This window comes from Mauremys mutica, chromosome 2 (assembly GCF_020497125.1).
Source record: "Mauremys mutica isolate MM-2020 ecotype Southern chromosome 2, ASM2049712v1, whole genome shotgun sequence".
NCBI classification, from domain to species: Eukaryota; Metazoa; Chordata; order Testudines; family Geoemydidae; genus Mauremys; species Mauremys mutica.
The window spans coordinates 211,117,972-211,262,150 of NC_059073.1; the positions used below are offsets into that span (position 1 = coordinate 211,117,972).

The 144,179-nt window shown below is 44.0% G+C and overlaps 1 protein-coding gene across 1 annotated transcript; it reads right to left on the reverse strand.

Moving 5' to 3' along the window:
• Window positions 1-378: 378 nt before the first annotated feature.
• On the reverse strand, window positions 379-54,930 carry LOC123364480 (transmembrane channel-like protein 2). The gene is given in 21 exon segments (XM_045006660.1): window positions 379-611; window positions 3,378-3,498; window positions 4,658-4,736; window positions 8,847-8,972; window positions 11,469-11,708; window positions 12,998-13,065; window positions 18,467-18,595; window positions 22,728-22,880; window positions 24,228-24,407; window positions 26,356-26,544; window positions 29,616-29,763; window positions 31,034-31,134; window positions 31,136-31,180; window positions 38,567-38,665; window positions 44,061-44,167; window positions 44,305-44,386; window positions 45,402-45,492; window positions 47,623-47,778; window positions 49,835-50,171; window positions 54,524-54,571; window positions 54,885-54,930. Coding segments are annotated over 21 exon segments (2,778 nt in total).
• Between the last annotated feature and the right edge of the window lie 89,249 nt (window positions 54,931-144,179).

Consider the following 144,179-nt stretch of genomic DNA (forward strand, 5'->3'; position numbering starts at 1 on the left):
GAACTGAACCGCTCTGGGGGAGGGGAATTTTGATTTAAATAACTAGGGGAGAAGTTAAAACTCCTACTAGGTCTACAAAATGAAAGTCTTTCAAGAGACTAGCAAATATCAGACACCAAAAGATGTACCCACAATGCAGGTGATATTGGCCCTGGGGATAGGTACCATCCACACAAGAATTATCAATACTGTCACTGCCTCATATGTGCTACCTGATTAATTAAATAAAGCTGTTTGGAGACAGGGCCAACATTCAATGATCAGTGTGCAATAATTTCTTAAGACTAGAATTGTTTGAATAACAAAGAATTGTTTGAATGCCTGATATAATGGTAATAAACAATACACCTATAGCCAAACAAAACTACATGAGATGTTTTAATGCAGCTGCCCCCTGCCCATTCCAGGGTACGGTCCCGGCTGGTAAGCTCCGGGTTTTGATTGTCTATGGTGAGATGCCCTTAAACTAGGCCTCGGCGGTCGTGTTATCGTCACGCAAGGCGGTGGTGCCAGCATTTCTCCTCGCCCAGAGCTGGTGAGGTTGCTGTTTCTTGCCGTACTTCCTTCTTTCCCTGCAGGGCTGTTTCTTCTGGTAGAGTCCGATTTGTTCTCTTGTACCAGGAAAAAATAAATTAAAAACACAAGCCAAGGTGATTAAAATTATTTCATTTAAAGCAAACACTCCTTCCTCACCTCCCTCCATCGTTGCTCCTGCCATCACCCTATTTATACACAATAAACCTATCTGTATGCACTTGTGATCCTGTAGAGGTCTACACTGAGAAACCAAAAGTACAGATGTTAGCACCTGTATTCTGGCCAAGATCCAGTTTAGGTACCTACTGCCTGTCTGCCTAAGTTCCCTTTGCAGTTTTATTTTGACAGTTATAAGAGGCAATAGTTCCAGTGTCCTTACTTCATCATAAATAATACACCTCTACCTTTGTGCTTATTATGCATTTGTAATATTGTTTTTTATTATATATTTTCATTAAAATCCACAATGTGCAAGGTACTTTCCTAACCTAAATAAAGGCGCAATCCCTACTCTAAGGAAGGATGTATCACAAACTGATTGAGAAATTTCAAATTCAGTAGGACGGATGGGGGGAAGATCCAAGAGATGCTAATGTGTTTAACTATAACCACCAGCTGAAATTAAAATGATCAATAGCATCAACCTTCTTTAAGCACTGTCGCTCCATTCAGTTTCATCAAGAGTTACTCAGCTTGGCATAGCTGGTGTAGCTATTCCTACACGTGCCAAACTTTTTAGCAGTTTTAAAAAATATGTTTCCACTTCAAATTCTTGATACTCCCTAGCCCAGAATTCACTGTTGTTGTCTCCCCACTCCCTCCCCCCCCGAATATTCTCAAGGCAATTTCACATGACACGATAAATAGAGATTGGGCCTGAATCAAAACCCTCGATCCAAACTCTCAGAAATATTGGGCAACTTCAGATCAAAGCGTTGTGATTTGGGGCCCAACCTCTGTATTAAGACTCATTTGTACTTCTCCAGAATGAGCTGTGTTATGGCATGTGTAGGAATAGCTAGCTGTATGCATAGACTTAAGGAAGGCTTAGCTTGCTCTGCTGGCACACCTCCAGGCAGTATGATGGAGATATGCTCTAATTCAATGACTTCCTATGGTCTGTGTTATACAGGAGGGCAGACTACATGGTCACAGTGGTCCCTTCTGGCCTCACAATCTGTGTGTTAAGTCCTCAATAAGTAATATTGCATTCAATGATTCTATTCCATAGAAGTAACTATTTTTGCCAACAACCCACATTTAGAAACATTTCTCACCCATCCAGATTTGATTCCTAATTCTGCTTTTACTCCCCAGTCTGAGACGAGCTGGGATTGCTGTGGAGTCAACAAACTGCCACCCAGTGGAAACATCTTGTATCAGTAGCATCTCAATAATAATTTCCCTTTGGGAAGCTGTGTAGAAAGGATTCCTTTCCAGTTCTCCCCAGGCCCTGGGCTAAGGTGAGGGATTCCAAGACCTTGCCTAAGGCTTTCTCTACACTACTACTTTTGTCGGGAAAACTTGTGTTGGTCATGGGTGTGAAAAAACACACCCTGGCCAACATAAGTTTCACCGGCAAAAATGCTGGTGTGGACAGTGCTATGCTGGTAAGAGCCTCTCCTGCTGACATAGCTACCACCACTTGTAGGGGGTGGTTTAATTATGCTGACAGGAGAGTTCTCTCCCGCTGGCATAGAGTGGCTACATGGGAGACCTTTCAGCGGCACAGCTGTGCTGCTGTAAGGTCCATAGTGTAGACATAGCCTAAGGTTGCACAGGATATGCCCATTAAAAATATACTTCTTTCTTCCCCCAGTATTGCAGGGAAACTTAGTCAGACAAAATCTGCCCTTAGTTATGCTCATCCAAGCCCCTTGCACTAATGTGTCTGAGGACAGAATTCAGAATTTCTTTATGTTCACAGCCATTCCAAGGTAAAAATTGTGACTGCTGGCAATTTCCAGCAACATCCGGGACAAACCTCATTGAATTAAGTTTAAGTATTTTAGGAGTCCATTGTATTAAAAGTTACATTTTTATGTGGCGTTGTAGGGTTGTATGAGACTGACTAATGTAAACCTTGGGGAAATGCTAGGGACAATATGTGTGAAGTGGATTTCCTAGGAACTATTGGGGAGGAGGGGATTGCAGCCTCCCACCAGCAGGAGCATCGACAGCCTTTTTGGCGCCCCAGGTGGCGGAAGGTCCTGCCCCCGAAATACCGCTGATGACCGCGGCAGCCAGATGTTTGGCCGCCGCGGTCGCCGCCCTCCAAATGTCAGCATCCTAGGTGACTGCCTAGGTCACCTAATGGGTTGCGCCGGCCCTGCCCACCAACTATCTCAGCCTTTGCAGCTTTACTCCCAGGCATGACATTTTGTCTGCTGATCACTTGTTACAGGGGGACAGTTCAAAGATTCTTCAGGCCCCAACAGACTGAGGAAGGACTTTTGAATCAATAGCCTGAGTTTAAACTAACAGAGGGCCAGCCCCAATTTCTTGTAAGGTGGTTTTTGATGTTTTCTCTGTAACACACCTACCTCTGCAATGCTTCTACCTTGCTTAGAAAAAGCTGTGTGATAGTTACGCTATCAGTCTCTGAAGAGAAAGCAAGCAGGTCTGCTTAGGCAGTCTGTCTTTTACTGGGAATAACACAGTGCAGGCAGGGAACCGTTCAGCTTGGAAATACCTGGTCACAAGGGGAGAGAGATGCATGTCTCGCTTGAGAGCGGCAGAAGCCAGGGGAGCCTGAGAGTGAGTGTTCTTGCTGGACCACTGAGGGAAATATAGATGCAGTTGCTCTGAACTGTGACAAAAATATCTCTAATATGTTTTACCTTCGGTTGGTTTGGGCTGACTCTCACTCTTTGCACCTGGAACCAGCAAGTCGTCTAAGTCTTGCATTGCAGAACTAGTAGTAGCTTTGTTGTTCCTCTTGTTTTTCTCCTCGTCACGTTGCTGCACAAATTAAAACTGTTAGATTTCATTTGCAGTTGGAGACGTGATTTGTGAAATAGTTGCTTGGTGTTATGCGTTTCCTGAGGGGGAGTTACCTATGTATGAAGAGTGACAACATTTGATGAGGTCTCTGTCTCTCTGAGTAGCAATGCCTTCTCTTTCATGGCCCCTTCTGTACTCATTCATGATCACTTGTCCCACTATGGAGTTGATTTGTGTAGCTTTAAGGAGCTCACGTGCTGCTAAAGGCCACATACAGTGTATCTAAGGTTTGGTCCATATCATATTTGAGAAATTATAGACACACATAGCTTGTATTAAGCCCTGGGCAGAGTTGAAGTTGACATTTAGCCTTAATTTCTGGAGGCTGCTGATTCCTGAGTGCTCATACTCTCACCCTTAATGTTACATCAATCCCTGGGGGTATTTCATGGAATGTACTTTATGTGGCATCAATTTTTATTCTTCTTCTGACTACGAGCCTGTGTTGTACCAGTAAAATGGCAGATACAGCCTCGTGCAGGGCTAGACTCTAATTCTGGATCTCAAGAGACCTGGGTTCTATTCCTAGCTCTGCTCCTGGCCCGCTGGGTGACCATGGGCAAGTCTCTTCACTGCTCTGTACTTCAGTTTGCCTTTCTGTAACATGGTGCTAAGGATACTGACCTCCTCTGTAAAGTGCTTGGAGAGCAACAGGTCAAAGGTGCTATATAACAGACCTAGGTGTCACTGTTCTTGTTAGCAAGTCTGTTTGCTTTGTAATTTTTATAAAGCCTACATTTTACGTTGGTAGCACTTTATCTACGCTGGCGAATCTTGACCTCCTTTTGGCATTCACTGTACGAACATTAATCACACTGAATTATTTGGGCATTGAGTTTATTATGTGGGTAATAATATGCAGTTCTGGGGAAATTTCATTGTAATTTTAGCATGAGTTAATATCCACTTATTAGGAAGCGTTACTGAACAGTATTGTAATGAGCTACTGAACACTGCCAAAGTGAAATGCACAATAAAGAAAATTCACTTTTTTTTTTATTGTGCAGTTCCATAACATGGTTTAAAATGAAAAGCTATTTAAAAATAATACTCTAGGTCAAAAGGCAAGTGCCATGGTATTTTAGAAACATCCGTACTGGATAAATCACATACATACCATTTGCATTTTCTTCTTCAGTTCCGTGTTAGCATGCTGGTATGCTTCAGCCACAGCATTCAGATAGTAGATGGCTAGGCTACAAATATAAAAAGAAGATATTATACTGACAGGATAGGGAGGTAAGCAGAGAACTCCAGCTACTGCATGTGCATGCATCAAGGGATGTGCTCAGATGAAAAAAACACTGAAGATTTTTTTCAAAGGAGCTGAATTACATGAAGAACCTCCCAAATAAGCAATGCTGCATTGGGTTTGCTGCATTTGACGTGTTGCTTGCCAATTTTGGAAAATATAAGAGTTGTGTTAGAACTGGGGTGCGGTCTGATGCAAAGCACAAGTAGCAGCAGGACCAATAGGGAACAGCTGCAGTATCTGAACTGGTAGAATGCTCATGGTCAAGTCACTGCTGTGTGTTTTGTGATTGGGTGGGAGGGAGGAGGAGGCACTTACTAGATACTGTATCACTAGTTAAAAACCTTTAAAGTTATCCTTGGCTACAAACAGGATTTGGGGGGGCACAAAGGCTAACTCACTGGCAACACCCTAAGTCTCAAAAACCCTTCCTCCCTCTTCTACCTTCCACAAATGACCTTCAATCTGTTTCCCCCCAACTCGCTCCATCATCCTTTCCCCAGCCACTGCACTCAGATGGGAGTTAAACTGGAGACTGTTATACAAATTGCCTCTTCCCCCAGGCAATAAAGGAAGTCTCTCTGTCGCAGACTGCGTGGGTTCCAAAAGCTGGCAGCTCTGTTTGCAAACTTATTGTGCAAAGTGATGGTGGGCCAGTGAAAACTTCAGTATCATCTTCCCAATGATCTCATGATAAAGACCAACCCCCAAAGGCTACATTTAAAGAGCCAAAGGAATCTCTGGTGTAGCTCTGCTAAGTTCAAGAGAGTCACACTAGGGATGAACATGGTCTGTTTTGAGCAGTCATTACTTTCACAGCAGCCCCCCTACACACTGTAATAGAGAACAACAGGGTGCTGATGTCTATTGTGGATATTTGTATGGCTTCTTTCACTGTCGTACCCGAGCACCTCACCGTCTTTAACACATTTTGACTCACAACATCCCTGTGAGCTAGGGCAGTGCTGTTATCCCCATTTTACAGATGGGGAATGGAGACACACAAAGGCTAAGTGACTTGCCCAAGGTCACCCACGAAGTCTGTGGCAAAGCAGGGAATTGAGCCAAGCTCTTCCAAGTTGAGGCTAGCCACTGAAGAGTCTTGCCTCTTCTACAAGGCACTGCTCCAGTCCACAGCCTGCAACCGAACTCTTACTAATAGGCACAGGTTGAGAAACCATGTAAACTAGAGCCAGTTTTGAGTGCAGTCATGGGCTTTGGGCTTGATTCTTTCTCTCACAAAGAGGACAAGCCCACCCCCAAAGATAAAATAAAATAAAGGTAGGAGCCACGCTAGAGGGAATCAGAAGCCAAAGGAATCAGAGGAGATGTACTGGCAGTGGCAGGCAGCCTTTCTCTCACAGAGAGATACATATTTAAAAACATGCTTAAGTGTCTGGGACTGTCTCATCCCCGCTGCCGCCAGCCAGCCAGTAATATTTTGGTTGTCAAAAATGTCTCCTCCTGCTTTTGTAGAATGATTTTATTCCTTTAAAATCCAAACATCATCTGCTCAGTGACTCCAAACCATTCCTGGAAAAGCACCATCAATTTGCTGCTACTGCTTTAAAAAAAAAAAAATCTAGTATATAACAAGTAATATTGGAACAGCAAAGCTTACTGACAGTTCATAGTTTGACTGCATAGCTATGGCTCAGATTCAGTGAGCTGGAAACCAAGTTAGAAGGCTTTTTGTAGGGTAGATTTAAAAAGAGTGAATCCAAACACTGCTAGACAGGGCAAGTCTGTCGAGGATGACTAGTTTATTTTGAAGCCTTTTTTTATATACTTCCTGGGTGGGTGAGGGAATAACGTGTACATAAAAGGTCTGTCTGGAAAGAACATACTGAAGTTTGCAGAGCTCTCTCCTATGTAATTAAGACAAACCTCCATCTACTCTATATTAGTGATGCAGCATTTTGGGAAATGAATTTTTTCCTTATGCTCATGGAAACATCTGTTGGTTATCTGTAAGCAGATAATAGTTTTATATCTACACAACTGAATTTTATGATTAACCTAGGTCTTTTTTTTTTTATCTGTTGCTTTTGGTTCTAAGACCCTCCATGTATGTCTGGTTTTGACCTGACTGCACTTAATTGCCTGAAGGAACCATGTTTTTGGAAAAGATCACTGGAATCTGCTCTTTCAGAGCCCTTGTGGTCTCCACTGGCTCTCTGTTTTCTCTGTCCCTTATTCTCCAGATCTTTGAGTTACTCTGAGTAAATCAATTTTCCTTTCTGCAGATTCCAGTTTCCTTTTCAGTCCTGTGGCATCCCTTCATTAATAGCGGTAATCATCTTCAAATCTTGGAACTTCTCCCCATTTCACAACTTATTTAATAAGTGAATCAATAGATGTGAACTTGGTTAAATTTTTTTCCCATCAGGGCATTAATGCATTCCCATGCTACTTGTGGCATTTTGTCAGCCTATGTTCCTTCTCTCATATATTTGTTGCAGTTATTCTGGATTTGCTCCAGTTCCTCCCTGCACCTTATGGCTCTGAGTGAAATTACGGTCGGCATTTTAGGACTGAGCTGCTCATACAGCTTTTGATCTTCACTTAAGGGGACTTGATGGAGGGAGGAGAGGCAGGGCAATACCATGAAAAAGGGTGGTGGAGTAGGCTCTCTGAGAAGCTGCATCTTACACATCATGTGATTTGTCCCCCAGTTGATTTTTGTGACAATATAAGTAATTTGCACTAGGTGTGTGTGGATTGCTCCCCCAGGCTAGTGGCTGGTCCACATTAGAGGTTTGAGTCTGCTACTGTTTTCCATAAGGGGGTAAGTTCTTTAACTCCAGCAGTAAAGGTCAGATTTTCAGCTCTGTAGGTCCTGAGTTCAAATCCTACTATTAGCCCAAGTGAGGGTTGGTTACCTATTCATAAACTTTGTTTATGTAAAATAGCTTCTCCCAGAAAAATGAGGCAACTAGAAGTAGAGAGGAAACAGAGACAAAACAATTTCACTTAAAGTGTAATATCTAGAATGTACTCTCTGGCAATTGAGACAGTGTAAATGAATAGGAGTCATCTAAAATTGTTCCCTCTCCACCCCCTCTCCTTTCACAATTCCCCCTCCTTTTCCAGAAACAAATGAATTCAGTTCTTAGAAAGAGAGAGCACATTTTATGAGTGGCTGCCTGCCACTAAAACCAAGCTAATATAAATTTATGATTCACCCGTCACTGTTTGCAGAGGTTATTTTTTGTATTAAGGCTGCATTGCAGGTTGCCTTATCTGCTTCATTTAGGAGGAAGAGATGCAGTATCTTTCAGAGCTAAGTGAAATGCTGGCAGCTGCATTTTCTCTTTTTAATCTAGTTATACGTTGGAGCAGGATCAATGTAAGGGACTGGCCCCAGTTTGGACCTATCTTACTGTATGTACAATAGCAGGGGTGGTGGTAGCAGCTAATGGATTATAAGGAGGGAGGCAGGAAATCAGGGACTATAAATGATTCAAAGCTACCTAATTATTCCTGAGAAAGAAGTGGATGAGACATAAAACCAAGGCTGTGGCCACTAGCAGTCATTAATTATGACACAATCAACAGCAGTGGTAGTTTTAGCTATGTAGATGCTTGTTCACACTAGCTTCTGAAAAACTTTCAGATGGTAGCTGTTATGTTTCTGAAAATCTGATAAATTGAAAGGCACAGTTGGCTTATCTGACACTTTAATTGGCTCAGAAAAACACCCAAGCAAGAAAGCAACAAAAAAATAGTCAAGTTACAGCAGTGAGAGGGGTTCTTAGTTCCAAGCTACTTCATTCCTAAATGCCAACTGCAGCCAACTCCAGCTGCTTTCAAGCAGCAAATCTTTTGAACTCTGCCATGCAGAATGTTCCAGACATTAAAATTGTAGAAACCACAAATAATCACAACAGTCCTTAAAGCTACATGTGCTAATCACAGCTGTGACTTTTAATCACTGCTGATCTAGGCTATCTAGTTGCAATCTAGAGGGAAAAGGCTGTGTATCTCATTAAAACCTCATGATCTCTCAAGTCTCCCTTCTCTCCAAACCTGTATTATTGCAAATCTAACTTACACCATAAGCAGAACTGCAGGTATAATCAGGCCCGGATTTGCCACATAACTGAAGATCTTGGCTACAAAAAGTGGAAAATCCTGCTTGATGGTCTCTTGGATGACATCATACATTCTTTTCTTTCCACTGGAAAGATAAAACGACCAATTACACATTGTATCTGGTTACTGAAAGGCCACAGTACTGCCTTGTTAAACAACTTTAAAAGATTTTTATAAAGAACAATAAAATTATTTCATTGTCTGTCAACGTGTTGTTTGCTACTGAGACTTCAGATATTAAAATACTGTTGAAGTGACTTCCTTACAAATATCTTTCAGTCTAGCCACTCTTTCTTGAGTTCTAATTACCTGTTTTTAGAGGTATTGATTGTGTGAATGACCTCTACAAAGGTAACTTGCTTCAAGCACTAATATATATGTATATGTTACCTCTCCAAGTTACTTCATGAGCTCTACTTATTTATTTCCCTTGAATCCACACAAATCCTACAGACTTAAAAAAAAAATCTGAGATTTGTGACTTTCATATCACATTGAAGATGGTCTTTTTGTTGTGGAGATAGCTCTGCTTATGCAAATCAATGCTTTAACTAATGAGCCAACTTCAAGAATAGCTAAGTAAGATCGAAATTAGCAATCTGTGATGATCACTAATAGGAAGCCCACTCAAGGAGTAATTTTAAACTAGACTGAATAAAGCATTAGAGAATCTGCTGTGTGCAAATGAAATAATCATACACAGGAAAGGGGATGGGTTACATAAGCTAGGAGGTTTCTTCATAGCATTCAACACTTATGATTCTGTGAATCAGTGCTGGAGTCAAATCATGACCATTTCTGTGGGTCATATTAGCCCTACTCATAATCCTTAGACTCACTGTATTCTTGGTTATTTAAGAGCTAAAATAATTATTCTGGACTCCAATTTGGAAGAAGTCACAGTCCATCCTCATGACAAGGGTCAACAGAGACATAGAGGCTGAACCAGTTTCACCCATCTGCATTAGTCAAGTATGGTACATTACTAGCCAAATCCTCAACATTATGGTGGGAGCTGTGCTGAGAGGGTTGAGCAAGGAAGATACAAGTGGATTTTGAAAGAGAAGCTTCAAGGTTTGAAATAATTCTTTAATGCTTCAGACAATGCTTGGGAATTGTTGTGAATTGATTTATGGACTTTGAAAATCTCCTGTGGTTCAGGTACACCACTCACATCTGTCTATGTACAGATTCTGTCTTTGAGAGTAGTGCATGACTGTGTGCAAGTACTGTAGTGGATGATATTGGACTTTTTACTTTCATGTGTCCACTCAGTGGGAGGACCCCGCCACTCGGCTGCTCATGGAGCATGAAAAATGTTTTCTGCTTTGGTCAGCAAAACACCAAGGGCCAGCCCTGCATGTGACTGTCATGTCTGTGAAAGGTAGTGGCTGTGGAGATTGAAGTACTTTTGTTTTATAAACCAGGTACAGCATGAGTAATGAAGTTTCCTGCACTGTTCCGCTCACATAAATCAGCCTAGGAAATAGAGAGTCCACTTCAGGGAGGCGGGTGGAGAAAAAAGGGGGAAAGTCATCTCTCCTGAGTCTGCCAAGAAGTTTCCAGATAGTCTGGTAACTTTTGTGATCTAGAGCCCTGCCGTGGGAGGAGATTTCTAACTCATTCCAACATAAACACTCAACAATCATTAGAGGGTAACAAGTCATTGTTTGTGGGTGTTTGTGTATGTGAGGGCAGGATTGAGAACACAGGGCTGGATATTGTGATGTACTTTTAAAGGGCAAGATAATTAAATCCTGCTAGTCTGGTCTATAAATGAAGAAAATCTTGGTATTTCCTCTCATTCTCCAGCTCTCCACAGATTTCTGCTGACATTCTCCATTAGCAATTGAAGAAGCTAAGACAGTGCAACTAAAGAAACGATTTGTTCTAATCTGGCTCCTTGCTGAGTCAGGCTCAGTGTGCACCAGGAAATAATGTTACTAAATCAAATCCAAGATCATGGGCATATTAATCCAGTCCCTTGAACACTCTGTGCGGTGCTGGTTTGGAAACACAGAGAGAAATACCATTAATAAAGTAGCAACAGAGAAGCTCAGAACAATCTGATTTCTGTTATTCCTCCACCAAATACAAAAATGATCACATGTTGCGGTAGCTATTGACTATCGGGAAGCCCTTGAAAGATGGCATTTGGGGCTCCTCTTTCTTTGCAGAACATTGAAATGTGTGTCTGGGACTTTTTATTCTAGGGCATCATATTCAGACACAGACATCCATTCTCCATGGATATGCTCCAGAATCCTCTGTTGGTTCCCATTGCACTTTTTCAGGAGGAACGACAGGAATAGGTGTCAGAGGTTTTATGGGATACTTTGGTTTTGGAGATGGCAGGAGACTCAGTGAATTCTGCTATCTAGGAGTAGGTTTGTCACCCTAAATGACTGTTTGTTTGCAACTCAGTATTGGTCATGATGCACTGGTGCATGTTCTAAAGAAAAAATGTAACTAGACCAGAATAGAAATATTATACAGTCCTTGTTAGGCAACATGCCTTACTTATTACACTATTTTTTGCATAAAAGCAGAAGAAGAATTCAGGCTTGTCGTTATTTCATACCTGAATGGTCCACAGTCAAAGGAAGGAGGGAGGGACATTATGGTGTAGGCCACTGGCAGTAGGCTTAGGAACAGGATCAATAGCAAGAGTCCCATATAAAAATTATTGGATTTGGATGCTTTGAACACGCGTTCATGAGGGACATTGCTACTCATAACTGCCCAGCACTGAAAATACATGGAGGTTAGTAAGCGCAGCACATTTATACCAACCAGTCCAGGTGCATAAAAGGATCCCATCCTAAAAAAAACACAAAAAAGAGAGCACTATTTACCTAGACTAGGGTTCTACTTCAGGATCAGCAAACACATTAGCATAGGTGACAGGTACACATGGAAATGATTCTGGCTAGGTCAGTTTATGCTGCTCTCATTTCCCTTCCACCCACCACATGCAGAAAATGACCACTCCCAAAGGAGCATCCATCCTCCGCTGGCATATATGTAGAGACATGAGTGCATCTGAGGCTACGTCTTCACTACCCGCCGTATCGGCGGGTAGCAATCAATTTCTCGGAGATCGATATATCGCGTCTCATCTAGACGCGATATATCGATCCCCGAATGAGCTCCTGTCGACTCCGGAACTCCACCAACCTGAACGGCGGTAGCGGAGTCAACATGGGGAGCCGCGGACGTCGATCCCGTGCTGTGAGGACGGTAGGTAATTCGATCTAAGATACTTCGACTTCAGCTATGTTATTCACGTAGCTGAAGTTGCGTATCTTAGATCGATTTCCTCCCGTAGTGTAGACCAGCCCAGAATCTAACCTTTCATTTAAAACAAAGCTTCTAGCCTTCATGGTTGGGAAAGAAAACCATGAAAATGTTCACTGAGTATAACTGGTAGAGAGACATCTGCCTAAGTCTGCAGACTGCCTCCAGCAGAGGGGGCAGTAGTAACCACTAGAGCCAGCTATTTATCACCAGAGTAGACAAGGTTCCTCAGCTGCTGCTTTGAGGAGACACCTGCCACTGCTCCCAACACTGTGAAGGCAGAAGGGGGCCACTGCTTGGTGATGGCTGTGTGGGTCCCCATGTTGGGTTGTGCCCTGGCCCTGATTGCCTTATTCCAGCCCAAGCTCCACCCAATTGATGCATCTGTTAATGGTCAAACTTGTACCACCTGGTAACATGCTCAAAGCATGCAGATCTCCCTCCCCAACAGAAAAATCAAAATAGGTTATCATGTCATCCTTAAGAGATCTATAATCTGGGGGAAAGGTCAATTTTATCATCCAAAAATAATCCTATAAAAGGAGTAGGTCAGGATCTGCAGTACTAATTTCCATTTAAAATCGGCCAAATATTTGTACGTGAAGGTGAAGAATGAGCTGGGTTTTTTGTTTTGTTTTTAATAGCAAGGAACAAAAGTCAAACTTCTTTAAAACAAACAAAAACCCATGCAAATCAGTCCATCCAGTTTGGAAAATCTAGCTGCATTACCAGTCTCTTGAATTCTTAGTGCTGTTAAGGATTTTTCCATTCCAAGGGTCTGGGGCGGGTGGGGGGAGAGCAAAGATATCTTACCAGATCATTCCTTGATTGAAGATCAAGCCCAACACGTTACCACTAATATCAAATTCTGCATAGGAGGGCTATATGAAATGAGAGGGGGAAATAATTTATACATAAATGATCTGCTGTTGCCTGGTTTGCTAAGGTATAAAGGTGCTCATTAAGTTCTAGTGTGTTAGGGGATTCCAAGTAGAGCCCAGATTGCCTGTCTATTGAGTAGGTAACCTGTGCAGCTATGAAAACCAAGGGGAAGTTGTGCACTGTGGACCTCCTCTCCTCTCTTGCTGAAAGCTGGGAAGGCCTCTGGTGGTGGTTACCAAGTGTTTGGAATTACTTTGTCCTTGTTTTGAATCTTTGAATAATAGAGTCAGCTATGAGGAAAAGGTCGACAATGTGTGGGTTTATTTTACTTCTCCAGCTGCTGTATCTGCCCACTGGCCTAATTATATCTTGGCAAGATGTTTAATGTTTGAGTGGTTATAACAAGGTTGAGAGTGAAAAATACCCTGACTACAACCACTTGCTTAAATTTCCCAGAAGCAGGCTGTGAGGTGGGGGTTGGGGGAAGGGCAGAGAGGGGTAATTCTGAGAGGACTTGTGGCTTGTCCAATATGTGGTGTCATTTTGTACTGAACTACCTAAATACCAAAGTTTTCTGCAGTGGTGGTATAGCTATGTTGGTCGCAGGATCTGAGAGACACAAGGTGGCTGAGGTAATATCTTTTAGACCAACTTCTTTGGCAAAAGAGTAAAGCTTTCAAGCTCCACCGAGCTCTTCTTCAGGTCTTTCACAAACAGAAGTTGGTCCAATAGAAGATATTACGCCTCACCTATCCTATCTGTCTAAATACCAAAGGGCAGAATTGCCTTGTGTGAAACAGAGTCTCTTGATGTTGTAGGAGCTGACAGTGCTATAGTATTAGTATGGTATAGATACGTATTTGATCTACCAGACGGTGGCATTCATCTCCAAGGGGAGATGGTGAAAGCCTGATTGCCTGGGATATTAAAAACTGGACAGAAGAAACAATAGAGTAATATGTTCCAGGGTACAATTCTGCCCTGGATTCAGAAATGGGTGGTGGTAAAACAGACTAGACAAGCTAAAAGGTCTTTTCTCTCTCTAATGGTTGTAATTCTGTAAATTGTGTGTGTGTGAGAGAGATTTTTATCTATTAAAATGCTACAGGCAGGTCAAGCATGATGCATAATTTTGTTTTGTTCAGTAGAAATAATGCTCCCTGAAAGAATGGCATCTTGTTTTTGTGAGACGGCCAAGGGAACAGTAGTCCTACTACAAAGTGTCATTAAAACTGCTCAGTCTGACACCATATCTAACTTCAAAGTTTTGCCAACACAATTTATGTTGACATACAGCTGCTGCAGTTAGTACACTACTTGTGTGCGTGCATACGTGGCTCCTTGCATTGGCGCAGCGTGTACTCACCGGCAGTGCTCCTGTCAATGCACAGTGCGGTGTATCCTGATAGGTATCCAAGCATGCAACTTGCCACTATTCATTTCACTGTGTTCTGGGTAGTTTTGGCAATACATAGTGGGACAGAAATGACTCACTCAGTGGTGACTGGGAGCCAGGGGTCAACTTCCAATAATGCAATGTTCTCTATTCCATAATATCATTTCTGTCCCATAATTTTCATGCTTATTTTAAATTTCCCCATGATGCTTGTGAGCCCTAAAACCTCTGCACTTAATGGAAGGCCGAAATCTTGGGAGGCACATGTCGTGCTTAACACACACACCCACTCCCCTGCCCATAGATTGCAAATATGATTGCTTGCCCCAGGCACTAAAATATCTAGTTAGAGCTCTGATCTTCTGAAGAATGATAAATTTCCCAGCCTTTCATCTGGTAACACAAGTTGGGCTAGGATGCTTAACTCTCAGTCAACCCCAACCTGTGAGTTGAATACTAAGTTTCACTGAATTTGACAACAAAAGGAGGAGCATGTGAGCAACAGCAGGTTCTTCTTGGACTTCATATTCAGCTCCTGTGTTTCAGGGAGTGGTTGTTTGAACTTATGGGTAAATGATCTTGTTTTAGTAGTGTGCAGCAGGCACAAAGAATTACCTGATGGTCTTCCTCCTCTTTGCTGTCCTCCAGAGACAGACTGCTTTGGGGTATACTGCTTGAGAAGGAGATAGTCTTTTAGCCTTGTACTGCTCTTGCTGAACTCTGGGGGATTGGGATTAGACCCCAAGCCCCTGAAGGTTCACGTGCTTTAGCTTGTTAAGCCTGGTAAGCTTGTGATGAATTCTGAATGCAGTTTGTTTCTGGGTTACAAAACCATTATGTAGCATGACTGTGTCAAGGGCCAGAGACAAAGGAAGTAGGGAGCATATAATGAATCCTAAAGCAGCACTTTTAAGTGTCCCTGAGAGATGGTGAATAGATGTAAAATAAGCCATTTTTTTCCTATTTATTAAAAAGTGCCTGAAGGATGCAAGAGGCGTATTTCATAGCTTTCCTGGAGGGTGTCTCATAAAACAGCCGGAAAGGATAAAAGGAACCCCCCAAATAGCATTGTAGAGGTTGTTTTGAGGAAAACTCTTAGGAAATCAAACAAGTCTAACAAAAAGAAAGGAGGGGGGAGTCGAAATGGAGGCTGGGGCATAAAAGCTGAGATTCTCACAAAAGCAAGATTCATGAACATGGTTCACACACACAGTTTGAATCTCTGACTTCTTCAGATTGAAAAATGTGCCCTGCTATGGAATTTGGGGATTTAAGCAAAGTGGCAGCAAAAGAGAGGGGTGGGTATTTAACTCTAGAAAACTTCCGTCACTTCCTTACTATTGAAAGAGAGTATACAAAGGAAGGGTACTGGATGGGAGACACATGGGTGAAGGAGATTAAGAAGGCCTAGGGTAAAGTATGACCTGCTGTAGCAGGCACTGAAGTCTTGACGCATCCCTTTTTTAAAATGCAGAACTGATGGCTCCGTGGCATACAGGTTGAATAAAAAGTGTCAGTCATAACAAATCAAGCCACACATATGGGAAACTTTAAGGAACAGGGAGGCAGTTTGCCAAAACTGGGAGGAAAATCTTGATGGCACGAGATGTTTAAGTGCAAAATCACAGGATGGACATAAATGAAACTGTGAGAATCCTTGAGAGCTGAAAGACTGAAGAATGTTCCTATTAGTGTCCCATAAGTGCAAAGCACTATGGGGCAAGGGGAATTCAAGCACCTATTACTAGTCTAAAAATATGCTCTCACCCATGTTGCTCTCTTCTCTGCTTGCATGAGGAGGGAGTGCTGCACCCTCCCCCACAGAAATCATCCTAAGGGGCTATTGGATAAGCAGAAAGCAACCTTCCCCCTAACCCCAACTTCACTCTACAGGACAGTGGGAGAGGTAAACACTTCTGTCTCACTGCAGTGGCAGCTATGCTAAACTCCATGGCATATAGCCTGTAACCCCATAAGGGTTAGTGCTGTAAGTGGGACACCCTCATAAGTTTAATTAGTGAAGTGTGTCTGTTGACCAGCAGAAAGTGCACTGTGGAAGGAAATCTGCTCATTGTTCTATTGGAATTATTAGGGCTTATGAGACCTTGTGGAGTTCAGCTCATTGTGGTGTTTGTGAAATGAGCTGTGAGGGGATGAAAGGGAACCAGTCCCTGGGTATTCACTTGGCAGTCAGAGCTCAATGACCAAGAAGTTACTCACCACTAACTGGTAAGTTTGAGAGAGTTGCCTTGGCATATTTACAAGTGTAGGAAGCAATGCTGAGCTTCAAGAACATTCTGGAAAGCACTGTCTGTTGGGCCATGTTCTAGTGTGCCCTTACCTCCTGTGCACCCTTTCATGCCTAGAGGCAGCATTGCAGGCAGTCCACTTTCTTGGCCCCACAATGGCCTCTCTCTGTCTGCATTTTCCATGGCCTAGCTCTCTAGCCAGGTCACTTAAAAGTTCAGATCCCTTCCAGGATAACAAAAGATCCAACTGTAAATTCACAATAAATCTCTAAAACTAATAACTTCTTCTGCCCCTCTCAGGCCACTCTACACCCTTCTGCTTTGCATCTACTCCTGGGCCCTACACAGTTTCTTGTAGGCTGCTCCTTCCCCAGCAGGATTCCCCACATTGCCTCTCTTCTCCAGGGATCACAGGACCCTAACCTGATCCCTGTGGGTCTCTTCTAGCCTGACTTCCCCCAGGGCTTTCCCAGGAAAGGAACCCTCTTTATTCCTCTCTCATGAGTCTCATCCCTCTGACCTGAGTTCAGCTCTGTTTAAATTGTCTTCTGCAGCTGGGGACAGTCATTCTGATTAAGCTTCATCACACCCAGCTGGGATCACTAGTTACCCCTAAGTTGCTAGACCATGGTCAAGGTTGAGTCCATCTAGCCAGCCTCTGACAGGCCAAATGAGCATTCTCTTGTAGCACCAAAAAATGTATAAACTGGGCTTATAAAAGGACATGCAGCCCTAACTGCTTCAGTTCCTTTCTTTTTGTGTCTAGCTGTAAGTGGGGAGACTTCCTCTCAGCTCAAAGTGATTCTGGATTGTATGTTTTCTTAACCTCAGAGTTCCTTTGTTAGTGGTTGGTTGTTTTTTTGCTTCTATAGTTTAGGTAAATCCATGCCATGACACATAGGTTTTTAAACTGGTCTCTGGGTTAGCTACTGGAGTGGCTGATGTAGTTTCCAAGGGTCTAAGTAAGGCTGGATATAAGTGGTGTGCATTATTCTCCTCCATGTTGCCTGAGGTGAATTCTTGCACCTACTGTTTATTCAGCCTGGAAAAAACTGCATGTGTACATAAAGCAGAAGGAACACTATATTCAAGGGCAAATATTGCATAGGATTCATACTGTTACTAAGATATCCTGCCTCATCTATAGTGGGCGCCATCAATAGGGAGGTCCTGGGGCTTGAGAAGGGGACCTAAATGGGGAGGACTTGAAGGTTCAGCTAAGTGAATTTCAATGGTGGGGAGGGAGGGATAGCTCAAGTGGTTTGAGCATTGGCCTGCTAAACCCAGCATTGTAAGTTCAATCCTTGAGGGGGCCACTTAGGGATCTGGGGCAAAAATTGGTCCTGCTAGTGAAGGCAGGGGGCTGGACTTAATGACCTTTCAAGGTCCCTTCCAGTTCTAGGAGATTGGTATATCTCCAATTAATTTAAATTTAAATCAGCAAGTGAGCACACAATTGATTCCTTGTGAATTCAATTGCATGGTTTAGTTCACGAACACCAAAATGGACTGAATCTTGCAGGGTTCAGTCAGTCCTTATCTTAGTAGGACTAGAGCAGGATGGTTTTGTTTGTTTTTGTTTTTTAAGGTGAGCTTTATTGACCTGCAGAGAAATGTTGCATGGACACACTTCATGAATTAAAATATCAAATTAGATTGTAATAAGGCTTGATGCATTTTAAAAAAACGAATATAAAATGTAAATAAATGGCTAAAAATTGCTTATATCCTTTCAGCTTTAAGGCATTGACTTACAAATCCAGCCTCAAGGTCCCAGCACCAGCAGTAGTTCACAAATCTGACAAAGCAAGCACGAATAAAATCTCCCACCAGGATGGTTACATAGGTCACCAGAATATCAGACACAGTGAGTCTTACAAATTCCTGCAATTGAACACAAGGAAAGAGAAATTAGCTACTGTAATTTAAGTGGTGCATGATAAGACTGTATCCTCCCTTCATCTGTTTCTCTCCATGAGTGACCTTTAAACAGAATAGAAGTTGGGTCTTTTCCTTGTCTTCTGACTTTTGGTAATACTTGCCATCTGTGTGTTTCAAGAAGCACAGGCTGCATTACAGCCACCAACTATCAATTGCTGGCTGGCCTTCTTGGTCTAATTTTGATTATTTAGGTCTAATTTCAGTTGTTCTGTTCTCATTATGGTTGTTTGGCTTTAGAGTGCAGATGCTGGGCGCCGTTGGTGGGATGTGATATACAGGAGCTCATACTAAGGCCAGAAGGGACCACCAGATCATCTAAATTCTGTGGCTCCCGTATGTATAGTTTGCAGTGTTGTTGTAACTGTGTTTGGCCCAGGATATGAGAGAGAGAAGTTGGGTGAGGTACATCTCGACCTGATATAACACAAATTCAGATATAATGCGGTAAAGCAGCGCTCCGGGGGGCGGGGCTGCGCACTCTGGTGGATCAAAGCAAGTTTGATATAATGCGGTTTCACCTATAATGCGGTAAGATTTTTTTTTTTAGGGTCCCGAGGACAGTGTTATATCAAGGTAGAGCTGTATTATCTTTTTAGTGGGACAACTTCTGTTGGTGAAGGATACAAACTTTCGAGCTCCCCAGAGCCTCTTTTAGAAGTCTGGGAAAGCTAATCAGATTGTCAGAGCTAAATACAAGGTGGTACTGATTGTTAAGCATAAGGAGTTAACACACACTGCAAGAAACCACTCAAAATGAAGTGGGCAGGTAACACCTCTGCAGTCATAGCACAAAGGAGAGTTAGTGGATTACAGATTTGTTGTAATGAGACATAAAATCAGGGTCTCTGCTAGACACAAAAAAATCATGGACTCAATAGAGGTTTTTTTTTATGAATTTGGGCTCCCTAGCTCATTTTTTTTTTTAAGGTGTTGTGCAGGTTTCCTTCGAGGATGAGGACTGAGAGGTCCAATATAGAGTGATTGTTTTGTGAGAAGTGTTCACCCACAGGTGATATACTGGTTTTGTCTTGCATTATTTATCTGTGTGAGTTCATTTGAGAGCATAGTGATTGTCTCATTTCCCCTGCATAGTTGTTGGGGCATTTGATGCACTGGATGAGGTACACTGTATATTATGATAGGCTTGTGTAGGACCCAGGAATCTTGAAAGGTGTGTTGTGGGGAGTGGGTATTGATCATCATAGCAATGGAAATATGTCGGCAGGTTTTGCATGTGGTGCTATGGCAGGGGCTAGTGGCACTTTGAGTTGGTGGGGCCTGGTCTGTGGAGAGCTTGCTTCAGATGATGAGGTTGGGGGGGTTGTTTTGAAGACCAGGAGAGGGAGTTCAGGAAAGATTTCTTTCAGGATGTGGTCCCCATCAAGTATGGGTTGTAATTGTTTGATACCTTGTATGGGCTCCAGTTTGGGGTGGTGGTTGACAACTAGGGATGTGTGGTCAGTGGCTTTTTTGCTGTATTGAAGCAGGTTCTGTGGGGAATTAGAGTGGTCTGTTCCATGATGTGATCTACTTCTCTGGTGTACTGTCCTTGTTTCAGTGATGGTGGTTTTAAGCCAATAGAAGTTGGTTCAATAAAACATTTTGCCTCACCCACCTTGTCTCCCTTATACATTGTGATCCCAGGAAATAGGAGCAGGTCCAGTGCTAATCTAAAACATACGCATGCTGAGGTGGTTATTTCTGATTTACCACATAGCTTTCTGCAAACGTGCTCACAGAAAGCTCTGAATTTAATGAGGCTTACCCCATAAACTGTTCTGTTATGAATTTCATTTCCCAAAACAAATTGTGCTAAAACTTCTTTACAATTTGTTGGTTGATTTCAGAGCCTCCCCCATATTGCACTATAGCTACTCTTTATATTAGATACTGGGTGAAAGGTGAAAGATAGTGAATAATATTAAATTAGAAGCTACTCTTTAATGTACGACCAAACTGATAATACAGTCTGTATCACCAATTGCAATAGCTTCCAGTTTTGGCTGCTCTGTGTTTCTGAAAACCAGCCTTCTTGAAAGTATCTCAGGTTGGATACTTGGTGGCCACTCCTGAAAATTTTGCCCCAAATGTTGAGAGCAAAACATTGAGTTGGGAACTGAGCCAGGAATAGAGCCTGGGTCTCATGACAGCCCGTGCTCTGCCCACAAGATCAATCTCCTTTCATAGAGCTTCATTTGTGAGGGGAGGAATGCCTGTAATTTCTTCTGTCAGTGGTAGCTTGAGTGCTTCCATAAGCTCTGAGGAGGTATTTGGCTCTTTCCAGGCCCCTGTGCTGTACATCAGTGCTGCTGCTACTGCATGGAAGTTTTTAAAAGCACCCCATATTGCAGGCCTGCACAACGCGCGGTCCACGTGGGCTCACTGTGTGGCGGCAGGGGAGGGAGGCGGGCTGAGGAGGCGAGTGGGTGGGCAGTGGGGGGGCAGGTGAGCCGGCGGCAGGGGAGGGGGGCTGAGGGGGCGGGCAGTGGCAGGGGGGGCAGGTGAGCCGGCGGCAGGGGAGGGGGGCTGAGGAAGCGAGCGGGCAGTGGCAGGGACGGCAGGTGAGCTGGCGGCAGGGGAGGGGGGCTGAGGAAGCGGGCGGGCAGTGGCGAGGGGGCAGGTGAGCCGCCGGCCGACCCCCAACTCACTGCCGCTCCGCCTGCACCGCAGCAGGTAACCTGGGGGTGCGCAGGGGAACCACTCCCCACCCCAGATCACCTCCGCCTCAGTCTCCCTGGGCCTGAGTGCGAAGCCGCCGCTTGCTTCTCAGCCCTCCCAGGCTTCCTGCGTGAACAGCTGATTCGCGGGAAGCAGGGGGCTGCGAGCTCGGCCTGACCCGGTGCTCCAGGCGCTGCGCGGCAACAGCGTGGCCCAGCTCCCGCCGGGCGGTGTGGCTGTAGTGCCGCCAGCCACCTCCAGGCAGTGCGGTAAGGGGGCAGGGAGCGGGGGGGTTGGATAGAGTGGGGGAGTTGGGGGCTTGATAGGGGTTGGGGCGGTCAGAGGGCGGGGAACAGGAGGGTTGAATGGGGGCAGGGGTCCCCGGGGGGCCATCAGGAAGGAGGGGGAGGGTGGATGGGGTGGCGGGGGGCAGTCAGGGGCAGGGGTTCCAGGGGCAGTTGGATGGGGCAGGGGGCCATAAGGAATGAGAAGAGGAGTTGGATGGGGCAGCGGGGGGCAGTCAGGAGACAGGGAAGGGGGGTGGATGGGGCAGGGGTCCCAGGGTTTGTGTCAAGGAACGCGGAGGGTTGGATGGGGCAGGAGTCCCAGGGGGGCAGAGGCAGGCCACAACCCCTTTGTGGGGTGAGGAGGGAACTGGTTGTTAAGATTTTGGCAGCTCATCACTAGCCGGGGAAGGGTGGGGGGCTCAGGAGGCGAGTGGGTGGGCAGTGGTGGGGGATGAGTAGGTGAGCCGGGGAGGGGGGGCTGAGAAGGCAAGCAGGGGGGCAGGCGAGCCGGGGGCGAGATGGGTGGCTGAGGAGGCGAGCGGGGGGTGGGGGGCTGAGGTGGCGAGCTACGAGTCGGTGGCTGACCTGTTCTACTGATCTGGTCTGGCTCCCATCCCCTCTCCAAGGGTTGCAGCTGTCTGGAGGTGCTGCCTTCCATGCCTTCCTCAGTCACACCTCATTCATTCAATAGGGCAACTGATTACAAAGTGGGGGGAAGATCTTATTCTACTTCCAGCAAAAAGACATTTTTCTTTTACCTTAATTATACTACCTTAGGGGCCCGCTATAACATATTACCAAGGTTCAATACCGCTGTTTCGGCGGGACAGTGCTGGGGAAGGAGGGTTTGTTTCCGTGGGGTGGGCGGCGCTTGGGGGGTGGGGTTTGTTTCAGGGGGCTGGGTGGTGCTGGGGGGAGGGTTCGGCAGGGCCGGGGAGGAGGGGTTCGGCCCTCAGCTGTTTTCTTTGGAGTAATGTGGCCCTCACCACTTTACGAGTTGTGCAGGCCTGCCATATTGGTCATTTGGGCAGAAAACTTCAAAGACTTTGGTAAAATTAAAAACAACGAAAAAAGACTCCACTAAGAAACTTCTACATATTATCATAGCCAAAATCCCCAAAACTGCTTACAATGCCCACAGTTGTCTCCCAGCAAGGACCTCTAGGCACATCTGCAGGATCAATAGGAGGTGGAGTAACCGCACTGTCATTTGTTGCAGATGAGTTATAGTAGCTATGCAGGGTCCAGTGTGTGATGTTCTTTATCACTACTTCTTCAGTCAGCTAAAACAGAAGAGACACATGCAGCTGAAAACCTCTAGTGTTGGGCCTAAACCAATACACCAGGTCAGAGTACACCTACATGTAGGGCAAATTCAGGCTCCAGCCCAAATCCAGATAGGCCCAAGCTGTACAGTCTTTAATCTATCTACCGTGGCTACCACCATGATATGTAGGTGCCATCTTTAATATAAATAGTGACCTACAACAAATGTAGCCTCTGGATTCCAACACTAGCAGTAGCTCACAAAAAGCAAAGAATAATAGCATCTGGGCTTATCTATGTAGAAACCTAGTGTGCAGCAAGCCAAGCTGTGAATTTACACCACGCTAGCCTGCCATGCACTAATTGGCTGTGTGGACCCTGCTACTGCACACACAATTTTGTAGTGCATTTGAAACGGGAGTACTAGATGAGTCCTAGGGAACACATTCTATTTCCCTTTTTATCAGGATGGATAGCAGGTTGATGATTGATAGAGATGGTTCCAGTCTCCCCTGCCATATAGAACCACTGCAGCTCAGGATATAACTAATCTTGTTCATTACAATTAAAAAGTTACTAGGGCTTAATAGGTGCCTAGGCCTTGTGTTTTGCTGTGGAAGGGTGGATATTTGCGTTCCCTGAAAGCACTTTTTAAAACAGGTTATGTGTGAATGGAGAAAGCTAGAAATAAGGTTTGAATGAATAAAAAGTTGCCTTTGCAGACCCTGCTGCTGGCAGTGCTCATATTAGGCCTGATTCTGATCCCCTTGCTCATGCTAATTAGCACCTTACTCCATAGGCGGCTCTCTGGTTGTGAACAGGATTTCTTCTGTGGTAAGATTGTATGCAAGGTGAGTAAAGGCATCAGAATCTGGCCACTGTTAACAGAAAAATTGCACTGTTGTGGATGTTTTTCACAAGGATTCAGAGGGAGTCTGATTTTTCACATTTATGATTGCTCACTTTATCATTTTCAGGGCAGAATAAACTTTCCAGATTCACTTTATTGTTCTCAATTTAAAATGCTTTTCAGTGGATCATTTTTAGACACTTATCCCCTTCTATGCTCTTTATCAGCCAGCAACACTCTAATAGGAAAACTTTAAAGATAGATATAAAAATTATAACTGAGGTGGCGCATTAGTAGAAACTGCCAACAGTGTCAGATAAAAATATTCAAATTGTTCTAATCTTCAGCAATTACAGAAGACAATCCCTCTGTTTACATATATACCTTTTTATATACATATGAATGAGGGAAAAATCAGTAATATCCTATTGCAAGGGAGCCTTTTGTTCATGTTAGCTATAAGAATTCTAGAACATATGAGTCTTGTTTTCTCTTTCATTGTAGTGCTGCTTACCTTTTCATTGACATCGTCCATTAGGGCCAATAAAAAGGTATAGAGGTTCCCGAGAAACAGAGCAAAGATACGTCCCAGCTGCCATTTCAATCCAATGCGAGGATGATACTCCTCTAAGGCAGCAATGGTTTCAAACAGTGGAGGACAAAACATTCCTAGCAAGGACATAACAATTTCAACCTGCCAAATGAGGATATTACTGTTAATAACAACAACAATGTTATTTTCAGCACTTATCAAAATAGGTCTTATAGTATTTCATATATCAAGGCCACTTCACTTCCTATGAAGAGGAAGCTGACATCTCTTTTCAGAGTCTGCAATTTTCCATTAATGCAGGTCAGAAAATGTATTAACATATATATAGTGCTGAAACAGTTATGCTATATGGTAGCATGTCACCAAATTAGTCCCTGCTCCTTATTAACAAAGTCCAATTACAGTAATAAGGCTTAAACAGTGACACATCTGCACAATTCAGTGACTGCAGGCAGTTAGTCAGCAAGTGATTGGAGCTTTTGATGGCCTTGTGAAGGTGTTTTGAGCTGAAATGACTTCAATTCCTGGCATATCTAATTTCTTTACCTCCTACAGTCCCAGAATCTGAATAAGCTGGGATGACTTGTGTATTTTGCCAGGACACTTATGTTGTTATGTTGGATGAGGTCAACAGAAGATGCTCCTGTGACCCCAGTCCTGTGAGGAGCTTACTTAACCACAACTCCCTTTTTACTTTAAGGAGAGCTGAGGCCTTTCAGAATGAGGTCCAATGGTCCTATTTTAATGTAGCAAGAATATCATAGAAATTAAGCTATCAGCTTGTGCATAAAATCTTTTTTTTTTTAAAATGAGTGTCGCCTTCACAATTTTAAGAATGTTGCTGACTAGGATGGAAATATATCTGGAACTCAGTTTTCTTATGAAAACAGCAGTGATGCACAAATTGTGCCCTTGGTCACATACATGTACAACGCTGAGTTTAAGAAGAGTTGCATTTGTGTAGTCCCTGACAGAATATACAGGTTTTTCTAGTACCTACCTTACTGAGAGAGGAAACACTGGCCAGAAGTTGGGCATCAGGAATGTCTCTTTTTTTCTTTTGGGGAAAATTCCATGAGATCTTAAAATATCAGCAGAAAAGCCTCAGAGGCTACAGCTGGTTGAAATTTTTCTGAGGGAACATTTCTATTGGAAAATGCTGATTCGACTAAATTGAAATGTTTTGCAGGAATGTGTCAATTTTGTCAAAATTCTCACAGGAGATGATCTAAATATTTAGTTTGGACTTCATCATTTCAACTTTTATATATTATAACAAAAGCTGAAATGAAGTTGAAATGAAACATTTTGATAAGGTTACAACACATTCAGGAATACTTCATTCTGTGAAAAATTCCAAGATTTCAACTTTTTGCCTTAAAATGTAACAAAACCAAATATCAAAATCTCCCCATTTCCCATGAGGCGGAGATTCTATTTTTCAACCAGATCTATCAGCAATGGACAGAAGGGATCTCCATTTAACTTTTTATCTGAAGGGAGGGCACCTCTAACAGTCAAGGGACCCTTCTAGTACAATACTGCATCTCAATTCCTGGTGTGAGACGTGGGGTAAAATTTTCCAAAGCACCTAAGTCACGTAAGCCCCATTGAAAATGAATGGGACTTAGTTACTTAAGTCACTTCAGTTATGTCTACACTGGGGCTGAGGGGAGAAACAACCTTGTGGCAGAAAGTCTCAGCGCCTGGATCAACTGACTCAGGCCTGTATGGCTCAGGCTGTGGAGCTAAAACATAACAGTGTAGACATTCCTGCTTGAGCTGGAATCTGAGCTCTGAAATCCAGCAAGGTGTGTAGGTCTCAGTACCTGGGCTCCATGCCAAGCAGAAATGTCTACATAGCTTTTTTTTTGCCCTGTACCACAAGCCCAAGATCCAAACTCTGAGACTTACTCCCCCCACCCCGTATTAGATGTACACTTTGGTGCTTTTGAACATTTTAACCTTAATCCTGATGTGCAACTTGAACCCACAATCTTTTGTTTTAGCAGCTATCTTCATGCTAACAATTACACTTCTTTCCAAGGAAAGTCAATATTACAGAAAATCAGAAACAAACTCTTCTTACCTCATTTCTTTCATACCAGCCAATGTTTGGCATTTTTGAAAAAGTCTGGGACCGTTTAACCACAAAATAAATGAGGTAGCCACTTCCACACAAGCAACATATGATAAGCACGTTCGCCAGAACCCGAAGGAATCTTCTCAGATGGATGTTCTCATCCTTGTTACTTTCTTGCTCATCCACAATAGACTCCTTTATAAGTAGATACATTTAAAGAATTGTGGCAGATACATAGATTCATTGAGTTTAAAACCAGAAGGGACCATTAGATCATCTACTTTGACTTCCTGTCTATAACAGGTTATAGAATTTCATCCAGTTACCCCATGCTGTTATTGAGGATGAGGCCTTGTGTTTGACTAAAGCACATCTCCCAGAAAGGCATCCCATCTTCATTTGAAGACATCATGAGATTCACTTCCCTGGGAAGTTTGTTACAATATTCCAGTAGTTAATACCTTTACTGTTAAATATTATGCCTTCATCTTCCAGCCATTGCTTCTCATTATGCCTTTCTCTACTAGGTTAAAGAACAGTTTAGTACCCTTTTCTCCCCATAAGGGTACTCATAACCTGTAATCCAGCCACTTCTCTATCTTATTTTTGAGAGCTATGACTGTGAAATCATGGCTTTTTGGACATCTAATAAACTCTCTTTTTAAAGAATGCCTAATTTTCATTCATATTTTTATGTTTAAAGATTTCCTCTCAATTTCACTCAATTTTCCTCAGCTTTGGGAAAAATTTGGATTTTTTGAAGCATATATTTCTGGTTGGGTTGCCTGGATTGAATGTAATCAGATCATGATTAGTAGTCTCTAGGCAACCACCAACTTCCAGTCCAGGAATGAAATTGTCTTTTTGTGTCATAGTGAGGTCCATAATTAAGTTTCTTCTCGTTGGGTACAATACTACTTGCATTGGAAAATTTTCTATAAATATATTTTTTAGAAACTCTAATGTTATACTACTGGTCACATGGAACCTTCACCTTACGTCTCCCATAACACAATTTTTCTTTTCACACATTATAGCTGGGTGTTCAGGGGTAACTCATCCTGTTCTCTAGTTTGATTTGGTGGTCCGTAACAGATCCCCACCAGTACCCCCTCCTGTCCTTTGTTAGTTAGCATATTAATCCAAATGCATTCAAGATCCTGCCCTTCTGAGTTATCAACTAAAAAGGTGTCATTAATGTAAAGTGCCGCCCAATTTTACCCACTCTGACCTTCCTAAACAGATTGTAACCAGTGATTTTAACATTCCAATTATATCAAATTTCTTCTCATCAATGAGAATTCCAATTCCTCTTGCTTGTCGCCCAGACTCCTAGCATTGGTATCTAAGCAACTGAAAAATATCTTTCCTTCAGATTCTTTGTCACATTAGTTCAGTTTGTCCTCCACAATCTGAGTTTGAGTTTGTACCACATTTGCCTTCTTAGCACCCTCCCCTTGCCTTATCACACCACTTGTGGAATTTGTGTTTTCAAAACCAGGGAGATTACTGTCCAAGATGTTTGCTTAGATTATAGCTGAGTAAAGCCATTCTTTCAAAGCATTACAAGGAATTTTCCCCACACTGGATCTTTTTTTAAAAGCCACTTACCCTGACTTGATGTTGCATTTTTCTGAATTGTTAGGATCCTAAATCTTCCCTACCTACCTGCTTACCTGTACAATAAAGGAAATGGTCCAGGCTTTTCAGGATTGAGCCAAAAGAAATTAAGAACAAACCTGCTCACTACTTGGCAGCCTGAGCCAGTAATTTTCTCTGGAGAGTACCCAAAAGTTTTACCAGCTTCAAGGATGAACTTTTCAACAGCAAATATTAAAATAAAGAAGACTAAAATGACTAATGCAAGCACTCCAGATGCTGTTTGTCTACTGTTAGACATTATAAGCCCTAAATCTAATACACCTTTAAAACTGGCTTTTCTGTTGTAGCAAAGATCCTTCCATTTTTATCTATGCTTGATGCACATGTCACCTCCCTCCTTCTCAAAGGTCTTACTTTGAGTGTGAGTAATGCAGAGGATTAAGTTCAAGAAATTCAAGGACTTTGATGTAGGATTCAGCTCAAGAATTTGTATTTTAGGAAATTGAACATCACCTTTAATTACTGACTTCTCCTTCCACAATGATCTATGCAGTTGGTTTTCTCAGTGTGTAAAACCATTTCAGGTGTGCTGATACCTAAATTGCTCTTTGCTCCTCTCAAGAATGCTAGAAATGTTTTACCCAATCCATTTTATATTGGGCTCTTCTATGCACGGAGTTCATCTTAGCTGGCTGACTTTTATTGAAACTTTGTTACATGGAAAAAAAATGGCTTTTTGACCAAAATGTTAATGAAAATTTTCCATAACTCCAAAGCTGAATTTTTTGGGGGGTAACAATGTACAGTTAAAAAATTAATCTTTTTGGTTTGGTTTTCAGTAAAAGTGTTGAGTGTTTGCTTTTCAAAACCAAAAATGGTTAGCAATGCCTGATGTGTTAAAATAGAAAATGGTTTTGAAAAATTGACAACTTTTTTCCATTTTTGTCTTCTGGATTTTTATTGAAAAACCAAAACTTTTCATGGGATATTATTTTTTTTTCCTGCATATAACTGGCATTTTTCAAAAAGTTCTACAGTGGATCTTCTCAATAATTGCTTTCTCCATAACAATTTTCTTCGGAATTAATACAATATGGGCCAACCTTTGTTCTCAACTAGTCCAGTATAAATTCACAATGACTCCATTAACATCAGTAGAGTTATTGTGATTCACACCAGTATAACTGAATCAGAATTTGGCTGGTATTGCGTAACATGATAGCAAAGACCCAAATGCAAATGTACACAAACTCCTTGTCTGTCTCCTTTTCCCATAAACATGTATTAAGCTAAACAAAGAATTTTTGCCAAATCCCCTTCATTCAAGTTCAGCTTGTATACTGGCAGATTGTGAGAGTTATATTAGAAATAAAAACAAACGCAACCTCTATATTGGTATTAGAGCTGGGCTCCAAACCAGATCCTTGGATCTGAATCCCATTGGATTTAGGAAAGTTCATATTAATGCATCATGGCTAGGGCTAATCTCTCTCAGAACATAGGAATTTAGAATCACCATGGTTAATCATTTTGTCCCAGGGGGCACTTTGGGATGTTATATAGATATCCAGGTTATTGTCTAATTTTTCCCCTTTGAAATTCTGCTAAGGTGGATTCTGGTAGCATCTCCCCTGTAGAGAAAGTGTATGCCATTTGGATATTACCTTGAAGCTGGTTGTAATAGATGCAAATTTGTTGTCTGCGGTCTCTGGGTTGCCAATGAGGTAATCCCAGCTAGTGAACATTTTCCAGCTGAAAGTGAAATTGTTGTCATCCCCATCTCCTGTGTTTTCGTTGGCATTTCTGGCCATCCTGTGTGAGGACATAAATGGCAATGTGTTTACTTGCAGTATATTATTCAGCCACTAGATGCCCCTGTGTGCTATATAGAAATTCAGACAAGTTGTGATTCCTGGTAAATAAGGAAAACAAAGCTGGGACTCAAGTTATGTGGCAGTATCTGCTTTGTGTCTGGTTGTAGCTGTTTTCTTTAAATAAACACCTCTGGTTTAAGGAGGGCTGAGTCCATATATCATGATGCAGATCCACTATTCATTACAAGATGATAGCTATATTGGAGGATTTTTAATAACAGTAACTTCAATGAAATTTAGGAGGATTCATAAATGGACCAGGAGAGGAATTATTTGTATAGTGTCTAGCACAATAGGGTTCTGGTTCATGTCTAGGCACTGTGACAATACAAATAAATATCACCCTCATCATCAAACTGTCTGTGCTATTTTCCATGCTATTTAGATTAAGAAAAACAAATTTCTGGTGCTGTCAGATATACCAGCTACAACATGATGTTCCAGAGAGATTTCAATGGTTACACAATGCTGGAGTAGAGTAATATTGTAAATGTACAGCACATCTGAGTGTCTGGATACATTTCTGTGCCTCATGCCAACAAAGAACTCAAGATTTTGTGTGCACTGAATAGCAACATGCCTGTTTCAATAAACATAAAAATCCATTTGGCTTACACTTTCCTATGGGGAAGAAGGGTAGTCTTGTGGTTAACTCACATGATGTGGAGTCAGCAAATAGTCTGTTCAAAAGCAGGAATAGAACTTTTCTGTGTGACCACAGGCAAATCACTTAACTCTGTGCCTGTAATTCTCCATCTGTGAAATGAGGTTAATAACGTCTATCTCCAGTGTTTTGGGAGGCTAAATTAAATCTTTCTGAGATCCTTGACTAGAAGGTGATAGATTAGTGCAAAACTTTATTATTCTGCCCAATGCAGATTGGTTTGGGTATGCACCTGTTTTGCTCATTAGAGTTTGGATCTAATGTGTACTCATTGTGAAGACCACACAGCTCCTGTTGGTGTCAGTGTGCGGTTTTGGGGGTACAAAGAATGCAAGAGCAGGTTCTTTGGTAAAGTAGGCCCTAAAAGTCTTCTGAAATTGTCACACGGATTCTAATCACCGGGGAACTGAACTGAAAGTGCCATGCCATGTCCCTAAATCTGCTATTTTAACAGTAAGCGGAGGAGAAAGGTGAAATTCAATAGAGATTAGTTTGAATCTCGGAGGAAGAGGGGAAAACACTAAAGCCAAAAAACTATACTTACGATCTTATAACCACCATCAGGCTGTAGCCAAATACACTAACTCCAACCATGAAGTATGCCATCGGTAGCCTGTATTTCAACCAGCCAATTGTGCGTTGGTTGGTTGTTGTAGTAGCCATAAAAAAGAGCAGAATATTTGATATAACCCTAAAAAATAAAACAAAACAAAAAAATCCCACCAATAAGTTTGATTCCTTGTCTATGTGCATTTCTCTTACAAGAATGAAGGCCATTGGATTGTTTTAACCTTTCTTGTAAATTTTGCAAGTTAAAATAGTCAATTTAATGATGAAGTATTTTAGTTCTATATTTTTTGAGTTAATCTTGGCTTTTTAGCAACTAGTTTCTGAAACACCACTCCACTGCTATCCTTATCAAATGCCTGATACACACTGTGACAAGGTTGGGACTCGCCACCGGAGTGCCTCCTACTGAAAGTCTCCGGGAATTAGCTCAGTCCAGTGGAGCGCTCTCTCCTGGTGGTGTCTCACTCTTGGTTGGCATCTGAGCCCACGTCGCTCCCCAGCTTGCGGAATCCTCTTCCGGACCACTGCCCTCCAGCAGTTCCCCTCAGTCCATCCACACCCCCTTCCGGGGTGGTGGTGGGGAAGGTGATCAGCAGTCTTCCAACACCCCAGCCACCATGTCCAATCACACCCCCAAAGTCTAATCCTTCCTGTCAGGGATCTGATGTAGTCTATGATGGCCGCTCCTCATGGTCGATGGCTGGGTGTACTGAAAGGGGGGACCCAGGCCTGCCTTCTACTGTGGGTCCCAGCCTAGGGACCCTCTGGCAGCAGCCTCACTGTCCTCCTTCTCTCCCTTTGTCTGTCCACTTCCCTGGGCTGCTTCCCCTATGGCCCCTTGCACCCACTAGGCCAGGGGTCGGCAACCTGCGGCTCCCGGCTCGCCCGGGGAAGCACCCTGGCGGGCCGGCCCGGTTTGTTTATCCGCCGCGTCGGCAACTTCGGCCGATCGCGGCTCCCACTGTCCGCGGTTCACGGTCCCAGGCCAATGCGGGAGGCAGGAAGCGGCGCGAGCCGAGGGATGTTCTGGCCGTGGCTTCCTGCCTCCCGCATTGGCCTGGGACCGCGAACCGCGGCCAGTGGGAGCCGCGATCGGCCGAAGTTGCCGACGCGGCGGATAAACAAACCGGGCCGGCCCGCCAGGGTGCTTCCCCGGGCGAGCCGGGAGCCGCAGGTTGCCGACCCCTGCACTAGGCCCTTCCCTTCAGGGCCTGCAGCCTGGCAGGCCGCAGGCTAGAGCTCCCTTCTGCTCCCCAAGCCTGTCCAGCATTGCGCTGTCCACAGTGCTAGTCTGCCCGCTCTGGAGACAGACCTTCCCCTGTCAAAGATCTGGGACAGACTGACTTCTCCCTTCCTGGGCAGCCTTTATATAGGGCCAAGCTGAGCCCCAACTGGCTGTCTCCAATCGGCTTCCAATAAGCCCTTCTACACACACACACTGCCCCATTATTGACCAGAAGAATCTGTCTAGGTGAGTGGAAGCAAGTCAGAGGGTGAATTTTGAGGTCCGAACCTGTCTACTACTGAGGCTGCTCTGCATGGTACATGCTGCCCATGCCCACAGGTGCTGCAGGCTCCCCTCCTCCCCCCACAACTCACATTGGCTGCAGTGCCCAGCCAATGGGAGCTGCAGAGCCCATGCCACAGGGACACATTGGCGAGCTGGTGCTTGCAGCTCCAGCCCCGGGGTGGGGTGAGGGGGCAATGAGGCTAGGGGAACTGTGTCTGCCCGCGTCACAGAGACTTGCCAGGCCGGACAAAAAGAAGCAGCGAGCTGCATCCGGCCTGTGGGGGCCCCCCCTTAGTCTGAGGCCCTGGGCTGCAGCCCCTAAGGCCCCTGCATTAATCCAGCTCTGCCTGGCTACAGCATTCTGGAAAGCTCCCATCTGTGCTTCTGATCAGGACTTCAGAACAACTAAAACAATATCCTAGGCTGTACACTAGACCCAGTTCAATCAGTTCGTTGTAAAATCCCCAGCTCAGTTGGATGCATTCAGTAAAAGTTGTTAGTTATGCATGTGTATATTAATGGGAGATTTCTAGTAATCCAAGCCACAACACTGGCTGCACAGGGTCAGCTCCAGGGGTTTTGCCACCCCAAGCAGCCAAAAAAAAAAAAAAAAGGCCGCGATCATGATCTGCGGCAATTCAGTGGGAGGTCCTTCGCTCCAAGCGGGAGCGAGGGACCCTCCGCCAAATTGCCACCGAATACCTGGATGTGCCGCCCCTCTCCAGAGTGGCTGCCCCAAGCATCTGCTTGCTAAGCTGGTGCCTGGAGCCGGCCCTGTGCACAGTTATTTCTGCATGATTTCCAGCAGGTGGTGGGAACACTGCAAATCTGAGTATAATGCCATAGGTACAGCATGACCTTTCACATGTCTCTGCCATTACTGAGGAGCTATTGAGAGCAGAGTAGCAACACAGCAGCTGGTATGGCAGCAACACAGTCCCTTGGAAATTGTAGCAGATTATATTGTGTCTGGTGGGGAGGAGTCAAGTAAAAAGCCTTGTAAAATATAGAGAGGACCATTCTGGAGTTCATTAGTGCAGAGTGAAACTCAAGCCTGAAAATAACCTTCCTACAGTTTTAGCTTTCTGGTCCCTGGTCAAAAATTGTGCAGAACATCACATCGCATTTTTTTTTTATTTTCCTTCTGTGATACATGTAGTAGTATGTCTAAATTAGATCTATTCTTTTCTGCTGATGTCATCCATTATGTAACGCACTTGCTGCCAAAGTATTCACTTATTTGTTACTGTGTTGAAAAATATTTTTCTGTTAGAAATCTACTTTACAGGGACTGGTGATGTTGGTGCTTTTTCTCTTAATTTTAAATGTACTCAAGGTTTTTTTCCCCGTTGCACCACACGTATGGTGCACACTGTTGTAATAAAGGGTGAGTCTCTGTGGATGTTAGTCACAGCAGCACAGTGTGGACATGTGCCAAGCAAAAGGCAAAAATTTGGAAGCTAAATGTAGATCTGCTCTTTGTCCTAGCATGGTCACATATGGCCCCATCTCAGAACAAATTTCCTTAGTTGTTATGTGCGGAACCTACAGGCATTCAAATAAAAATACCAGCTGCAGGTCAGCAAAAAATTACCCTCTGTCTTGTGGTGGGTTTTTCCCCCTAACAAGACAGACTAAAGATTGCTGCTACCTTCCTTTTTTAATTTTTAAAGATGCACTGCTCATTCTACATAAACCTACTCAGATTACTGATAATTAGCACTGGGCTTCAGTAAATTTTAAATGCTGGCAAGTGGGCTTAGGGAGTGGGGAGAGTAAGTCTCTAAAACTCCAGTAAGATCCTCAATTAAAAATGAGTGGGACAATATCACAGCTGTATCAGGTTGCTCAAAACAGACATTTGAAGACCTGCTAACAAATTGGATTAATTTACCTGACCTACTTTCAGCATTAGTGGTTTTTAGAAAACTTGAATAATGATGATCTTTCTGGAAGTACCACCTTCAACAGTAGTTCTCAGCAGCATCGGCTAGTATCTCAAAAACACTTCCAGAAATACCATCTTCTATTGTCTGATCTCAGGAGAGGGAAAATAACACCGCGGGGCACAGACTATCCAATAAGTTCTTGGACTGCATTGCAGACAACTTTTTATTTCAGAAGGTTGAAAAAGCTACGGGGGGAAGCTGCTCTAGACTTGATTTTAACAAATAGGGAGGAACTTGTTGAGAATTTGAAAGTGGAAGGCAGCTTGAGTGAAAGTGATCATGAAATCATAGAGTTCACAATTCTAAGGAAGGGTAGAAAGGAGTACAGCAAAATAGAGACAATGGATTTCAGGAAGGCGGATTTTGGTAAGCTCAGAGAGCTGATAGGTAAGGTCCCATGGGAATCAAGACTGAGGGGAAAAACAACTGAGGAGAGTTGGCAGTTTTTCAAAGGGACACTATTAAGGGCCCAAAAGTAAGCTATTCCGCTGGGTAGGAAAGAGAAAATGTGGCAAAAAATAAAAAGGAGTCATATAAAAAATTGGAAACTAGGACAAATTACAAAGGATGAATATAGGCAAACAACACAGGAATGCAGAGGCAAGATTAGAAAGGCAAAGGCACAAAATGAGCTCAAACTAGCTACAGGAATAAAGGGAAACAAGAAGACTTTTTATGAATACATTAGAAGCAAGAGGAAGACCAAGGACAGGGTAGGCCCACTGCTCAGTGAGGAGGGAGAAACAGTAACAGGAAACTTGGAAATGGCAGGGATGCTTAATGATGACTTTGTTTCGGTCTTCACTGAGAAGTCTGGAGGAATGCCTAACATAGTGAATGCTAATGGGAAGGGGGTAGGTTTAGACGATAAAATAAAAAAAGAACAAGTTAAAAATTTCTTAGAAAAGTTAGATGCCTGCAAGTCACCAGGGCCTGATGAAATGCATCCTAGAATACTCAAGGAACTAATAGAGGAGGTATCTGAGCCTCTAGCTATTATATTTTGGAAAATCATGGGAGACAGGAGAGATTCCAGAAGACTGGAAAAGGGCAAATATAGTGCCCATCTACAAAAAGAGAAATAAAAACAACCCAGGAAACTACAGACCACTTAGTTTAATTTCTGTGCCAGGGAAAATAATGGAACAAGTAATTACGGAAATCATCTGCAAACACTTGGAAGGTGGTAAGGTGATAGGGAATAGCCAGCATGGATTTGTAAAGAACAAATAATGTCAAACCAATCTGATAGCTTTCTTTGATAGGATAACGAGCCTTGTGGATAAGGGAGAAGTGGTGGATGTGGTATACCTCGACTTTAGTAAGGCATTTGATACGGTCTCGCATGATATTCTTATCAATAAACTAGGCATATACAACTTAGATGGGGCTACTATAAGGTGGGTGCATAACTGGCTGGATAACCATACTCAGAGAGTAGTTATTAATGATTCCCAATCCTGCTGGAAAGGTATAACAAGTGGGGTTCTGCAGGGGTCTGTTTTGGGACCGGCTCTGTTAAATATCTTAATCAATGACTTAGATATTGGCTTATTAAGTTTGCAGATGATACCAAACTGGGAGGGATTGCAACTGCTTTGGAGGATAGGGTCATAATTCAAAATGATCTGGACAAATTGGAGAAATGGTCTGAGGTAAAAAGGATGAAGTTTAATAAAGACAAATGCAAAGTGATCCACTTAGGAAGGAACAATCAGTTTCACACATACAGAATGGGAAGAGACTGTCTAGGAAGGAGTACAGCAGAAAGGGATCTAGGGGTTATAGTGGACCACAAGCTAAATATGAGTCAACAGTGTGATGTGGTTGCAAAAAAAGCAAACATGATTCTGGGATTCATTAACAGGTGTGTTGTGAGCAAGACACGAGAAGTCATTCTTCCGCTCTACTCTGCACTGGTTAGGCCTCTACTGGAGTATTGTGTCCAGTTCTGGGCACCGCATTTCAAGAAAGATGTGGAGAAATTGGAGCGGGTCCAGAGAAGAGCAACAAGAATGATTAAAGGTCTAGAAAACATGACCTATGAAGGAAGGCTGAAAGAATTGGGTTAATTTGGAAAAAAGAAGACTGAGAGGGGACATGATAGCAGTTTTCAGGTATCTAAAAGGGTGTCATAAGGAGGGGAGAGAGAAAACTTGTTCATCTTAACCTCTAAGGATAGAACAAGAAGCAATGGGCTTAAACTGCAGCAAGGGAGGTTTAGGTTGGACATTAGGAAAAAGTTCCTAACTGTCAGGGTGGTTAAACATTGGAATAAACTGCCTAGGGAGGTTGTGGAATCTCCATCTCTGGAGCTATTTAAGAGTAGGTTAGATAAATGTCTGTCAGGGATGGTCTAGACAGTATTTGGTCCTGCCATGAGGGCAGGGGACTGGACTCGATGACCTCTCGAGGTGCCTTCCAATCCTAGAGTCTATGAATCATACAGAAAGAACCTATTCACCCTCCTGCTAGTTTTCTCTGAGGACTGATTTAGTAGCTTGAAGGTTTCCTAAAGGCACATAAGCATGTTGGCCTAAATTTTCAAGTGGAACTACTGATTTTTTTTTTTGAGCACCTCAATTTTTGGCTGCCCAACTTCAAACTCCTTTCAAGGGGCCTGATTTTCAGAGAATGGGGGCTCAGCAATTTCTGAAAACTGAATTTCTGAAAAATTTCAAGGTGCCTCAAGTTGGGCACCAAAAAGCGGAGGCATTGTTTCACTAGACACACTTGGAAATTTAGGATAATGGCTAATTTCCTAGTTTGCTCCACTTTGTCTATTCAGCAAACTCCTATAGTGCTTGCCACTTTACTTCTGATAAGTGGCAAAAGCACCTCACCAACCTTCTTCTGGCCCCTCATTTCATGGCTAACTTTCTCCATTTATTGCCATTTATGTGAAGATGCTTTCTGCTTAGACATACCTCAATTTTAGCGCCAGTGCACACATGAGTTTGACATTCTGGCCCCAATGGGAAAACCTGAGCTGCTATAGGAAGTGGTGCTGGTAACTAAGTAGAACTCTTCCCTCTGAATCAATACTCAACCTATGCACTAGTGATTCTTGTTAATACAGAAGTTATGATTTTTTTTCAGGATGAAAGTTACTATATATATGTAAGATGATGATGGTGATTATGTGATAATTGGTCTATACTGACTTGCAGCGCAGTGCAGCAGAGATGTAATTATTAAGCTGTCTTTATTTTTCCAAAATCTTTCCTTGCCAGTAAGTCTAGGTCACTTGTGTGAATCTACATCAGAAGTGCTAAAAGTCACTACTATCTGATGATTTATTCGGTGGCATATGTGAAATGAGTTGCTTTCACTCCACTTATTAATGGATAGTTATCCTCACTACAAAATTATTATTGCAAATCAAACTAATAGGGCTGTCTGTTGTAATTCTAATAGAAGAAACCAAGGATTGAGATATATAGAACTTCAGTCTCCCAGGGCTACGGATGTATATATTTTTAAGGTATGGAGAGACTAGGTGTCTGATTCTGATTTCACTTCTCCCAGTGAAGGACTGATGTAATTCTGTTGACTTCAGTGGATTTATTTGTTTTATCTTATTGTAAAATGAGAATTAAATCTACAACTTGAACAGTCACATGCTCTGTAATTGTGCATGTGAACCCATTTTTTAATTAAAAAAGCAGCAGCTTTTTCCTGCAGAACCAACAATTGCGCATATATGTGCGGTATGTGCATTTCAAACACATTTGTGTATGGAAATCTGCTAAATCCATATGCAAATAAATGCGCGCACACAATAGATTTTGGCCCAAAATGTTCTGGGGCTTGATCCAAAACCTATTGATGTCAATGGGAGTCATTTCATGTCCTTGTCTGGGGAAAAGTGTGTGTGTGTGTGTGTGTGTGTGTGGGTAAATCATAAAATAATGATTTAGTCAACATCTTGTACCAAATTAATCTCTGTAAACCTAGCAATTTCAGTGGAGTTACATCAGGGATGAATTTTGTTCCCATACATATTAACACATCTTATCTACTTTGGAAGTGAATGTACTATACATACCTCAAAATCCCAAAGGACAGAAAAATCCATAGCGGTAGCTTGTTCAGCTCTGGGTACAGTTTTTCTAGGTATACTTCCATATGGGATTCCCATCAAGATCTAGGTGAGGTTTATGAAGACATGTTTATAGTATAGCAGAGTGTATATCACCTTTCATTTCTCCATTAATTAAATATTTTCTTTGTAATAAGATACAACAGGAAAAAGAGAGGTTTTTAAAATGTGGAACAAATTCACAAACAGGATTATTTAGAAAAAGTTACAGAACTCCGATTGCAAGTAGTGACTCAACCTGAAATAGCACATGCACATTTAATGATCCCCATAAGCTTCCTAATGCTTCCCAGGACTATCAAAAGTGCAGAAAATTCTGGTGTTTCATTGTGTGTGTGTATGTATGTGTGTGTGTGTGTGTGTATATATATATATATATCTACAGTATATATACTGTAGATTATGGCTCTGATTCACCATATTGGTTTAACATTAGCTTAACTTTGGGCATGTGAATAGTGCCACTGATGTCAAGTTAACTGAGCTTAAGTGCTTTGCTGACTTGGGATTTGACATGGTGAGAGAGTTTTTTCTGCTGCCATGTTACAATGACTTGCTACAAATTGCTCTGAGAATTTGGGAGATTTTTAGAATGACTTCTACTACAATTTAAAAAATAGTAGTAAAAAGAGAGACTCTCTCGAGTGGTAGGTTGAAGTTTTACCAGCCCTGATTTTGCTAGTTCTTGTGGGAAGGGTACAAACTTCCAGATCTGGAATCAACTGTGAATGACATGAGTGAAGAAGGTGAACACTTTCACAAGGATGCCTAGAGACAAAGAGTGAAGTCCTAATCCTGCTGAGGTCAATGAGAGTTTTGCCGTTGATTTCACTGGGGCCAGGCTTTCATCTAAGAGCCTGATTGTGATCTCAAACTGGTGTAAATGAGAAGTAACTCCTAGAACTAGACCAGCGCAAAACTCATGTGAGATGAGAATTGGGCCCTATATTGTTTAACCACCACCTAGCTTTTACTGCTACTACTTTGATGTTCATATACCACATATCTCATAAAGTCCATAAAATGTGATTGTAGTTGTGATGGGTACATTGTTAAAAATGAAGAAAAAACCCAAACCAAACCACCACCGCCCCTAAATAAAAGAGGAAAGTCTTAAAAAGGGCTGAGAGATGGATTTGGAAACTATTGCAAGTAAGGTCTATTCTCCAGGAATAAACACGGGATGGAGGAATCTACATTAACTTGCAACCAATTAATGTCTTCTCTGGACCAAATTCTGTTCTTGCTTACACTGGCCTAAGTCCAGAGCAATTCCATTTATTTTAATGGAGTTACTTCAGTGTATGAGAGAGCCGAATTTGCCCTCCCCCTCTGTCTCCCCTTTTCCTCTTAGTAATCTAGTGGTGATGCTGTGGATAAAATGTTTTCTATGTAACCTGAACTAGACTCATTCAATAAGAGCCATTGGCTGCCATGCAGATGGCTCATGGGTAATCAAATGCTCCTGGGTAGTCAAAACCTGATGTGTGTGTGTGTGCAGGATTCCAGATGCTCCTTTGTTCAGAGATGCTGATGTTGTTGGCACATCTCTGTAATATGAACACTGGTAACCAGGAGTTGGTTTAGGGCTACTGTGAAAATGGCTTAATGCTTTATGAACATACAGATTATGAAATGCAGCAACTAAGAATGGGATGGTTTAACTTCTTGCCTTTTTTTTTTAAATTGTTTTCATCTGTTACTAAACTGGTGATGTAAAGTGCAACCCGAGGATAAATGATGTTTCTTCTTGTTGCTCGGATATATTTGGTGTAATTCAGCTCTCTCTTCTGTGCTGTAAATCAGGAAAACTGCTTGATCTGGGTCTTTAGTGCTCCAGAACTGCCTTCTCTAGATCCTGATGGTGGAATGGAAGGAATGGCAATGTTTGGGGGCAAGGGGATGCTATAGATCCTTTCCTCTAACTTTTCTCTCTTGGTGCCCCTTTAAAAGGGTTTGCTTAGAGTCCGCCCTGATCTAAAACAAAATTGTTCTATTATGTAGTGGTGGACTGGCACACAAATCAATTGTTAGTGGAGGATGAAGTGGAGCATTGCTGGGGTTGGGCTTGGACTAGCAAAGATATCTATGTTTTCATGGTCATATTTTCAAAATGCTCAGCATTGGCCTAACTCTATTCCCAGTGATGTCAGAGTTGAGACAAATGATGAGCGCTTCATAGAATTCTATCAATAGCATATATTGTACTTTTTAGAATTTTGTTTTTCTTCTCCATGTCAGAGCACCATCTGGAAACATTCAGAGTCTGGCTAAATACTGCCTGGGAAACGGAAGCTGCTAGAGAGAGGAGCATGTCTGCACAGCAATAGCTTCAATTTAAACTTCACTTATTTGGATAGAAGGCTCTTTTGCCCTGAACTTCATGGGTTATATCTCTCTAATGCAACAAAGGGATTCATTTTATCAGTTGATGCAGTATTCTCCCCTCAAGAGAAGCCAAGATCAGCTATGGGGCATTTGTTCATGCTTACAGATAGGTTTTATATTTATACAGTGCTTGAGTTATGAAATAATCTCAACGTTAAGCAGTTGTAAATGGCAGGGGTCAGGAGAGCCGCTGGCATCAGGAAGGTGACATGAGAACAGAATAATGCCATGGCATCTCCCAATAGCATTGTGCAGGATAGGACTTGCAGCAAGACCAGGATTTATCTAAATTGATTGGCAACACTTTAATTTAAGGGTTGTCTATGAAGGAGTCATAAAGAGTTACTATATTTATAAGAAGGTTTTGGCCAGTGCACAGCAAAGTCTAAATGCCTCATAAATAGTTTAGAATACATTTGCAGCATGAAGCAGACAGAGCACGTCAATCGCTTCTAATGCATTTGTTTTGCAAGGGTTGTATACTTAGTTTTAAAGCCATTTATAATTAAATGGTTATTGCCCAGCCCCTGTATACATTGTAACAGTTTAATGCACCACGAATAAAATACAGACCCTATAGACAAAACAGGCACAACTACTTCATCATACGGAAATGTACAATTCATAAAGAAAGAAAATGCATTTGTATTGTTCACTTCTAATGGTTATGCCTTTCCGTGCTCAGAGGATACTTTCAATCTGAATGGCTTTTATTTTATATAAAGCGAAGAACAAAATTAAAGAAGGGGGGAAAAAGTGCAATCTATATCAGAAGACCACACATTCTTTCCTCTGTAATAAATGCATTGAACAAGAACATCTGGCAGTCTTGGTGGATAGCAGAGCCCTTAAAGACACAGCACACAGAAACTGAGCCATAGTATTATATAGCTAAATACACACATCTATTTTTAAAAGGGTCATAGCTAAGTATTTCCACCATACTCTTCTTTGGCCAAGCCTCCTCCAATAACAATGGAAAAGAGTAACAAGAAAACCGTTTCTCATGAAGAAACAACTGGCTGATTTAAGATGTGGAAAACGGGGGTATTTTGGAAACCAACAATTATTGGTTGTTAGAGGATTTGGCAAATCTTATTTATTTTATGCATTCTCTTAATTTGGAAGAACCTGAGAAACTATGCAAAACTTACCACTTACTAGTCAAGCACCCATGTCAAATTAACACCAGTAAGAACACTAGCACCAGTAAGAACTTTTAAACCACATCATTAAGTATTTTGTACCTACCTTTTATAACTCCTTAATAGCAGGACTGGCTCCCAGACCCCAGCGCGCCAAGCGCGCTCTTGGGGCGGCGTCCCGCGGGAGGGCGGCAGGCGGCTCCAGTGGACCTCCCGCAGGCATGCCTGCGGGAGGTCCACCGGAGCCGCGGGACCAGCGGACCCTCCACAGGCACGTCTGCGGGAGGTCCACCGGAGCCGCGGGAAGAGCGACCGCCAGAGCGCCCCCCGCGGCGTGCCGACCTGCTTGGGGCGGCGGAAATCCTAGAGCCGCCCCTGCTTAATAGGCAATCCATGTAATTAACATTACCAGTATATTACCTTTACTGTGATTTCTCCAAGAATGTCAGGGTTAAGAAATGTGTTTGACAGTATCATATTGTCACTATGGTTTTCTTAATTACTTTTGGGAATGTACACCCTGGATTTCTTAGAGATATGATGGCCTATACTTGAAGCCAATAGAATTCCTGAATTCTGTTTTTCACTCTGCCCAAAATTTTCAGCAATATGAGCCTAAAGTTAGGCTTCCAAATCCATGTTTAGTTGCTTAAGGGCAGGATTTTTCAAAGGGTATTCACCTCACACTTGCCCTGAAAGGGTTAATGCAGACTGAGAAGGGGGCTAATTAACCCAACAGGTCATAGCTGAGGGGGGGAATCCAGTGGCTAAGCAATCCCCTCATTGAATGAGGAAGCCCAGCTGAGGAGGAATGAGCTGGGCTGGGACTATAAAGGCAGGAAATTGGCCGCAGAAAAGGGGTTGCTGGGAAAGCCTGCAGTCACTCCCTGGGAGAAGGGAGGTACATTTGGGCTGACAAACCTGGGGGGCGGGGGAGAGTCAGGAAGGTAGCAGAGGGGTCAGGGAAAGGCAGTAAGGTTGAAAGGGGGCCTTGACTGCTGGCTTGAGGGTCTCTGAGCCAGAACCCAGAGTAGAGGGCGGGCCCAGTTTCCCCTGCCAGCCACTGAGGGAGTGGCATGACAAAGCAGTAAATGGGAAGGCTGCCTAAGCCTGTTTGTGGGAAGAGACTTTCCAACCCCAGAAGGGGAAACATTTGGTGACCTGGCTGAAGGGTCAAGTTACAAAGAAGCAGCACCTTGTGGAGTGAGAGAGGGGGCTGCTGATCCAGAAAGAGAGACTGAGGCAACGTACAACCGCGGGAAGAGATGATGAACTCATGAGCTGTTCCCCAGAATAACCAGGAGGAGGCGCCATCCTGGCGGTGAGTGGAGCACCCCATCAGAGCACTTCAAGTGATTACGGGGCATTGACTTCAGTGGGAATTGTGCTCTTAAGTCTCTTAAGATGCTTTTGAAAATCTCTCCCATTGGTGATAAATAAGGATTTAGGGACATAGTCACAACCCAACATTTTCAAAAATAGGAGCCTAACTTGCTACTATAAATCCAAATAGGCACATAAGATGTATCTCTTACCATATTTTAACTAAGGCTAAGTAAAACTGAAGTTTATTCTGCCATTCCAGGAAGACAGAGCATCATGAAGTGACATTATCCACAGATCTATCAGTAAGACAGCCCAAGGTCTCTGTGCCTGCATGAGCAGTATCTTGCTCCTAATGAATGTCAAAATGAGAATGATGCAGAAGATAAGAAATTGATCAAGAGTTAAGATAAGCATGATGACATGACTGGATGTGACATTACCAGATGCAATAACACTGGAAGTAACAAAGTACAATTGGAAATAACAAATAACAATATGCCATCAATCTAATTTTGACATTTACTGTGGAGAAGATACTATTTGCATGAACCTAAATGCATGATTGGGGCCTAAGATCTTACCTCTGGAATTATAACCAGTCCAAATATTAAACCAAAAAGGACCAGATTCACTCCATACATCCATCGCAGAAATATGAAATAAGAAGCGACTGAGGAACCGAAGTGACCTTAAACAAAAAGAGGCAGTGGTTAGTACTGTGGGTACGGTAGGATTCTCTGTGACCAAGAGATTATTTGAAGTAACACAAAACAGTACAACAACATATCTTAGTCATGTCTCAGTCTAAATGGAAGTTGCACTTACTCTCCACTTCTTTTATCTTCATTTCCCAAGGTATACACTGTGTCTTAAAATTGTCAAAGTCTCTCTTAAATTTCACCCATTTCTGAAATAAGAAAACAGTGTTGCAAATAGCGATATAATGTTAGACTGGTCATAGAGAGGCATCTGGGGTTGCTTTCTCTAAGGAGTTCCTAAAGTTAGTGCTTAGATGAGTTATTAAAAATTGGTGGCAAAATTTAAAGCCAGAGGTGAGCCTGAACCAAATTCTGGAGTTTTCTGTCTGGGTCTGGGTCTGACCTTTTTTTACTTCTGTAACGGTCCACATCAAAGCCCTGAATCCAAACACTTGCAAACTCAGGTGTTCAAATTCACGTCCTGAATCCTAACTTCCTTAGGTTTCTGCGGGATCAGAGTTAGTGTTGGGATTTAACCCATTGATAGAGAGAGAGAGGTTGAGGCTGCAGACCAAGATCTGTGTGAGGCTTTGGTTTGGGCCCACTCCTATTTAAAAGGAGGATTCATTTGACAAATAGCAAACCTGATTCTTTTCTCACTGGCTAAACTGTCTCTGATGTCAATGGGAACAGGACATGATCAATTTAAAAAAAAATCTCATCAGTGGAATCTCCATGAAAGCAATAACTTAATTACTGACTCCAGTCTTGCAATGAGAAGTCACAATTCTCTATGGTCATCTTCCCATTCAATGGTTCAATTTGTAAACTGGCGCAATTCCACTGAAGTGAATGGTACTATGCCTGGATTTGGCTGTGTCTCCAACCCTTAGTGCAATCGATACTTTAACCTGTCAGAGACCACACCCAGAGACCCTCATTCTGCCCTGATTTTACATGCTCTGCAACCTCCTGTACTGTAGGGAGGCTGCATGCGGTGTAAGTTGGGGCAGAATTTGGCTCATATCATCGTAAACATGAATTTGGTTAGGAACCATGAAAAATGCAGCTATTCAGTGAATTAAAATACATACAGGGAGCGCTATCTCAGCTTCTGTAATGGTGACTATTTTGCCCAATGTAAGTTTATTGCTTGTAGCCAAAAATACACTGTATTAGTGACCAAGCATCCACTCTTCTTTTTGTCATTACGGTAGCACTTACCTTTGCCATCATCATCTTGTATGCATAGAATTTTTTTCCTTTTCCCTTTCCCAACGCTCCTTCAAACTTCTCTACAAAAGCTTGTGCCTCCCTAATTCAAAAATACAAAGGTGATTAGTTTTACATTAAAATATTGAAAGAATCTTCCCCAAGATGGCACTGGGTGCAGAGAATGTTGTGCAGTCACTTTTAATTTCTTTGAATTGTGCTGTTATCAAAGGGAGGAAGACAGTGAGAGTCAGGTGACCTGGATTCTATTCCCAGCTCTGTCAAACATTTCTGGTGTGATACTTTTTTTTCCAAAAAACCCCAAACTTAATATCTCTGTTTGGGTTTCCTCATACATAGACCTAAGGTCACTAGTTCCCTATCCAACAGCATTCTGGGTCTTCCTTCCCTATCAATGGGAGAAGTCTGGTTCTTCCTTCTATACTTTCTTAACAGTGCAGCTGTCAGGAAGGAAGGAAAGATGATCTTGTAGTTAATGCATATGCCTGGGAGGTAGGAGATCTAGGTTCTGTTCCTGGATTTCTTAATGTGTAGTCTTGGGCCAGTCACTTGTAGATATGTTTCAAAACTTGGATGCCTAAAGAGAGGCCCCCAAAATTGTATTTAGGTACCCATGTTTGAAAATGTTGACTTTATTTTCTTTGTGCTCTAATTTCCTCATCTGTAAAATGGGATTAATACTTACCGAGCTCACAGCAGCTGTGTTTATAAGTCCCAAATAACTAATTGTAAAGCATTCTGAGATCATTGGATAGACTAGTATTATTATGTACTCCAACCTATTCATTAAATATTCTTGCACAGCCAAGGTAATGGAGCAGTTTGATTAAGTAAATTAGAATGGGTATATGTGTTCTCCTTCACTCTCAGTTGTTCTTTGCTGTTCTTTTGGGGACAAAGAGCAGGGCCGGCTCTAACTTTTTTGCTGCCCCAAGCAAAAAAAAAAGGGTGCTCCCTTGCCGTAACACCCACCCCCATGAGTGCTGCGCCACCCAAGCCCCCCGCTGCCCCCGAGCGCCACACCTCACCGCCCAAGCCCCCTTCCCCCCCAAGTGCCGTGCTGTCGAAACACCCCCCCGAGCACCGCCCATCCAAAACAAAAACAAACAAACAAAAAAAAACCCTCCAGTGCCACCCGGCCGAACCAAAAACAAAAACAAAAATTAACCGAGCGCTGCCCCGCCCCAAGGTGCCGCCCCAAGCACGTGCTTGGTCGGCTGGTGCCTGGAGCCAGCCCTGACAAAGAGGTGAGTGTGTAGTCAAACATGATTTCAGGCAACCTCTCAGATGCTAGGACACTATATAATAATGTAATACTTTGTGCCTTTTTGTAACACCTTTCATGCTGAGGGTCTCCAGGTCTTTACAATTAATAACAGACTGACCCTCCCAACCCACCTGGGGAGATCAAAAATGGTTAGTCAGTCTCCTTTTACAGATGAGGAAATTTAAGTACAGAGAGCTGAAGTCCCCTTCCCACTTCCCCCAAGAACCCAGGTCAGGAGAGGCAAAGGGAAGGACCAGGCTGCTATAACTACTCTGTGGGAATCAAACTGTGTGCTGCTGATGTGAGAGGGGCCAGGTGTCTGAAGGTCAGATTGGCTGTAGGCAAACACAAGACAGTGAACCCCTTTCTCACCCTACAGTGGGTTCATGGCACTTTTTGCAAGGTTATTGTGAGGAGTGAAATCTGCATTGCTAACGCATACAGTGTGGGATGGTAGGCAGTGTTATCTTGGCTGTAAACAATACTGTATTTTTTCCAAGTCACCTGCAAGCAGTAATGCTCCAGGAAGTGTAAAGTAAGATGGAGACAAGCTGCTCTGATTGCTATATAACAGTAGGCATGAATAAGCAAAGAAGGGCACAGAGTTAGCTTTAACAAGGAGTCTGAAAGTCATTCTCTGCCTTTAAATAAAAGGGCAGAATGATCCCAGCCTGGGTATCAGTTGAACAGATTTTGCTTATCATCTGTTCTCTAGTTACAGAGACTGACAACAGAATCCTGCCTCTAAGCGCTTCTCATTTAAACCAAATCATGCTGGCTAAGTTCCATTGGTTGCTTTTCCAAGGCTGGCTTCTTGGGATGATGATAGCAGCAGCCAACTGTAATTCTAAAATGTTATGTGCATCAACAATTATTAAACACACACTCTAGCTTCAGTGGTTCCTATGGTGAAAACTATAAATAGCTGGGAATGCACTGGGCTACCTGAGCAATGCTAATTTCTTCACCATACGCCAAGGTTTGTTCCTCATGGTAGATATTAGTTTTTTCTTTTCCTCTACCTGTTCCTTTAGCCTCGTCAGTTCTTCCTCTGACAGAGACTCTTCATCAGATGAGTTGGAAGCAGATGAGGAAGACGAGCTAGAACGAAAGTAGAGTAAAATCAGGAAAAAAAATCACACAAACAATGTAATAAAATGTAGTTGTATATAGCACCTCATAGACTTCAGGGGTTATAAAGCACTTTGCAGACCAGTGAGTTAGATATAGGCAGTGTTCAGTAACTGAACAAAAAATGGAGCAGTCATTATGTTCTCCACAATAATAGAGAGAACTTTGTATGCCATAACATGTTGGGGGGCCGTGGGGAGGAATGTTGGTCAGGACTAGAACTGGTTGGGAATTGTTTGATGAAATGTACATTTAAAAAAAATTATTTTTCAGAAAATGCAGATTCAAAACTGTCAGGAAAGGGTTGGTTTTGACAAATTGCCTGTTTAAAAAAAATTATTATTTTTTAATATTTTGAAATTGCTGAGATGTCACTTTTTCCAAACAAGGAGTTCCATTTTTTGGTTCAAAACAACTTTTCATTTTGAAATCTAAGTTAATTTATGGTAAATTATTAAATAAACATTTTAAAAAAGAAAGCTAGAAATTGAAATCAATCACTCTGAAACGATCAAAACAAAACATTTTGAATTATCTGATCCAAATTTGGTTTTGATTTTTGGTTCATTTGAAATTTTTGACTTTGTCCCATGCATGATGGGGAAATTTTTTAAAATCAGAAACTTTCATGGGTAAAAACTCTACCTAGGACACTGATTTATTTGTCTCTTTGAAAAATTCTCCAGGAACTTTAACTTCAATCTTGATATTTACTAGTGAGTTCAGATGATATTTTCCCCACTCAGTGCTGTACTTCAATATCAACACTGCATGTGATGAACCCAAACCAAGGGAGGAAACTTGAACGTACACCTTTCTGGCTCAAATGTGACAGTGCTACCAACTAAATTGACACCGTGATGGGGTAGTCAAAATGATCCAGTTTCTTTAGGATGCTCAAGTCAAGGAGAAGATTTTGGGCAAATGCTTCAGGTTACAGAATACCAGATAAAAGACATTGCCTGCCACATTTCAATTATAAAAATAGTCACCTTCACCCAGGACACAAGTCCTTTCAGAACGGTGGCCTAGGAGGAGATGTGTGTGCTTTATATAAACACCAGACCCAGATCAGTCCCAGACCAGCTCCTCAGCTGTGTATCAGCATAGCTCCAGTGACTTCAGTGGAGTTATGCTGATTTACACCAGCTGAGAATCTGGCACATGCATCTTGTCTTGGCCCTCACTTATAAAAGGCTCAATTCTGGAGCCTTGATGTTGAGTTGTCCTGTTGACACCCTTTGCCTAAGAACTGCTCAAAGGAAGTGTTGCAAAAATAAGACCTTAAATGAATTGTTTTATTGTCACCTAACCTAAGTTTCACTGGCATCACATGAGTTGACATCACATGAGCTGACACTAACAAACACTTAGTGGAAACAACAGGTGTCATTTCGGGGATTCAACCATAACTCCAATTCAGTCTTGCGGATCTTTTCTTGTTGTTGTAAAGTGACTCAACCAGCTTCATAAGTATCATGTGACCTGTTTGACTGCCACTGGGGTTCTTACAGTTAACCAGATACGATCACTGTGAGAAATATGATAGCCAGGCGACACAGCAAATAAAAAGTCTGGGTGAAGAAGATAAAGATTAGAACAAAGGAGAATTAACAGGGGAATAGTCTGGAAAACCTAAGAGATCCATTCTAACCTTTTAGGATTATCATGTGTTCACCCAAAGGAAGGTGCCCTATTCTGGCTTACTTTCAGTTGTCTTCCTTAAAAGGACTCTTTCTAGCTCCAATACTTGCACATTAGGAATCCATTACATACTTAATTCTATGATCATATTTGGGGTAGAAGGAGATTCTGAAAAGAATCTAGCTTGCATTTTAACCAGAAAACCAACTCTATTGTTTCTCAGGGTTAAATTTTTGTTACAAGTAACAATTTACTGTAATATGTTCTTTTAGTAACCTGCACCAATATGCCACAGGTTCACGAACCTGCTACCCAGGAAGATGACATTCAACAAAAATGAGATTCTACTATGTAGGTTTCTGTCTGGGGTTTGTTAGAGTACCTCGCTGCTGGGTTTTTCTTCTGTTTCTTATCCTGCTCCTTCCCTTTCTTCTTTGTTTGCTTTTCTTTATTTTCTGCTTCCTTTTGGTCTTTGCTAGAAGCCTTTTTATTTCTCTTTTTCTTCCCACTTGCTGCTTCCCCTGCTTCACTTTCCCCATCACTGTCATTCATTTTGTGACTTTTCTTCTTAGTAGTTCTTTTTTGCCTTGGGGCTTCAACTTTCTCTTCAAGCTCATCTTCTTCCCCATTCTTATTTTGCTTTTTCCTTTCATGTCCACTTGATTTGATAGCTTCCTTGGAGTGCTGCTTTCTGGTTGCCTTTCCCCCCTCTTCAGCCTCTGCAATTGATAAAAACAAGTATTTCTGGAAACATTCTATGTTGGTGCAATAAAGATTTGCCCTTTATCCAAAAAGTACAGACAGAATGCCTAATCCAAACCCTGCTGGGGTCTGAACAAGCTAACTTTGACCTCCACAGACTTTGGATAAGAAGCAGGCTGAGAATTGCATTTAGCATCGGACACGTGCACACAGTGTTCACTGATGATCGTGAAACTCATGTTTGTGCATCAGTGGATCCTAGGAGCTGAAAGCTAGAAATCATTTCCAGACCCTGTTCTTACAGAATTAGTGGGACAGCAGTGGGGGCAAAAAACCTAACTGACTTCAAGACAGAGCTTAATACGTGTATGGAAGGGATGGTATGATGAGGCTGCCTACGATGGCATGTAGCAGATCTGTGACTGCTAGCAGCAAATATCTCCAGCCACTGGAGATGGGGCACTAGATGGGGAGGTTTCTGAGTTACTACAGATAATTCTTTCCCAGGTGTCTGGCTGGTGGGTCTTGCCCACATGCTCAGGGTCTAACTGATTGGCATATTTGGGGATCAGGAAGGAATTTTCCCCTGGGTCAGATTGGCAGAGACCTTGGTTCCCCCCCCCCCCTTCCTCTGCAGCAAGGGGCACAGGTCCCTTGCAGGTTTAAACTAGTGTAAATGGTAGATTCTCTGTAACTTGCAGTCTTGAAATCATGATTTGAGGACTTCAGTAACTCAGCCAGAGGTTGGGGACTATTACAGGAGTGGGTGGGAGAGGTTCTGTGGCCTGCAGCATACAGGAAGTCAGACTACATGATCATGATGGTCTCTTCTGACCTTAGTCAGAGTATCATAGAATCATAGAATATCAGGGTTGGAAGGGACCTCAGGAGGTCATCTAGTCCAACCCCCTGCTCAAAGCAGGACCAATCCCCAACTAAATCATCCCAGGTCCCAGACAGGGCTTTGTCAAATATGACCTTAAAAACCTCTAAGGAAGGAGATTCCACCACCTCCCTAGGTATCCCATTCCAGTGCTTCACCACCCTCCTAGTGAAAAAGTTTTGCCTAATATCCAACCTAATCCTCCCCCACTGCAACTTGAGACCATTACTCCTTGTTCTGTCATCTGGTACCACTGAGAACAGTCTAGGTCCATCCTCTTTGGAATCCCCTTTCAGGTAGTTGAAAGCAGCTGTCAAATCCCCCCTCATTCTTCTCTTCTGCAAACTAAACAATCCCAGGTCCCTCAGTCTCTCCTCATAAGTCATGTGCTCCAGCCCCCTAATCATTTTTGTTGCCTTCTGCTGGACTCTCTCCAATTTTTCCACATCCTTCTTGTAGTGCGGGGCCCAAAACTGGACACCGTACTCCAGATGAGGCCTCATCAATGTCGAATAGAGAGGAATGATCACATCCCTCGATCTGCTGGCAGTGCCCCTACTTATACAGCCCAAAATGCCGTTCGCCTTCTTGGCAACAAGGGTACACTGTTGACTCATATCCAGCTTCTCATCCACTGTAACCCCTAGGTCCCTTGGCTGGGCAGCAGTTCTGCAGAATTCGGTCCCTAGTCTGTAGCAGTGCATGGGATTCTTCTGTCCTAAGTGCAGGACTCTGCACTTGTCCTTGTTGAACCTCATGAGACTTCTTTTGGCCCAATCCTCTAATTTGTCTAGGTCCCTCTGTATCCTATCCCTACCCTCCAGCGTATCTACCACCTCCCAGTTTTGTGTCATCTGCAAACTTGCTGAGGGTGCAGTCCACACCATCCTCTAGATTATTAATGAAGATATTGAACAAAACCGCCCTCAGGACCAACCCTTGGGGCACTCCTCTTGATAGCAGCTGCCAACTAGACATGGAGCCATTGATCACTACCCATTGAGCCTGACAATCTAGCCAGCTTTCTATCCACTTTATAGACATTTAAATATATGCCAGAATTGTGAAAGCAAATTGTTTAATTTATTCTACTTTTCTTTTAAAAATTGCATTGTTAGCCAACACCTATGTTATAGATGCCCCCCCCCCACATTAATAGGTATTATGTGCATGGTACTAATATTGTATATGTTATGTTAAATATGACTGCTGGGCCATTATGCTAACTGACTTGTATCATGTTCTTCCAATAATTCTGTTCATTCATGCCAAGTATCCCACAACACTTTGCAAAGCTGAACTTAGATTTCATATTTGCCAAAGCTATCAAACTCAAGATACATTCATTCTATGTCCTGGTGCAGTTAAGGAGTGCCTTCATCACCCTAACCCTTGGAATATGGGTTCCAAACAGAAAACGAGACGGGTACATCATGGTACAAAAAAACAAGGTAAAAGCTGATTGGTGAATTTTGGTCTTGTGTGAATATATGTGACTGGTCTTGAAGGCATATTTCTATGTAAGGTGGAGTGCATGCTGGGAGAATTGCTTCTCGGAAGCATTGGTAACATTAACTCTTTCTTTTCTGTATTGTACTGCTCTGTTTCTAGACAATAAGTTGGCTAGGCTTGGTGATTTGATCTCTAGAACATTTTTAATATCGAATCTCAAGTGTGGTGAGCCAATTGGCTATACTTTAGACAACAGCATGTTAATTTAGTGCGCATGAAAGTGGCTTGATTCTTAGCCCGGGAGACTGAAGTCCATTGTCAGTGCAGAACAAATGCATTATAGGCAGTAGAAGCTTCTCCATGCTCTGCCTTAAAAAAGCTGTAATCATTACCTGGAGGGGAATGATCTAGGGAGGAAAAGGTAGACCAGTCTCTATGCACATTCATTTTCTTGTTCATGTTGTCAGTAGAGACACTAATTTGTGACAGTTGTGATGTGGATATTAGAGCTGATCGATAAATTATTTTGCAAAAAAGAAAAAAATATAATTTCAAAGTTTTTTTTCCCATTTCACAGCGTTTGAAAGGGAACGTTTGTTTCTTTTTTAATATTGTGACATATCTTCCCCAAAATGTTGTTAATTTTCTTCCTCCGGCCCCTTTTTATCTCCCAGTGGCAAAAAGAGGATTAAAACAAACACTCTCTAAGGCTTCATTCACTTTCATTTTTGCTTTCTGCCACTAATTTTCAAAATGTCTCCAACTTTGGAAACGTTACACAGTGGCAAAAGGAAAAATGAAAAGTCTGTAACTCTGCCTCTCTAGAATGTTTCCAAAGGTGGAAACATTCTGAAAAGTTAAGAGTGGCAGAAGGGAAAATGGGGGAGGGGAGGGATAGAGAGGAAGAAAAGACGAAGTGGTAAAACAAAACCCTACAGGTCACCTGTTTTGCTGCTTTCAGTGGTGCGCACACAAAAATTAAAATTTAAAAAAAATAGTGGGAAGAAAGGGTAAAAAACAGAGGTCAAAATATTGACATTTTTGGTTTAGATGGGAAAAACTGGGAAATTGTGAAACTACCAAAAACACTTTTAAAAAGGCTTCTTGCTTCTAATGGGAAAAAAAATCAACCAGCTCTAGTGGGTTTCTTGGTCCACTGGAAACTGGACTGAGACCATCAATTAATTTCACAGAGGCCATCAGATGATTATTTTTAGTTACTATTTACCTAAGCTGGATTTGAACTGTGGTCTAGAGGGTTTGTCTATCACCATAAACCATCCACTAACCCAGCAATCCTAGCCCTTATTGTAATGTCTCTTTATTTATTGTATTTGTGAGGGTATTGTTTTAAATTTTAAATCTGGTCTATGGCTTTTCCTGATTTTTGCCATGAGTTGCTAGTCTGTCCTAAATCTATCTTGGCTTTACCTCTCTCCTCGCAAAGTCATATGTAACAGTCTCACCCTTACTGTAATGACAATAATTACATAAAAAGCAGTGAAAAGTGACAGTTTCTAGATGTTTGCATTATCCTGTAAATTCACTCACATCACACCACACATGGAACACAGTGCTGCCTGCTTTACAGTGGCAGACCAAGGAAAGCTTCACTCTGGGTCCCACCCCTTCTCAGGGACACGGAGAGAAGGGGACAGCCAGGTTTAGGAGCATTCTCCTGCACAACATCCTCATTATCATCATCATCATCATCAAAGTCAACTACCTAGGTAGGAAATCTAACTAACTATTGCATAGTAGAGAGGAAAAATGGGTGAGATTATCTTTTTATTAGACCAATTTCTGTTGGTGAGAGAGAAGCTTTCACTCCACTAAAAGGTATTACATCACCCACCTTGTCTCGTTAATATCCTGGGACCAACAGGGCTACAACAACACTGAATATAACCATGCATACCTCATTAGACTATTGCCACTGTGTAGCAAGTCAAACCACAAAATAAACCTTTGGAGAAAAAAGATCTCTTATCATGTATTTCCAAATAAGACAGCAGCTATTATTCTCCACTCTACCTTCGCTCTCGGAGTCACTTTCCACTTGTCCGTCAATCTCCATTCCAACTGCAAGACAAAGCATGTTGAATAATTGAATTTGTTGTTGGGATTTTAACATACAATGTTTTACGCCTGTAGTTCTTAAGTACTGGCTGAGGACCGCAGAGTGCCCTCTTTAATTATATGCTACTGTATTTTATGCTATGAAGTCCTTAATATTTCTTAGCTCTTTGCAAGTGAATTAATAAAAGTTCCCAACACAAAAGAATATCAAATGTATTGACACACACAAAGTGGAGCCTGAAGACACATTTTTACAAATATTTGGTAAAACTGGTACGATATTTCAAAACTGAAATGGTTGGTTGTTCATACTAACCATCTTCCATGATGACCTGTAATGCACATTTCTTTTTCCTCCCCATGATTTTTTTTGCCACAAACACTGTAGCCCTAGTGCTGTGAACACACCAATTATCAGTAAGTTATTTTCCTTCTTTCAGTGCCCAATTATTTGTCTCCATGCTGCTGCGCAGTAAAGTGAGCAGTCCATGAAGCTGTATCTAGTTCACTTTGACATCATTTGCATGCTAGACAGCAACTTCAGGGTCTGAACTTGGGGGAAGGGGAGACACACACTCTGCAACAATCCAATCCAAACACTTTCTGCTCCGATCCTTTTTCGGTGTGGAAAGCACCTGTCAGCATTACATTACATCACATTATTTAAACATGAAGGAAAGCCCTTTGATGGATACTCAGCAGTATCCTATGAAATGCAGACACAAGTCATGTCCATTTTTGACCTAAGCATGTACACTAAAGCTTTGGGAGTATCTAGTTCCAAACTGCAATATCTTTCTTACCTGCATCGATTTATGTAGCCCTATTTATAAGGGCAAAACATCAAATGGCCATCTTAACCCTGTCAATGCTTTGCCTCTCAGGTACACATCTTTGGGTCCCCTATTGTCTTCCATGTACATTCCTACAGAGGACATGTGGTCTAATAACTGATGCACAGGACTGGGCGTTAGAGCAGTGGGGCTCCACTCATGCCTCTCAGAGCTATTGTTCCAGGCTCTCTGCAAGTTCTGCTTTGTTACCTCAAAAATGTGAACCTAGTGTCTTCTTCCCAACCACAACAACTAGAGACTTAACTTTTTTAAATGAAAGTTGAGATTCTGGAGAACAAGATGGTGCCTGTATTGGTGTCTACCAGCTATTTTCAAGCACTGGTCCCACATGTACTCCTTTGGGTGCATCACTAGTTCTGCCTAATGGTGATGTTCTTGTCCATTGAGGTATAGCTGTTGAGAGCAGGGTCATATGACCACTTCGCTGTTGGGTTAAGCATCAAGATTTCCACCTAATCACATAGCCAGTAACTGATAATTCATTCATCATCTAAAATGTAGCTGCAGGCTCAAGCCCTGTTTTTGCACAGTCACAGCTAATTATATAATTTTCAAAAGTGCTTTGGAATACATGGCATGGAAGGTTCACTAGAAATGCAGTTTGATTTGATGTCTTCAGGGCTTGTCTGTATAACCTTTTCCTGAGAAAAAGGCTGTTCAAAAGGGCTGTCTTTCACAGAAGCAGCAATTCAAGGGCTCACTCTCTTGCCCTTAGATGGCCCCTGCTGCTTTTCTCTCTCTCTCTCTCTCTGTGCACTTACCATCTCCAGTCATTAAGCCAAAGACGTGCAAATGTATTAAACTACGAAGTTGGGTAATTCCACAGCCTCATGCTGTGAGGAGGAAAGAGGCTTAGCCTAGGTGCATGTCATCTGATGATTTTATAAACTGAAATAATACCAGAATCCAATTCACATCAATAGTAATCACACATTAGAAATGGCAGTCTTGTCCTCCTCAAAGCTAGTGATCATCATATATTGCAGTATCTGCCTCATTAAACTTGTTAGCGTGTGTGTAGGAAGGCATATGCAATGGCACACAATTATTTTTTTTATCAAAGGGATTTATTAATAGCTATCTGAGTGATTACCCCTCAGTCTTGCAGCCCTTTCAGATTAACCGCATTCCCCTCCATGATGTTGTCTGTCACAATGGCCCTTTCACCCGATCTTCTACTTTGTTTGCTTTAGCAGCGTTAGATCAGATTTGCATGAACACAATAATCATGTCCTGATCAGCATTATCCTCCTCGAAAATTAGAGCAAGCTTTTTTTCTAAGGCTGAAATGCAGGGGCCAGAGCATGATAAAAATGGAAGAGTTCTGTCCCTTTTGGGGTGTGAGCACAATTTTTAATCCTCTGGGAGCATTGCTGGTTTTGTTCTCTATAAGGCTGTTGATTAACACACACAAGCTCTCAGTCCAACTGCCCCTGCTGGGTTAGTGATCACACTGTGTGTAATATGACATTAGCCATGGGAGATTAGTGCTATGCTACAGATTGGTTGGTGTGTGTGTGTGTGTGTGTAAATTGTAACTGCATCTCTGCCTGAGAATCTGACGCATCTCCAGGGTTACCTGGAGAAAATCCATAACTGCTTCACATACAAAAATCACTTGACAGACTACTTGATATCCAGGGGTTCCCTCTTGCTAGTACTTAGGTATTACAGCTCTCTCTTTCCTGATAGAGTGATGGGGAAGTGGTATGAGCATCTCCATAGTATGCACATGGATGCAAAGACATCACAAGGTTAGCAGTCAAAGACCTTGAGACAGGAAGGATTAATTTATCTTTGCAGTATGAAGTGGCATGAATCAGGGAAAGAAAGGTCTGGCACACTGCATATCAGGACTCACTGCATATCACTTGCATCCGAAGAAGTGGGTATTCACCCACGAAAGCTCATGCTGCAAAACGTCTGTTAGTCTATAAGGTGCCACAGGATTCTTTGCTGCATATCAGGACTCACTTTACAATGGTGTGCATGCATTACAGAATCCTAGAGTAGAGAACGGACCACAAAATATTCTATGTATATTTGACATGGATTTATATACTTGTATGATGTGGCTTATTTACTATACAAATGTAAAATAATGAGGATTTGAATCCTCTATTTTTCTTAGTGTATGGGGTTGGTTTCCCTAGGAGGATAAAATATCTTGCATACTTTATTTCTTCCTTAGAATTACGGGCTGGGAAATGAAAGGATTGTTCTTTTACCTCTAAGTTTGCTCCACACGGGATATAAATTAGTAATGCGCAATCATGAACCTAAACAATTATTTATGTAAATGTCAGACTTGTGAATGGAGCATGAACATTTCATAGAACTCTAATTTTTCTGCTTGATATTACTTAGTCATCAAAAAGGAGAGAGACACCTAAGTGTTTAACATGTGACATTATAGTTTTAATATACTGGGACATTAGACTTTGCACCCACATCCAAGTTTTTAAATTAAAAACAGTTTTGAAGAAAGTGTAACTGGATCTTGGAAGCACATGTAACATGCCTCTTAATATTTAATGAGAGAGTATTTCCTTTCTTTCTGTCTGGTAAACAAAGAGCTTTAGCTAATTAATCCCTATATTATATTTATTCAATAGTCATCTCATTCATAAGTGATCTGTGCTTGAGAAGGTTTCCCAATAATACTTGATTTGGGTGTACTATTATTCTGGTGAGGCACTGAAGTTGTAAAATGCAAAAGCAAGCATTAATGCCATGTTAAGTTTGAGAAATCAAGCTCTCCAAAGTCCAGACACTTCAAAAGTTAGAAATGCTTCCTCAACATTAACTCAGCCATATTGCGCATGCATATCAATTATGTCCATCTCCAAACACATGTATATTTAATAATATTCAATAATAGATTACGGTTTATGTGGAACAAAGGAAACCGTTTTCAGCTGTTTCCCTTGTTACACATAAACCATGATGTATTACTGAATATCTATTAAATATACATATGTTTGGAGATGGACATAACCATGTATCCAAATGTCCCTGAACTTTATTTGGATAAAATGAGATTTAGATTTGATCAGGCCCTGTTTGGATTTTGCAAAACAACTCTTGATTGAATCTTGCAAAACCAGACTTGGGGTGCATGTGAGTGTGCACATGTACAGACATTCACAGTGGTCATCACCAAAAAGTCATTATTTGCCAACTTCGCATACAGTAATGTCTGATATGCTCTTATATTTCTCTATACTTAGAATTAGAAATGACCCTGACATTATCTCAGAAACAGTATGGTAACTCTTAGTAAATGCTGACTTTTTTATGGTGTTCGTTGTATACGTGGAGGTAGAGAGTCACATTAAGTTAGCGGAATATGACAAAGAAATTTCTGAGTTCTTAGCACTTAGAACTTTCCTTTTGGAGACCTGAATCATTGCCTATTAACAATTGACTTGCATTGTGTGTGCGTGTAGGGGGAAAGCTTTGTAGAAAGGGTATACTCAAAATTCTCTTATAAATGATATATGTTGTTTGTACATTGTGGCATTAAATTACCTCTATGGATTGCACAGTGAGTTCCACTGAGAGGATTAAGAGTGGCTAGTATAGCTTTTTAAAAATGCTGCATTCTGAATAACAGCTGAGTTCTCAAATCCCCACTTACTAGTGCCATATGTCTCTGTGGAAACAAGCTAGTCACAAAATTCTATGACTGATGAGAAGGGGCAGGGAACAGATGACAAGGGAAGCCATCAAATACTTCCTTTCTCTTCTGTTAGCCTTTTCTGTTGTTGTTGGTTGTTGTTCCTGTCACTAGCTCATCTCATCCAGAGAGCAGCTGAGAACCTCCTAGGAATGAAAACAATAAAAGGAAAGTGAGCTCCAGAATAATCTATTACTGTCTATTTTATTTGAATAACAATTACAGTTAGAAAGATGTCAATACAGATAGTCTGGCAGAATTCAAACAAAAAAGAAACTGGGGGGTACATGCATGCACTGGAATAGTAGGAGGAGGAAGAAATAAGTCATTTGTTAAATGTAACCTGATGAAATTATACAAAACCCCATTTTATTACATGTGGAAGGCTGTGATAGTTATTTCTTTTTTTAAAAAAAACACCATTTTATTGCTAATATTGCTGTCTGTCTGAAATGACATAACTACATAAAGAGATGCCTTTAGATTTCACTTCACATCCATTTGGAAGATATTAGCCTCCTTAGCCTCCTGATTCAGAGCAAACTTAAGTACGTATTTAAACTCATGAATAAGAGCTGTCCTGAATCAGCATGGGCTTAAGTGTACAGTGTAAATGCTCTCCAGAATTAGGACTTAAATGAATAGAAGTCGTGGTCTGGATATATTGGGTGGGGAAGAGATTTTGTGCTCAGGGAGCTGTATTCAGCTGCAAAGCACTCTCCATTATTGGTCTGTGGTGCTGTGCCATAGTTAATTAACTGGAGTTGGTAGGAAGATTTCCATTCTCAGCCTGATATTGACATCCATCCATCCATCACTACCACTCTCCCCTCTAACTTTGTAAGAACCTCCTTTTTTGGCCTAAAGGTTCCCATATCTCCATGTTGAAGAATTTATAAACTCCGCTGATGAAGCCCCAAAGTACCAGGGGAGAGAGAGAGTAAAGGAATGATGAAAACCATTCAGACTGCTCCCCCGATCTCCTAGTAAATGGAAAGAAACCCCTATGTGAGGGACTTGACTGTAGACAGGGCCGGCTCCAGGCACCAGCATTCCAAGCTGGTGCTTGGGGCGGCATTCTGCAAGGGGCGGCAGCCCCCCTTGTTTTGCCCCCAAGTAGCACACCGAATTGCCGCTGCGGGCAGGCGGGGGGGGGGTGCAGTCTGTGTGCCCTTAGGGCGGCAGGCGCGTTTCTGTGGCAGCGGCAATTCGGCGGCAGCTTCTATGTTTAGCTGTCCGGGGCGGCTTCAGCTAAACATAGAAGCTGCCGTCGAATTGCAGCCGCCGCGGAAACGCGCCTGCTGACCTAAGGGCACACGGACTGCCCCCCCCACACAGGGCGGCAATTCGGTGTGCTGCTTGGGGCGGCGAAAACTGTAGAGCCGGCCCTGACTGTAGACAATCTCTGTGTGGGAAACTGTATACATGATGTATGAAGAGTCAGACTCATGTGGAAAGGTTTTTGTGTAGAACACTTTCCATGTGAGGGATTTACATGTAGAAAACATAATATGCAGAAATCTCTTGTGTAGAAAACTTACATAGAAACACCTGAAGTAGACACTTTTTTTCCTGTGCGAGAACATCCCATTAGAAAGCATCCTACTAGAGGAATTCTTATACTGGGGCTCCTCCTTAATTTGCATAAGATCTCTTGGGGAATGAAGGAAACCTCCGGTGCTTAGGCTCCCTAGGTTTCCCAGGAGAGAGTTTGTTTTGTTCTGTTAACTCCTGGGAGGTGCTCAGATAGGCTGAAGATGGATGCTGTAGGGACAGAGCAAGAGCCCCACTTCACCTCCTTCCTGAGCTTTCCTGGAACAGCAGCTGAAACCCACCGCCCCAGTTCTCCCAGGAAGTGAAGAGGCCTGCTGTTATAGTTCTCTGCTTTCTCCTGGGGAAGGAAGAGGAAGCTGGCTGCTCTTGCCTCATTTAAGTATGCCGCTGCATTTTTTTAAAAGATGAAAATGAACAGTTCTTTTCTTCATTTTTCTCTAAAGCTTTTTCCCCCCAGGAAAATTAATACATCTACATAGCAAGGCATAGGGCAAGCTTACTGACCGGGGGAGTGGTGGGGATAAGGGGTTCAAAAGAAGAAGCACACGCTGGGCCTCTGCCAAGAACACTCTGCAGCTGTGCTCTCCCTGGGCTCCTGAAGGCATAATGCCTGCCTGAGACTCTGGTGTAAACTGTCAAAGCTTTATTGACTTCGGTGGGGATATTTAAACTTACACTAGCTGAGGATCTGCCTCAAGAATTCTAGAAGCTCCTGCTGGAGCAGGGTGCTGTCAATCTACCTCATCTGTAGGCTGTGACTTGATGCAAAGGAGTCCATGACAGAGAGAGAGAGAGAGAGAAAGAGAGAGAGCGTCCATAAGGATATATGTAATGCATATGTTTTCTCTGGGATTACCGGGATCTCTGGCACATATTTGTTGGGATTCCCTTTTGAGACCTCTTTCCACTTGGTCTTCAAAAACTCAGTTGGCCTCCAGATTTCATCACTTATTTATCTTTATCTGGCAGACAGCAAAGCTATACTGAGTTGATCAGACTAAAACGCGGAGGGTGGGCATAGAGCGTGCCACACATCCAAAGTTGCACAGGAAACCTCATCCTTTTATATACACTTACACATTACGTTGCATTTGCAATACACCGAATTGCACTTTTGGGGATTGGCTTGGTTACTTTGTAGGAACAAATCCCTGTACAACATGCTCTGTACATGCACTGCCACTGTTCATGTATAACCTGATCTTTACACTCCACTTTGGGAAGATGATGGAGAGAAGGCTGCCTGGCTACTGTACCTATTTCACAGAGAGAGGACTTCAGCCTTCATGGCTGTCAATCTGTCACAAGCCTTTAACTCACATGTGGAGTAGGCCTAAGATACAGAAAGGGGAGGAATGTGATACACTCTAAAATGATACTGGTACAGAACAAACAGGAGTGTATTTCTAGCACTTTATGCGGCTGGGTCTGGTCAATGCTAACCATAAAGTGAACCCTCTAATAATGCAATAAGAGTTCCCTCTTGTGGCAGTAAATTTACATAGCACATTACTCAATTTGGAAAGATTTGTCATGTGTTCTGAGATCTGAGGCTCTCTTTTTAAAGGAATGTGGGTTTTTTTAAAGGGCAAAAGATATATTTATTTCTCCCCATAAGCTCTCCCCACTTGCTGCATCGCTTCCAACTTACTGATGGGGCGTATTTCAATAGCAACTGATTTAGAAATAAGATAGACCAAAATAAGGGAGAAATAAGGGAGACCAAAGATGGTGTTATCTACTTAGAACATTAATTTAGAGACAAAAGGTTGCTGTTGATGCTCAACATAATCTCTGTGGAGCGCCTAGAGAAGCTGAGGATCAGAGTCAGGGATATTTGGAATGTTTGTAAAGGACCACTATTTAAGTGCTAAAACTCACACACAACCCTCTAGTGGCTACAGTGATTTCAGACCTCTAGCTTATTTGGAAACTTGTTCTTTGAGTGTATTTTTTTGAATGCAGCTAGGAACTATGCTCAGACCTCAGCATAAGCAGCTGGGCTCCTACAGGGAGCAGCTGTGAGCTGCTCAAAGAGTTTTCTCCACCCCTTTTTTTGTTTTGAAACTAACAAAGCTCGAGGGTACTCCAAAGAATAATCCTGCTGCCTGAGATAATTGGGAATGGGAAGGTGGGCCAGTAATTCTGTTCTGTAGCTAAGGCCCAAAAATACTATGACACGTTCTGATAGTACCGGTGAAATGCAGCCACCACAGAGGTGGAGAGTAAGAGTATAGTGAACTGAACAACAGTGGGCAGTATGGGGAAAACTTTGGGCAAAGAGGCACAAAATCTCTTCAAAAATTACCACAGGAAAGATGCAATCAGAGCAGACAGTACCTTGTTTTTTAAGATTTCATCTTAAATCAGCCCTGCCAGGATTTGAACCCCTGGCCCTTGGAAGTCTAAATATATAGAACCTGAAACTACATCCTCCCTTCTTTAGTTTGTTTCTTAACTTCTAATATGATTTTGTTCCTTAAAGCTAACTTCTTCTTTCAGGAAAAGTGTCATCTTTGCAAAACAACAGAAACGCTGCAGCTTTGCAGGAGTAAAATAGCAGTGACTCAAAGGCCCTATCTGCCTTTGAAGGGACGTGCTCTGAAAATTTGAAGGGACATGCTCTGAAAATTTTCCACACAGCTGAATACTAGATAAAGTCTAATGTTAGCAACATGGGAAGCCCTAGTGTAGACATGCTGTCAGGTGCCACTAGCATTATTAACACTTAGACCTCCTCTAAGCAGGGCTAAATGATAGTGTTAAAATTGCTGCTGTGGTTGGTACACCATTCACACCAGGGATCCCACTGTTGCTAGTACTGGGGGAACTGAGCTGGTGTTAGCAATGGCAGGGCATTCGTAGATAATTTCCTTAGTGTACACGAGGCCAAAGAAATGACTCTGAAGGGAATTTCATCTAATGCTCTTACTCTTCTTTGTTTACCTTCACCTTTCAAAATGTGCTTTCCTGCTGTTTTCTTTTTTGCTACCCATCCGTTCTCAGCCCATTATTTCTAAACAAGCCTCTCGTCTTCCATAATCCATCCTCTCACACCTATTATTTCCGTCAGAATCTGGCTGTTCCTCAAGTGCCTGGTGTTTTGTACGTAGCACTTTGGGTTCTATTGATTATTATAAACCTATTTATTCATCCTTTAAAGCAGTGTTGTTTTCACCCTGCTGATTTTAAGGAATTACAAAATTCATCAGTAATAGCAGAGTCTGCACAACACAAAAGGGCAGAACTGGGAAACAATCCCTGGCTTTTTCCCCCTCCATTACTAAAACATGCACTAGCAGGAATCTGAAAACCTGCCCAAGACAGTGAATGTTTCATTTTGGCTACTGATGAGGTAATGCTGGCAACTGGCACACTTCCCATTCCCCAGCCTTAGAGAGATTTTTGCATTCCATTGCGTTAGTTTCTTCAGATTAATTAGCCAACTCTGCCAAGGGCCAGAAACCTCAGGCTAACTGTCAGCGTATTGGTGCTCCAGAGACAACTTTTTGTTGGCAATTACTCTATATCCCCTCTACCCCAAAACTGACATGGGGAGTGGAACTGGGGGACTCTGATCCTCCCACAGGGGGAGCAGCACATAACCGGCATGGACTGTGCTCTCACCCTGTCTCTGATGGAGTGTCTGACACATCGCCAGTTGGGGAATGTTGTGTGACTCTGGAAGCCCAGTCAGGCCACGTAAGGCTAGTTGAGGGCAGTTGGACTTAAATCAACAAAGAAATCAAGCCTCTAAGCAGTGCACACTCTGACAGGAAAGTGGCTTGTCTCCCTGTTGACATTGGGTTAGGGATGGCCAGCACTACACCCTCCAGTTAGATTCAGCACCATCGTGATTAACTCATGGACAATTCCCAGACAGAGCGAGGCAAAATTAATCAGACAATCTTTATTATTTATTCATCTCTTACTGAGCCAATTCACTTTTAAAACACACATCTCTGCTCAATATATGTTACAGAACTATGCACCACCAATTCTCTGACTCTGTTTCCAACCATTATTGTCAAAGACACAGCATAAACCAGGCCAGATTAAGGCAATCGGGGGCTCTAGGCCTGCCACAACAAGGGGGCTCCCATGGCCCTGCCCCTCATTTGGAGTGGCAAGTGCCACCCACACAACAACTGTCTGCTGGAAAACCCCCCATCCATCACACTTATTTGGACAGACTAAGGCTCCCTTCCTCACTGGACAGGTAGAGTAGCAGCAGCAGAAGGGGGTAGGGCACCTCACCCCAGAGCGGAGCAGGTGGGTGGTGGTGTCTTGGAGTTAACACAGAGAAGCATACAGCATTTTCCCCCTTTCTGTACTATTGTTTCAGGGTGTCTGCAGACTCAGGAAGATGTTACTGAATTGGTTACATTCAGGTCACCTTTTCAAGCTTTTCTTAAGGGGGCAACGCTTTTTCTCTGTGAGTGCAAACCAAAGCTGAGACCCTGATGTAATCACATGACTCCAGAGTTCCTCGACATGGGTCTATAGTGCTTATGTCTTAATCAAGCCCTGACTAACTGATTGAAATGTAGTTTTATCATTTAGAATAGGCCCTAAGCAAAGAATATCCTTGACTGCTGCCCCATAGGATAACTGCTGATGGTTCCTTGCCCCACTAGACCATTCTCCTCTGGCATATGCAATTGTTTGCACACACATTGAGAGGTTGGGTGAGGCCCTTTTAAAATATAGGGATAGCTAGAATTTAATATGTAACTATATGAATTAATATTAATATTAATTTTCATTGCAAGAACACTTAGTGAGATTTTTTTTATCTCAAGCTATATTTCTCCTCCCTCTCACTCCAACTGCATCTTGCCTCCATTGTGTTTAACAAAATACAGGCAAGGCCTGCATTCTATTTCAGCATCAAGCGAGAGAGATGATATTCCTGCTGAATGATGAAAGATATAAAAACAATCCCTTTTCTTGAGAGACCCTATTTGCTCAATGAATTTGTACGGAGGCCACACTGGGAATGGGGTGAGTAGGAAGAGCCCCATTTTCTTTGTCCCCTGATTGAGCTAGATACACAGCAAGAAATCACTACTGAAAGCTGCAAATGTGGGATTTTTAGGGGGAAGGAAGCCAAACAGAGGCACTGAAGCTATGAACTGAGGTCAGTAATGCAGCATAGCTATCAAATGATAAAAATACAACAAACAAGGGGAGAGTACAGTCCGTGAGCAGAAAGTTTGGCCCTAGTTCAGCAAAGTATTTAGGCACAGGCTTAAGGTTAGGCACATGCTTAACTTTAAGCAATTGAGTAGCTCAATTGATTTCAGTGAAGCTATTAAAATACTTAAAGTTAGGCATGGGCTTGAGTATCTTGCTGACTCAGGGCCCAATGGAACACTTGGTGACAGGTGACAAACCAGAAATGAATTTAGCACTAACTCCATTGCAGTCATGGGGTTAATTTAGCCCAGAGAGGTTGGAGGGCAATGTTCTAAATTGCCTCTAAACTTTGGTTTCCTTTGTCATCATCCCTTCCCTTTCCTTCATTAAATGTGCTAATACTGAGCTGTGGTATCAGATCTCAAGACAACAGACCAGCATATCTGCTTTCCTGAGCACTCTTCCAAGATTGTTTATGATACCCATAGAAATGACGTGCAGTTAATACAGTTCAGTGGGAATTTTGCTGCAGTGATTCAGCAGCAGATCAAATATCTATGAAATGTCCAACGGAAAAATCTTTCTCTGACAGTCTATGCATTGACCTGCTTTTGAGCAGTCATTTAATTCTGTGCATATGAACCAAAAATGCCTGCGGAGATTTTTATGATAAGAGAGATACCAATTTCCACAACTCTTGAGGGGTGCTGCTGTCTGTGGATGTGACTAGATTATGAAAAGCCCTCGCTCTACATGGACGTTATGCAGGGAAGCTGAATCTCTTACTGTGTTCATTATCCTTTGATTCTTTTTTTTCCAATTAAAAAAAAAAGCTTTCATTTATAGGCCCAAGAATAGTTTACTAGTATTAATAATTAGTGCTTGTATAGCATCTTTTGTTAAAAAACCACAAATCATGTGCACAGTAAGCCTTGCAATGCCCCTGAGGAGATATGCAGTAAATATTAGCCCTATGTTATAAATATTCTGAAGTGCAGAGACACTGACTTGCCCAAAGATCACACAGTGAATAGGTGACAGAGCTGATAGAACCAGGGCTGGCGCCAGCGTTTTTGCCACCTCAAGTGGCGGGGTGGGGGAAGAAAAAAAAGCCGCAATTGCCAGCACTTCGGTGGCAGCTCCACCACCACCGCTTCATTCTTCGGCAGCAATTCAGCGACAGGTCCTTCCCTCCGAGAGGGACCGAGGGACCCACGTGCCACCCCAAGAACCTGCTTGCTGCGCTGGTGTCTGGAGCCGGCCCTGGATAGAACTCAGGAATCCAGCCCCCAAATTCTTTGCTCTACCTGTAGAATGCACTGGATCGTAGGGGAAATGAATAGATTTGATCATTTCCCTTCCATATTAATTTCAACAAATCATACTGGAATGTGTGTGTATATAATTAATGCAATATTCACGTTGCACAGTTAAAAATTTAAAAAAAATCAGGAAATGCAAAAGTGAAGGTTCATCAGGATTATCTTGATTGTATTGCATAGCCTGTTTTTTTATTTTTAAAATATAAACGGTGCCATATTACACTGCACATTTTAACCAGAAATGCAGGAATACAGAAATACGACATGCACAGCAGCTGATTTTATATCACTCTTGGAACTTCTGCATTCTCTGACTTTTTGTGATTTTTTTTTTAAATGTACAACCTAGATGCCATATTAACCTATTTTTAAAATTTAATTACAGTTTTTGGGCAGAGGGAGGGGTATCTGTATTGTGAATGTGGTTGAGGTAATACAGTGAAGGTGAAATCCTGCTTGTAGTTGTCAGGGTTGGATGGGAACTAAAGTAGGGATTTCCTGTTTTTGTTTTTTGTTGATGGCATATGCACGTATGGTTTCTAACAGTTTGTGGGACTATATGTGTACATGTGTATTGACGTCCACCATTTAATAGTGAGACATGTTACAGTTTATACAATTATTTTTTACTCTCAGTGAATGAAAAATAGCTACCAAAAATATTCATCTTCAGGCAGAAACCAAGCATTGGCTTCCAGTCTGAGCTATAGACAATGGATACTGCCATGCATCTGCTATACTAGAGCTTTGCAAACTTTGTGACTAGGAAAGTAGTAAACTCAGAAGTTTTGCTTTTTGTGAATATTGTTTTTGGGGGGAGGGGTTCATCCTTAAGGGTTTGCACCCCAAAGCTTCACTTTGAATTTCAGGTTTGAATGAACCTAACATCTAAAGTAAATGGCCATTACTTCGTTACTCAGGATGTGAAACTGAATTTTGCACAATTTTGATACAAGACAATGAATCAGCTCAGGTTTGCTTGAGAGGCTGGTGAATCTCTACAAATCTTTTCTATGAATTTTGGGTCAGGTAACAATTTGTCACAAAACATGACATTAAATTGGTTTCAAGCAGCTTGTGGTTGTGTTGTGAATCTCTCGCTTAGCTCTGTGTGTCTGACCATTTTTTGAGAAATGTATTGCAGAATGATGGGGCAGATTGTGCTTTAATTTACGCTGCTGAAACCCACTTTGTAGTAATAGATGAATCTAGCCTCATGTTTTACATGTTACCTGTATGAAGTTGTCACATTTGCTCAGTTTGTAGGGCAGTTGGCTGCACTTCCTTCATTGGAGATTAATGCTGCAGGCACTTCCATTTGTAGCACAGTTCCATTTGTTGTGTCTCTGTTCAGTGGGTTAGAGAATAGCTGAGGTAAATTATGAAGATCTGGAAGGTAGAAGAGGAGGAGGTGGTCTGAGACATAATACAGGTCACTTTAGAAAACCTGTTACCCCAGATGCCATCTTTTATATTTTGCATTGAATGCATGGAGAGCTGCTGCCCCCTCTTCCCCCCAATGTTTATACTCTCACTGCATTGGCTTGCTCTTGGTGCAATTTGTTAGCAAACAATTGTTTGCGTTGAGATGGTTCAATTATACTTTTAGCTTTATAATATGCCTGTGGTTTGGTTGTTAGTATAAGGATTGTTGTGAATACAGGCCTCTCTTATCTCTTACCAGTCTGAGCTTGTTTTGGTCATTAAACTGAGAGAGCAGTCCACGCAGGCAGAGTTGGTGAAAACAGCTATAATCAGACAGCACTGCTGTGAGCTCTTGGAATCCTCCAGTCCAGCTTGGCAGAAGGGGTTAAGCACTCTATATGTGGGTTCTGAAATCCCCCCGTTTAAACTCCCTTTTGGCAGGGAATTTCCATTCTCTTTGTGTAACAGGATGAGAAATTCTGGTAGCTCCGGTTAGAAAAAGCTTTGCTATTAAAGTACATTCTCTCTTCCATAAACACCAGAGCATTTTGTTTTATTTGGCTTTATGGAATTGTAAAGAGCTTTCTCTGAGGCGTGTGCCTCTGTGCACACAAAAGGAACTTGAAATGCCCTCCTTCTGACCTGTTGAATTAGAGTCCCTTTTGGGCTTAGCTACGACTTCAGATCTTACCCTGTTAAGTTGTGCTAAAATAGTTTCTAATAGGTGGTATTTTATGTTACTAAAATACTGCTGTTACGACTTTACATGTATGTGAAACACATGAATTAAGTCTAACATCACATCTGATGAGGAAGCTGCTGTTATCCCTATTTTGATAGGGAAACTGAGGTACAGGTCAATAAAATGACTTACTCCAGAAAGTCACTGCTGAGATGAGGACTTAGATCTCTTGGTTCCCAGCCTTGTGTCATAGCAGTAGGTATAGTAGTGTGACTAGCAGCAATTTTTTACCTCCCACATTTGTGATTTCATAAAGCTGTTTTTATATGCTTCAGAACATTCTTACAAAAGGCAATTTTCTGTATTTGACCAGTCATATATTTTCTATTCCCATTGATGTTGTGATTTGAATAAGAACTTATTTCTTCTGCTTGAGCACCTGCAACAGCGCCAAACTTATGTTTTTATGAAATTGCAATCTGTCACTCCAGGAATGTATAACCGCTTTAAAGACCAAGTTGGAAGAGAACATGAGCTAGAAAGGATCAAAACTCTTAATAATTAGTGAAGATGGCAAGAAAAATGATGAAAAATGTAAGGTCCTGTTTTTTGTACCTCGGTGGAGGCAAACCTAAGTGGGTCATGCATTTCCTTTGGACAGAGGAAGTGCATCTAAAGTCCACAGCAATTCAAATCTTAGGAGACCCTGCTTACGTGATGTCAGCCATCTTGGCTGGCACTGGGTATTGAACTGGGGATCTCCCTAACTAAATGTGGATTGACCTAAACAGTGAGACTCTCTAGCTAGGAAGTATAACAGATTCACGTTGTCTGTGAATTGGGCCCAGAGGGGAAGATGTAATACATGCTGACCAGTGGGTTACACTTGTGCTAGTTACTTAACTGCTCTCTGCCTCAAGTACTCTCTCCATTTTATAGAGGAGAAACTATCTACCTCACCAGCATGTAGTGAAGCTCAGTTCATTGTTTGTACACGTCTTTAAAATCTTTGGATGAAAGGTACTATGTAAGTGTGAAATATTGTTATGTCTGAAACATTTTCCCTGAATCAAAATGCTCCTTTTCAAGGGACACTGTCAAATACCTTAGCTCACACATTCTGAAATGACTGTAACCCAACAGGAAATACCCAGTGGGCTCATTTAAATAAATATCTAAATCCAGCATTAAAATCAGTAAGAATTATTTTAAAGATAGGTACAATGGGGCCAGATCATCAGATGGTGTAAATCAGTGTATCTCCTTTTCAAGTCAATGGAGCTACATTGACTTACACACCTGAGGATCTGGCCCTATATTTTGCTGGGCATCAGTAAACAATGTTTTCTGTTCTTGCTTCTGCCTTCTCTGCAGTATCAGTTAATTAACGCACATTATTTCCTGCACTATGCAGGCTCCTGCACACACAAGGAATGAAGCTGGAGCCCCAAGGCATCAATAAATAAAGTGGAGCCATATTTGATTGTTCTCTTAAAAGGCAAGGAAGAAAATCAAGGTGTGTGAAATAACTTGCAATCAACAAGGAAATAACATGGATTAAAAGTCTTTCAGAATTTATAAACAGTGGTGTAATTGGCTACTTGATCTGAGTGTACATTAAGTTTTTCTGTGTCACCCTTTATTTCCAATGCACTGGATGGCTTTTTATCTTTGCATCTGCAATCTGAGTACATTGATAAAAATTTCAAGGAGCAGCAGCACACAAATTTCAAATTCTCACTGGTTTTAAAGCCTTTTAAAAATGTTACCAGTTTTAACAATCTTTTGTCTTTTGAGAGAATAGTTTTTCCTGGCATTGGTGTATACTTGCAATTAGTGATATTCTACTATTATCAGACACCTGTCTAATTGCCCACAAAAGCTGCATATCCCAGTGGCATGGGAGGTTGTATGGAGTAGTGACTGGAGTTGGGGACCACACCCTTGGGTTCTGTTCCCAGCTCTGCCAATGGTATTTGTGTGGGCTTCAGCAATTTTGAAAATTGGCATAAGCTTATCCCCCTTACTGTTTAAAATTCTTCCCCCTACCAGAGAAGCCATCTCCTGAGCACCACCTCCTGGCCGGAGGTCATTGTGGCATTCTTTCAGTTCTTCGAGTGATTGCTCCTATGCATTCCAGTTAGGTGTGCGCGCCGCGCGTGCACGGCATCTCGGAACTTTTTTACCCTAGCAACTCCGGCGGGCCGGCTGGGCGCCCCCTGGAGTGGCGCCGCTATGGCGCTGAATATATACACCCCAGCCGGCCCGTCCGCTCCTCAGTTCCTTCTTACCGCCCGTGACGGCCAGTTGGAACTGTGGAGTGCTCTCTGTCCTCCACTACCCTAGCTCTCGCTAAAGGTTTTTTTGTATATAGTTAGTTCATAGTTCGTGTAGATAGTTGTTATAGTTAGTTAGTTAGGTTTAGTGTTAAGGTTAGGGGGGTTTCCCCTCCCTTTCCTCTCCCGGTGCGGGCTCATGCCCAAGGCACCGGGCTTTAAGCCCTGCGCAATCTGCCAGAGGCCTATGCCCATCGGAGACCCGCACGACGCCTGTCTTCGTTGCCTCGGCGAGGGTCATCGGACAGACAAGTGTCAGATCTGTTCTGCCTTCAAGCCGAGAACACGTAAGGAGCGGGACTATAGACTTAAGCAGCTCCTCATGGAGGCGTCGTTACAGCCCCCGGCACCGACCGCGCCGGCACCGAGAGCCTCATCGGTGCAGAGCGCACCGGCTGCTCCGAGCCATTCCGGCACCGCGGCGCCGCAGCCTCAGCCGGCGACCGCAAAGACCCGGCACCGCTCCCTTTCGCCTGCTAGGAAGCGCAGGCTGGCGAAGGCGATCGCTAAGTCCCGCGCTGAGGACTCAGCCAAGACTGTTGCGCCACCTGCCACTCCTGCGGTGGCCGTGCACCAGGCGGGCACCGGGCCCTTGACTCCGGCGCCGCAAGGGCCGTCGAGTCCGGCACCGCCACGCTCCCCGGCACCGTCCGCGCTTGAGCCACGACTGCCGTCGACGCCGGAGACATTCTCCGCAGCACGTGAGCTGATACAGCTCGTAGAGGCACCGAGCCTCCGGCCCCCGGCACCGCCGGTGCGGGCTGTCGCGTCTGCCAGAAAACCGGCAATGATGATCCGGCCGCCCTCCGCGGACCGCCGGCACAGACGACGCTCCCGGTCCCGGTCACGCTCCCGGTTCCGAAGAAGATCGCCATCCCGCCGATCTCGATCTCAGCACCGCTCGCCGTCCCGGTACCGGTCGCCATCCCGACGCCAATCGGAGTCCCGGTACCGTTCGTCATCCTGGTACCAGTCGCACTCTCGGCACCGATCCAGGTCCCGATCGCCGTCGCGTCGGCACCGTCGGAGGTCTCAGTCCCGGCACCGTTCCCGGCACCGCGACTCCCGCAGCCACTCCCGGCACCGCAGATCCCGCTCCCGGTCGAGCTCCCGGCACCGCGGTGGCCGACGGTCTCGGTCACCGTCCCGGTACCGAATGGACGGACACCGTTTCTCGGCACCGTCTGCGGACAGACTACCGCCTTCGGCGGTACAATCCGTCAGTGCCTCAGCACCTCCTTGGCCATCCCGCCCGACATCGGTGGCCTCCGGCGCTGACAGCAACGCGCACTTACCACCGACCCCTCACGGTGATCCTCAAGGGGCTCAAAAGTGGGGCTTCTGGGTTCCCTGGGCCCAGTATGAAGCGCAGGGGGTACCGTTTCCCCCGAGAGACTCGGCCTCTGAGCACAGGGTCCCCGAGGCAACGGTTAGCCAGGCGGCCCCTTCACCTCGACGTGAGCCCTCCGTTCCGCCGGCCCGCCGGCCCTCCATGCAGCACGACCCAGCCGAGGCGCAGTCAGCAGCCCCTGCGGAGGAGGCCGTCGTGCAGGGCTTGTCCTCATCATCCTCCCCGGACGAGGCGGTGGCCGGTGCTTCGACCAAGGAGCCGCCGCCCATTGACCTGAAGGCCCACCAGGACCTGCTTCGCCGGGTGGCGACGGCCATGGATCTCCCAGTAGCGGAGGTCCAGGAGGACGAGGACCTCATTACCAACGTGGTTGGTGCGGACGCTCCCGTGCGGGTGGCGTTGCCCTTTGTGAAAACAATCCAAAAGAACGCCACCACGCTTTGGCAAACACCCGCTTCCATCCCTCCCATGGCCCGCGGGGTCGAGCGTAAATTCTCAGTTCCCCCTACGGGCTATGAGTACCTTTATACCCACCCGACCCCGGACTCCTTGGTCGTGCAATCGGTTAACGACCGCGAGAGGCACGGTCAACCTGCCCCTGCGCCTAAGTCCAAGGACGCCCGGTGCATGGACCTGCTAGGCCGCAAGGTCTACTCGGCGGGTGGCCTACAGATGTGTATTGCTGACCAGATGGTCCTCCTAGCCAGATACGTCTTTGATATCCTAACGTCCCTGGCGAAGTTCACGGAGCTCCTGCCGTCAGCCTCCCGCCAGGAGTTCATGGCGATGTTAGAGGAGGGAAGGAGATCATCTAGGTCCTCCATCACGGACCTAGGTCCTCGACGCTGCGGACTCCGGAGCTCGGACCTCAGCCTCCGGTGTGTCGAAGCGGCGCATCGCCTGGCTGCAGTCCTCCACCCTGCCACCGGAGGTGCAATATACACTGCAGGACCTGCCCTTCGACACGCAGGGTCTTTTTTCCGAAAAGACGGATTCCCGGATCCAGACCCTAAAGGACGGTCGCGTTGCCATCCGCACCCTAGGGATGCACACGCCGGCGACACAACGCAGGTCCTTCCGGCAGCAACCCTCCTGGCCCTTCTACCAGCAACGCTATCGGCCGTACAATAGCCGGCGACCGGCTCAAAATCGCCGTCGTCCTTCCGGCAATCGGCGTAGCCAGGGCCAGGCCTCATCCAAGGCCCCTCAGGGGGCCAAGCAGGCCTTTTGATGGGACGCTCGAGGACGGCTCATCACTCTCCCTACCGGATCCTTCCCCTTTATTTTACAACCGCCTTTCCCATTTCTTTTCGGCGTCGTCCCAATTAACAACAGACAGCTGGGTGCTTCAAACAGTCCAGTCGGGATACCGCCTTCAATTTGTTTCACCCCCGCCTTCCCACCCACCCTCCCTGTCCCTCTTCAGGGACCCCTCTCATGAGCAAGTCCTCTTACAAGAGGTTCAGACTCTGTTGAGCGTGGGTGCCATAGAAGCAGTGCCTCAAGACAGGCGGGGCAGGGGATTCTACTCCCGTTATTTTCTCATCCCCAAAGCGAAAGGGGGGCTACGTCCTATCCTGGACCTTCGCGAGCTGAACAAGTTCCTGCTCAAGCCCAAGTTTCGCATGGTTACCTTGGGGACCATCATTCCCTCTCTGGATCCGGGAGACTGGTTTGCCGCCCTCGACATGAAGGACCCCTACTTCCATGTCGCGATTTATCCTCCTCACCGACGTTACCTCCGGTTTGTGGTCAACAACGCCCACTACCAGTTCGCCGTGTTGCCGTTCGGGCTCTCCACCGCACCGAGGGTGTTCACCAAATGCATGGCGGTGGTTGCCGCAGCCCTCCGCCGTCGTCGGATACATGTCTACCCGTATCTCGACGACTGGCTGGTTCGCGGTCAGTCTCAACAGCTGGTGATGGGCCAGTTGACAGACATTCTGTCCCTCTTCCGACGGCTCGGGCTTCTCATCAACGCCGAGAAGTCCACTTTGGTTCCGTCACAGCGGGTGGAGTTCATTGGAGCGGTCCTCGACTCCGTGATAGCCCGAGCCTGCCTGCCGCAATCTCGACATCAGACCATGGTCTCCATCATCCGGGACCTCGTCTCCTTCCCGACCACGACGGTGCGCTCCTGCCTCCGCCTCCTAGGCCACATGGCGTCATGCACGTATGTCACCGCGTACGCGCGGCTCCACCTCCGCCCGTTCCAGTCTTGGCTCGCGTCGGTGTACCGACCGAATCACGATCCCATCGATATGGTGGTCACAGTCTCCAGGCAGACCCTCGACTCCCTCAACTGGTGGCTAGACCCGCAGGTCGTCTGTGCGAGAGTCCCGTTCCATCCGCCTCGCCCGTCCGCCACGCTGACCACGGATGCCTCAGCGCTCGGTTGGGGGGCTCACCTGGGCGACCTTCACACCCAGGGTCTGTGGTCGCCGCAGGAGCTCGCTCTCCACATCAATGTACGCGAGCTGCGAGCGATCCGTCTGGCCTGTCGCACCTTCTGCACCCACCTGCAAGGCCGCTGTGTGACAGTGTTCACGGACAATACAACAGCAATGTTCTACGTGAACAAGCAGGGCGGAGCCCGCTCCTCCCTCCTCTGCAAGGAAGCGATGCTCCTGTGGGACTTCTGCGTGACCCACTCCATTCACCTGGAAGCGTCCTTTCTTCCGGGAGCGCAGAACACGCTGGCCGACCATCTCAGCAGGTCGTTCCTCTCCCACGAGTGGTCTCTCCGCCCTGACGTCGTACACACGATCTTCCAGAGGTGGGGGTTTCCCCAAGTAGACCTATTCGCGTCCAAGGAGAACAGGAAATGTCACCTGTTTTGCTCGTTCCAGGGTCACTCGCCGGGCTCCCTGTCGGACGCCTTCCTGTATTCCTGGAAGGATCGCCTGCTCTACGTCTTCCCTCCGTTCCCGCTCGTTCACCGAGTGCTTCAGAAGCTGTGGAGGGACAGAGCCACCGTCATTCTCGTAGCTCCGGCCTGGCCGAGGCAGCATTGGTACTCCCTGCTGCTCGAGCTCTCCGTTCGGGATCCCATCCCCCTTCCGTTGTGGCCGGACCTCATCACCCAGGACTTCGGCAGGCTCCGCCATCCGAGCCTGCAGTCCCTCCATCTTACAGCCTGGTACCTGAGTGGTTGACCCACGCAGAGAGGGACTGTTCGGCGGCAGTACAGCAAGTCCTGCTAGAGAGCAGAAAGCCTTCCACTCACTCCACCTATCTGGCGAAATGGAAGCGGTTCGCACTCTGGTGTGACCAACGAGGCCTCAATCCCTTCGTAGTCCCGGTCCCTACTATCCTGGACTACCTCTGGTACCTTAAGGAGCAAGGTCTTGCGGTCTCCTCCTTGAGAGTTCACCTGGCAGCAGTGTCCGCCTTTCGTCCATCTGTGGAAGGTCGGTCCATCTTCTCCAACCAGATGGTTTCCCGCTTCCTTAAAGGCCTGGACCGCTTATACCCGCCGGTCCGGCATCCTGCTCCGACCTGGGATTTGAACCTCGTGCTGGCCAAGCTGATGGGTCCCCCCCTTCGAGCCCTTGGCCACATGCTCCCTGCTCTACCTCTCCTGGAAGACGGCCTTCCTTGTCACCATTACATCAGCGAGATGAGTTTCTGAGCTCCGCGCTCTGACGGTTGGTCCGCCATACACCGTCTTCCATGGGGACAAGGTGCAGCTTCGACCACATCCGGCCTTCCTCCCAAAGGTAGTGTCAGCCTTCCACCTCAACCAGGAGATCTTCCTCCCGGTGTTCTTCCCGAAGCCGCATGCCTCGCCTCGGGAGCAACAGCTGCACACCCTCGACATCCGCAGGGCGCTCGCTTTCTACATCGAGCGGACTAAACCCTTCTGGCGTTCGCCCCAGCTGTTCGTAGCGGTTGCGGACCGCATGAAGGGCGAGCCGATATCCTCCCAGCGGATTTCCTCTTGGGTCACCGCGTGTATCCGGACCTGCTACAAGCTTGCTCACGTGCCGCCATGTCGCCTCACCGCACACTCGACGAGGGCGCACGCCTCGTCGGCTCCCTTCCTGGCCCACGTTCCGATCCAGAACATCTGTCGAGCGGCCACCTGGTCTTCGGTCCATACCTTCACCTCCCACTATGCGTTGGTGCAGCAGTCTCGAGACGACGCAGCCTTCGGCTCCGCGGTATTACACTCCGCCACGTCTCACTCCGACCCCACCGCCTAGGTAAGGCTTGGGAATCACCTAACTGGAATGCATAGGAGCAATCACTCGAAGAAGAAAAGACGGTTACTCACCGTAGTAACTGTTGTTCTTCGAGATGTGTTGCTCCTATCCATTCCAGACCTGCCCTCCTTCCCCACTGTAGGAGTAGCCGGCAAGATGGAACTGAGGAGCGGACGGGCCGGCTGGGGTATATATTCAGCGCCATAGCGGCGCCACTCCAGGGGGTGCCCAGCCGGCCCGCCGGAGTTGCTAGGGTAAAAAAGTTCCGAGATGCCGTGCACGCGCGGCGTGCACACCTAACTGGAATGGATAGGAGCAACACATCTCGAAGAACAACAGTTACTACGGTGAGTAACCGTCTTTTTCCCCTCATCAGGGCCCCTTAACAACTCCACACAGTCTGTCTCATTCGATCACAGTCCATCTCACAGTCTGAGTTTATTAACAGTTTCAAAAGCAAACAGCAAAACTCTTCCACCCAGCCTTAAGTTTCTAAGGTACTGTCCTTTTCTGCTGTCTGAGCACTAGAGAAGATGCAGGGCCTGGTCTATTTTCTTTGCTTTCTTCCCAATAGAAAAACACAACTTTAAGCTGGGTCTTCTTATCCAGCCCCAACTCCCTTCTTCTGGGACCACGATAGGAGATTCTCTCTGCAGATCTCCTTCCTGCTCCACCCCCTTAATTAGCTCAATTGGGATTATCTGCTCTGGCACAGGGGAACTGCACCTGCTTGAATTGCAGAGGCCTGCCACTCTGTGACATTCCTTAAATGGCTACTTAAATACACAATAGCAATATTATTCCTATGCCATGAATATTACCCCCTAAATGCACTGCGTCTATGCCAGAAAATGATTCTACGGCTCCTACACAAGTCTGAAAACCCAGATGACACCGCATAGCATACAGAAAAATAAACATGCCAAACTGAAGATTTAAAAGAGTCGCTCTCAATTGCTGTTCAGTCCCACCAAACCTGGCTGGTCATACATACACGCACTGCTATGCTTTGTCATCCCCAGGCAGTTAGCATGTAAAGGCAATATTACCTGTAGCACTCTGGAAGCTGCGCTGCTACCAAAAAGGAGCATTTTCTAGAGCTTCTGGGCCAGAGTCAGATCTGTTACACTGGTGTAAATTGGGAGTAACTCTGCTTATTTTAATAGAATTACTCCAGAATTGCAACCATGTAATGGAGCACAGAATTTGGCTGCTTGTTTCTGTAATCACCAAAGAAACCAATGGCCGCACCTCCAAGTATGGGTTTAAAGACACAAGTATTGAAAACATGCTCGCTACATGAGTGTCTAGGCACTTCTTTGCTCCCTATCACAGTAGTGTCTGGGTGCCTCACAAATGTTAATGCGTTTATCCTCACAATGCTCCTGTGAGGCAGGGAAGTCGTCTTATCTCCATTTTATAAGTAAGAGCACTAAGGCACAAAAAGACTGAGGGACAGATTCTGGCACCCTTGCTCACGTTGAGTAGTAAAGGCTTACTTATTGGCTATGGCTGTGGGAGCCAGGCCTCACCAATGAGGACTGGGATTCTTGTGTGTGACTGCAACCTGAGGATAACCAAGTCCGTTATATTTACTTCTAATAAAGTGACTTTTCAAATACCTGCTTTTTTTTTTTTTTGAGATTGCTAGCAGTAATTCAAAGCCTCTTCTCTCAGAACTGTCTGCACTGCTTTTGGCTGTGTTGAAGGTTAAATTAGCCACACGGCTCTGTTTCCAATGCACTGTCTTAAAGAACATTACGCTTCAAAATATGCCAAGTATGCCCATTAGAAAGTAAACCTTTCTGAGGTGAATTCTTCCTTTCAGTACCACAAATTTTAAACTAGTGATGGCTGTTGTACTAGGATGTATCTATTACAGATGCATGATTTTGTCCCAGGAGAATCTCAAATGACACTTGAATTTCTTTTTTGGTTGAGTTAAAGAGGTAATTCCAGTTTGAGAGAGAAGAGATGAATTTGGTGAACAGGTGTGCAGGTTCTGTATGTATTTTAAAAATATCTCAGGGCACAATTTATAGGGTGGAAAGTCACAAGATCTTTTTCATATGGGGTTTCTGTATCTGAATGCTACAAATACCATAAGACAACCAATCTAGCATTTAACTTAGCCCCATAAATGGCACCTTGAAACACATACCCACAAACCTATGAAAAACACAAATAGAAAAGCTGTGATATTTTAGATTCTCTTTGAACCTTAATGCACAGATCATTTCTATTGTGGTAGCACCTGAAGGCCAACGGGGTTGATGCTCCATTGTAGGGTGACCAGACAGCAAATGTGAAAAATCGGGATGGGGGGTAATAGAAGCCTATATAAGAAAAAGACCCCAAGATTGGGACTGTCCCTATAAAATCAGGACATCTGGTCACCCTACTCCATTGAGTTAGGCTCTGTACAAACATCTAGACAATGGCAGACCTTGCCCCAAAGAGCATTCAGCCCAAAAGGCAAGATGTAATATGTGGATGAGACAAACAAGCAGGTTGGGGGATGAGGCGTGCAGGGAAGGTAAGAAAAATGTGCACAATTTGTAACCAGTCGGCAGTCGTGATCACAGTCCTCTTTCCACCTTGCCATTATCAGGTTGTACTTTGCTGTAGCATTACTGCTGAGATGAGCTGGATGAGGGACTTGGGCTTGAAAGAGGACAAGATGGCCTTCTAGATTTTGACTGGGAATTTTTCCAGCTCACAAGGGACAGAGGCAGCATGGGAAAAAGTATGAAAATGCTTGCCAGGGAAGGGGGGGAAAAAGGGAAGAAATTGTCAGCTGCACATTGATGATGTACCTTATCTTGTTGTGTAGAGACATTTCTTCCTGTCCCAAGCACCTATTCCACCCATTAGACCTCAAAAGGGTATTTAGGATTGGTTTAAAAAAATCCCTTTTTTTGTTCACCATAACTTCCCACCTATCCAGACACTGCAGCCTAGGGTAGTCAGTCCCTCAAAGCCTGGCCTAGTTTACACCAGCTATCACTGGTCTCTTCAATGGATTGACACTGGTTTATACCAGCTAGCCCATAGCTGCAGAGAGTGAGATGCAAATGGCTCTTCTACGATGCCTGGTGTTCAGGAGAGATCTTTGGCACCAATTGCCATCATTTGTCTAGATACTGAGCACAGGCTAAGAGTTCATAATTAAGTGTTTGAAGTCAAATTTGGCAAAAGCAAGCAATGCAGATATTGAAACACCAGGCTGATCCCACAGTTCGACACAATCATCATTAAAGACAACAGGAATTAATTTATTTTGAGCTCCTGATTTCAGAAAGTGGTGGTGGCACAGCTGCTCCCTTTTGCTCCTTTGATAACTCAGTTTAGAAGGTACATAGCATCAGCTCTCAGAATCATTCCCTATTCAGTAGGAAAAGAACTTAGGCTCTCTTCAGAGAAGGGGAGGATATTCTTAAGGTCAGTTGCTCTATGTCCACTTTGAGACCCACACAAATATGAAAAAGTGCATTAACAAACTGGGACAGCCGTCAACTCATCCTGGTTAATTTTGCTTCCACTTGAACATACAGGATTTAGAATTTCTCTGGTGTGGATGTGTAAATACTTAATTGTAACCCTTCTGTCAGGTGGAGCTGGCAGCAGCCAGTGCCGGGTTCAATATTTAGGGGTTCCTTTTCAACAATACAACACCGAACTATCTTGAGCGCTGCCCCAGTAACCTGGGAAAATTACACACCACCCCTGGGCATCTCTGAGAGGCAATACTTCCCCACTCATAAGCAGGGGACATACAATTCTCCCTCAAGGAGTTCAATCACAAATTAATTAACGCATTATTTTTTTAATGAGCATCATCAGCATGGAAGCATGTCTTCTATAATGGTGGCCAAAGCATGAAGGGGATTACGAACGTTTAGCATATCTGGCATGTAAATACTTTCCAATGCTGGTTACAAAAGTGCCATGCAAATGCGTGTTCTCACTTTCTGGTGACATTGTAAATAAGAAGAGGGCAGCATTATCTCCTGAAAATGTAAACAAACTTGTTTGTCTTAGCGATTGGATGAACAAGAAGTAGGACTGAGTGGATGTGTAGGCTCTGAAGTTTTACATTGTTTTGTTAAGTGCAGTTATGTAACAAAAAAAATCTACATTTGTAAGTTTTACTTTCTTGATAAAGAGGTTGCACTACAGTACTTGTATGAGGTGAGCTGAAAAATACTATCTCTAGTTTATCACAAAATATACACTTTGATTTCAGTTACAACACAGAATACAATATATATGAAAATGTAGAAAAATATTCAAAATATTTAATACATTTCAATTGGTATTCTATTTAACAGTGCAATTAAAACTGCGATTAATCGCGATTAATTTTTTAAATCATGATTTTTTTTGAGTTAATCGCATGAGTTAACTGCAATTAATCGACAGCTCTAATATATATGAAATTATGTTCTCAGGGCCTTGTAATTAAAGGCAGGTCATCACCCAAGGTAGCATGCCTGAAGGCAGGTTCCAACACACAGGAGGTTGAAGACACTTATCTCCCTAGGTGAGTGGTTCTCAAACGTTTGTATTGATGATCCCTTTCATACAGCAAGCCTCTGAGTTCAATCCCACTTATACATTAAAAACACTTTTATAACCAGGGCTTTGGAGCGGAGCCCGGAGCTGGAGCGCGGACCAGTAGGTTTTTGCCCGGAGCTGGAGCGGAGCCGGAGCGGAACAATTAAAAAATTTGATCGCTCCAAATCCTTGTTTATAACCGTGTTAAATATCTTTTAAATGCTGGAGGCAAAGTGGGGTTTGGGGGTGGAGGCTGACAGCTCACAACCCCCATGTAAGAACCTCGTGACTCCCTGGGGTATCATGACCCTCAGTTTGAGAACCTCTGCCCTAGGTGACCATTGTGTCCCCCAATGGGAATCTATTGGCATACGGAGTCAAATGCTAATGAAGAGATTGCAGGGACTTCAAGAGAAGAAATTAACAGGGAGAGGTAAATAGCAGAGCAGGGTACCCTGCTGACAAGTAAAGAACAAAGGGTTGGTCTAATGATCTAGGGGTGTAGACAGAGGCACTGCCCTCCTTTATCTAGGGAGACCGCCTGCCAGTGGGGGTGTCTCAGGAAAGGAGATTGACAGCTATCATGGTTGAAGAACATTTGTGAGAAGGGCTTTTGGGGACGCAGGATGTTATTACACAAGAAGGCATCTTGTACATGAAGTTCAGTCTCTCGGATATGTGTTACGATTGTATTTTATATGTAACTCCTTATTGCCAGTATTTCTGTTTGCTATCCTCTCTATCTCTGTTCTTTCTTAAATTAACTTATATTTGCCTTCTCTGTAAAGCAATGGAAGGGCTGTGTGTTCAGCCCAGGGCCGGCTCCATGGTTTTTGCTGCCCCAAGCGGCATGTGGGAGGGGAGAAAGCCGCAATCGGCACCTGCTCTACCGCGCCGCTTTCTTCTTTGGCGGCAATTCGGCGGCAGGTCCTTCCCTCCGAGAGGGACTGAAGGACCCGCCGCTGAAGAGCCTGACGTGCTGCCCCTTCCCCTTGACCGCCTGAAGCACCTGCTTTGCTCAGCTGGTGCCTGGAGCCGACCCTGGTTCAGCCATGCTGTGTTCTAAAGTGTAATTAATAAGCTGTGGTGTACTGTTCCTTTGGGAACAGCGGGTCTGGTAATTCTGTGAGTGTCCAGTGGTTAGGGGACTGGACAGCGCAGGGGATGCTCAGAAGCCTTGGGGGTTGGAGTGTGCCTATTGCTAGCTTGCAGGAGCAAGAGTGGAGCTCATCTGGGCTGAGAGGGGAACAGTCGTGTTGCCTGTGGCTGGGAGCGTCAGGGGGCTGATCTCTGGTAGGTACAGATAAGATCATCACACACTATGTGTAGTGGTAGCGAGGTGCCTCACAACCATGGGTACCTCTGGGAGGTGTCACAGAGGCCAAAACCAAACAAAATTAGTGGATATTTCTAAAAAATTTGGCCTCAATCCTCTTTTTCTGGGCTGTAACCAGGGCAGGGCGAGAGGGACAGCTGCTGGGGGAAGAGAAAAGGAGTGTGTGTTGGGGGGGACACATGGGGTCACATGCCCCTACCCCGATTTCTGCCTTTCATTCAGCACAGAGGCTTAGGGCATGCCCCACAGTTTGAAACCGTCGCCTCCTGCCAGGAGCTGGTGGATCTGAAGCTGGTGGAAGCTGCCCGGCCCACTCAGTCCCCTGTCTCTCCATGCTGTGGGAGCAGGGAAGCTGTCTGTCTGGCAGCCCTCCATGTCCTGCTCCTTGAACCAGGTCACTTCGGCACGGCCAGGTGCTTCTCAGGCCGGGCGGGTGGCAGGCATAGCTCTGAGATGTTCCCCGGCACACTCTTGCCTCTTCCCTGCAGGAGCCTGGCAGCAGCTGGTGATGCCCCCTGGAGCTGGCCCCTGCCTCCGGAACCTGACTGTCAGAAGATGCTCCCTGAGGTACTCGCTTGCTGCTCCCCTGGTGCTCCTGGCTCTGCTGCTGCTCTGTAGTGGCGACAAATTCCTCACGGAGCATCTCATGGCAGTTGGGCTCTGTGGTCAGGGGCCGGCTTGCGGTGGGCATTGCTAGCGGGATCCGGGATCCTTCGGGGGAGAGGCAAGAGCACATCCGGGTCGCAGCTGGGAACTATGCAGCCAGCGCTGCCTGGGGCATGTCCGGCCATGCAAGGGGGCAAGGCTCAGGGAGCAGGGTAGGGAGAGCTACCAGGTAGCCAGCACCCTGGCTCCCACAGCACGGAGAGCCAGGCGCCTGGGCAGCTTCCACCAGCTTTTATCACCGGCTCTTGGTAGAAGGCAACAGTTTTCAAATGTGGGGTGAGCCCTAAAACCTCTGTGCTTAATGGAAGGCAGAAATCTTGGGGGAGCACGTGTCATGCCCCCCCGCAACATTGCCTCTACAGGGTGCAAATATGATTGCTTGCCCCGGGTGCTAAAATATCTAGTTACAGCTCTGATCTTCTGAAGAATGATAAATTTTCCAGCCTTTCATCTGGTAACACAGGTTGGGCTAGGATGCTTAACTCTCAGTCAACCCCAACCTGTGAGTTGAATACTAAGTTTCACTGAATTTGACAACAAAAGGAGGAGCATGTGAACAACAGCAGGTTCTTCTTGGGCTTCATATTCAGTTCCTGTGGTTCAGGGAGTGGTTGTTTGAATGTATGGATTAAATGATCTTGTTTTAGCAGTGTGCAACTGCACTATGCACAAGGCACAAAGAATTACCTGATGGTCTTCCGCCTCTTTGCTGTCCTCCAGAGAGAGACTGTTTTGGTGTATACTGCTTGAAAAGCAGATAGACATGAGCTGTCATCAGATTAAGTGGGCACCTCATCCTATGCTTTCCACCAAACTGAAACTGGTTGGCTCTGGCCTGGTCTACACTACGCGTTTAAACCGGTTTTAGGAGCGTTAAACCGATTTAACGCCACACCCGTCCACACTAAGAGGCCCCTTATATCGATTTTATTGGCTCTTTAAATCGGTTTCTGTACTCCTCCCCGACAAGAGGAGTAGCGCTAATATCGGGATTAACATATCGGAATAGGGTTAGTGTGGCCGCAAATCAACGGTATTGGCCTCCGGGCGGTATCCCACAGTGCACCACTGACCGCTCTGGACAGCATTCTGAACTCTGATGCACTGGCCAGATACACAGGAAAAGCCCCGCGAACTTTTGAAATTCATTTCCTGCTTCCCCAGCGTGGAGAGCTCATCATCACAGGTGACCACGCACAGCTCATCTGCACAGGTAACAATGCAGTCTCCTGAGAATCGAAAAAGAGCCCCAGCATGGACTGCACAGGAGGTACTGGATCTGATCGCTATATGGGGAGAGGATTCAGTGCTAACAGAACTGCGTTCCAAAAGACGAAATGAAAAAGTATTTGAAAGAATTTCTAAGGCTATGACGGATAAAGGCCACAGCAGGGACTCAGTGCAGTGCAGAGTGAAAGTTAAGGAGCTCAGACAAGCCTACCAGAAAACCAAAGAAGCAAACGGAAGGTCCGGGGCAGGGCCAAAAACATGCCGCTTCTACGCTGAGCTGCATGCAATTTTAGGGGGCTGCGCCACAAGTACCCCACCCCAGTCCGTGGATTCCGAGGTGGGGGTTGTAATCTCTGCCATGTCTGAGGATTATGTGGACGGGGAAGATGACGATGAAGAAGAGGAGGACGAGCTAGCAGACAGCACACAGCACTCCGTGAGCCCCAACAGCCAGGAGCTTTTTCTCACCCTGACGGAATTACCCTCCCAAGCCACTACCCCAGACAATGAAGCCATAGAAGGGACCTCTGGTGAGTGTACCTTTGCAAATAGCAAACATTGTGTTTTAAGCAAGCGTTTTTTAATGATTGATTTCCCCTGAGGACTTGGGATGCATTCGCAGACAGTATAGTTACTTAGAAAAGTTTGTTAACATGTCTGGGGATTGAGCGGAAATCCTCCAGGGACATCTCGATGAAGCGCTCCTGGAGGTACTCCAGAAGCCTTTGCAGAAGGTTTCTGGGCAAGGCAGCCTTGTTCCGTCCACCATGGTAGGACACCTTACCACGCCATGCATGTAGCAAGTAATCAGGTATCATTGCATGGCAAAGCATAGCTGCGTATGGTCCCGGTGATTGCTGGCATTCAAGAAGCATCCATTCTTTAGCTCGCTGTGTTATCCTCAGCAAAGTGATATCGTTCAGGGTAACCTGGTTGAAAATCAGGAATTTAAGTAAGGGGGATGGCCATTTTCCTACTGGGTTCGTGGACTGCAGCAGCTTAAAAAAAAATCCTTTCCTGCACGTAGCCAAGCGGGGGGAGAGGAGGAGTGAAATGCAGATGATCTTTTTTGTGTTTGGTCAGCGGGGATCTTCCCCAAGCTACCAGCCACGCAGTGGGGGCGGGGGGAAGGGTGTTGATTAGCAGGGAGCTAGCATGGTATTAGCCATGCGTTGGGGGGAGGGGTAAATCACTGCAGAAGTCGAAAGACAGTGGCTTACCATGGCTACATGCAAGCTGAATTCTGATGCCCGGACCTGTGTCTGTGAGATCTATAACCCCATAGCTGCAGGCACTCAGTATTAAGATGAAAAATGCGACCTTGTAGGGAAATCACATGTGCTATGTAAGGTGAATAGTGCTGTTCACTGTGAAAGAGTATAACCATTGTTCTGTAAAATGTATCTTTTAAAATACTTCTCTCCCTCATACAGCTGCAAATTTTTCAAGCCTCCCTGCTCCATCCCAAAGGCTAGCCCAGATAAGGCGGAGGAAAAAGAAGACGCGAGATGAAATGTTCTCGGATATTATGGAAGTTACATGCAAGGAAAGAGCTCATCTGAATGAGTGGAAGGACGTGGTATCAAATTACAGGAAAGATGCCAGTGAACGTGAGGACAGGAGGGACACTCGAGATGAGAGGTGGCGGCAGGAAGACCGGCAGGAAAATCAGCGGTGGCAGGATGCAACTCTGGGGCTGCTGCGTGATCAAACTGACATGCTCCGGCGTCTGGTGGAGCTTCAGGAACGGCAGCAGGATCACAGAGTGCCGCTGCAGCCCCTGTATAACCACCCTCACCCCTCACCATGTTCCACATCCTCCTCACCCAGACATGTAAGAACGTGTGGGGGGAGGCTCCGTGCACCCGCCCACTCCACCCCCGTGGACAGCCCAACCAGAAGGCTGTCATTACTGTGAAATTTTTTAAGTGGCCTTCTCCATCCCTCCTATGCTTCTCCCAAACCACACCCTTACTTCTCTCCCTCTTTTTATAATGAATTAATAAAGGATACATGATTTTTAAATGAGAGTGACTTTATTTGCATAAGTAAGCTGTACTCGAAGGGGGAGGGTGGGTTGCTTACAGGGAATGAGTCAATCAAGGGGGTGGGGGTTCATCAAGGGGAAACAAACACAGCAGTCACACCCTACCCTGGGCAGTGATGAAGCTCGTTTTCAAAGCTTCTCTGATGCGCACCGCTTCCTGGTGTGCTCTTCTAATCTCCCTGGTGTCTGGCTGCACGTAATCAGCGGCCAGATGATTTGCCTCAGCCTCCCACCCTGCCATAAAGGTCTCCCCCTTACTATCACAGAGATTGTGGAGAATACAGCAAGCAGCAATAACATAGGGGACATTGGTTTGGCTGAGGTCTGAGCAAGTCAGTAATGTGCGCCAGCGCGCCTTTAAACGGCCAAATGCACATTCTACCACCATTCTGCACTTGCTCAGCCTGTAGTTGAACAGATCCTGACCACTGTCCAGGCTGCCTGTGTATGGCTTCATAAGCCATGGCATCAAGGGGTAGGCTGGGTCCCCCAGGATAACAACAGGCATTTCAACATCCCCAACTGTTATTTTCTGGTCTGGGAAGTAATTCCCTTGCTGCAGCCGTTTAAACAGAGTAGTGCTTCTGAAGACGCGAGCGTCATGAACCCTCCCTGGCCATCCCACGTGGATGTTGGTGAAACGTCCCTTGTGATCCACCAGTGCTTGCAGCACCATTGAAAAGTACCCCTTCCGGTTTACGTACTGGGTGCCCTGGCGCTCCGGTGCCAAGATAGGGATATGGGTTCCATCTATCGCCCCCCCACAGTTAGGGAATCCCAGTGCACCAAAGCCATCCACTATGGCCTGCACGTTTCCCAGAGTCACAACCTTTCGTAGCAGCAGCTTAGTGATTGCTTTGGCTACTTGCATCACAGCAGCCCCCACAGTAGATTTTCCAACTCCAAATTGATTCCCGACTGACCGGCAGCTGTCTGGCGTTGCAAGCTTCCACAGGGCTATCGCCACTCGCTTCTCTACTGTGAGGGCTGCTCTCATCTTGGTATTATGGCGTTTCAGGGCAGGGGCAAGCAAGTCACAAAGTTCCATGAAAGTGCCCTTACGCATGCGAAAGTTTCGCAGCCACTGGGAATCGTCCCACACCTGCAACACAATGCGGTCCCACCAGTCAGTGCTTGTTTCCCGGGCCCAAAGTCGGCGTTCAATGGATAGAATCTGCCCCATTACCATCAGGATCTCCAAAGCGCAGGGGCCCATGGTTTGAGAGAATTCTGTGTCCACGTCCTCATCACTGTCATCGCCGCGCTGCCGTATCCGCCTCCTCCTCGACTCGGTTTGAAGGTCCTGGTTCACCATATACTGCACGAGAGTGCGCGAGGTGTTTAAAAGATCCACGATTGCAGTATTGAGCTGAGCAGGGTCCATGCTTGCTGTGTTATGGCGTCTGCACAGTTCACCCAGGAAAAAAGGCGCGAAACGGTTGTCTGCTGCTTTCAGGGAGGGAGGGGTGAGGCTGTACCCAGAACCACCCACGGCAATGATTTTTTTCCCCATCAGCCACTGGGAACTCAACCCAGAATTCCAAGGGGCGGGGGAGGCTGCGGGAACTATGGGATAACTACGGAATAGCTACCCACAGTGCAACGCTCCAGAAATCGACGCTAGCCTTGGACCATGGACGCACACCACCGAATTAATGTGCTTAGTGTGGCCGCGTGCACTCGATTTTATACAATCTGTTTGACTAAACCGGTTTCTGTAAATTCGGAATAATCCCGTAGTGTAGACGTACCCTCTGTTAGCATTGCATAAACTCAGCACAATATAGGACTGGTAAGGTACTCATGGAAATGAAATAAGCCAACATGTACCAATAAGAAGGAAGAACCTGTGTTTTTATTTGCATTATAAGGCCTCTTTTTAATCATAGTGAAATACCTCTGAATGGCTATGGCTAACAAACTAAAAGTAGAAGCTCCTAGGGCAACGAACATATCATCTTCCCTACGAAACCAAATTGTATAGGACAGGCTCAAAATTCTCTTTGTAGACATAAAAATGTTTACTTTGTAAACTATTCCAGTTTACAGATGACAAGGAATTAGACTTGTGCTTTAAAAAAAACAAACAAAACCCAGTACATGTGGTTGAGATTTATTTTTCCATTGGGCTCTCAATACCATCAAGTTCTCCTGGGCTGTTCCACTACATATGAACAGAAATGCAATATTTGTTAAGTCTATGTGCCCAGTTGGCTTTTCTCTTAGAATACATTTTCCTGTATAATGATAATGTAGCACTATCAGAGAATCAGCCTCTTCATTTTCTTGAGGGGTAAAATTAGGTGCCTCCATCTTTACTAATCAGGCCTGTTCATACAGTTCATCCTCTGTCATACAACAGTTGCACGGTACTTTCTTAGACAATAGTTTGGGGCCAGCACTTCACAAGTCCATTAGCCTCCCTCCCTAGGTAAGGAGACACCAATTTGTCAAGGCTGCTTTGAATTCTAATTCATCCAAAGGATAACAATGCCTCCAAGGTTGGTGTCATCCACAAATTTTATAAGCATACGCTCCACTCCTGCATGCAAGTCATTAATGAAAATGGTACCAGACTCAGGTATTGAATGGTACCAGACCCAGGACTGACCCCTGTGGGACCACACTAGATATATCCTTTTAGTTTGACAGTGAACCATTGATATCTACTCCTTGAGTATGGTCTTTCAAGCTGTTGTGCACTAACATTATAGTAATGTCTTCTAGACCACATTTCCCTAGTGTGCTTATGAGAATGCTGTGGGACTATATCAAAAGCCTTACTAAATTCAAGCTATATTGTGTGCTGCTTCTGCACCCATTGACTAAGTAAAGAAAAGAAATTAGGTTGGTTTGGCATGACTTGTTCTTTACTAATTTATTTTGGCTATTACTTATAATTCCATTATCCTTTAGGTGCTTACAAATTGATTGTTTAATAATGTGTTCCAATATCTTTCATAGTATTGAACTTAGGCTGACAGGTGTATAATTCCCTGGGTCATCTTTGTTCCGCTTTCTAAAGATAGGCACTATGTTTGCTCTTCTCCAGTCCTCTGAGACCTCACCTGATCTCCATGAGTTCTCAAAGATAATTGCTAATGGTTCCAAAATTGTTTCAGCAAGTTCCTTAACTACCTTAGGGTGCCTTTCATCAGGCCCTGTCAATTTGAATGCATCTAACTTATCTAACTACTCTTCCACCTGTGTTTTTTTTTTCTCTATTTTGGCCTGCATCTCTTCCTCTTTGTTGTTCATATTAATTATCTGGAAGCCATTTACCTTTTTAGTGAAGACCGAAGCAAAATAGGCATTGCAAACCTCAGCCTTATCAATGTCATCAGTTATTAGGTCGCCCTTCTGGCTGTTTAGAGCATGTACACTTTCCTTCATCTTTCTCTTGATCTTAAAGCATTTAAAGAACCTCTTCTTATTGCCTGTCTTGCTAGGCATAACTTGTGTCTGTGCTTTAGTCATTTTGATTTTGTCACTCTATGCCTGGCTGACCCCCTTGGTTACTTGCTCCACTCTCCAAAACAAAAATTTGTCCCCAATACATTCCTAGAACTTACTGGACACTTTGGGTTTTGCAATGTTATTTTTCAAATAGAGATATGGGTAGTTTAAAGTCCCCATTTACTATCAGGTCTTGGTTTTTTTTGGATATTTATGTTGGTTCTAAAAATGCCTCATTCACCCGTCTGATTTCGTGGTCTATATTAGATCCCTATCATGACATCTCCCCAGGTTTTTTTTCCCTTTTTTCTTCACCCACAGACTTTCAACTGGTCTTCATCTCACCTCCCTCTGAACTTCCGATCAAGAGCATATATACTTGATGGATAACGGAAGACCTCCCTTTTTCTCTGCCTGTCCTTTCTGAACAAGCTATGCCCCTGGGCTTCTATACCAACATTGCCTTCATAAGAATTACCTCACCAAGTCTCTGTGATGCCAATTAAGTAATAATTTAGCTTATCTACTAATCTTTCCAGTTCCTCCTGTTTATTCCCCATACTCCTTGCATTTGTGTGTAGTCATCTGAGATGTTGGGCAGATTCCTCCACTGATAATCCATCTCGTGGCTCTTATGACCCTATTGCAATTTTCCATTTCCCCTCCAATTTGTAGCTTTCTGTTAGGGTTGCCTTTTTAAATACCTGCTTGTTGTAGGCTTTTGTCACCTGCCCTCTTTGAACATAGTTTAAAGCCCTCTTCACTACTTTGACTTAAGGATATTTATTTTGTATATTTTGAGTGTGATGTTGACAATTTGTGTGTTAATAGTCTGAAGATCTAACATTTTGGATCTTAGTTTCTACTGTTACTTAATAATTATCTGATGTCTCCTTTTGTTTGACACCCCCTTGCCCCCATAATTTCTCCAACTGGGAATTTGTGTGTGTGTGTGTGTGTGTGTATGTATATAAATAAATAAAATAGCCTAAGCACCATAATTTTGTATAACTCTGAAAATTTAAATAATTAAATATGCTTATAAGTAAACACTGATATTATCCATTTAAATTCTATATAAAAATTTGGAATTCTGAAATGCCTACACAAGTATGACCTACATCCTTTGTTCCTAGATGTATGATCTAGCATTTGGCTTTATTAAAAACCCAGTGTTCAAATGGTCCCACCATACCATTGATCATTCTGTAGAACTGACCGTTCCTCATTACTTACCACATTTTGTCGTCTGCCAACTTTATCAGGAATGATTTTTATATTTTCTCCCTGATTATGGGGAAAAAATGGCTAATGGCTTTCTGTGAGAGTGTATTTCTGTCCTCCAGATCAGAGGTAGTGCCCCTATGGCCTGAAAATGAGGATGGAAAATAGCTGCCCACTAGTATGAAATGTGGGGCAAAAAGGAGGTAAAAGTGAAACAATCATGGTTGCGTTGTCTGTGTATGTGATTGATTTTTAACAAATATAGATTTTTAGCTTGTTGTTTGTTTTTTCTAAACAAAGCCTAGATTTGGGGGCCTAAATTACTTGGTAGTAGTCTTTTTAACACACATGCTGTTAACATCCATGGTGTTTCTGTTACGGACCTGGGATTGACTTGTACCAGTAAGGGGTGAAAGGCCCCGTATCCTATTACCATGTAGCATCCCAATGCTAGATAGTCTGGGCCAAATTCTAATCTCTTTTGCACTGGAGTAATCCAGAGTAGCTCTACAAGAGATTAGAGTTTTGCATTTTAACTTTCCGCACCACCCATCCTTTCTAACTCTCTGACTTACTACACACTGCCTGTGTTTTCTTCTGTGAATCTAGGCCCCATTTTCAAAGGGTCCACTAATGAGCACACAAGCCTACAATGACTGAAAATCAGGGTCTAGATGTATCAAATTGGATACGGTGACCCAAGAACCTCTGAATGCCAACTGGCAAAGAGCAATGTGGTACATATAGTTTACAGGGATCCTTTGGATCTGGTACTTACATTCTAGTTCACTAAAGAACCTCATCTAAAGTTATTACTGAAAGCTTGTTGCCACACCAGTGATACATTTCAAAAAGATAAGTATGTGTGGACAATATGTATGGGTGTGTGTATGTGTGTATATACCGTATTGTCCCGAGTATAGGCCGCACTTTTTTCCCCTAATTTAAGTCTTTAAACTAGGGGTGCGGCCTATAAGCGGGATCTTGCAAAAAAAAAACCAATAAAAATACTTTCAATCCCAGCCGAGGAGGGGAATCAGAGCGCTCTGGGCTGCCCGCCGCGGCGGGGAGCCCAGAGCGCTTTCAATCCCAGCCGCGGCCGGGAATCAGAGCGCTCTGGGCTGCCTGCCGCGGCGGGGAGCCCAGAGCCCTTTAAATCCCAGCCGCGGCGGGGAATCAGAGGGCTCCGGGCTGCCCGCCGCGGCGGGGAGCCCAGAGCGCTTTAAATCCCAGCCGCGGCGGGGAATCAGAGGGCTCAGGGCTGCCCGCCACGGCGGGGAGCCCAGAGCCCTTTAAATCCCAGCCGCGGCTGGGAATCAGAGCGCTCTGGGCTGCCTGCCGCGGCGGGGAGCCCAGAGCCCTTTAAATCCCAGCCGCAGCCGGAACTCAGAGGGCTCTAGGCTGCCCGCTGCGGCGGGGAGCCCAGAGCTCTTTAAATCCCAGCCGCGGCGGGGAATCAGAGGGCTCCGGGCTGCCCGCCGCGGCAGGGAGCCCAGAGCCCTTTAAATCCCAGCCGCGGCCGGGACTCAGAGGGCTCTAGGCTGCCCGCTGCAGCGGGGAGCCCAGAGCCCTTTAAATCCCAGCCGCGGCCGGTACTCAGAGGGCTCTGGGCTGCCCGCCGCGGCGGGGAGCCCAGAGCCCTTTAAATCTCAGCCGTGGCGGGGAATGAGAGTCCCAGGTTTTCTGTGGCTCCACCCAAGTCACCTACATTCAGACCCATTCCAGGGTAGCAGAAACAAGTCCAAACAAAAGTCCAAATTAATAATTCTTCTGCCCTCTTGGGCTACCGTTCTCTTCTCTACTTAAAAATCCTGTCTCAGGGCTCCCTCCCACAGGAGCCTACATTACTCCCGCTGTGAATTTCCCTCTGTAGAAAAGTCCTGCCTTCCCCCAGTCTCTCCCTAGATCTTGCCCCCATTTTTTCCAGGGCCCACCACGGGTACCAATCCTGTCCCTCTGGCCTTCCTTAGTCTGCCTACCCCAGGCCTTTCCCAGGGAGGGAACTCCTTACCTCCTCTCTCATGGGTCTTCCCTCCACAACTGAGCTCCCTCAGTTAACTTATTAGGCCTTGCTCTGCCTCTTCTGGCCAGAAGGCAGTTAATTAATCAGCCACCCTACAGATGCAGAGCATGACTAACTGGAGTGTTTGTCCCTTATCTTGCAGGTGATGGGGATTAAGCCCCATCGCACCAATCTAATCCAGGTTTTTAAACTATAATTTGAAAATATGAATTTTTTGGTGAGTTTGCACACAGCCTAAGATTTTAGTGAGAAAAATAGGCCTTTACAAATTGCATGTGTATATTTTCTTTAAGTTAAAAAAAGTTAAAAATTTATTTTTTTTAAAATAGCACCAAACTTTAAGGGTGCGGCTTATAATCAGGAGTGGCCTATACTCGGAACAATACGGTATGTAATGTAGCAATTTGTCAAAATTTTATTTTTGAAGTGTGGGCACAGTACTTCTGCAATGATCTCACTGAACTGTATAGAGAGTTAATACAACTTCCTTATTTCTATTTGATACACCCCTGCTTATACAGCTAGAAATTGTGTTGTTTATCTCAACCCTCCACCCTGCTCCCCCTCCCACCCACACACACACATTGAGAGCTTACATTCAGCTGGTTATCCATCCTACATCCCTTCTGAAATTCCTGCATTCCAGGATACTGTCCATCCTATAAATGGATTTGGAAGGATTAGGTTTTTATTGGTAAGTGTCAATTTCATTATACCCACAGAAACCGATGAAAAAATATTTCCATCAATAAAAATTGAAATTTCAGGATAGGTAAGTTAAGAAAAATGCTGCTTGAGAACTTAGTAAATCTTAGAAATATAGGACTGAAGAGACCTTGAGAGATCATCTAATTCAGCCCCCTGTGCTGAGGCCGGACCAAGTATAACTAGGCCATCCTTGACAGCAGTTTGTACAACCTATTCTTAAAAACCTCTAATGACAGGGATTCCACAGTCTCCCATATAAGCCTATTCCAGGATGTAATTACCTTCATAGATGGAAAAATTTTCCTACTATCTTACCTGAATCTCCCTTGATGCAGATCAAGCACATGACTTTTTGTTTTACGTTCAGTGGAAATGGAGAGAGACTGATCACTGTCCTCCTTATAACAGCCCTCACATATTTGAAGACTGTTTTCAGGCCCCCCTCAGTCTTCCTTTCTCAAGACCAAACATGCCCAGTTTTTTAACCTTTCCTCATAGGTCAGGTTTTCTAAAGATGATGTTATTTATGTTGCTCTCCTGTGGACTCTGCAATTTGTCCACATCTTTCTAGAAGTGTGGGATCTAGAACTGGGCACAGAATAGTCCAGCTGAGGCCTCACCAGTGTCTATCACTAGCTTGCAGGAGGGACAGCGGAGCCTGCCTGGGCTGAGTGGGGAGTGCATGTGTTGCCCGCGGCTGGGAGAGTCAGGGGACTGACCCCTGGTAGATACAGACAAGACTATCAGAAGCTAAGGGCAGGTTGTAGCGAGGTGTCTCACAGCTCCGGATACCTCTGGGAGGTACACCAGAGGCCAAAACCAAAGAAAATTAGTGGACATTAAAAAAAAAAATTGGCCTTAATCATCTTTTCAGGGCTGTACCCAGGACATGTTTCCTGCACACACTAGGGCATCACCCTTACTCAGTTCCCAGGGCTCAGAGTGTACTCTTCTGCAGGTTTGCAGGACCTTTTATCAGTGGAAGAGCCTTACCCAGTAATATCCTTAACCTCTATTTAACAATCACCAAGCAGAACACATAATCCTATGCTCACCAATTCTGAGCACACAGGTGGACTTTCCCTGTTGGTAGGGGCAGCTCCAGGCACCAGCGGCACCAAGCGCGTGCCTGGGGCAGCAAGCCCCAGGGGGCGGCCTGCCGGTCACTGTGAGGGTGGCAGTCAGGCTGCCTTTCCTCCTTTTACTATTTTCCTTTTCTTTTCTTTCTCTGCTGGTCTCATTCTTGGACCTCAGTTTATACAATGGAACTTCAGTCCTGCTTAGCTATACTTTAACCAGTCATTTTACTAAAATATTACAAAATAATTCTTTACCAGTCCCTGATAAAAGTAACAAATCCCTTTCACCTTGCTGTTGCCATACTGGCAGTAATTTAGAAAATAATTGTTGATCCATGGGAGGTCCGCCAGTCCCATGGTTTTGGTGGTAATTCGGCAGTGGGTACGCCGAAGGCGCGTTACCAGTGGACCTCCCGCAGGCATGCCGCTGAATCCGCGTTACCAGTGGACCTCCCGCAGGCATGCCGCCAAAAGCTGCCTGACTGCCGTGCGTGGGGCGGCAAAATACGTAGAGCCGTCCCTGCCTGTTGCCCAGGCAAGGTTGGTATCATCTGGGTTCTGGTTGCTGCAGATCACATTTGTGCATAGGATTTTAGCAGCTCTGCTCTTGGGCTGTGTCTTGGAGGTGAGTTCTTCTTTTTCTTCCAGTTCTTTCCTCCTTTTACTATTTTCATTTTCCTTTCTTTCTCTGCTGGTCTCATTCTTGGACCTCAGTTTATACAATGGAACTTGAGTCCTGCTTAGCTATACTTTAACCAGTCATTTTACTAAAATATTACAAAATAATTCTTTACCAGTCCCTGATAAAAGTAACAAATCCCTTTCACCTTGCTGTTGCCATACTGGCAGTAATTTAGAAAATAATTGTTGATCCATTCCTAATTTTGACAAGGATGCACTGATGGGCTTTCCCAATTCTTGTATTTCAGCTGTAACATAACTTAGTTTGTTTGCCAATACCTCTATTAGTAGCATCCAGTATTCCAACTCCTAATCCAGTTCCACCCAAAACAGTTTCCAATATACCCCTTGGGCTCCTTTTCCTTATGGATTGTTCAAAATACCATACTTTAAACCATGCTGCCCACCACTAATGGAGAGTTTGTACATATGGGGTGCATTGAGGCACCACCTTGAACACATTTAAATCTGGTAAGGTCCAGCTCAATTTGCTTTAGAGATTGTATTGGTGATATAAGCACTTGTTCTCGAGGATCCAGTTTTGCCACATGTGGTCCATTTAATGGGTGTCGTCTTGATTTTTGCACATCCGATTCAGTGGTAGTTATTTCAAAATGTAATGTTACCCAGACATTTTGCAATATATACACTTAATTGGGCAGAGATATTAAGAAAATTAGTCAGACACTGATAATGTAATTGAACTTTAGTTGTTTTTAGCACATTCACTGCCCTGGGGGCACCATTTCCCCTATATCCCAGATATCCACCTGCCAAGACGCATTTGTGCAGTTTCCTGATACTTTCAATTGTTGCCTGGAGAGAGTAGTCAGTGTAATGGGTCTTGAGTCCCAGATTTGAAGCAGAGGAGGCTCACTAAACCCCGTTAACACCCTAATGTGAATGTCCTCTCCTGGCTGCCAAGAAAACCCCATGCAGGGGTGGATTAGGATTCGGTGGGGCTCCTGGGTCAGAGCTCCTGCCAGGGAAATGGGGTTAGGATGCAGGGGGTGGCCCCGTCTGTACAGTGCTCCTGCCAGGGAGTGGGGTCGGGGCATGGGAGCAAGCCCCTACCCCCTGGCTGGCATGCCAGGTGGACGGAGGAGGGCAAACCCCTGCACCCTGACCTACTCCACCTGCCTGGTGCTCCTGCAGTGGAGCAGGTGTGGCCATTTTTCCAGGGCCCCTGGGCACAAGCCCTGTTGGTCCAGTGGCTAATCTGCCACTGACAGAGTGACTTTCAGTATCCCACATTTTGGGATGAATACAGGGATCCTAAAAGGATTGACCTCTTCTTGCTTCTGTACAAGCTTAAGGCAGTTAATATCAATATCAATATCAATATCATATATATTAGGTCCTGTACAATTTTCTATCATAGTGTTAGAGTATCCATTTCATACTCAAAGAATTATCTTGTTCTTCAAATTTTTGATACAACACCTACTCTCCAACCTCCCACTCAATTGGCCTTTTTGCCCAGCCCAGCAGTTCATCCATCTTTTTTACATTAAGACCCAATTGTTTTGCTGTTTTTCTTGTGGATTTCTGTTAATGCCTCTAAAAAGGACTGGGTCCATTGGTCACTTAGCGTTACCACCCATCTGGAATATCTACATCTAGCCACCACTGTTGGGGTGTTCTCATGTCCCTTCCTGTCATTGCTACAAAGGGAGTATAACCATGACTCGCTGGGACCGACCTCAAGGCCATTAGACTCATAGGCAGTTTTTCATCCCAATTTTTTCCATTTTCTTTTACCGTTTTTCTGAAAGCAGAGTGCGGTTAGTTCGTTCCATTCCTGAGCATTGGGGGGTGATCTGCAATGTGGAACCTTTAGTTAATGCCTAGTATATTACACAGTTCCTGCATGGTTGCCCCAGTGAAGTGTGGGCCTTGCTCTGAATCAATTTCCTTGGGCAGCCCCACCAGCTAACCACTACATTAAACTATTGCTGGGCTGTAGTCAAAGCTGTGTCAGTCTTTGCTGGGATGGCTTCTATCTATTTTGTAAAGGGATCTACAATTGTCAAACAAAATGTATTGTTTCATGGGTGATTGGTAGGGGTCCAATACAGTCTGTCTATAACTGGGCCCAAGGACACTGAGCAATGGGACCTTTTTGTACCTGTGGGTCTGCATTGACCATAGCACATTGCAAACAATCATTACACCACCGCTTTACATCTTCCTTTAGGGTGGGCCACCATCTTTGACTCTTTCCGCAGTTTTGTCCATCCCCAAAATGCCTTTGTTCGTGACCATATTGAATCAATTCAGTCCTAACTTTCTTAGGCACTACCCGCCTTTTAGGCTGTTCCCAAAGGTCCAAGTCATGTTCAGTGACCCACACTACCCCTTCAGGGTCTTTATGTGCGTGCAATTTTCCTCTGTTTGTTTTTTTGTCAATAATTGTTTAATTTCTTTGTCCCCATTCCTGTAGGGCTTGCAGATCCAATGTCTCTGGGCTTGTCAGCTGTTTTTGTGCTCTGGTTACTACATTGATAACCTCCTCTTCCTCACTGTGTGTTAACCGGGCCCTTCGTTTGGCTAAAACATCCATCCTGTTATTCCAAAATCCTTCTTCACCCCCTGGTTTCTGATGTGCTTACACATGTGTTACATAAGTGTTTCCCTTTATACCCGTTATTAAAACTGCCACTCGCTCCCAGTACTGTTCACTGGCTTTCCATCTCCCGTGTACATATCCCTAGATGCCCAAATGAGTAACCACGTCACTACTGTTCTGCACGCCCAGTCCGAATTGTTAAATATTGCCAGGTTTTTTTTTTCCTGATTCTCCACCTATAACACCTTTTGTACCGCCACCGCTTGTGCTGAGTATGGCTTTACTGGCCCCTTCACGGTTAGTTCCCGCTTGGTATTTACCTTAACAGTATTTGGAGCCGTAAGCTCTCCCAGCACTATAATAGCTAGACCCATCCACCAACCAGACTTGTTCATTTTTCTCCCGAGCTTTCTGTAGGGTGAGTCCTGATTTCACTGGCCACTCCACTTTTTTATACTCTGGGAGAGGATGCTCATGCTCTTGCCCTTGCACTATGAGGCCATATGGTACAGGGGATAGTCCCTTTCTCTTTTTGACAGTTATCCCTCAATTTACAAGGGCCAGAGTCCTCACCCCACTTCTTCTCCTCCTCCTCCTCCTCCTCCCCAGAGCAGCGTGCAGCAGCTTCCTCCTTCCTTCTCCCTGCTCCTGCCGGCAAGGCTGATCCAGCTGATCGGCGCGGGGGGGAGACGTAGCATGCTGGGGAAAGGGGCGGGGCAGGAGCCAGGCTGCAGGCAGAGGCTGCCACGGAGCCGCAGCAGTCGGCAGCGTCAAACTCTGACCCCACAGGAGAGAGCGGGGGCTGGGGGGCAGAGAAAAGCGGGCCGGGCCCCCTTAGACTGTGGGCCCGGCGCCAGTGGCGCCATTATAAATCCGGCATTGAATAAAGCTATACTCGTCTATACCAACATTCCAGTTATTAGATTTACCCCACAAAGTCTCTGTGATGCTAGTTAAGGCATAATTTAGCTTATGTACTAATGCTTCCAGTTCTTCCTGTTTGTTCCCCATACTCCTTGCATTTGCTTATAGACATCTGAGATATTGAGCAAATTCTTCCACTGATTTCCATCTTGTTGCTCCTATGATTCTATTGGAATGTACCATTACACCCCCCCCCTCCAAATCCAAACTAGCCCTCTGTTAGGGTTTCCTTTTTTTTTAACCTGCTTGTAGCCTTTTTGTCACCTGCCCTCTTTGAACATAATTCAAAGCCCTCTTCACTTGTTTGGTTTAAGGATATTTACTTTGTATATTTTGAGTGCGATGTTGACAATTTGTGTGTTAGTGGTCTGAAGCTTTAACTTTTTGGATCTCAGTGTCTACTGTTAAATAATTGTGACCTCCCCCCTTGTTTGACACCCCCTATAATTTCTCCAACTGGGAAAATATAAATAGATAAAAATAAAATAGCTTAAACACCATAATCTTGCACAACTCTGAAAATTTAAATCAATGAATATTGAAAAAATGCTTATAAGTAAACATTCATCTTATCCATTGAAATTCTATTTTAAAAAGTTTGAATTCTGCCATGCCTACATAAGTATCACCTACATCCTTTGTTCCTAGATGTATAATCTAGCATTTGACTGTATTAAAAACACTGTTCAAATGATCCCACTGTGACAGGCCCCCCTGTGGTGCAACCTGGAACTAGGGTGTCAATGAGCCCTCTGTCTCATCAGCTTGGGCTCCTTCTCACACTGTGCTGCTGTGACAAGCTGCAGAATGCTCCTCGTCCTGCACTCACACAGGAAGTGACACACCCAGCTGCAGTTACATGAAAGCTTCTCCCCCAGATTCACAGCCTAGGACGCCAGAGCTGTACTGTCTTACCCTGGTCAAAAGCTGACCAGTATGAATTTATTACCCTGTCCACCTCTCCCTCAGTGTGGAGAGGACAATGCACCATCCCTTGCTCCTGAGCAGATTTCCCTTTAGCACTTGAAACACACTGTCTTAGGTAAAAATATGAAACAGATTTATTAACTACCCAGTTCAGTCTTTGTTCCTAAGGTGTTTCCAGGTGTTGTGTTGTAGGGGGAGTGAGGCCAAGCAATGATGTCACTTCCCTCTTTTATATCTTCTTCTAACTTGCTGGAAAGATCTTTTGCTGTGACATGAATCAAACAGTCTGTTAGGTAGAGAGGTTTCCATTGTATACAGTTCCTGGGATAATCCTTGTGAGTGTTTGTATTTTCCTCAATAGGCCATTAACGTAGTTTGGCCTTTTTATTGTACCTGAAAGGCTGCTTGTGGGTGTTCCCAATCTCACAACATGTTTCAGTGGCACATACATAGCAAAACTTCATATACAGTGATAGCACATACAACTTAACAGGATATTAAAGTTCAAAAGATTAAGACTTTTAAAATGGCACCTCATGAGACATACTTTGTACAAAACATATAATCCTATCATCATGGTAAATATGGGGTGCAGAGTGTCACACTCACCCGTACCAGAGATCACTCTGTAGAACTGACCATTCCTCACTATCAGCACTTTTTGTCATGTCTGCCAACTTTATTCACAATGATTTTTATATTTTCTCCCAGATCACTTTAAAAAAAAAAAAGGCTAATGGCTTTATTTGAAGGTGTATTTCTGTCCTCCATGTCAGAGGTATGTGCCCCTATGGTGGGAAACTGCTGCCAACTAGTATGAAACATAGGGCAAAAGGAGTTAAAAGGGAAACAATCATGGTTGTGTTTGATCTTTATCGACTATGGATGAATATTTTTAGCTGTTTTTTTTTTTCTAAACAGAGCCTAGATCTGGGGACCTAAATTACTTGGCAGCATTTTTTTTAACATATGCTGTTAACATCCATGATTTTACTGTTACAAACCTGGGATCATAGGAGCCAACTCCATGGATGCTCTAGGACTGGAGCACCCATGGGCCCACTGGCAGCCCCCTTATCAGCTCCCCCACCACCCCACCCAGTGCCTCCCGCTCACCGGCAGGCCCCATAGATCAGTGCCTCCTCCCTCCCCACACCTCCCACCTGCAGCGAACAGCTGTTTAGTGGCATACAGGAGGCTGGGAGGGAGTGGGGAGGAGCAAGGACGCTGTGCGCTGAGGGGAGGGGATGGAGCGGGAAGAGGTGGGACGGGGTGGGGCCTGGGACAGTGCCGGGGGTTGAGCACCCCTGGCACTTTGGAAATTTGGCGCCTGTGCCTAGGATTGACTTGTACCAGTAAGGGTGAAAGGCTCTGTATCCCATTACCATGTAGCATCCCAGTGGTAGGTAGTTTGGGCTAAATTCTGGTTTCTTTTACACTGGAGTAATCCACAGTAGCTCTACAATAGCTTAGAATTTTGCATTTTAACTTTGCACCCCACATCCTTACTCTCTCTGACTTACTACAAGAGGCACACAGGTTATTGTTTTGCCTGCAGGCTGAGGAATTGGGTGAAGTCTGCTTCAGCGACATGTGAAAGGAATATTATGTGCTAACAAGTAGAGAGAAAACATTTCCCTTCCTGCCACTTGGGCCTGGAGCCCAAAGCCGAGATGTGCGAGCTGAGTTTTTCCTGACTCGTAAAGAACAAACCCTTTAACTTATGACTGACTGACACATTGGACCATGAAACAAGCTCATTAATTAGTCCAATTAAAAGGTTGTCGTGTACATATCTTAAAGAGCCTTGGTCTGTAGTGATTAATTTATAGGTTGGTACATTACAGACAGGACATGATTCCTCCTTCGTTGTCTTCCATTTTTACAACAAAGACCAGCAGACTCTAGTTACTCTCCTCTCCCTCCGCTTCCGGGGGAGGTTATTCTGGAGCGTGAATAGATAAATGAATAATATCTGTCTGGATTCTGCACTATGGAAGCCTAACTAAGACCTTGGGCACTCTGAACAAAAAGATTTTCCATAGCTGATCTGGCCTTGTATTGTATGCCCAGGGTACCATGTTTATTGTACCTGGTCTTTATTTATCAGTGAAGTCAAAAATAAAAATTCTTTGCTACAGCTTTCCTGCCATAAACAATACAGTGATCGGATTCCCAGAGAGAAGGTTTATATTCTCCCTACACAGTCACCTGCATCAGTTTTATGACAGCAGTCTAGTAAATAGATAGCTATCCGACACAGCTGTGTTTCCATGATACTAGGCCACAGCAGGCTGGGTTCTGATTGAGATAATAAAGTAGCCCTTTTGCACTGAGCACCTTGCTGCTCACATTTATTTCTAAAGAATTTTTCAGTTGCTACTTGTTGCTCTGTGTAGATCCAGAAGCTGATGGTGAAAGTTTGATTATTCATATCAACGCATCTCGATTTGAGGAGGAGACAGAAAATTATTTCTCTCTTAAAACAATTCTGGGGCCTGATCCTGTCAGTGCTGTGCAACCTTCAGGTCCCCTTGAAATCAACGGAAATTGAGAGGTCATTTGTGGGAGGGGAAGCGGAAAGTAATAAGAACCTGAAATTTTCATTGCTGTAGGCAATTGATATCGGATAAATAGATTGTGCTTTTAAAAAATAGACTGTCATTGATGTTTTATTTTGAATCGTGCTAGCACAGCTTAGGAGGAGCCTATGTTCATGAACAGAAATCAAAGATATGGATTTAACATAAGACCATAAGAAAGGCCGTACTGGGTCAGACCAAAGGTCCATCTAGCCCAGTATCCTGTCTACCAACAGTGGCCAATGTCAGGTGCCCCAGAGGGAGTGGACCTAACAGGCAATGATCAAGTGAGCTCTCTCCTGCCATCCATCTCCATCCTCTGACAAATAGAGGCTAGGGACACCATTCCTTACCCATCCTGCTAATAGCCATTTATGGATGGGTAAGGAATGGTGAATTTCAAACCAGTTTTCTACACCTCTGCTTAAATTAGGCTGACCAGACAGCAGATGTGAAAAATCGGGATGGGGGTGGAGGGTAATAGGAGCCTGTATAAGAGAGAGTCCTAAAAATCAGGACTGTCCCAATAAAATCGGGACATCTGGTCACCCTAGCTTAAATTGTGACCAGCGCTTAGAATCTAGGACACAAGTAGTACCTTATATCAGCCACTGGTTTCCCGTATGCGGGGCACAATTCCAAAAAGCTTTCCTCACATTACTAGTGCCAATGAAGTTGATGAGACTAATTGTGTGAATAAGCACTGTTTGCATGAGTAAGGATTTGTAGAATTGGGCCCAAACAGTACAGCAAAGCCAAAGTAGCATCAGAGAATAGTTTAAAACACACAAATTATAACTGCATATATTAGGCAGCTAACAAGTTTCCCCACTGTCCTAAAAAAAAACAACATTCCCTATTGTCCTACTTTTAGCAACAAAATAAAATAGAACAAGACAACCACACACATCCCTGGAAATAACACTCCCCACCATCCCCGAAAACCAACCAGCTAAAAAAAACCTGATTGAAAAACACCAGAAAGAAGGATACTATTCTACAGAAAATATTTACTGGCTGCCAGAAATTTTCAATTTTGCCAGCCAAGTGAATTATGAAGACACATCTATATATTTGTTCAACAGCCTGAGGGTTGAAAATGAGCATAAAATTATTGGAGAAAGTATATCTTTGTTGGAAAAAAATATCCCCTTAGAGCATATAGAATTCAATTTTGAACTTTATTAGAAAACAGAAATTGCTATTAAAAAGAGAGAAAGAGACCTATATCTTTCAGCTGTACCTTGGCAGATTGATGTGTGTCTACTAAATATGGTAAACTTTTTAATTTGTAACTCTGTCCATCTCTCCATGTATTTTTTTCTCTCTCTTCTGCATGTCTCCATTAACATAGGCTTAATAACCATTTATTTACTGAACATAACATCTGCATACTAACTGAGATTAGCATTATGTGATGGATCTTTGAAACTTCAAGCAGCTTATCAACATGAGCATAACTAGGAAATATAGAACAGTCTATGCATTTATAATATCTGTCCATCTTAAGTACTTCTAGAGCATCCATTGCCCTAGTATCTATATTTCTATGTTATGTTTCAACTATCACCTCTGTGATGATTCTCTCCATACACCTGACTTCTCCCATGTCTTTCCTTGCATCTCCAGCTCACTCTGCTATCCTCTCCTAGACAGTCTCACATTATTTCAAACCCAGTGGGCTAAACCTATTCCTGTTGTAACTCCTTTGGCGTCGTGGATGGATTTGGCGCAGGATGTCAACATTTGAGTTTTGCATTTTACCTTATAATCCCTCTCCATTCCTCCCCTTGTCTGTCACTTCATTATCCTCCCAGTCACCTAGGCTTACAATGCTTGCTGTTATTTTTTACTCCTCCAACTTCATAACTAGGATCTTACTAAAAGCCATTGCATCTTCCTCTTCAATGTCACCAAAATCTACCCTTTCCTCCCCATCATCACTGCTATAAAATCCATGTCCACATCTTGGCAGTCTCTCACCTTGGCTGCGATAACCTCTCTGGCCTCCTTGCTTCTTTCCTCGTCTCATTTCAGTCTATTCAAAACTTATCTATGCCCACTTCTGCTGCTGCAAGCATTTCACTCCTCTCCTCAAATTCCTTCATTGCCTTTCTGCTTTTTAACACATCCAGCTCCTCCAATTCAAGGCCCCATATAACATGGCCCCAGCCTAATTCTCGGCTTTCATTTCATCCAACCCTGTCTCAAGATGCCCCTTCACTTTGTTAGCCAAAAGGGCTCGTTTCCCCCTGGAGCTTACCTAATTACACCAAGGAGGCATGGAGACAGGAAGACAAGTACCACACCCTTTATTGATCGGTCAGCTGAGCGGGTGTTCCTCTCGGCTAGTGCCAGAGAAAGAGACACACCTTACATGGCCAGATGGGCTTACCTTTATACCCCGAAACAAACAACTTAGCCTACGTTTGTCTACGTCATTTGGTTGACCTATAGACCCTGTACATGTATCTATTAGGGGATAATTGGGTACGCAGGATACATATATCATTTTGTGGGGCCTACAAGATACATCTGTTGAGGATACATTTGTCATTCTGAAGGGGACACAAGATACATCCGTTGACCCTTTGTACTAGATACTTTGGATGCATACATGTGAACGCAGCTGCATACACTTGGGGAGCCAACATATACTTGGGGAGCCAAACAAAACTGATAAGCGAAATAGCTGACTTAGGTAGATACACGGCCTTCAGTCTAATGAGTTCTGTAAGCTTTCCAACACAGTTTGGACAAGCATAACATAACTTTGGTTTACTCAGGCCTAATACGGAAAGGCTTCATTAGCACTATGATTTTCCAACAACTCCCCCCTTTGAGAATACTCACCAAACCTTTTGGCTGAGTTTTCTCACACTTTGAGGCCAAAAAGCAATGAAGCTCTGCAGAAATATTTACAACTGCTTTTTTTTTTAAGCTTAGTCACCCCCAACCCAGGTATAAATGCATGGACAAAAGAGTGGAACCTTGTTCATTTAACAACGAAGGGATCGGGGCACTGACTATAACTCAGGTAGGTATACCCAGTGGTTTAATTTCCCAGATGTCTCAGTGAATAATTTAGTCCCATATGCATCCTCCCCATGGACCCGGCAGGATTCGGTATGTGGGAGCCCACACCCTAACCGGTCCATATGCTTGGAAGGAGCACTGTAAATGTTCACACTTCCATTTAGAAAGTGTCCAAGTATGTCTCCATGACCACAGATCAGATGGTACTCCTGATGTGTCTGTAAGGGCAGTGGGTCAAGTCTGGTGCTCAAGATCACTCCAAATGGCCATCAGCTGGTCATTCAGGAAATCCTGAAATTTTAAACATACTAGATCCCACTGCAATGCCTTCCCAGTCTCAGTGATTTTTAATACCATCCCTATCAGTAACTTCTGGGTCGTAGAACTAAGGGTGGAAATGACATGTAACTCACCAACTTCAGCGTATACTTGGGTTAGCTGAACTTCATAAATAAGGCTAGTGGCCCTTTCTAGTCGGCCCAATTTCTTATTATGTTCTTGGCCTTTGAAAAATAATTCAGATGACTGCAACACTATTGGCCCCAGCCCACAGGGATCTGGTCAATTCCCTTTCCTTCTATAGGAAATAACCCAGGCTCTTTGTTGTGCTAATCTAATGGCAGCCCCTTGTGAGCAATCTGGGTATGTAAAAGTGATCTGAAAACTGGATAAAGACAATACCATTTAAAATCCAATGAGGGAGGGCAAGACATACTAAAGGATTTATCCAAAACACAGGGCGCAGCCTGTAGAATAAACCCCAACATTCAATTAATACCACATTCCCAAGCAGGGGTCCCACAAGTTTGTTCCTGCCAGTGTATAATTCTTCGATTCTTCACCAGGGTCAGTTCTCAATGTCCTTTCTGGTCAGGAATTCCTGGACTTTGGCAGTGTCAGTGAAGTGAGTGTTTCTTCTAGAAAAGTTCAAAGGCACAGTTGGTCTGTCAGTGGACAAGGGAGAGGTTAGCTAGCACGTCACCTTGTCCTTTTTCCCTGCTGTCCAGAAGCACAGTTGAACTAGAAGAAAGAATAGGCTAATTATCAGTAGGAGAATTCTCCTGATGTGGAGGGGTCTTTTTGCAGTGAGAATCCTGGGTTCAGGCAGTCAGTCTTTGGCACTTCACAGCGGTGTTGGTAGTCAGCAGGATTCAATAAGGGCCTTTCCAGCATGGAGCCAAAGCAGTCTTTCGTTGGTGGACCTGTACATTGATCCGGTCTCCAGGTTCCATGGAGTGGCAGGGCTGCTAGGGTCTTCGGGTAGTGCGTCTTTACCTGTGTAAAAAGGAAACCTAACACATTGCATTAGTGTCTGTGCAGATTTTACATCTGCTTGGGTATATTCAAGCCCCCCCCCTTTTCTGGTTGTTAAAACTTGGCTAACTGTGAACAGTGTCCTTGAACGAAGTCAGTGTATCTTTTTTTTGGACTGAGCTCGCTAATTAAAGTTTTTCTCAGTTAACTCGTTCTTTTTCCTTTTTCCCTTTTTGGCTTCCTTTTTTAACCTACAAAGGAAACTTTTACTTTTTACTTATACGCCTTTTGTTAACAATGAACACATACACATTGCTGTTATACAGTACATTAGTCTTATTATTTAATGTATGCCACATATACCCTTCTACTAAAATAACCTTATTACAGAGCTTTGGAACAACAAGCCAGGACAAGCACACCCACTTTGATGAGTTGATTCAATACAACCTCTAGTCCAATAGCTTCCCACCATCCCCAGTCCTCTGGCTAGAAATCTGAGGTAGCCAGAAGGATCCCATGTACAATATGGGGAGTGGGTTAACTTTTTATGTCCTTGCTTCCAAAGACTGTTAGTATGCAATTTGGCCAATGCAGTTTTTTTCTTTTACTTAAGAAAATACATAAGACTTTAGTATATCACATTTTTCTGATGTATCCAAACACTTTGTATTTTAAGTTGAACAAAACAAATATCTGCATTTCAATTCAAACCTTCTGCTTTATTTCAAACCAGACCATCCCATGAAAATATTAATCACAACAATTTGGCTACAAAACAAACACCACAAGACAGAACATAGAACACAAAACTTAATTTTTACTCTGCCAGTAAATCATGGTACGTTGAATGCTGTTTAGCTGGCATTAGTTTTCTTTGATTATCTGAAAGACAAAAACAAAGGTCTACCCCTTCTGGGCAGTCAATCATTGCTTAAAATATACAAATACCCTTGTTGATTTCAGGCAAAACAAGGGAATTACCCCATATTGTCTTATATGTGTTTCATAGACAGCCCAGATTTCAGTGGCCTCTACCTTATCAGTTAGATAATTTGCATTAATACAGATGCTTTCTGGTTTGCTTTTTACTTTTAACTCCTGCTTTTAAACACTGAAAGAAAACATCACCACTTATAGTGCCTTAGAGCCTAATAAATTTTCATTTACATAGCACTGTATACATTTTTTTAGCTAATTCAACAAAATTGTTCATAGCCAAATGATTGCAATCTAATAATTTCTTTGCCTGAATTTATTTACAAACATTTAAAAAAAAACACCAAGAACTTTTCTCTTTAGCATTTTTACAAAGTTCAACTACTATTCCCTCCAGCAACTACAGAGTTAACTCTTCACTCTCCTTCAAATCACTTGCTCTTTCCTTATATCACTTGCTTTGTCTTTCAACAGCCACTTACCAATTCAAATCGCCATTCCAAATATCCTCCTGAGTATTTGAAATCCCCATGCTTACACTCACTTACTTCTTCCTTCCACTAGACCCTCAAAAGTTTCCAACCTGTTCTCCAAGCTCTCTGTCTGTTGCCTGCCTGCCTGGGCCCGATCCTTTTTTTTTTTTTTTTTGCGCTGAACCGTTTCTTTCATGGGTTTCTGCCCCCACCCTTCTGGTTTTTTTTTTTTCCTAAAACATTTTATTCACAAGACGACCCGAGTCTTCCCTCGTGAGGCTTGCCACCTGGGCAAAACGCATGGCCCACTGGCGTTAACTATTTAATTGCCTCTTGTAGCAAACACACTGCTGTTACGGCATATGCTGAGCACGAATGGTTACATTTTAACAAGTCCCTGAAGGACTGGTACTTGCTTAGCCAGGGCTTCCTTTTCTAACTGGAAGTCCTGTCTCAAGGCCTGCAACTTGCCCTGGGCGCAGGTTTGAGTTGCTGCCTGGTTCATGATCTATGCTCTTAATTGCTTAATTCTAGTTATCAAATACACATTTTTTTCCTTTTCTCCAACTACTCTATTGCCCAGTCCTGCTACGACTGGGGGTAGATTCACCTGCCACCCTTCCTGGTCAACCAGGGTGGAGAGAGGAATGCTAACCCCTTCTCCAGTTCTCAGACTTACTGCAGCTGAGAATGGGCACACCTTTAATTATGCAATCCTCAACATATAACACCAACAGAACCAAATAAAACAAACATAAAACAACAAGGGTAAAACAAATAGATGGTGTAAATTCTACAGGGTTCCCCCATTCTCTATTGCTCACCAAACTGTGACAAATTTCTGTTACCAATTATCCCTCATGTCAGGTGATCAAACTGACACTGCAGGACGTTGCAGGAGGATAGAGAAAATACACCATATAACCAAATTTTAAAGCTTCATTAAAATGATAAAACAACAATGGAGAGTGTTGGGAACACTTCCACATCACTCAAAAAAAAATACGAATGCCCCATACTTACACATATCCAGACTGGCCACGTCTGTATACAACATTCAGAAAAGGGGAATAGGTGGATGGGAGATTATCCTGTATACAGCTTGTTCAGAATTTCCAACATGCTTCCGCTCTTGGGAAGGCTGTTCTTTTACACCCTGGAATCTCCTGCGGTGTCTCTTTCAGAGATTCTAGTCCAGGTCAGCTACCTCTGGCTTCTCCAGTGTCACCAAGCCACACCAGCACCGGCATCCGTCACAAAGTCAGACTGTTGGATCTCACCAAACAGTTAAGCTTTGCAAATGTAATCTCAGTTCTGTAACTTGTACTGCCTTTGGTTTGCTTGACCTTGAGCATAAAACAACTTTCTCTTTTTATCTCTGGGCGAAGCTGAGTTTTAAATTAACCCGTTTTTAGACAAATTGCTCACACTGTGTCAGAGGCTTTTCTTTGGTGATTAAAAGCTCCTCTGAGATACATGATCTTATTTAGATTAAAGGTACCTTTTAATGGGCATTGTTTAGATGGATCTTCACGCGTATAAAGATTCCAATTCTCTAAATACCTGCAGGTTTTAGAACCATAATGTACGTACATGTAATATGCTGGGGTACCCTAAGGGGGTGAGGTGGAATGTTTAGACTGTCCCTTACCCACACGGAAAAGAAGGGGGGGGGAGAGAAGATGGGTTCACACGCTCCTAGACCCAGTTACAGTTTTGGCTTCCAGCATACCAATAGAACAAGAAACAAAAGTACCCCTACCAAAAAGAAAAGCCAGCCCTGGGGCTGCTCTAAGTCCCAGTAATTGTTCAGCACGGCCCACGGACTCGTGGAGTTAATGGAATTATTCATTAGCTGTGTCTGAACCTAGGTACCTTAACCAGAAAGCTTTTACCCACACACACCTTCCTATTTGTGGGTTCCTTTACCATTAGGGGCCCAAGGTCCCAACCCTCACTCTTCGGGGGCGTTAATCCTCAAACCCAGGAGGTAACGCACTTACCACGCCCGGAGTGGCCACGTCTGGCAGGTGGACTCCCCTCTTCTGGTACTGTCTTGCCTCCGTGTCGTTTGGAGTTCTCTATGGAGGGGGCGTAGCCGTCCCGGCCGATTGCGGCGACCCGGAGCTTGAGCAAACCAATAGCTCAAGGTGGCCACTCTCCTGAGCCGTCCTCGGCCGCCGGTCAGCGCCCCCAACAGGGAGAGAAGTCCCGGCGTGGAGTCGCCATTTGTTAGCCAAAAGGGCTCGTTTCCCCCTGGAGCTTACCTAATTACACCAAGGAGGCACGGAGACAGGAAGACAAGTACCACACCCTTTATTGATCGGTCAGCTGAGCGGGTGTTCCTCTCGGCTAGTGCCAGAGAAAGAGACACACCTTACATGGCCAGATGGGCTTACCTTTATACCCCGAAACAAACAACTTAGCCTACGTTTGTCTACGTCATTTGGTTGACCTATAGACCCTGTACATGTATCTATTAGGGGATAATTGGGTACGCAGGATACATATATCATTTTGTGGGGCCTACAAGATACATCTGTTGAGGATACATTTGTCATTCTGAAGGGGACACAAGATACATCCGTTGACCCTTTGTACTAGATACTTTGGATGCATACATGTGAACGCAGCTGCATACACTTGGGGAGCCAACATATACTTGGGGAGCCAAACAAAACTGATAAGCGAAATAGCTGACTTAGGTAGATACACGGCCTTCAGTCTAATGAGTTCTGTAAGCTTTCCAACACAGTTTGGACAAGCATAACATAACTTTGGTTTACTCAGGCCTAATACGGAAAGGCTTCATTAGCACTATGATTTTCCAACAACTTCCTTTCCCCGACCTTGCCCTCATGTCTTCTTTCATGCCACTCCTCATACTTAGAACAACTCCTTATCTCTTGCCTGTTGTGTTTTCCCTCTCCATCTCCAAAGCCATCCTTAAAGCCAACTTCTTCTGTAGTCTCTTATCTCACTCATGTCTCCAAACACAGAGCCAGAAGTGCCCAAATGAGCAACAACTGTGCTAGGTGTGTAACAAATCTATGGCTCCATTAGAGGGGATTCAACCTGGAGGGACAGGGCAACTTAAAAATCCAGCCAGGATTCCATAAGAGTCTTCCTAATGAAAGCTCTCACAGAGTAGTTGTACTGAATAAACATGTTACCTGGCTGGCCTGGCCCTAATTGCTCTGGCTAGCCCAACTCACTTTGTATGGGTCTTGCTAGCTCAGAGCTCCAAGCCCCTTAGAGGCATAAGACATGCAGATAGCCTGTATGACTCTACAAGTGGAGTTGGGTTCAGTCAGAAGAATCTAGTTCGTAGTGTGTCTTCTTTTTCTGTCTAATGTTGTTGTGACTACAGGCAGAGCAAGGTACCTATAAGGTTCAATTGCAACTTCCATTTCTAACCCCCATATCTCTCCAACAATTTTTCAGTTTTTAACTTTGTTAAATGAATACCTTTTTGGAGTGCAATTTTTCATCTTTATTCTCTGCTCAAATATTGTACATTTCAGCCAGACTGGTTTAGCATTATTTGAGTATGAAAATATAATAAACTTCCGTAACGTTTTCTCCTATTGGCCACGTGTGACAGTTACAGTCATAAACTGCATAGACTGTAGCTCAGTGATACTACTTATCAGTATGTATTACAACACTTTTCAGTTAGGCCTGCAGCATATTTTGCCGTGTGGCAGGCCTCTGAGTGGAGATAAAGCCATATCACATGCTGGCTTGTCTGCTACGACATAGACTGTGGAATGCCTCAGTATGCAAACCAGAATGTGAAATGCCTTTGATTTTACTGAGAGGTACCCTACATGTCACAAAATGCTGATGTACTGGCTCACGTTTTTGTAAGCAATTTCCTTTTCCTGGCATTCTCTGAGAGATGGGGCCAGATCCTCAGTTGGTGTAGCCAGCAAAGATTGATTGAAGTAAGAGTAGCTACACTGATTTACACCGAGGATTTGGCCTGTGCCATTAAGGTACAATTTAAGTATAATGAACATGCAGTGTAGTTTATTTTGGGGCGGGGGGATATTTTTGTAATGTCATTTTTTACAAAAATCCATATGTTTCCACCCTCATTCTTATAAAGCTTACAAAATGTCAGGGAGAAATGCAATGAACGTTGAGCCTGATTCACCTCTCACTTGTACCAGTTTTAACTCGGTGTGTATATATAAACAAAGTTTTGATGAACCAGGGGCTTCTTCATAGCAGAATTCTGGTTACTCTAATTGAAGTCACCAGGGAGTGTACCCTGCAGTGGACAAATAGTTTAGAAGTCTACGTTCTTCAGTCACAATGAGAGGAACCTCAGCAAGACAGTAAAACTGAGGACAGTGGAGAGTCCCCTTCCTCAGCCATTTTTGGGAACGATGCATGTGTAGTTTGGAGTGGATCCCATAGAGGGTAAAGCACAGAATCTCTTTATCAAGGGTTCTCCAGCTTCTTCACAGTGTGAGTCAGGGATAGTATCTTGTGGGCTGTTCTCCCCTTTCCACTGGCTATTACGCCGACTGCAGCATAACATTTCTGAGGCAACTATAACATTTCCTTATATGAAAAAGTAATATCAGGAAATTGATGTATTTTAAAGCAGCCACAAACAAGGACCCTGATTCTCCCATGCCTTGTCTCTTGTCTGGTCACCTACGTCCATGCAAAGCCAAAGTAAAATCCTCTTCATGAGTCAGCAGTTTGAGAATGAATGTCTATGCCTTTAAAGGGGGGGGGAGGGGTTATTTTAGATCCAGTGATATTGTACATACTATGTGGTATTAGAGTTGCTATGGTAACTACTTTTTTTACTTAAATAGCAAAATCAATAATTGCCTAAAGCCTGCACTGTGTGTTTAGTGTAGGATTTTAGGCTGCTCTAGCGATGTCTCCTTCCTGTGTCTTGGAGAGGAAAAAAAAAGCATGAGGGAAAAGGGCGATGAATTGTGGGATCTTTTTAAAAAAACAAGAAGTAGTTGTCATCGTCGTTGTCATCATGTTCCCATTACGCCTACGGCGTTTAGGGCAGCAACGAAGCTCTTCCACTCCTGTCTGTTTCTGGCAGGTCTTTCAGTGGTTTCCCAAGCTGTGCCCCAGGTTTTTCAAGTCAGCTTCCACAGCTCTTCGCCATGTTGTTTTCCGGCAGCCTCCTTTTCGCTTACCTTCAGGTGTCCATCTTATTGCTGCTTTGGTGGTGGAATCAGTTTCCATTCAAAGCACATGGCCAATCCATCTCCAACGCCTCCTGGTGGTGATGGTGCTCATATCCTCTTGGCTGCACTGTGTCAATAGATCTTGGTTTGAGGTTGTTCTGGGCCAAAAGATATGGAGACTCTGAGGCATACTTTATTTTCTCTAGTATAGTACCTGTCGTCTTCCCATCTCCTCCCCATCCACCGGTGATGCCTAAATCTCAGTCAGATTTGAATAGCTGGAGCCTTTATTCTGCCACATTAAGGGCCTGATCCTGAAAAGTTTCACGCATGTGAAGTAAGTCCCCTCTTCTCAGTAATAGCTCCACTGAAATGTATAATACAACTACTCACGTGAATAAGGGTTGTTGGCATTAGTAAGGCATTGCAATTTCTGACCCAGAACTGGGACTTTGCACTCTCTCCAACTCTCTACAACAGAGGTTTGCATTGTTGAATGTTTGGTACCTGTATTTATTGGCAGCCACAGCCATTTCTTCATTCTGGATCATCTGCCTCTGGAAGAGGTTATTCAGGAAATGATGAGCCCTATTCTTTGCTATTATAAATTCCTTGACACCTACTAAGCTCCTTGGACTTGGTTCACCCTTGATTGGAGAAAAAATGTAAGCGGTGTCACCCACTCCTGATGCCATAATAAGATGTTATTCAAGGCATGGCTACATTAGAGAGTTTACAGCTGCACTGTAAACTCTCCAAGGTACCCACTCTAATCCAGCGGGAGAAAGCTCTCCCATCAGTTTAACTACTTCAGCCCCCACAAACGGCAGAAGCTATGTCGGCAGGAGAAGCTCTCCTGCCAACATAGTGCTGTCCACACCAGCTGTGACACTACATCCCATATTCTTCACAGAGATATTGTTATGATATGAATATGGCATAACTAAGATGGGTTTTATGCAAGATAAGGCATGTGAGATCATTGGAAAAGTTATGATTTACTGAATATGATTATCCTATTTGTATGCATGTATGTAAAGTTAAGAATATTGACTATACATCTGTACCTCAAAAGTATTTTCACCTGGGGAATGCCCACCAGATAAAATGCAATCAGTCTGGCTGGGTAGCCAGAAACAAGTCAATAGACCATTAGGGAGAACAATAGCTCTTTGAAGATGCTAATCTCTCACCTTCCTGAGATGCTGCAAACAGCCTTTGACTCGTGGCTGCTTTGACACTGCAGGGTCATGTGATCATGCCACCTGGTACTGGACTCCATGATAGAATACCAGTATTCTTTACTGAATCCCCACCCAGAATGACTACTGGAAACATCTAGGAAACAAAGACTGAGCAGGAGAGAAGAGCTGAGCCCAGATTGGGAAGGTGTCTGGCCTGTGAAAGAAATACCTGGAGTTTTAAGCTGCAGGCAAGAGCAGCTTGCCTTCAAGAACCTCTGCAATCTGTCTAAAGCAACATTTAGGGTGAGAAATTGTAACCAGTTTCTTTAGTATATTAAGCGTAGCTTGTGTATTTGTTTCATTTGCTAGGTAACCTGCTTTGATTGGTTTGCTATCCCTAACATTCACTTAAAATCTATCTTTTTGTAGTTAATAAACTTGTTTTTGTTTTCTTTAAAACCAGTTTGTGGAATTCATAATGTGGGCATGTGTGGGGGAGAAGCTGTGCATATCTTCCTCCATGTTGAGGAAGGGAGCGAATTCAATGAGCTTACGTTGTACAGATTTCTGTGCAGTGCAAGACTATGCAATTTTGGGTTTACACTCCAGGGGGTGTGCACTTGTGTGCTGGGCAATTCCTTAGCTGAATCCTTCCCATGCAGAGCTGATCTCAGTGTCTGTCTTTTTGCAGCTGGGTGTGTCCCTACCTGTGTGTGTGCTGGAGGAGACTAGAGGGCGTGGCTCAGCAGGCCAATGTATGGGAGCCCAGACTGGTGGAGTAGGCAGGCTCAGTGGTACCCCAGTTCATTGGGTGGCACCCCGGAGGGGAGGACAACCCGTCACACCGACACTTATGTCAGTGTCACTTATGTTGCTCAGGAGGATGATTTATTCACACCCCTTAGCTAAAGAAATTTTGCTGACAAAAGCTGCAGTGTAGACATAGCCTCAGAGTCGGGGCCGGTGCAACCACTTAGGCAAATTAGGCGGCCGCCTAGGGCGCCTAGTGGTTGAGGGCACCTAAAAGCCCGCTCAGGCGAGGAGGTGGAGTGGAGGTGAGCTGGGGCAGGGGGGCTGCCTGCAGTAACGGGGAGGGGGGCACACAGGGGAACTGCTCCCCACCCTAGATCACCTCTAATTCTGTTACACTTGGTGCCGCAAGCCTGGGAGGGGAGGAGAATTAGAGCAATGCCAGCATGCTCAGCGGAGGAGGTGGAGCCGAGGTGAGCTGGGGCGGGCTCCCCAGGCGGGGTTAACTGCCACGGGGGGGGCGGAGTTAGCGGAAGGGGACACAAGGTGGAATTTTCACCTAGGGCACGAAACTTCCTTGCACCGGCCCTGCTCAGAGTAGATCATGTAAATTTTCCTCTCATCCCTTTCCTTTTTACATGCTTTAGCCAGCAGTGAAATAGTTAACAATGATAACGTTTTAAGTGATTTTCATTGAGCATGACTTAATGCTACACTGAGATAGCTAGGAGCAATCACGCAGCTTAGAGCTTTTGTTTCAGGTGGTCTGCAAACCTAGGCATTGCATCAATTGGATTCCAGGTTATAGGTCAGTTTTTGCTGTTTTTTTCCCTTGTATCTTTCCATTTGGAGCTTTTTTGAGCAGATACTCTCTGAAAGAGCTCTGCTGCATTTCTGTATCTATTTCGTTTGGTGTAGTGCACACGTAATCTTAACATATCGGTTCCTTCAACACTTCCTTCTGCAAGTGACTCTCATAATTTAGCACATTCTGTACCAGGCACATTGAAACTGAATATTAGTTTTAATTAAGTAGTCTTGAATTTAATGTGGTAGAACAGAAATGAGGTGGCTTGATTTAAACAGTTGCGTGTTTAGTTAATTGATGTATTCAGAAAGCTAGTTTAATGACTACAGGGGATGGCTCATGAATGTTCCTTCCATTGGCTAGTTTCTATAGTGCTAATCCTTTTCACATCTAAAAATCCAAGGGATGATCTTCATATTGGCAGGTGACAAAATACAGAACTAGCCTGCAAAAAAACCCAAGAAAAATCCTAGGAGGGAACAGTGTTTTTTCAGGTTTTCAATTTTTTAGACTATGGAATTACACGCAGGGATTATCTTGTGAAAATTATATTTTTTAGGAAGCCTAAAAAGGGTGTTTCATGTAGGGGGTGCTCAAAACACTTTGCAGAGGGGTGTGGTTATTTATTTTATATATGAGGAAACTTGAGGCATTATTAGTTTGAACTTGGACCAAATGGACACATTGCGCTCCAACTGTGCAGCCTCTGCTGGAGGGTCAGATGTAGATATCAGAAGCATGTAAAGTAAAGTGGCAGGAACTGCTTTATCATATCTTCCTCTGTTGGTGGTTTTCACCCTCACCATCTAAGCTCTTGATTTGCCCACCCACTGAATGCCTCGCTGGTGCAAGCTGCATTCATGTACCGCCTGCATGCCTCCTTTTCTGGTCAATCTATTATAGACACCCAATTCCTACTACACTCTCTCTCTTTCAGTCCTGTGCGTAATGGCCATGACCATTTACCTCAGCAGTGAATTTAATTCGTGTGGTGTTCTATTTCTTTTGCATATTCAAAGGTAGGTACACCCATGATGAAAATTAAGAAAATTTAGATACTGAAATTGGCCTGCACTGAGAATATAACAAAATATATATATAAATATATATATTTAGTGTGATATCAAAACACACTGATCTCCATTTATTCTAAAGTACTGGGGGAAATTCACTATATCCAGCAAAGCTCTTAAGCAGGTGCTTAACTTTAAGCAATGGTACTACTCACCTGCTTAAACACTTTATTGGCTTGGGCCCTAGTGATGAGAAGAAACTAAGTCCTAATTCTCCTCTTACTAAGATTCTTTGAACACTGATGTAAGTCCATAGGGACCAGGACTTCAGATGGCCTAAATAAGCAAAGTTCTATTGAAGTCCAAAAACGATGCTGATTTTACACCATGAGAGGACCTGAATTGTTAAGGACATAACCTCTGTCTTATGCTGGTATAAGTGAGAGGACAATCAAGACCTTTCATTTGACAGAAACCTTAGGACTTGGCTATTTGAGGCTGTTGAATAGAAACGGAGCCCTTTTGACAGCAGTCCTATTGGATTTATTCCGGTAGATACCTCTGAAACCATTTGCTGCAGAAATTTGAGTATTTCCCTAATTAAGTGCCCAGTCCTAGTCCTACTGAACTAAATTCCTATAGACTTAAATGAGATCCGGCTCAGACCCAGACCTTTTAAGCAGTGAGACATTGACTGACTGGATGTCTTCCTGTACTCTTTTTGAAAAGAAACATGAACCATGCTTTGGGCTGCATATTTCTAAGACAAATTCTTCGAGTTTCCTTAATTATATTTCCTGTTAGTCTAACTGCTCTTTCTATGTGCTACCATTTGACACATTTCTTTTCCTTCTTTTGTGATATCTGGCTTCCAAAGACAAATTTTGATCTCATTAAATTTCCAGATGCCCACCAGTCCCAGTCATGAACATCAGTGGTATGAGACCAATATCTACCTTTAATATTGCCGGTGAACTGAGCATGCTGGTGAACTGAGCAAAACAAACAAGCAATAATATTTGCAGTACATAGGGCACAAAGGTAGTGATGGATGGTAGCCACCTTATTAATTTTACAAAACTGTGGGCCAGATTGTGCCCCTGAGCTCTGTAGATGGAGCAAACTTGCTAAGGACAAATCTCACCCCTTCTGTACAAATGGAGGACTGGCGCATTCCCATCCTTTTGGGCTCCTACAGAGGCTTTTCTATTTTCTCTCTTTCTGTGGGTAGGGGTGGGGTTGGGAGCTCTGGGTGTACATTGTCTCCCCTCTATCTTTGCAGAGAATCCCCAGGAAAGATAATTCAGCCTGGGACTTTATCCTTTCACCTAGGGAGGCCCAGTGACAGCCTGGCCAGGGGGAGGCTCTGTTCCTTCAGCCCCTCTCTGGGCTGGCATGTGGGGTTGGTATGGAGTCCCTGAGCTAAGGTGCACAAAGAAGGAGACGTGTATCTATATCTAAATAGGATTAAGATTCTGGGATCAGTTTCCTTAGTGTATTCACTCCAGTGATTCATAGGCCAGACGGGACCATTATGATCATGATATCGGACCTCCTGTGTAACACAGGCTGTGATTGACAGCAGGCGTATAAAAATGACAAAGCTAAGAACCTGATTGTGCCCTGGAAACCCACAAATGGAGGGGAGCTCTGTATGCAGATCTCCTCTTCTGAGTGGAAAGGGCACATAACCACCTCAGAAGCATCATTCCTTCATCCCCCCGCCATTGCCCTACTCCCCCACCCACCAGTCTACAGAGGCCTTTACAGAGGGATCCAGTGATCTGCATGAGAGAGGGACAGAGAATGGGTGGAGGGGGATAAACATTCCCCCCCTTATCCTTTTGCAAGTCAGTGGGAGTGAATGCCTCCTTTACTTTGTGCCTTTGAAAACGTCTTCTAGTGTAACTTTGAATTTCCAGGTTTGAGGTGTTTGTGTTTTAACTACACTGTTCTGTTAAGGGCATCTTTCTCTCTACCGGTCATTGATACATACTGTACAAACTTAGCTCCGGCTTCCCAAAGGATTCCCTCAGGGAATCCTCCGGCGTGTTAGCATCAGCTCTTGTTGTAGCAGGGTTCGCTGTCAGTCCCTCAGCAGGGAGGAGTGCTTTGGAGAATGTATCTGTCATCAAATTGCTGTTACAGAAGCTGACAAGTTTACTGGGAAACAAACAAACAAATCCTCTGACACAAAAGGCATAAAGCTGACATGAAGCAAGCCTGGGAGTAATTGAGGTTTTGATAGATGAAGCCTGTTACTCCCGTCGCTCACTTCAGAACCTGTCTGAAATTCATAGAACTTCCTATTATTGAGCCCATTTACTCTGTAGTTGATTAATATTGTCCTGCCTATCTCTGAACATCTTCTGCAATTGCCCTTAGATTTTATCTACCCAAAGAGTTACACTCTTTCTTTCAACTTTCTTGTGGACAAACTTCATAATTATTCACGTAGATCTGAATAGGAGATAATTCTGTTTTCACCACCATTATTCAGTTACTTCCCCACAGGTTGCCTATGCATGCTGTGCTGTCCTCTTCAGCCCCAAACACACAGTGATCTTTCAGCTCCTCAGACAAAGGGTCACTATCAAACTTCCAGCATGGTGCTGAACCATTTAGAAGGGACTTGCATGTATGCCAGCATATAGAGTTAAATTCTTGGCTAGTCCATTCTGCATGGAGTAAAGTCCTGGTAATAGAGTGGTGAGAGGTAGTCAGGTGATGTATTCATCAGGGAAATCCCCATTTTGAATAGTATATTTTATTATAAACCAAAAATGCTTTACAGTGTAGCATTAATTGGGATAGTCAACACTCCATAGGCTTTCCAGATATGAAATAGGAACAGGGGATTGGATAGATTATAGAAAACGTAAGTATGGAGACATGAACAATGAACATACAGACAGCTCAGTCATGTGGAGGGTTCAATGTACTTAAAGACCAATGCATTCATATATGTATTGTTTAGTCATCACCTACTTAAGAATGGCCTGAATAGGCAGAGAGGCCCTCACACCTGACTAATCATTCTATGCATGATGCAAAGCAGGCACTAGTCAAAGATGACAGAAACCTCTGTGGAGGTATAGCCTGCTTTCAAATATTTTTTTATTTGCCTGTGAATATATTATATTGTTGCTTAGCACAGTTTAAGGATGACAGTTTTTCCACCATAAGTTTTAAATTTCTCTGCACACAAAGAGCAACAACGAGAAGGAGATTATGGAACACAACAAGAAGGAATAAAAGTAAAGCTCCTGTGAGAGAGCACAGTGTGTTTCTCTTTTAACAGGCAGCAGAATCTCTAAGAACAAAATGGTGGCTCTCCCTGTGTAACACAATGGCTAAGTGTGTTATGTTATGTCCCTCTGTGGCTAATCCACAGTGATAGGCGACCTGATACTTCTCCTAGGAGATAGTCTTAGTCCTTTAGCTAGGGTTACTTTGAAATGCAAAAAAGGCACACACACACAAGGCAAGCCTGCTGCAACCCCAACCACAAGACAACTCCACAACCCCCTCCCCTTCAACAGCCACTTATAGTATCTACAGCACAATTTTCCAGCCAGTCTTTGTAGTCTGTTTCGTTTAGCCAGTTGTCATTGAATGTGCAGTTTCTGATGCAAGCTTTTTTTCCGGGGGTGTAGTAGGATCACTTGCACCATCACCTTGATCTTCCATTATTTAATATGCCTCGCATGTCTCCTCACTCTCGTATGACTGAAACACCCCCCCACACACACACACACTCACTCATTCTAACGTGGTGTATTTGTACGTTGGTGGGAAGACACCTACTGTATTTTCAACAGTTTTGATCTGTTATCACTTAAACTGAGGAAGTGGAAACACTGCAGCAACTTTAGCTGGACACAGACTTTTAACATTAGATATCCCTGTGTATGTGATGATGATGCAAATCTTTAGACCCGTTTAGAAAAAAAAACAACGAGCGGATTAAATTATTTTTCTGGCAACTGGCAAATCCATTAAAAAAACAAAACAAAACAGTCCAGGCTGGTCAAATACCAGCCAAGTGGCAACCCTATCTTTAGTTCAAGTGGTGGAGCAATCGGTAACTGTGAACTTAGAGATCCTGGGTTCAATCTCCACTTATGACCCAATAAGGGTGTCATTACATAGGAGCAGGATTTTATAATTGTACTATGAGAATTAATGTATGATTTGATTTCAATCCTGCCAACCACCCTTTTTGAATAGCAGAAAGGAATGACCTTCTGGGACATTGGTAGAAATGCATCTGACAGACTGCCAGTGTCTGTACTGACCCCGGGCAGGGACAGACCAGAACAATCCTTATGACTGATTATGGTCATCTTTTTGTTTTAGGATAAGATTTCATTACAGTATTTGCTATAAGGTCTTGCTTCTTGTATGCATTGCAAACTAAGTTGTGTAAGGTTCTTCTCTAATCCCTTTAGTAACCATATAATCCTTTCCAAATTGTTATCCTAGCTGAAGGCCTCTGTAAAAGACTGTTCGTGTGAATGAGGAATGCATGCATTGTCAAGATTTGTTGATGCCAAAAGAACCATCAATGCACATCCATGATTGAGGAAGGGCAGATGGATGACCCTGAGGTGAAGGCTGGCACCTGATTAAATCGAAACCAGGACAGATGACCCTCTCAGAAGTGTTTTTGGAATGTTAATGACAAAAGATACATCACTTAAGGAGTAACTGGTCACAAACTGACACAGCAAAATCTATAGACTTCAGCAGAGAAAAAGACTATATGAACAGGGTCCTTGGCCATGGGACTTTGGGTTCGTCTTGCCATGCTCCAGGAGCATTGGATCATGACCGAGAGAGCCCAGCTCCCCTCTGTGACCAATCTGTCTGGCCACTAGATTGATCCAGACTCTGGACTGGTAACTATAAACATCAACTGGCAGGACTGTGTGTGTGTGTGTGTGTGTCCCGTGGCTCCACCGGACCCTCCGCAGGCACGCCTGCAGGAGGTCCACCAGAGCCGCCTGCCGCTCTCCCGGCGACCGTCAGAGTGCCCCCCGCAGCATGCCGCCCCAAGCATGTGCTTGGCGTGCTGGGGTCTGGAGCCGCCCCTGTGTTGAATGCATTCTGATTCAGTTAGAGGAAAGTTCTGCTCCCATGACCTGACAGGTTTGTTTGTCAGCTGAAAATATTATGCACAGTGGCAGATATCTCTGAAGTCATCCATATTCAGCAAAGCATCTCTCAGGCAAGAACAGGAAATTAAGCCCATTCAAGCGATGTCATTAATCATACATCAGAATTTAGGAGTAGGCAAAATGTGACTATTTCTTCACAAGGCTTCCAGAGGTCAGGTGAAATAGCACTGTTAGTTAATTTACTTGAGGCTATTAGACTTGGGGCAGCCATGTATCCACATATCTAATATAATGTTATCGGAACACTCCCCATTCCCTAGGATAAATGATTGAATGTGACACACTGGTGCAATTAGCAGATTTGGTGACATTTCTATACAGTTAGGCACATTGTGACTGAATCCCTCACCCTTTATATGTTACTTGTCATCTTAGATTCTAAACTCTTTGGGACAAGGACTGTGGTGGAGATTTTCAGCTCTGACTAGGAGATTTAGAGACACAGGGTTGGAGTTTCAAAAGTGGCTCTGAATTAGAAGCACAAGTCCCATTGAAAGACCACTCCCATTAATTGTAGTGGCTATTGTGTGTCTAAATCCCCTAGTGAGCTCTGAAAATCTGTCTGTTCTCCAATGCATGTGGACATTGTAGGTGCTACTGAGATGCAAATTAATAATGAGGCTAATTCATTTGAGGGGAGGCCACCAAAGACACAAAGGGCTGCGAGCAGGGTTGGCTCCAGTTTTTTGGTGCCCCAAGTGGACAAAAAAAAAGAAAAAAGAAAAACCCAATTGAGCTTCCACCGAAGAGGAAGAGAGGGACTGAATGACTCGCCGCCAAAGACCCGGACGTGCTGCCCCAATAACGGATGGAGTGCCGCCCCTTTCTATTGCCCGCCCCAGGCACCTGCTTCTTTCGCTGGTGCCTGGAGCCAGCTCTGGCTGCAAGGTATTCATTGACATTGAATGGAAGGTGGACACGTAACTCCTTATTATGCCTTTGAAAATCTCCCTCTTGCTGAGTTCCAAAGGCATCATATCTGCTCTTCCAAAGTGATTTTAGAAGTCAAGGATATAAATTCGCTTGGCTTTGCCAGGAATGATTTAGCAGTATCTAGAGAAGAGGCAGGAAGAATCCCATCTCCTTTCCAGCTCTCACTTCAGTTTAAACATTGCCCAGGGGACATCAGGGTTACTTCTGAACTGCAGCTAGATAATGGACAACTTTCTATATTCCTCGTGGTGGTTGTTGTATTCAAAGGAAGTATCCTATGCAGTACACCCAGATAAAGCCACTTCTTTCTAAAAAAAACCCATTCCTAACTCAGGATAAAATCAGCTCATTCTCGTTCAGAAAACAGATGCCTCTTGCCTTAAGAACTGCAGACTATTTTGGGGAAGTCAGCCCTAAAGCTTTGAGCCTTCAATATTGCCATCTCTATTGATAAATAACATTCCACACACAGTGCAATGACTAGAAGCAGCCTCTCCCTGAAGTATCACAGCATTTTATGCAGTGGGCTTGGCATGCTGTCACTGCAAAGAGTGAGTGCTGAGCACTCACTGTTTAAAGAGTTTGTGTCAAAGGAGAAATACAATGGGAAGAAGAGAGTGGAAAATCTGAAGAGCAAGATTTAAAAGCCTTTCTTGTAGCCTTGTGAAAGATACCAGATGCTTCTTCCTTTGAGAGGATGTCTGACTTCAGGGCACTGGAAAGTTTAACATTTCTTTTAAACAGAGTTTCAAAGAAAGTCAGCTGCTGTTATTTCTGTACTTGGATTATTTTTGGATACTCCTCCATGTCAGAAAACTTTTCTAATTACTTTCATTCTAATTCACTAGTCACTAATTCAATATCACTATGGATATTGTATCTGTAATTGATGCTATGAAATCAATCACTCACATCTAGAGATGGGCCTGAATTATGACATTCTAATGCAGATTTGGCTCGTATTTCAACACTTCCCCCTCTCTCAAAAAATCAGGTGGAGTTTTGGAATTCTAATTTGTGCTGTCTCCACTAATAGTTATGTCTGCTTTCAATAACATCACCATATTAGATGCTAAATAGCCTATACTTGTTTTAATCAGGAACAACATTTATTTCCACAGGTAGGGTTAGATTTTACTGTCAGTTCAATCATGGAAGGATCATCAAAATGTCTGTCATGTACTACTTGTGCACGGTAGGTTGCAGGGCTACTGCTAGCAGGTAGGGCTTCTCTATCAGCTATAGACTGACTACAGAGCTTACTTCTCACAGAGAGACACACCAGATGTGTTCACTATAAGCTCCTTTAATGCTCTGCCAGGTGTAGCTAAGGTTAGCTTAAATAAGGTCTCAGAAGAGCAAGGAATGGATCTTACTGCTGTAGTATTTTCTTGGCTGTCGGTACAGCTCTTTCAGCCTCTCCATTTGCTTCTGGGTAATGTGTGCTGCTAGTAAGATGCTCAAAATCATATTTTCTTTGGAATGATTTAAATTCTGCTGCAGTGAATGGTGGTCTCTTAACTGTCAGTAGTTGTGTGACAAAGCTCCGAGCCTGTATTGGTGGGTCCCACACTTCCTGGCGGATTTAGTGGCCTCAGAAGCTCACTAAAGCACTCAATATGACCTCCCTTACCTTAGCCGCCATACTGGGCTTATTGAGCTATTTTCAACCCAGGCCGGTATGGGAGGTGGGAAGGTGGAATTCTCAGTCTCTGTTGCTCCTTAGAGCTCCGTAGGCACCGTTTGGTCTCCTGCCTGGAGCAAAGTCTGTTTCCCCTTTCAAAGGGATCTCTGTAGATCATGTGGGGGGGAAAGGGGAAGCCTGGGCCCGCCCTCTACTCCGGGTTCCAGCCCAGAGACCCTAATGATAGCAGCTGTTAGCAGCTTTCCTCCTCCACTGACGCTGCTTTGATTCCCTGGGCCACTTCCCTGTGCTCCTCCTTTCCAAACTTCACCCTTACTTCAGGGTTCAGTAATGCTTCATCTCCTCCAGCTCCTTTCACCTGGGCTCTTCTCGAGAGAACTGGAAAGGAGAGCTTTTAAAGCAGTATAAGTGGGATCTTAACTGGTTCCAGCTGTCTCCATTAGCCTAACTGACCCTTTGTCAGTTAATTGAGGTCAGGTGCCAGCATTAGCCTAATGACTTTAACTGATTAAATTGGCGTCGGGTGTCTTGATTGGCCTGGAGTAGCCCTTCTTTGGCTATCCAGGGAACAGGGACCTTCTCATTCTTAGGCTGATATACCTGCCTTCCACTATCCTCTTATATCCTTCTGGCCTGAGTCCATCATACTAGACAAATAGTCCACTATGACCAAGTGGTAATGTTGTCTGAATTCACATAAATCTGCAGCTAGTCTCTTTCAAGTCTAGAAGGGTGGTTGTTGTTAAAGGTTCTTTGTGACGTCTTGCTCTGTTTTGTTCTGCAATGTTCTCATGCAGATATTTTATTGTTTTGTCCTTGCTGATGCCCAGCCACCACACTGACTGCTTGGCTCATTTTCAGTCTTGCATCCGAAGAAGTGGGCATTCACCCACGAAAGCTCATGCTGCAAAACGTCTGTTAGTCTATAAGGTGCCACAGGATTCTTTGCTGCTTTTACAGATCCAGACTAACACAGCTACCCCTCTGATACTTTCAGTATTTAGTTAATCCTTGATATCTTTCGTGGATGCAGTTTAGGATTTCTCCTCTCATTTTGTTTGGGATTATGATGCAATCACCTTCAATCATCAATCCAGTGGACTCGCCTAATTGTCCACATACTGCAAAGTAGTCTCTTGTCACTTCCTTAGTGTCTTTTAGATACTTGGTCCAGCCATATCTAATGTAACTTAGAAATTGCATGCCTCTTGACGTTGCTTTTTGTAGCCAGTGTAGTCTTTTTTTTTTTTTCTGACACTGATCTGCATGCATCCACAGCATCCACTGAAACCTTTGTCATCTTCAAGCTCACAGGTTACTGAGTGTGATGCTGGGCTCAGTAACAGACTGTCTGCTACTACCAGATTTTTCCCAGGAACATATTTAGCAATTGCATTAGCCTTATCAATAGACGTTGGCATCTCAGTGGGAGTGCTTGATCCAGGTCTTTTCTGTTGATGAGGGTTATAAGCAATTTATTATCAATGTAAATGAATCCAATCTTCACAGATACCTGTACAAGTTCTTGAATGCTGATAGGCTTGCCAGGCACTCCTCTTCAATCTGCATGTCTATTTTTTCTGCTTCTGTCTGTGAGTGAGAGCAAAATGCAATTGATTTTCACTCAGAGCCATGTTATTGCAACAATACATCATCTAGGCCTTAGCTCAGTGCCTTAGCTCAATGGCTTAGCTTTTGTCATCGCATCCCCATTTTAATGAATTATTTTTTCCCAGGACCCTAAACAGCATGGAGGACACCATTTTGAAGAGCAAAATGGTATCTTCTGCCCAGTGTGACCTCACCACATGCTTTACAAAATGGTGTCCTCTGCACAGCATGACCTCATATGTACGGTATGTGTGAGATCATGCTGTGCAGAGGACACCATTTTGAAGAGCAAAATGGTATCTTCTGCCCAGTGTGACCTCACCACATGCTTTACAAAATGGTGTCCTCTGCACAGCATGACCTCATATGTACGGTATGTGTGAGATCATGCTGTGCAGAGGACACCATTTGTAGAGCGAAATGGTGTCCTCCATCATGACCTCGCATGCACTGTATATGCAAGGTCATGCTGTGCAGAGCAAAATGAAATCTTCCGCAAGCTAGGGTTCACCATGACCCAATTTGCTGATGGAATGACCAACTTGGGGTTGTGACTCACATTTCACGAACTGCTGTCATAGTTGCTTGTATCTGCACTGACCATGGTGGGCTTGTTTACATCACAGTACTTGGGAACTGGAGCAGTTGACATAATTCCTTTTACCTTTTTTGAAAGCAGTTTCTTGATTTAGCCCCATAACCAAGCTGTGTTGGACTTCAGTAGTGCATTCAGGGGTTTCTACAATGATAAAAAGTCTCATAGGTATCAACCAAGGTAATTTACCATCCCACTATGTGTGTCTGTTCTGGTACATTAGTTGGTGCATTCAGTTCTCTAATTGCTTTTACTTTCTAAAGCTAGGACTGATTCCATCTTTCTTTATTGTCTGTCCCAAAAACACAATTTAGGGTAGGCAGAGAATGCAATTTTCTTTGTTTAGCTTCAGTCCAGAATGACTGATTAGGCTTTGAATTTCCTTGACAGTTTTGTTGGGTTCTTCCATCAAAGACCCATAGATCAAAATATCATCAATGAAAATTACAACTCCATTTGTGTGTTAACATTTCTGCCATCTTTCTTTGGAAAATGTCAGCTGCAAAATATCCCAAAGAGTGCGATTAAACATAGTCTGTTTAGCACTTTCTTTGGCAAAAGGAATTTGACAGAATCTGCTGAAGGCATCCATGCTGGAGTTCCTTTCACTTAGGTGAGAAAGTCATCCAGTGTTGGGAGCAGATATTTTTCTCTTCCAATTGTGTAATTAAGTCTTTTAAGATCCACACAGATTCATATTTTTTTCATTTTAATTTGTACCTGGTACCACTAGGGCACACCATTGCGTTAGTTCAGAGATTTTTCTCATTTGTGCCAGTCCCCAGCATTCTCTTTATCTTAGTTTTCACTTTATAAAGTAATGGGATAGGAATCCTGCGAAGCATATGTACACTTTATTTTTCAACAATATCTCTTAAGGTTATTTGTACTGGATCTCCTTTTAAAAGACTAATATCACCAAATATTCCATTGTTCTTCCTCCTTTCTCCCTAGGCCCATCGTGGCTACCATGCAGGAGCGGCGCCAGGGTTTTTGGCGCCCCAGGCGGGGGTCCTTCCGCACTCCCGGTCGTTGGCGGCAATTCTGCAGCGGGGGGAGGGGGGTCCTTCCGCGCTCCCGGTCTTCGGGGCACTTTGGCGGCGGGTCCCGGAGCGAGTGAAGGACCCGCCGCAGAATTGCCGCTGAGCCCGGAGTGCGGAAGGACCCCCCCGCTGCCGAATTGCCACTGAGGGTGGCAAAATGCCGCCCACCCAAATCCTGGCATCCTAGGCAACCGCCTAGGTCACCTAAATGGAAGCGCCGGCCCTGCTGCCATGCTGCAGCTGAGAAGGCTGTTGGTCTCTGGTCCTTTGGCCACATACCTTCTAAATGCATAGCTTTTATCTTTGTAAGTTGTTTCTATGGTGAAATGGCCCGTGCAGCTCAGAATGCCTCTAGGACTTGTCAGAGCTGTGTCAGGTAACTTCAACTCTGGGAATGGTTGAAGGTGTCTGCAATGTCTACTCCTGAATCAATTTGAAAGTCAATAGTCTTGTCATGAATATTCAGTTTCACTCTCCAAACAGATTCTGTGTCATAACAAGTGATGGATCCCAGAGTTCACTCTCCTTGCATCAGGGATTTAATGATGATAACTGTAGGACTCAAATATCTGTTTACAGCTTTTAAGCTAGTTTCAGGTTTTTCAAGTTTCTTCTGCCTTTTGACTAGTTCAGACTGTCTTGCTATAAGAAGAATATAAGAATGGGCATACTAGGTCATACCAATGACCCACCTAGTCCAATATCCTGTTTTCCAATAATGACCAATGCCAGGTGCTTCAGAGGGAATGAACAGACCTGGGTAATTATCAGTTGATCCATCCACTGTTGTCCACTCACAGCTTCTGGCAGTCAGAGGCTAGGAACACCTACAGCATGTGGTTGCATCCCTGACCATCTTGGCTAATAGCCATTGATGGACCTATCCTCCAGGAGCCAATCTAATTTTTTTTCAAACCCAGTTATACTTTTGGCCTTCACAACATCCCCTGGCAACAAGTTCCATAGGTTGACTGTATGTTGTGTGAAGAAGTATTTCCTTATGTTTGTTTTAAACCTGCTGCCTATTAATTTCATTGGGTGACCCTGATTTTTCTGTTATGTGAAGAAGTAAATAACACTTTCTTATTCAGTTTCTCCACACTGTTCAGGATTTTATAGACCTCTATCATATCCCCTTTTAGTCGTCTCTTTTTCAAGCTGAAAAGTCCCAGTCTTTTTTAAACTCTTCTTATATGGAAGCTGTTCCATACTCTTAATCGTTGTTGCCTTTCCTCTGTATCTTGTCCAATTCTAATATATCTTTTTTTGAGACAGGGCAACCAGAACTGCATGCAGTATTCAAGGTGTAGGTGTACTGTGGATTTATATGATGGCATTATGATATTTATGGTCTTATTATCGATCCCTTTCCTAATGTTTCCTAACATTATTAGCTTTTTTGACTGCTGCTGCACATTGAGCGGATGTTTTCAGAGACCTGTCCACAATGACTCCAGAATCTCAGTGGTAACAGCCAAGCTAGACCCCGTCATTTTGTATGTTTAGTTGGGATTATGTTTTCCAATGTGCATAACTTTACATTTATCAACATTGAATTTAATCTGCCATTTCGTTGTCCAGTCACCTAGTTTTCTGAGATCCCTTTGTAACTCCTTGCATTCTGCTTTGGATTTAACTATCTTGAGTAATTTTGTATCATCTGCAAATTTTGCCACCTCACTGTGTACCCCTTTTTTCCAGATCATTTATGAATATGTTGAATAGCACTGGATGCAGTACAGATCTCTCTCCCCTGTGAAAACTGACCATTTTATTCGTAATCTGTTTCTTTTCTTTTACCAGTTACTGATTCATGAGGAGACCTTCCCTCTTATCCCATGACTGTTTACTTTGCTTATGTGCCTTTGAGGACCTTGTGAGAGGCTTTCTGAAAGTCCAAGTACACCATATCCAGAATTTATAAAATTTGTCACTTTATAGCTATCTGTCATTATGTGATGTAACTGAATAGTAGGACTCTTTTTTTTTTCATTTGACTGTTTTTCTTCATCTACTACCTGTACTTTATCAACTTCTATCCTCTCCTCTTTAGAAGAACATAGAGAATCTCTATTAATAGATCTTCCCCTTTGGTATGTCTCTGTCCAAACCACATGCTTCTCCATATCTGTCAGCTTTTCCCCAGCCCTTGGATAGTGGAATGGAAAGTATGCTTATAAAATGTGTGGATCACACCAAGCTGCAGGCACTTTGGAAGATAGGATGACAATTCAAAATGACCTTGGTAAACTGGAGATTTGGTCTGAAATCAACAAAATGAAATCCAATAAAGACAAGTGCAAAGTAGTACACTTAATAATTGGAGATATACCTATCTCCTAGAACTGGAAGGGACCTTGAAAGGTCATCGAGTCCAGCCCCCTGCCTTCACTAGCAGGGCCAACTACTGATTTTTGCCCCAGATCCCTAGGTGGCCCCCTCAAGGATTGAGCTCACAATCCTGGGTTCAGCAGGCCAATGGCCAAACCACTGAGCTATCCCTAAATCAAATGCATAACTACAAAATGGGGAATAACTGGCTAAGTGGAAGTACTTCTGTAAAGAATTTTGGGGTTATAGCGGATCACAAATTGAGAATGAGCCAACAATAGTGATGAAATGGCAAAAAAGCCTAATATCATTTGGGGTCTACAAGACACTGGTGGTAATTGTCCTGCTCTACTCAGCACTAGTGAAGCCTCAGCTGGAGTACTGTGTCCAATTCTGGACACCACACTTTAGGAAAGATGTGGACAAATTGCAGAGAGTCCATAAGAGAAAAACAAAAATGGGTAACAGGTTTAGAAAACATGACCTATGAGGAAAGGTTAAAAAAACCTGGGCATGTTCAGTCTTGAGAAAAGAAGCCTGAGAACTATGTTAAATACAGTTATAAAGAGAACGGTGATAAATTGTTTTCCATGTCCGCTGAAGCCGGGACGGGTAGTAATGGGCTTAATCTGCAGCAAATGAGATATAGATTAGATATTTGGAAAAACTTTCTTACTATAAGGTAGTTAAGCTCTGGAATAGGCTTTCAAGGGAGGTTCTGGAATCTGTCATTGGAAGTTTTTAAGAACAGGTTGTACAAATACCAGTCAGCACTGGTCTAAGTTTACTTGGTCCTGCCTCAGCATGGGGGGGGAAGGAGTAGATGACCTCTCTAGGTCCCTTCCAGCCCTACATTTCTCTGAAAGATTTTCAGTGATTTTTAGGTTCCTATTTTGAGAAACATGTTATGAGCTCAGTGAAACCTTGAAATGGGTTGAGTTAAAACCTTGCTGAGATTAATGGATTTGAACTCACCCTTCAGCTAACATAACTGTAAAGATAAATTTATCATAAGCCCCTACCTAAGAAGAAATGGTTGTGAACCCACCCAGGAGTTTTGAACTGAGGGTGTATAAGGCTTTTTCTGATTTTTTTGTGTTTTTGTGTCTGTGAGAGAGAAGGTAGAACATACAGAAACTGAGAATAGAGGGAGAGGCAGAGACAAAAAGCAAGAAAGCCAAGCATTAGCCTGTGAGCACAGTGTGAGCACAGAAAAAACTAGAGAGAGTTTTTGGGTCTAGTGCTGGCTAAAGAGGTTAGGGGGTATAAACTAAGAAACAGCTTCTTTTGTTCTTGGTTCCTCCTGTGTTTGGAGAAGCAGGACTTTGTACATTCCTTGTAAATAAACAAGATTGTATCAAAGAAAATGCCAGATTCCATCAATTTTTACTTCCAACTGGAATATCCCCAAAGCCTAGAAATTTGACTAGCTGCTCGGGTTGAAAAGGGGCAACAAACCTTAAAGGGGCCTAATTTTCAGGGGGAGGTTGAGCACCCAAAGTTATTAGTCACTTTTTGAAAATCTTGCCCTATGTCATCTTGGTCTTTTTTTGTATATAATATATCTAGATTTTTTAAAATAGTCATTTAATGCAGAGAGTTCACGTTCCAAAAGGATAAAAGGGGCATTTTATATTAACTGCATGTTCATGTGAAAATTTGGATTAACCATTTCATTTCAAATTGCTGCATCTGCACAATAGTTTTTGTTAGGCATAGTATTACATTAAGCACACAATTAATATGGGAACCAGATCAGCAGTTCTAAACATCCCCAAATTCTGGAGAACTTCATCTGGATCTGAATCTTGCATCTTGGTACTATCTGCAGTTTTTACAAATATATTTTTGTGTACTCCAAAACAAGATATGGGGGTGATGGAAACCTTGTACTTCCTGAAACTAGGTAGAGAGGGGTGGGTGTGGGTGCGCGCGCGGGCGGAAAAGAGAGAGATTTTTAGTCTTAATTTAAGACAACAGAAAGGAATAATCTGTCACTTAATGAAGCTGCCCACTCATTGGGGTGAACAGAAGTAAAGTGTGCAAAGCAGGATGAGTCATCCAGCTAAGAGCTGAGTACAGGTTACCTTGGGGACTTCACATTTGCTCTTTGAGCAACGTGCTCACTCAGGTTCTCTTACAATATTCCATCTTCTTGTGCTGATTGTTTGCAGCCCTGCTTTCCCATGTTCCAATGGCTGGCAAATTATGTTCTGATTAAAGTGACATCCTCCTCTTGTATTACAAATCCAGCACACTAAAGATTAAAAGGACATCATTCTGTGTCCTGAAGAGCAGTTCTTACTTTGAGTGCTTGAGAGGTAGTAATTATAGAAACACAACAATGTGGGCTAATGTGTCCTGACCCTATGTTATGAAATTATATATTTCCAGAGATTAAAAAGGGAAATAGACAAAACATATTCTATGTTCCTGCTGATTTTTAGAAAAGTAATATCTATTTTCCGGTCCACATGTCTCCCAGCCCATCCCAGATTGTGTTTAGCTCACTCTCAAACTACTGCTGTGTCTGTTGACAACTTCCACTCTTCTAATCAAGGCTCCTTTTAAAACTACTTCAGCGTGCTCACTGAGAAGTGAGAGCTCTGGCTTTTGCACCAAACAAGCATATCGTTTCATCTCCTCACAGTGTGGCACTTCTGAAATCCTCACTGCGGCTTGTGTGCTCTAATAAAATATCCTTTGATTTCCTCTTTGTGCCACACATTACCACTTTCTGTCTTCAGAAGTGATTGTCAGTGGTACATTAAGTTCCTTTGCTAATCCCTGTATTGTCCTAGGATGCATGTCATCTAAAGTGGCTGTTCTGTACATACAGATTTCAAATGCATTAAAGTATTTCTACCTCTCCTATATAAATAGCACGCAGGTATATTCATTCACACATGTGGAACCATTCCACCAGCTTTCAGTTATGCCCACTTGGTTGTAAACTCCATCATTACTATCATATCTTGTTATCTTTGCTTCGTTTCCACACTCCTTGGTTTTGTACATTAAATGTTCCTCCCATTCTTCATCTTCTCTTTCAGAATAATTCCATCTTCAGCTTTACTGTGTATGCTAGACGCAAACATGTATTTGAGTTAGGATAAAGATCTCTTTTTTCCCCCTCTCCTGTGCATTTGAAAGTCTGACAAATTAATTTTCAGACCAGCACACTGATACCAACATTCCTTCCACTTCACTGGAGACTATCTAATCCAGACTCATAATTTCAGGAGTGTTTTCACATTGTCATATGTGTTGGTTGATTTCCAGTATTGTGTATCTTTTTTTTTTTTTAACTCAGAGCCCTCATTCTCCTTGCTTGAGCTATTCTATATAGAGAACCAGACTCTTTCCTCTTCCATTGTGCAGACCAGCCTTGTCCCATTGAAGCAGAAATGGTTAGCAGTTCAGGTGCATAAACCAGCACATTTCCTGGGATCTGAACTGAGATTCCTTGCTGCTGCACTGCCGTCTTACCCACACATCTAGCTCCCCATGACTTCTTGCAAAAGCCATATGCTGCCAGGGACTCTTCACACAACTGCTGCTCTGCTGGAACTTAGGCATTCCACAGCTCAGAGGACAGAGCTCCACAAATTACTAACTGTCTGCAATATCTTGGTCTGGATTTCAGAGGTGTGAGGAGAGACTCTAGCAGAGCCCCACTGATTCCCAGCACACAAAGCCAGAGCCTCTTTGCATCCCTTCGAGTCAGAATTCATAGGCTCAATCTGACTTTCTTTAAGAGGGAATAATGCTGGGCACAGAAAAAGGATTTATGAGAGTACATGAGCATCCTAGTCTTTGTTTCTCTTTTCAGGTCCCTGAAAACTTTCTTGATCTTAACAGATTTCTTTTTATTCATGTTGTTTCTCCCCACATACACTATAAATTGTAGGAGTAAGCCTGTGTTTTCAAGGATGATATTCATCTGTTTTGTCATACTTCAGAGCCTGTCATTCAGGGTCAATCCTGTTCTCTTTATCTGGGTCACAGATTTGTTGGGCTAGGCTAGTCATTGGAGTTTAATCAGTAAGTACTTCTCTCCCCCCCCCCCCCCCGGCACTTTCCCTTTCAGTACTCACTAGTCAGTTATGGCTGTTGTACCAGCTAGTTCTCAGTCTGTTCTGTCAACTCAAAGCAATAATACTCATTGAATTTGTGGGTGACTGTGTGGAAAGGCTCGATGCCTCTGTTCTTCTTACCACTCTTCCGAGTTGCTACATTAGCTTAACTTATGTTTTCCTCATTTGTAGGTATCTAATGCATGGACTCAACCTATAAGGTTTCTGACATGAGTTCTCTTAGAGAGACAAGTGGGGGGAGGTAATGTCTTATTTTGGACCAACTTCTGTTGGCGAGAGAGAGAGAAGCTTTCAAGATACACAGTCAGAGCTCTTCAGATCTGGACTTCTCTTATATTTCAATTGAAATAGTTTCTCTGTTATTTCCCTATGATTCCAACAACTCTTTGAGCCCCTCTACGTCCTCCTTCAAAAATGAAGCCAGCTGGTGGTTTATATATGCACAGTTCTCCTGGACTTCCCTCAGAAAGATGAACATTGTGGAGTTTTTCTATAATCTTCCTAAAATAGGTATATATATTTTTTAAATCTACACCAATTTGAGTCTGTACCTTCAGCCTGGGTTTTGTATGTGTCTGAATTGTGTTGTCTGCGTCTGATTTTCACCTTCTTGAGAGGGAGAGAAACCATAGCTTCCTCTAGGTTTGCACTGGACTGAGCACACTGATAGCTCTAAATAAATAGTCATTGTCGTCGTCATCATGGCAAATCCAAAAGATGCGGCCTCCTTGCAGATCAAGTACTACCCAGATCAGTCTTTGGCTAGGTCCTTAAGATGGGCTGGCCGTATCAACAAATAATCATACAGCTTCCATAATCTCCACATACATACCACAGTGTCAGGGCTCTTCTGTTGACCTTCTCTGTCAGCAGGTGATAGAATCTGCTGAGGACCTCTTGACTCACTATGGCAGTGTGGCTCGTTTACTCCAAATGAGATCCCAGGGAAGTGGAAAAGGAGATGAAACTAAGGAGCTAGGAAAGAAAAGATCCTATAAGGAAACCCTTGGGATGGCTAAGTTCAGAGATTCAGCTGTCATTGTTTGCATTACTAAAAATCCCATACCCCAGGGAGTGAGTATATTTGGACACAAAGGGCCATATTCTTAGCTGGTGCAAATTGGTGTCACTCTGACGCCAGTGGAGCTATGCCAATATACACCAGCTGCGAATCTGGGTCAGGATGAGGATGGGGTGGACACTCATCCTGTTCACAATATCTTGTTAAGAGAACAGTGTATTCCATGAATGAGATCTTTAGAAGAATGAAGTTCCAGGATACAATAGCTGTTTCAATAAGTACCTTACAGACATGGTTCCTAAGGGTTGAGACCTAGGCCTGATTCTGAGCTCATTTTAGCTAATGTCTGGTCCATACAGAATACGTGACATTACAGAATACGATGGGGCCTGGTTCTGTTCTCACTTACACTAGTTTAACCTGGATCTAACTCCGTTGACTTTTCACATAGGTTACTTTTGATTTAAACTGGTGTCAGTAGCTCCGCTGATGTCATTGGCGTTAGGTGTAAAACCAGTGTCAGTGCAGAATCCGGTCAGAATCTTATCCTTCCTGACTGTACTACTTTGACATTTATATAATCATACATATTGTGTATGTATATTTGGGGTATTTTTACTGTGTTTGAAATCTTTCACTAAAACATATTCTAAGACATCATTTCAACTTGTCATACACAAGTAAATTTCTCATCCATGCAATAGCTAGCTGCATGACCAAGTTTCTGCATTAGGGATGCTGCAGATAGTAGAATTGCTACTTTAACTCACTGGCAGAACACCTAGAAAAGAAGCAGATAAGGATTCTAGTCTTGCCTGTGACTTTACTGCAAGTTTAATTTACTGTTTACTGGGCTGCCTCCATTAGAGAGGTGTCACACCCTCTGCACGCAGTTTTGCTGGCAGGCATATGCCCTGTTTGAAATGGCAGAGCTTTTTTTGGCAAAACCCAGCCCCAGTTCAATCCATTCTTCAGCCCAAGAAAATACAAATGTTCTCCACTGCACATTTAACTTTACTATGCCACCAGTACCATGAAAAGATCTTGTTGTGAATTCCTATTTGTCATGAAGAAATCGTGATTGCACTATATCAGCAGAGATCTTTTCTCTCTCCTTTGCCCCACTTATTTTTCACTAAAACATCAGAAAATAAGATGGGTCCATGCTGTGCTGTGTACAGAACATAGCAATGACAAACTCTGTGAAACTGCACTAACAAAGTGCCACGAGAAGCTTGGCCTGGAAATCACATCACAAGCATGTATTGCATGGACACGCTCACATAATTCCTCCACATATTGCTTCTTTAATGATGCAGCTGCCAATTTTCTCATCTCTGATTTTGTTTAAAGTTGGAACAGATGGTGATAGGTCTATCAAATACTAAACTATGCAACACAGTAATCATTATCACAGCAGAACTGGCTCCTAAACAGAGTGGTTTTATCCTTTGAAATACATGCAAGGACTTCAGGAAAATTCACTGTACTTCTGGGTTCCTGTGATGGGGTGAATGGAAGCCACCCCATGATTGGCAAGAAAAGGGTTAACATTCCCAGAGCAGAGAATATACAAAGGACCATGTAGCTGGGCTCAGTTGGGAAGAATGGTTCCATGAACAGGGAGTAACGGACACATCAGCTGTTGTCACTTGCTCTCAGTATTTGAATGGTTTGGGGCAGGGACTGTCTTTGTTATTTGTGGTATAATGCCTAGCACAATGGAGCCCTGGTTCCTGATTGGGGCGTCTAGGTGCTATCACAACACCATCTGTGAAAATCCATCTGGAATCCTCAGTCTGAAAGTATTGTTTTATAAAACAGGAGGAGTTGTGATGGGATTTGATTACACGCAGTATAATACTCCAACCATTCCCCCCACATCCCTGCAATCAGATTAGAGTTGTCCTCACCTTTAAAGAACAGGTCAAAAGTGAATTTTTATTTTCTCCTAATAAATGTTGTCTAACAGAATCTTCTTTAATGGAGAGATTCCAAATCACCCACTCATCCCATTTTTTTCAAAGAAATTTAGTTTTCTCTTGAGATGTCAAAAATTGCAGACTTAGGCACACTGTGCAATATGATTGGCAGAACTGGAGAAAGATGATCAGGCTTCATGATGAGGGAATACAGTGGGTGACTGCTTTTCTGGAACTTCCTGTTCCCAACAGAGGATGGATGCCAGACTATGAATCACTGGGCTCTTCTTGTATCACAAGTCCTACATTCTTATCTGTGACTCAAACTTTAATGCTTTAAAATAGAAATCTTAAAAAGGAGAATTAACTGAGGGGCTCATTAAAAAAATCTAGTGATCATCTTTACAGAATCCACAGTAAACCGGTGTCTTATACCCTGTGTAAACTTGGAAACACTTCTATTTGGTACGCAGGACAAATTGTTTTCATTTCACTGGATAGATTTCCTTTGGGTATTTGCTAACATAATGGAATCTCCTGACCCCCTTGATGACAATTTTCTTCAGAGTACTTTAAGAGCTTTGTTGAAATTTTCTAAGTAGATCTGAAAGTCCCTATGCTGTGTCAACACTACTTGTTTCTTAGCCACAACTAATGAAATTACATTATCTCTGGTCACTGACTTGGCTGTCTCCCAGAGCAATCTTGCATCAGTACCTTTTGAATGCTTTTGTTACCCATGAAAATACACTTTTGATCCATTGGAAAATAACACTCTCATGTTACAATAAAGAGGGGATGAAAAAGCGCTCTCAGCCCAGCATTTGTATTGTATACATATTGAGTATTTTCAAAAATGAAAACAGCACTAGCTAGAACATCCAGGTGTAATATTGGCATGTACTTTTCTATATTCCTTACCTTATACAACAGGGGTTGGCAACCTTTCAGATGTGATGTGCTGAGTCTTCGTTCATTCACTCTAATTTAAGGTTTCACGTGCCACTAATACATTTTAACATTTTTAGAAGGTCTCTTTCTATAAGTCTATAATATATAACTAAACTATTGTTATATGTAAAGTAAATAAGGTTTTTAAAATGTTTAAGAAGCTTCATTTAAAATTAAATTAAAATACAGAGCCCCCCAGACCGGTGGCCAGGACTCGGGCAGTGTGAGTGCCTCTGAAAATCAGCTCGCGTGCCGCCTTTGGCACGTGTGCCATAAGTTGCCTATCCCTGTTATACAACATTTAAATGATAGACAGCTGAGAGGCAAGCACTAGAGAAAAGGATGATATGCATAGATCTGACAATGTGCCTAAATTCTGACCAAGAAAATTCTAGCCCTGCTACTCAAGTCCAGCGCGTCATTTGGACATAGACTGCCAATTGTGACAAAATGGTGAATTTTTAATGGAGACAAAAAGTACCCTAGACATTAGCATAAAAACATCAAACTAAGTGACACGTCAGAGGAGCCAAAGGCTGCTCACAACTGCAACTCTAGCTGATTTCAATCAGTATTGTGCAGAATTTGGTCTAGATGTGAAAAAGCCAGTACTGTAACTCGCTGAGTAACTGTGCAGCATTTGCATCAGTGTGGACATGAACAACTTAGAAATACTTAGACTGGTATGTGATGAAAGATGGGAAATAAAAGCCTCTTTAAGCTTGTGACACTAGTAAAGGAAATTATGCTGAGATATGAATGTTGTTGTTATCCTCTTGTGGTTTTTGTTAATTTTGCAGGACTGAAATGTTAAGCAGAGCTAGTCAGAAAATTTCCATCCACATCTTTTTTTTTTTCCTAATGAAAAATAGGGAAATGTTTTGATAACTTTTCTCTTGGTTTCCAACAAGGTCTATCAGAGACAAGGAGAAAGAAATAGCTCCCTGGAGGGGAGTGAGGGGAAATCAGTGGCCTCAAGTCCTCTTTTTCCTGAACTATTTTAATTTAAAGAGAGGAGACAGAGTGTTGGAATTAGTAATAACTGAAATTATTAATATTGATATGGGAAACAACCAAACACTAGTGTAAACATAAATTCCTTTCTTAAATCCAAAGGTCAAATAGTATTTACACAATTGCTCTAAACATGCCTAAAAAGCCTAAATACATCCAAACAGCAAAAAACATTTAATCAAGATACCTACAAATGGGCTAAACCCAGGGGTGCTTAGACCCATATTGGTCAGGTTCAACATGGGCAGGCAGATATTAGCAATGAACCCTTTAAGAGTTCACTTTTTATACTCTTTAACAAACAAGTAATGTCACTGCCAATTACTGACTTTAGCCCAAAAACAATTTGAGATAGTTCACCCTTATTTTCAGTCTTACTCCAGATAAGATTTACAACCTCCTTTCTTCCCAAGGCCTTTCCTCCTCCCCTTCTTGCTGTCCAACAGTTTTTTTCATTGCACCTGGATTCCCATAGGAGATAACACTGGAATGTGGGGTGGGAAGGTCCATGTTGGCTTCTCTTAAGAGAGATTCTGTTTGTCTTATTGAAAACCATCTGCAGTCACCCCTATTGGTCAGAGGTCTTTTTGTTAGAAACTTTCCCTTTTTTCATTAGTTATTCTTTGAACCAGGCTTCCTTCCAACTTTGTTTCTTCTGGCCTTATCACTCATTATTTTCAAGGCCTTCCTTCTACTTGCTAGCCAGGGCCTTTCTTTACAACACACATATATTTCCTTAACCAGAGTTAAGCTAACTTTAATTCTTTAATTTTATACTTAGGTGTATGAGGAATCTTCGAGGGGATAAGTTGTTGGGAATAGAATGTGAAATGCTGAGATTGTTTAGGCTTCTGGGACGAGCCGATAACACTGGGAATTGTGTATAAAGGGCTGACCTTGGGCGCGCTCTCATCGGCCAGCTAACTGTAAATAGGATGATAAGTTAAATAGGTGTGTAGGATGTTAATTAGGATGGGGTTACAGCTGCGGCTGTGTATATTTTGTTAACCAATTAGCAACTGTCTGATTGCTTGCCATAATGGGATATAAGAGTATGCTGGAAATGAATAAAGAACTCTCTGCTTATGATCACATGGGTTGTCAGACTCTGTCCCTGCTCCTCTGCGATGCAACAAATGGTGACCCCGACGTGATTCGTATCGAATGAGGATAGTGTTGGTGGCCTGAACTGAAAAGAAGAAAAGGAGGCGCACCTGAGCTCAGTGTCGAGCGGCTAGGAGCCGCAGGGCGTCCGAAAAGAGGGACGCACCTGAGCTCAGTGTCGAGCGGCGGCCGCAGGGCGTCCGAAGAGAAGGGCGCACCTGAGTTCAGTGTCGAGCGGCTAGGAGCCGCAGGGCGTCCGAAAAGAGGGGCGCACCTGAGCTCAGTGTCGAGCGGCAAGCCGCAGGGCGTCTGAAAAAGGGAGGCACACCCCAGCCCAGAGGTGAGCAGCTAACATGGGAACCGCTGCATCAGCGGAAGAAAGGACGGTGCATGAATATTTGATGCGCATCGCGGAGCGGCAGGGAGAGAAGCTCCCCTCTGATAAGTTATCCCGTCTGCTGCGGTGGGGACGGAGAAGGGGACTTTCTGTTCAACCAAGTACAATTTTTGATAAAACTGTTTGGGAGCGGCTAGGCTCCGAGCTTTGGAAGTCGGTGGCTCGGGGCGATAAGGAGGCCTTCTCCCTGAGTCCAGTATGGAATAAGGCGAAGGAGATAGTAGAAACTCTCGCGGCCGAGGCAGGAGTGCAGGCGGCCCTTTCTGAGCTTTGCCGCCCAACGCCCGGAATGCCTTCTGTGTTGCCGGTTGGAGCCAGAGAGTTTTTCGGTGGTGAGGACACGGTGATACCTTTGGCTTCCAACCCCTACCCTATGGATGATGTTGCCCCTGCTACGGCCCCACTACCCTCCAATGTGGCTATCGGCCCCGACATGATTGATCCTGCTACGGTCCCGTTACCCCCCGATACGCCCGAGCCTATGGAGACAGCCTTGCCATATGCACCCCCTCCAAAGCCATGCCGTGTCCACGGGGCCTGGGGGTGCCACGATTGCGGGGGGACAGAGGAGGCTCGGGTGGAACGTGTGCCATCAAACCCATATCCCGATTTGACTACGTTTACTCAGTTTACTCAGTTTGATGCCTTCTATAAGGAGATGGAGCGCCAGGGTCGACAGCTGCAGCATATGTGTGATAAGTTGGACCAACTGGAAAGTTTTCCACCTGGATCATCGCGGTCGCATCTTCACAAGTGCTTTCATTCGACTCGCCCCCCCGCCCCGCCTGGCCCCGGGGACCCTCCACCTGGAGACCCTCCGGATCCGGTACAGCGCTGGCATGGGGTTTTAAGAGAAGCCATCCTTGAAGGTTTAACACCCGAGGCCTTTCCGGTGATTACGCCAGATCCTCAACACCCTAATCATAGACGGTGGGCCCCTTTGGACTGGAAGTTGATCCGTGAGGCACAGAAATCGATCATGGCTTATGGACTAGATAATCCGTATGTACAGTCTATCATTGAACAGGTATTTGCTGGCCAAGCAATGTGTCCGTACGATGCGATTAAGCTAGCTGACATGCTTCTTACACCTACACAGAAACTGTTGTGGAAAGATGATTGGGCTAAGAGAGTTGACTTGGCTCTTGTCCGCAATTTGGATTTACCGGATGGTGATCCTCGGCGCGTGGCCACTGCTGTTATGTTTTTGGGAGCCGGTCGCTTTGTTGACCCGCATTTGCAAGTTCGCCTTGAACCCCGGATCCTGCAGCAATCACAGGAACTGGCCTTGGCTGCCTTTAAAGCGGTGCCCCAGATGGGGAAGCCGACCCCTCCCTATGCTAAAATTACACAAGGCCCATCGGAACCGTATTCCACCTTTTTGGATCGCCTTCGAGAGGCTATTGATAGATCTCCTAATCTGACGCCAGAGGCCAGAACTGCAGTTGGACTTGATCTTGCAACCCAGAATGCAAATCCCACTTGCCGCCGTATATTAGCCACCTTGCCCAAGACTGCGACCCTGATGGAAATGATCGAGGCATGTGGTAGGGCCGCTATGCTTGAGGAGACGGATAAGGCAGCAATTCATGCTAAGGCACAGGCCTCTGCACTGGCCGTGGCGTTACAACCCCTGCTCGGGGGACAGCGGGGGGCTAGAAGACCGACCCGGCCAGCCGGCCCCTGTTTTGGTTGTGGAAAACCCGGGCATTTCCGGCGGAACTGCCCTATGCAAAATGGGCAGCGGGCCTCTGATGTGTCACCTGAAGCTGCAACTGGCGCTTGCACACGATGTGATAAGTTTGGACATCGCGCCGCCGACTGTTGGGCGCGTTACACGAAGGATGGAACACCGCTGCCGGGAAACGGATCACGGAGCGCCCCTTGGAGGAGCGCGACGACACAAGTGCCTCCACCCGCCAACCCGGCTGCCTGGAACACCTCACCGGAGCAACCCGTGGCAGTGCCGGAGTGGACTTGGCCACAGCGACAGATGTAGTTTTAGAGACTGATGAGGTTCAAGTTCTTCCTTCCAACATCGATGGTCCATTAGGATTTGGACTGAGTGCCCTTTTGATTGGCCGTTCGTCAACATCGAAACAAGGTATTTTTGTTTTGCCTGGCCTTATTGATGCCGACCATACGGGGAATATTGGGATAATGGTACGCGCCCTTTGTCCCCCTGTGACTATAACTGCTGGTACACGTCTTGCTCAGTTAATACCTTTCAAGGGATGTGTGCCCCGACCGACCCCGATTGACCGCGGGTCTCGAGGGTTTGGATCCACTGGCCCTCCCCAACCTGCCTTTGCTATGGACATCACTTTGCGCAAGCCCACCCAAACCGCTCGGCTTCAGGGATCCGATGGGTGGCAGATCACTCAGGAAGCTTTTATTGGGGATGCAATGCAGAGTGGGGTAACTGAGGCACCTGGGACGACAGAGGTAGAAGATACTGTGTTTACCTTGGAATTAGAGCACACTGAAGCGGTTGCAGCTGAGGCCCCCATGCAGAATGATGTAGGAGATGCGCCATCTAACCTAGTATCAGAATGCCCAGGGGCAGTTGTAAATGGGGCCCCTCTA